This window comes from Ovis canadensis, chromosome 18, assembly GCF_042477335.2.
Source record: "Ovis canadensis isolate MfBH-ARS-UI-01 breed Bighorn chromosome 18, ARS-UI_OviCan_v2, whole genome shotgun sequence".
NCBI classification, from domain to species: Eukaryota; Metazoa; Chordata; class Mammalia; order Artiodactyla; family Bovidae; genus Ovis; species Ovis canadensis.
The window spans coordinates 44,482,139-44,585,294 of NC_091262.1; the positions used below are offsets into that span (position 1 = coordinate 44,482,139).

Here is a 103,156-nt window from a genome sequence, read left to right on the forward strand (position 1 = left end):
GCCTATCAGTCCTACCACCCTTTCCAGAGACCTACAAGCTACACATGTGACAGGTTTAACCTAAAGCTTTATCTTCAGGAGAAAGCGGTTCTCCTTGTTGATTTTCCTAAGAGTTCCAATTCCGACCTTCCTCCTCCTCCACACCGGATACCCTGTAGGAGCCCATACACAGCTGGACCTCACAACAACTGGACACTTGAGGCTACAACTATGTAACAGATCTTTAAGAGGGCAGAGCCAGTGACGCCTACGCCACCGCCTCCCCAGCCTTTTGCCCCAAATAGCGCGAACAGAAGCTACTGCGCAAAGAACAGCCTTCCACCTTGCTCCGCCCCCTCTCTTTCTTTGTTTCCACGTCCGAGGATCTCGCGAGAGTTGGGAGGCAAATCCCGCGAGCTGAGAGCTGGGGCCGGCTGTGCGGCTCTCGCGGTGTTTGCGCGAGACTGCTCTTTTCCTTCCTCCCTTGCCGGTCCGCCTGCTTTCCTCCCCCTCTTCCCCGCCTGGCCTCCCCCTCCTTCCCCCGCGGGCCCCCTCCCCGCAGGGATAATATGGTCTCCGGCGATGGACGCCCCAAGTGCAGGTTAGTTTCGGTCCGCCAACTGGATCTGGCAGTGGAGACGCGCGCTACCCGGGCTCCGAGTTCTTTGCTTCTGTCGCCTGGAGTCGCTTGGCCGGCGCGGGGGCCCTCCGGGCTTAGGTCCTGCTCCCCAGGGGCCTGCCTGCTGGGCCGCACTCTCTGCGCCTAGGCCGCGAGAGCCCGGCCTCTCAGCCCTCGCCCCTCAGCGTGACCCCGCCGGGGACGTTTGCTCCGCCGCTGGCTTTGACCCTTGGCGGCCTCAGCTTGTTGGCGCCGCTGTTGGCTGCCAGGGCTTTCAGATATCCCTTAGTGGCACTAGGGTCGAGGAAAGGCCCACCATCTTCTTCTCCCCGCCCCCATTTGTAAGAGATGAGGATGGGGGCCAGTGTCTCATCGCTTGGGTCTCACGCAGCTAGTTGTTTATTCCGCTGTCCAGACTCGAGCCCCTCCCTCTCTCTCTGCCTCTAGTAGCAGGGTTGGGGGTGGTCAAGGCCGAGCACTGGTCAGCCGGTTCTCTGACCATTTATTGCAAGCTGGGTCTCCTCCCCCACCATCCACCTTCCTCGCTTCCCCTTCAGCAGAAAAAGAAAAACGTTATGTACTCTCAGAAAGTGGGCTGTGCTTATCGCATCTCATTTCAGACCAAGGTCCTAACAGTGTTGGGGGTCCTGCCCACCCACCGCAGTGAGTCTGCACAAAAGATCTCGAGGTTCTGTAACCTCAAGGGTGCCTCTCTGCCACTTCCCCCAAGAACCTTAGAAGCAGGGGCACATTCAAATGAGACCCGTGGGTCCTGGTAGTTAAGCTTCAATTCGTGCATAACCAGAAAGACGGGTCTTTTAGGGAAAATTTGCTATTTTACCCAGATATTTTGTTGTTCACTTTTACCTTTAGGCTTAAGGCCTATTAAAGCCTTATCTGATAAGTTGTTTGGTTTGGTTTTGATTTTGTTCATGGTGTTGAATGCTGTGTAAACGTCTATCTTTTGATTATTTTTAAAAAATCAGTTCTAACATAATTGTGGTGTTCTCAAATTGCCCTGTTTGTATTTACGCAATTTTCAGGACCTGTCTTCACAAACGTGTCAATACATCATTTAAATCATTCTTATTGTCCCTTTCCAGGTATTCTTTATTATCGCCTTTCAGGAGTTAATTATTTTACCAGTTTTTGTTTGACAGTCATGGTTTAGAGTTGTACTGTCCAGTAAAGTGGACACTACGCACGTGTGACTATTTAAATTAATTAAATAAAATTTGAAAGGATTCCTCCGTCACTGTAACCACATTTTAGGTGGTCAGTGGCCCCATGTATCTGATGACCATCTTATTGAACAGCTCAGATACAGAACATTTGTGCCATTGGAGAAAATTCTGTTGGACAAATCTGGTTTCTAGATGTTTTCACTTTGAATAAGGCGCTTTGTAGCAGTGCATAATGAAAGGTTTTTTCTTTTTTTTTTCTTCCCAGGATATGCCTTTGAGTACCTTATTGAAACATTAAATGACAGTTCACATAAGAAGTTCTTCAATGTTCCTAGACTTGGAGGCACCAAGTATGGTAATGCTGCTTACATTTTCCTGGGTTTATTTAGTTTCTAATAATAAAAATGCATTTGTCAAGCTGAGTTGAAGAAATTTTAAATTTATTCCCCCCATGTCATAGTAGGCACACCTACAGTATCTCTAACATTGGGACAACTTTCGTGAGAGGAGGATGTAAGCCCAAACCGTAGCTTCTTATTTTCGGATCTTAAGTTAGTTTCGTAATGATGTTTTTTTTCCCTAAAGAAACTACTAATACATTTTTAAAAACAATAAAAACCTGACTGATGATATTCTAGAGCTATTAAATGTATATTTTAATTTTTCAAGTGAACAGTTCTGACAGTTCTTTACCTACTGTCCTTTTATTAGGAATCATCAGTAGGGCCCACTGATTTGAGTTGTTAACCAGGGCATGGTTTGCCCAGGCTTTGTGCACCAGCCCTCTTGCAGGCTCCTGATTAGGATCAGACCTTTCACTGAAGCCTCGGAAGAGTGAATTTGTCGGAACCCCATAGTATTGGATGAAGCCTTGTCTTTATTAACAACCGAGTAACTTTCTCAACCAGGCCACTAAAGGGAAGACCTGTTTGAAAGAGTAATTTAGATTATTCTTTTCTGACTTTTCAGTGAAAAGAGAAATTAAATGCCAGATCTGTTGTAGTTTTGGAAAGTTTTCTTTACCTTGGGATTTTTTGCATTTGTTTTTTCCCTTCTTGTGTTGGTTAAGATCGCTTTTGATTTTTCTGTAGGTTTTAATGGGGTAAGTGCTCTAGACTGGCAGTATTTTCTTGTGTATTGTGAGCAGATTTAGACATTTTAGAGTGTATTTTGGAGAAGATGCCTGTCTGAGAACTAGGTTGCCATTTAAAAATAAACATTTCACCAAAATCTTTTACTTTGCATGTTTAGTTGCTGTGATTTGAAAGGTTGATCTTTTCTTAGTGCCATGTATTGTTCATTCACATTTATTTTATCTCTTCACTGATGAATTTGTATTAATTTTGAAAAGAGAACAGCTAAGTTGATTGTATACAAGAAAGATCTTTGTTTTTTTCTGCTGTACTTACCTCAGATATCTGGTCTTCCCTTGTGGTTCAGCTGGTAAAGAATTCACCTGCAATGTGGGAGACCTGGGTTTGATCCCTGGGTTGGGAAGATCCCCTGGAGAAGGGAAACGCTACCCACTCCAGTATTCTGGCCTGGAGATTTCCATGGACTATAGTCCATGTCCGACTCTTTTTGACATGACTGAGTGACTTTCACTTACCTCAAATATCTAGTGATTCTGGCCTGGAAATCTCTTAACCCACATTTTATAGCTTAGTAAAGTAAAAGAACATATGTGGGGATGTTTTTTAGTTTTGAGTATAAGTTCTTTCTATAGATAATTTGTGGAAATGTGCCTACTTGAAGATAGCCTGTATTTCCCAAATGCAGGAAATCAAAACAACTATAAAATGCGTTGAGAGAGTGATCAATAATGTAAGAGCTATATTATCTCTGGAAAGTAAGCTGTTGTGAGCATCTGTACATAATTGAATTCCAGGGTTTTTGTAACCATGATAAATATAATAATAGAATGCCTGTATATATAAATGCCTTTAAAACAGAAATTTGGGTTTTATTTATCTGGGGTTAAGATATTATTAATTTTTTTTAATAGAATGGTTACTATGAGAGGTTTATTGTATAGTTACTGAAATAATTTCTTAATGAGTGTTTAATAGGGAATAAAATTTGGAAGAATTGGTTTTGAAAGAAAGGAGAAACTTGAGTAGAAAAACAGAAAAATCCTTGTTGGATTTTTGTGGAGGGACCAAATTGAATGGCCACCCAGACCTGTGCTTAAGAGACATTGCTTTGGTGATCACCCAGAAAAGGCAATGGCAATGCACTCCGGTACTCTTGCCTGGAATATCCCATGGATGGAGGAGCCTGGTAGGCTGCAGTCCATGGGGTCGCGAAGAGTTGGACACGACTGAGTGAGTCCACTTTCCCTTTGGTGATCACCATGGTTCCCGACCACTGTCTTCTCTGCTTCCCACGTTCGGATACCTACCAGGCTGAGAATCATGGTTGTAATGAGTAACTTAATGAAGGGAAAACGTTCTGGCTCTCTTATGTGTTGGGGAGAAAAGATAGTCTAGAACACTCTTCTAAGCTCCCTGCTAACTGTATCAGGAATGCCTGCAGCTGCAAGAACCAAAATCCTCCTGTACAGTTACTCTAACAAATAGGGTTTATTTTTCTCACCTAACAAGAAGTCTGGGTGTGGACATACTGGGATAGTATAGCACCAACATCAGCAGGGACTTAGGCTTTTCCCTTTTTTTCTGTTTGCTTTCATTTTGGGGGTTGCAAATAGTTGTTGTACCTTCAGGCATTATGTACATATTATAAGCAGCTGGAAGGGCAAAACAGGAAGAAAAACCCTCCCCAGGAGCTTGTCTCCTTGGCCAAAATTTTCTCATCTCTCTCAACTTTAAAGCCTGAAAGATTTCGTTTTCTGAAGGGAAAAGTGGTTGGGAATGAGTGGTGAGTGAACTAGCCTAGGCTATCTGACTCACTAACAGTGCTTTCCTTTATTAAGCCTGTTCTTAGATGGAATACAACACAAATTATTTGATTTTTGCTTTTTATTGCCATTTTACCTTTTTGCTTCTCTGGTTGATACTCAATGGATCCTTATGGAAGGGCTTCCCTGGGTGGCTCAGTAGTAAAGAATCTGCCTGCCAGTGCAGGAGATTCAGGTTGGATCCCTGGTCAGGACGATCCCCATTAGAAGGAAATGGCAACCCATTGCAGTATGCTTGAGTGGAAAATCCCATTGTCAGAGAAGCCTGGCAGGCTAGTCCTGCCAGGACTAGCAAACGGGGTTGCAAACGAGTTGGACGCAACTTGGCGACTAAACAACAGTCCTTACAGTAGTGGACACGTCATGCATATTGATCACATTTTAAACTTAATCTCACTAGTGGCAAAATGCTGTTTTAACCATCTGGAGCTGTTTACCTGGCACTCAAGTGCACTGACTACAACCTTAGAAATTTTGAGTGATTTTCTTAAGTAGATCTCTGAATTTGAAAATATACCTGTTCACAGGAAGAGAGCAATCACTGTTGCTTGGAATGGCAGAGGGATTACAGAGGCCAGTTAACACTTGGGGGATTTAGAATGACTGGCAAGCATAATGGAAGACATAAATGAAACTGAGTAAGGAGGAGGGCAGTGAAGACACTGGCCTGGCTCTAGTGAAACATATTTTAGCAAGTGGCTGTTATTGGGCAAGAGGGCTTTCAGGCTGGTATAAAGCCTCAGGCTGCCTTCTTTATCTCATATTATCTCATTCATCTTTCTTTTTTCCTTCCTAATTGCTTCCTTTTTAACCGTAGTACTGCTCAATCCTGTAGTGGAGCTAGGACTTGGTTTTCCAAATCCTACCTTACAATCTCCAAAAGAAAATCTGTATTTAATTTTTTTGGAGAGTTTTTATTGATTATAAGAAGTTAGGTTGGGATTGAAAATCACAGACTGAAACATTATAAGCAGTGTAGAGACAGTTTCATTTTTATGTGCATATACAAATATACATAAATGTGCTACTTTAACAAAAATACAGTGTATATTGTTTTGTAACCTTTTTTAATTTAATATATCATGAACATCTTTCTCTGTCATTGAATACAAGTATCCCTTGCTCTGAATCTGTGTGGTTTATGAACCAGGGAGTGTGAGTTTTGAGTAGAAAGGGTTATATACACTTTTCTACAGCTTCTCAGGGCTGCACAGTATTGCCTATATGAAAGCCTCATGGTTTAGTTACCAGATATTTGAATATTGAAGTTGTTACCATCTTTTCTCTATTTATAAACAAAGTTATGTGTGAGGTAGTTAAGTTTTGATGCCAGCTCATTATATAGTGTTATTGGATTGACATTATTGTTTCCTCCATCCCCATCAAGTACTTTCTTTTTCACTTTTACTGTAAATGTACTGTCTCTTCCAGTCTTTGCCCTTCAGTCAGTATAAGGAACAAAAACTCACTTAACTCAGAATAAATCTTTCTTCACTTGAGCTAGTGGATGTCTGTTCTCTGCTACCAAAAGCACCCAATCTAGAACAGAAACTATCTACAAAAGCACAGTTAAAACCAACAGACCACTGGACAAGATGTGAAAGCATTCAAGAAAGAGGATGCTGTAAGCAGTTTCCAGACATCCAGTGGCAAAGGGAGGAAGCTCAGTCAGGCCTCCCGGGAACTAGAATTTCTCAGCCCGAGGCTGCTCCTTCTCTCTATGCTTGTTGCTTTGTGAGTGTCTGCTCCCAGTCTTCTCTCTCTGTAGCCCACTTTGCTTACTGGTATTGTGTAATAGCCAGTATTGCCGCTGCCAGCCCTCTCTGTGTTATGCTGGGCTTACCAGCCCGCTACGACTATATCTCTAGATGACTTTTTCACCTATTGTTTTAACCTAACAGTTAACTTGTAGCATGACTGGGCAAATCAGACATCTGTTGCTGGTCAGTTATCTTACTGACAGAAGCACAAGTCCTTGTTTTCTAATCCTGTCTCTTCCATGGACTCTGGAAAGGGCAGTAAGTTGGGTAAGCAATGAAATAGTTTGCTTATAATGTTTATACACAAGGCGTAACTTTCTAAGGATTACCTTTACCTAATGTGATTCTATTCCATCTCTAACCATGCATTCACCAATGTTCCACATTTTGTCCAGTGGTCTGTTGGTTTTAACTGTGCTTTTGTAGATAGTTTCTGTTCTAGATTGGGTCCTTTTGGTAGCAGAGAACAGACACCCACTAGCTCAAGTGAAGAAAGATTTATTCTGATATTACAGAGTTCCCAGGCAATGAAAGGTGGCAGTGGGCCTGGAATTAAGAGAGCTCTTTAATTTTCCTCTCAGTGCTTCAGGTTCCTGACCCCTCTCCGCTCCTCTGCTCTCTCTACTTCACTGCAGACAAGCTGCCTCTGCTTGCTACATTTATACATGGCACCTCTGTCTAGCTTAGTGCTTAACAACTGTCTGGTTCAGTCTGTCCTGACTGCAAATTCCTGAGAGAGGAATCTAATTGTCCTAGTGTATTTTTTCCACTAGGCCATTGGTCATTGACCTGCCAACGGGTTGGCTCTTGCTTCAGTGCTATAGCCAGGGAGGTAATGGGACACTGAGCACTCTCCATTCCATGGCTGGCAGTTGGGACAGGCACGATGAAGTCCGCCTTCGATGTTAGCAGATAGTGCAAGATCACATGCTTACCAGAGCAGATGAGAAGAGTGAGTTTGCTTGTACCTTTGTCAATAATAGATACTGTGTGTCTGGTTTTCTCTACCTTTGTCAGTGAGTGCCAAGAAAAAATCTTCAAGAAGCAGGAATCTGTTTTCTCTTTCCGCCTTCTTAGGTGCTCCATAGCAAAATTAAAACAACCGCAAAGGTCAGAGTTGTTTATTGGAAATCAATCCCATCCAGCCTGGTACTGGTTAGAGAGAGAGAAACAATACCTTGACTATTGAGACATGGGAGTGAGTTAATCCTGTTGCAAAATCACTGTTGTTGAACCACCTCTTAGACCTGGGGTTACAGGGGCTTCTAAAACAGTTTCTTAATTGTTTCTCCAGGCTCCTGACCTTGAACAGGGATTTTAGGTTTACCCTAAAGCTACTCAAGCAGGTTCTTACCAGTCCCCTTGCTCTCTTAGTCTGGACTCCAAAGATACCCTCCATGAGGCTTTAGGCAGGCCTAGAGTGTTTGAGTTGGAGAAGGCAATGGCACCCAACTCCAGTACTCTTGCCTGGAAAATCCCATGAACTGAGGAGCCGGGTAGGCTGCAGTCCATGGGGTTACAAAGAGTTGGACACAACTGAGCGACTTCACTTTGACTTTTCACTTTCACGCATTGGGGAAGGAAATGGCAAGCCACTCCAGTGTTCTTGCCTGGAGAATCCCAGGGACGGGGGAGCCTGGTGGGCTGCCGTCTATGGGGTCGCACAGAGTCGGACATGAAGCGACTTAGCAGCAGCAGCAGGAGCAGCAGAGTGTTTGAGTAATTTCTCCTTGCTTCAGTCTTCAGTATATTACTCTTTCATATTTAGTTTACCTAAAGCCTATTGTTAATACTGGTATCTTCTATGGGTAATTTCTCCATCTCCTGTTTAAACCTGGAATGATCACTTTTGAGAAATAACAAAACCCTTTTACATTATCTGTCTTCACCACATTGCTTTGTGGTTGGCAGGGAAGATAGTTTTATGCAGATAAAGAAAATTAGACTAAAAATCTGAATAAATTGCCTAAGGTCACATATATTCTAAGTGAGAAGATTTAGTCTTAGACTTGTATCTTCTGATTTCAGACCAGTGTCCACGCCCCCTTAATACCATTCTGTTTCCCAATTTAATGGCATTAATAAAGTGCTAGTTAGTGTTTATTATTTACTATATTCACTCTAAGATAAGTTTTGTTATTATCCACTTGGCCAAGGTATCACTGCTAAGTATTACGTAATGAGTGGTGGAGGAAAAATTTGAACAGAGACCTGTGAATCCAAAGCCTGTTTGTGTAAAACTGCTGTGCTGGGGGTTGTATGCTCACATGCTTGTGCTTATAGGACTGTAGAGGCACCATATACAAGCCAAGTGGCTCTGGCTGTAATTGTGTTAAACTGGAGAGCAGATGCCCTATATAAAGGAGTCACTGCTACTCAGTTCCAGCAAAAAAATATGAGATTGGAGTTATAAAATTTTCTCTTTATCTTAAGGAGCCTGAAGTTTTGGTTTTCCTGTAAAAAAAATCTCTAATATTTCAGTGTTGGCAGTTAAACTTTAAAATGTTAAAACTCTGTAAAACAAAACGTTATCTGTAAGCCAGTTTCTGAGCCCGGCACTGAGAAATGCATTACATTGCCTAATCTTGGTAGCAGCCACTTAACCTTGAGTGGTAAGATCTGCAGTCCTGGAGACGCTTTTCGTCAGCTGCCTCCCATGTAAAACAGCAGGCCTCAGCATCTTTTTTTTAAAGGCTGAACCACCTCTTAGATCTTCTACTGAGTAATTGATCAAAAGGATATCTATTGTTATCAGTTCATTTCTGAAGTATGATAACCCACATTATTGTACTTTTTCAGTTTAAATCACAAGCTTGTTCTGGTTCCCCAGTGTCTTTTTGATTACCTGTCCTTAAAGGATTAGCTTTCCAGATTGATAGGATTCTAAAAATTCCTGGTTAGAAGAGGTGGCATTAATCCAGCCCAGTTTTCTGCTTGGTGCATGTATCTCTCAACAACCCTGTTTAATTCATTCAGTTAACATGGAGTACTAACATGTTCCTGGAGAGTGAAAGATGGATAAGATGGTATCTTTGTGCTTAAGAAAGCGCACAGTTTAGTAATGGAAAGGGAAATTTAATATAAATAATTATTAACTGTGATACAAGAGTAACTGTAAGATGTAAGGAAATGCTGTATTATATGTTACTGTAAGACTGACAGAATACCCAAGGAACAACGGACTGGAAGGGAGTCAGATCACTGGAGAAGTTGTGGTTTAGCTCATTAGATAGCAGAGATGTTTGCTGGTTTGGTCAGGCTGGAGCTGGTCTGGAGTTGCTGTACAAGCAGTAGGCCATCCTCGAGTTCAGGCAGGGGACTGGGCAAACCGCATCTGGTGGTGTGGATGTGTACGGAGACAACAGGTACTGGAGAGGGCAAGAGTCCTTCAGGGTCATGGGACACATGGGGGCTGCAGAAGCAGCAGCTGCTCATTGTGTGACCCTCCAGGCAGCTTTCAGGGAAAGTGCAGCATATTCCGAGAGATAGTAGACAGAGGAGCCTTGGCATGGGGTCCATGGGGTCGCAAAGAGTTGGACATGACTTAGTGACTTAACAACAACAAAGGAGTAGAGGTTGGCCAGGAAACCAAAACAGGGCTGCCAGAAAATGTTAAGAACTGTAAGGGAGCGAACAGTTTGCTCTCCTTGCAAGTTAAACTGACAGTCTCATAAATGCTGGCAGAAGACAAAACTGTTGGATCAGAGACAATGGATAGTTTATTACCCATAGCAAAGCAGTATGCTTGGTACCAGCATTTGTTGAAGAAGGTCAGGTAAAACCTGCACACGAGGTTGTGTTAAAGAAGAAGAAACCTGACTTAGGGAACCCAGATCTTTTACAGCGGACGGTAGCATGCCTGCCCTTTACTCCAGTAAGTGACACTATCTTTATCTCCCAAGGCTAGTCATTATATTAACATCTTTTTAAAAACAGTCTGGAACAAAGCCAATCATTGCTTCTGCTTGCAAGTGGTGCAGAAATGTGAGCTAGGAGACGTGGAGAATGGTATTGTGAAAGTCAGTAGAAAAAGAATGTTTCAAGGAGGAGGAAATCGTTAGCTTCGTTGAATATTATAGAGAGGATATCGGAATTCTAGTTAGAACTCTTTCATTGATATTTTGAGAAATCAGATTGGTCTGGGCTGAAGTATAGAAGTATAAGATGAAATGTGTAGGAAAGTGGACATTGGGAATATGAGGGACTCAAAAACCTTGGTTAAGAGTGAAGAAAGAAGTACTTGGAAACTGTGTGTGTGTACTTGTGTACACAAGTTTGTATGAAACTGGAGCTAGGAACTTTAAATGCTGATGGGAAAAATCCAGTTGAAGGATAGAAAAGAAGAAAGGTGAGAAAATTGTTAGACTCATCTCAAATGAGTCCTAACGTGTAACTGGGAATTGCGTACAGAGCTCCTGTAGAAAGTTGGCATTTAGTAGGAGGAGGTCCATAGCTGCCTTCTTAATTGGGAAAGGGATAAATCCAGAGGTATCTAGGCTTATGTGTAAAGCAGGAAAAAGCCAAGGTAGCTACTCTCTGCTGTTAGGGCTCTGGAGTACCCACCTATAGATATACTTTAAGGATTAATATTATAGTTATAATTTTGGTTAAAACAATATTCAGTCAGTTCAGTTCAATCGCTCAGTCGTGTCCGACTCTTTGCGACCCTATGAATCGCAGCATGCCAGGTCTCCCTGTCCATCACCAACTCCCAGAGTTCACTCAGACTCATGTCCATCGAGTCGGTGATGCCATCCAGCCATCTCATCCTCTGTCGTCCCCTTCTCCTCCTGCCCCCAATCCCTCCCAGCATTAGAGTCTTTTCCAATGAGTCAACTCTTTGCATGAGGTGGCCAAAGTATTGGAGTTTCAGCTTGAGCATCAGTCCTTCCAATGAACACCCAGGGCTGATCTCCTTTAGGATGGACTGGTTGGATCCCCTGCAGTCCAAGGGACTCTCAAGAGTCTTCTCCAACACCACAGTTCAAAAGCATCAATTCTTCGGCACTCAGCTTTCTTCAGTCCAACTCTCACATCCATACATGACCACAGGAAAAACCATAGCCTTGACTAGACAGACCTTTGTTGGCAAAGTAATGTCTCTGCTTTTGAATATGCTGTCCAGGTTGGTCATAACTTTCCTTCCAAGGAGTAAGCGTCTTTTAATTTCATGGCTGCAGTCACCATCTGCAGTGACTTTGGTACTTATAAATATTCTCAACCAGTCCATGTAGTAAATTATGGTTGCATCTCATTTCTCCTACAACATTGTATATTTTTTTCTGTAATTAATGATTGTCCTTTTTTGTTTGCTTAGTTTTCTGTGTCCTTATCAATAATTCATCTCCATGCTTTCCAGAAGAACTAAACTCCTGGTATAACCAAGTAATCTATCAGTGAATTTTTTTCCCTATCTCTTGGCAGCATACCATCTGGACTTCATTTTCTGCTGCATTTGAGGCTGACCACACTGTGGCTTACTTACAGTGCTGCCCTAGAAGAGTCTCTGCTTTTTCCTATGTTAGACTGTTTCCTAAATTCCATGATTTTTTATTCTCCACTTCCTTATTTTATAGACCATATCCTGATAGCTTCCTACAAAAGGGTGCCTGAGAAGTGTGTTTTTGAGACCTTGACTAAATTTTTTTTTTTTTTTCATTTCTCACTGCTTGGCTTTTTTCTTTTTTAAAACTTTTTATTTTGTATTGGAGTATGTATAGCTGATTAACAATGTTGTGATAGTTTCAGGTGGACAGCAAAGGGACTCAGCCATACATGGACATGTATCCATTCTCCCCCAAATTCCCCTCCCATCCAGGCTGCCACATAACATTGAGCAGAGTTTCCTGTGCTGTACAGAGACCTTGCCTAATTAATCAATAGTTCACCGATTTACAGATTTCTAGGTGGAAAGTTATTTTCATGTGGAACTTTGAAGGGATTTTGCCTTCTGGTTTTCGACATTCCTCTTTCATCGTAGGCTACCCTGATTCCTCGTCTTTGTTTCTGATCGCCTTTTCCTTTTGTGGGCATTTAGTTCCGGCTTTCTCTGTTCTGCTCAGTCTGTTACCAGTCAATTAAGGACTATCTTCCAAAATTTTGTTAGCTTTGCTTCTGTTTCTTTGTTCTTGTGGGTTTATAACTTTCTTTACTGTTAACCCTAGTGGATTTCAGGAGAGAGTGGAGATAATTACTGGTGTTTATTTTACCGTATTTTGCTAGTAATCTGACAAAATGCTTTTTATGAAGACACTTGAAACAAAAAATATTCCTGAGGAGATTATTTTTCCAGAATAATTAACCAAAGTTAATTTTATGTATTGGCTTCTGTGATAATATTTTACTTCTTGTTATTTCCAAATGCTCTGTCGTAAAAATGTCCCCTCTGTAATTCCTCTTGGTTTGGGGGGGCTTCGTTATTTTTGATTGAGGAAAAATGGAAATGAATATTTGTTAAGTACTTACTGTTTGTCATATGTTTGTTTGAGGATTTTACCTGTACTAGATAGATGATGAAGTAAGGTATTCTTCACATCTGCTATGTAGCTGGCATCCCCATTTTAAATGAGAAAATGCATCAATTTGAGTCACTTTCCAAAAGTCATACCTATTGCAGATGGCAAAGAGTGGTTTTGAATTTAGTATTTCTGATTATGTAGTCCGTTATCCTCTTTACTTACAACTTTATTATGCTTTAATGTATTTGTGTTAAAATTTTCAAGCATAAAAGTAGGGAGAAAATAGCATAATAACCCACCATGTGTTTGTCAGTCAGTTGTCAACATTTGTCAATCTTTTGTTTCAAATATTCCACCTTTTTAAAAAATATGTAAACGTACTTCAGTATATATCTCTGATGTACAAAAGGACTTGTAACCAACAAAATTAACAGTAATTCTTTATTATGCTCTAAAACCCAGTCCATATTCACATTTCTCTGGTTTAATGTGAATTCCCTGGTATAGATATATTCTTATATAAATGTATAGATATATTCTTATATATTTATATAAGAAATATATACATGTTGGTTTAGTCACACAGTATCCAAATAGGGTCCACACATAGCACTTGGTCTTTGTGTTTCTTAAATCTCTTTTAATCAAAATATTCATCCTCCTTTTTCCATGCCATTTTTATGTTGAAAAAAAAAAAAACAGGTTCTTTGTTCTGTAGAATGTACTACATTGTAGATTTGATTGCTTCTTCTGGTTTCACTTTATTGTTGTACTATCTCCCATGATTCTTGGTAACTGGATGTTTGATTAGATTCAGGTTTATTTATGTTTGTGTTATTTTTGCAAAGAATATTTCATAGTTGGGGGCTTGTATTTCTTGTTAAATCAAGAGGCATTTAACATCTATAATGTCCTACTTTTGGTGATGCTGAGTTGGGTATAATTGTTCTCAGCTTGATCTATCCATTATAAGTTCCCCATTCATATATTACCTCATGATTTTATCATCCACTTATGATCCTTGTATAGATCTATTATTTTGTTAGATGCTTCACATTGGTGATTTTTCTGATTATATCACTGCCCTTCTACATTTATTAGCTGTAATTCTTCTGTTACAAGAAACTTTCTCTTCTTAACTATTTTGTTACTTGAAATCAGGAGGGAATGACAGTCTATTTTCCCTTCTTTGTCAGTTTTCAGAGTATGCTCTGTAGCAAAAGAGTCATTATGAACTAAGGGCTATTTATATATTTGATATATTTTAATGTGTTACAGTCATTACTCATTTTATTGCTCAGATTGACCCATAAGTGTCCCTATTAGTTTTTGATAACTTCTTTGGTTTCTGATACCAAATGTTCCAGGCTCATTTTGTGCATGTCCTTTCCCAAATATGGAACCAATCATTTCTGCAAGAAACCCTTGTTTTTTGTTTTTTTTTTTTAAATGGGAAATAATATTTAGAAACAGCAGGCTGAGTTGCTAGCGGTTCATTACTATTGGATTGTCATCGTTTAGGCATTTTCATTGATCAGAGGTAAGCAATACATGTTCTTTTTAAAGAAAAAATCATGAATTTGTACTGATAATACAATTAAAATATAAGGTTTTTTCTTTTTTTTTTAACTTAGCTACTCTGATTTTACACTTGTGTCATTACTCTCAGATCTTGGTTCTCAACCATAGTAACAATGGTAAAAAGAAAGTAACTTTTTACTTTCTTCTCATATATATGAGAACTTCAAAATTGCAGATATCAATACTAATGACTGAATATAATTTTTTCTTTGTGGATCTTTTTGCCCCTAGTATATGTCCCGCTAGGTAGATGCAACCAAAATACTGTGTGGAATACATACTGAGTTCTTTTAGTTTATCTTTTCATTGTTCTTTCTGGGAGGGGTGTACATTATTACATTTTTAATATATAATATTTTAAGTTATATATAATACACTTAAATTATAATTTTTAATTTTATATTTAACACAATCATATTCTTATACTTGCTTTTTTACTCTTACTGTAAAGATATATGTTATAACATGGTTTTGCATTAATTTTCACTTAATGATATAGTCTGGAGATCACTTCTTAGCGTTTAGAGATGATCATTCCTTTAAATAGCTGCATAGTAATCTGTTGTGTGGGTTACCATGGCTTAGCATAATTCCTTAATTTCGTACTGATTCAGTCTTTCCTTTCAGTACTAAGGAAATACTTTCAAGTGGCAAAATCTGTTGTGAGAATTTAATATGATCAAAAATTTTTTAAATATTGAAATTTATTTCTCTCGAGTATTCTTAAACTAGTAATAAGAGTTAAATGACAATTTTCATGAAATTAATTTTGCTCACCTAAGCATGTTGATTTATTTTTAAACCTTAACTATTTTTGATAAAGATTCTTTTAAATTTATTACAAACTATTAACCATTTTTTAACATAATAGACATGTTTTCATCATTGTATTTATTCTAATTAGCTGTGCTTTTCAGTTTTTCTGTGTCTTTCCTGAATTAAGTATTTGTCAATCTTATATGCCCAAGTTAGTGCAGCTCTTGTATAAAGGTTTTCTTTAAATAATTGATTTTTCAGTTATTTTATTAAAGTATAGGTGAAGGCTTTATCTCTGCTTTTTCAGGGCCTCAGCTTACATATAGGAAAGTCAAATTTATAGAAAGCCTCATATTAACAAGAATGGTGTTTCACTTCCTGTTTACTGGATTAAAAACTTTTTTTATATTGAAATATTGATTTCCAGTATTTTGTTGGTTTCAGGTATACACAGAGTGATTCAGTTATATATATGTTTCAGATTATATTCCATTGTAGTTTATTGTATGATATTGAACATAATTCCCTGTTCTCTAAGGCAAATCCTTATTTCTTATTGACTAAAATTTTTTAAATTGAGAAACAATACATCTGTGTCTTTACCTGACACAGATGTATTGCTATTATAATTTTTACAACATGTAGTAAAGATTATTCCCTTATTAATAGTAATATTTTCTCTTGAATCAGATGTTCTGCCTTACTCAATACGGGTCCTCTTGGAAGCTGCTGTGCGAAATTGTGATGGCTTTTTAATGAAAAAGGAAGATGTTATGAACATTTTAGACTGGAAAACCAAACAGAGCAATGTTGAAGTGCCCTTTTTCCCTGCCCGTGTTCTTCTTCAAGATTTTACGTGAGTAGTAGGTTTATTTTTCATGATGAATTTTCAGAGTGCTTTCTTTCTAGAATCATACTCCCAGATGTCTCTTAATTGTGAAGATTCATTTATAAATTTTAAAATTTCCCTTCTCTAAACTAAAGCTTCAGCAATATGTGAACCATGAACTTCCAGATGTTCAAGCTGGTTTTAAAAAAGGCACAGGAATCAAATTGCCAACATCTGCTGGATCGTGGAAAAAGCAAGAGAGTTCCAGAAAAACATCTATTTCTGCTTTATTGACTATGCCAAAGCCTTTGACTGTGTTGTACACAATACACTATGGAAAATTCTGAAAGAGATGATGGGGATACCAGACCATCTGACCTGCCTCTTGAGAAACCTATATGCAGGTCAGGAAGCAACAGTTAGAACTGGACATGGAACAACAGACTGGTTCCAAATAGGAAAAGGAGTACGTCAAGGCTGTATATTGTCACCCTGCTTATTTAACTTCTATGCAGAGTGCATCATGAGAAACGCTGGACTGGAAGAAGCACAAGCTGGAATCAAGATTTCTGGGAGAAATATCAATAACCTCAAATATGCAGATGACACCACCCTTATGGCAGAAAGTGAAGAGGAACTAAAAAACCTCCTGATGAAAGTGAAAGAGGAGAGTGAAAAAGTTGGCTTAAAGCTCCACATTCAGAAAACGAAGATCGTGGCATCCGGTCCCATCACTTCTTGGGAAATAGATGGGGAAACAGTGTTAGACTTTATTTTTTTGGGCTCCAAAATCACTGTAGATGGTGATTGCAGCCATGAAACTAAAAGACACTTACTCCTTGGAAGGAAAGTTATGACCAACCTAGATAGCATATTCAAAAGCAGAGACATTACTTTGCCAACAAAGGTCCATCTAGTCAAGGCTATGGTTTTTCCAGTGGTCATGTATGGATGTGAGAGTTGGACTGTGAAGAATGCTGAGCGCCAAAGAATCGATGCTTTTGAACTGTGGTGTTGGAGAAGACTCTTGAGAGTCCCTTGGACTGCAAGGAGATCCAACCAGTCCATCCTAAAGATCAGCCCTGGGTGTTCATTGGAAGGACTGATGCTAAAGCTGAAACTCCAATACTTTGGCCACGTCGTGCTAAGAGTTGATTCATTGGAAAAGACCCTGATGCTGGGAGGGATTGGTGGCAGGAGGAGAAGGGGATGACAGAGGATGAGGTGGCTGGATGGCATCACCGACTCGATGCACATGAGTTTGAGTGAACTCCGGGAGTTGGTGATGGACAGGGAGGCCTGGCATGTTGCAATTCATGGGGTCGCAAAGAGTTGGAGATGACTGAGACACTGAACTGAACTGAAACTAAAGCAATGTGTCTCACTTGTGTAGTAAGTCAGAGCAGGAGAAATATCGTATGACATCCCTTATAAGTGGAATCTAGGAAGAAATGATACAAATGAACTTAGAAGCAGACTCAACAAACTTAGAGAACAAACTTACAGTTGCTTTGGGATAGACATATGTACACTGTGTGTTTGAAATGGATAATCAGTAAGGACCTACTGTATAGCACATGGAACTCTGCCCAATGTTATGTGTAACCTGGATGAGGGAAGTTTGGGGGAATGGATATATATACACACACACACATGCATATATATCCCTTCACTGTTATATATCTGGATATATATATATATCACTGGATATATATATATATATATATATATATATATATATATATATATATATATATCACTGTTGTATATCTGGATATATCCCTTTACTGATATATATCCCTTCACTGTTCTCTCCATTGTTAATCGGCTATATTCCAGTGCTAAATTAAAAGTTTTTTCAAAAAATTAGACGCTTATTTTCCTGTAGCCATTTATTTTAAAAACTGCTTCTACCTAACTGCCTACTTGTCACTGCAATAGGCTACTTGTCCTAGCCAATAGGCTTCTCAGACTTAATATATCCTAAACATCATTGCCCAGTCCCCTCACGTATTCCTTTCCAGGTTTTTTCTATCATAATGAATGATGCTCTTTAGAGCAAAAATCTAGAAGTTAACCTTCCTTCCGCTCTTTCCTTCATACATAATCCAGTCTATTAGCAGGTTCTGTGAGCTGTACCTTTGAAGTACACATGTTCTGAATCCAAATTCTTTTTACCATCTACACCTCTGTTGTTCTGATCCTAACCCCATTCTCACTTCTGGACTATGACTATAATAGTCTCTGAACAAGTATCCCTGCTTCCACACTTGAAATGGATAGTTTTATCTTTTCACAGTAGATGGAGTGACTTGGTTAAAAAATGTTGATAAAGTTCATATCATTCCTTCATTCTCCAGTAGGCTTCCATCACACTTAGAATAAAATCTGAAGTCTTTACCATAGCTTGAAAGACTTTGCCTAATTTGGGTGTCTAAGAATTATTTATTGGAAGACTTAACCATTAGCTGAGTTTTGAAGAAGGCGTAGGAGTTAGCTAGACAAATAACATTTTCTTTACCCACTCACCTATATCTGGTTAATATGTTACTTCTCTGTGTACCCTGTGTGTGCTGCTACTGTAGTACTTAAAATACTCTTCTGTAATTGCTACTGTCTTTCCTACCAATTCCTTGAGAACAGTTACTCTCCCTTATTTATTTAGCCTTGTACCCTTGGTGTCTAGCACCTCAAAGTCATTTGGCAAATGCTTGTTATATAGTTGGCTGGAGATACGTATGCAGATACAGATCTATCTGTAGATTCGTATGTTTAGTGGATAACTTTGGAGACAAGGCACTGGGAGTGAAGGGGCTGGAGCTGGGGAGAAGGGATGGGATATCTTAAAATTTAAGACAAGGAAAAGGACTCCATCAGCAGTTTCTTTGAAGTTATCTTTGCCTCTAAGAATCATCTGTTGTATTATCTTTGGCACATTACCTTTTAGCACTCAAGTTCTCAGACAATATTTAATATTCTCATTAAAGTAAGCTACATATAACTTTGGATACATTATCAAACATGAATGCAAACTAAAAAGGGATACTTTTTAAATTTAAAAATAAATAAATGCATATTAGTCACTTGAGCATATATAAAAGAAGACTTAGAAGTTAATTGTTTCTTATTTTTTAGTGGAATACCGGCAATGGTGGATTTTGCTGCTATGAGGGAGGCAGTGAAAACTCTTGGAGGTGACCCTAAGAAAGTCCATCCTGCCTGTCCAACAGATCTCACGGTTGACCATTCCTTGCAAATTGACTTCAACAAATGGTACTTTAATACGGATATTTATAAAAACAGACATGCAAGTTGATTGCCAGCCAGTCCGCTAGGAGTATATGGTATAGAGGAAAGGGAATAGAGGTAATTTGTGCCAGAGTAAAGTTTGCAACATTTAGTACTGACTAATATACAAAAAGAAAAACTGGTGAAAATTGATGGATTGGTGAAATTTATATTTAAGTCTGAGTTTAAAGTGATTTTCCTATTTGTGTATTTTGCTGCCATTTTTATAGAAGTGTACAAGCCTAGAATCTGTTTTCCAAAGAGTGAGTATCTGAATAAAGCCTTCATTTCCTTTTTGTTTTTTAATTTCCCTTCCAGAGAGACTCTAAAGATATGAGCCATGGACGTCTTTAATTGTATTAAGTTGGTGATTGGAAACACTGAGCTTACTACAGTTGTATTTTCCTTCCACTGAAATAAATTTTCTTACATTTAAATGATCCTTTTGATCAAAATCAAACTAGAGAAGACATGATTATGTTTTCATGCACCAGCTTATTTAGCTTCCCTGGAGTAATGGAATAAGACAATTTATTAAAGTTTTTGCTGTAGGTTAAACTCTGGATCCCAGATTCTTTTAAGTTGTTAGATGGGGGAAAAGATCAGTTTTGCTACTTGCCAAAAGTTATTGTAGGAAAATGATTTTAATGGGCATTTAGAATTATTTTTTTAGTTGTCATAAATTAACTCCCGTCCTTCTTTTTGTAATCTGAGATTTGCTTTTGAAACCTGATTTAAATGATACTTCAGCCTTTGAATAACATTCAGTTGTTACTTCCAGATAGCATTGCTGGTGTGTGCTTTTTGAAGAGCTAAATTTCTGTCACTTTTAAATGGTTTTATTTTGTCTTTCTTTTTTGGAATGATAGTGCAATACAGAATGCTCCAAATCCTGGAGGTGGTGACCTACAGAAAGCAGGAAAGCTCTCTCCACTTAGAGTGCAGCCTAAGAAGCTTCCCTGCAGAGGCCAGACTACCTGCCGAGGATCGTGTGATTCTGGAGAACTAGGCCGAAACTCAGGAAAATTTTCTTCGCAGATTGAAAACACACCCATCCTATGTCCTTTTCATTTGCAACCAGTGCCTGAGTATGACATGTTTTTTAAAATATTTGTTAGTGCCAAGTTATTTTTCAGTTCTCCTTCTCCTCCTGATCCCAGTTACATTGCCTTCATATTTATTGTGCTTCCTGTTGTACTGAAAGAAGCAAAGATAACTAAAATGGTAGTCTCCAAATACCATAATCTATTTCTGTTTCTTCAGAAGAAAACTTTTAAGAATTTTCTATAAATATATTTAATTTTTATAACTAATGTAGGCAGAGATATATCTTAAACTAGTTTTTTATTTTAGTGAATTTATACCATCACTCATATGCTCATTATTCATTCACATTTCTTTTGTCGAAATCCCTACTTATATTTTTAGCTTTATTTTCCTTCTAGGAGATTTCTTATTCTTTCTTATTGCATTGGGACCTCTGTGTTAAGAATATTCTCATTATCACATGTCACAGACTTACTGAGCTATTTTAGATAAGCAGTTTCCTAAATGGTACCATGAAAAGTAGTAAAGCAGCCTGGAAAAGAATCCTATTCAAGAGTTGGTTAAATTTCCTACTATGTAATTTTTTCAAAGTAATAAAAGCTCTGTGATATGTTTTCATATACTATAAAGTTTCCAAAGTCTTCAAGAGTTATGTTGTTTGTCCCATTGTTATTACACTGTCAAATCTTTTAAAGGTTAGTTAAAAATAACTTAGACTTTTTCAGGTTTAAAAAATTTATCAAATATAAGGTATGCTGCTGCTGCTGCTGCTAAGTCGCTTCAGTCGTGTCCGACTCTGTGCGACCCCATAGACGGCAGCCCACCAGACTGCCCTATCCCTGGGATTCTCTAGGCAAGAACACCGGAGTGGGTAATTTAAGGTATAGGTTAAGGATATTGTGAATGCATATTTCATCATAATTGCCAGATAGTAACATTTAAGTCATTTGTCCCTAAACTGGATCTTTCAAGTTCTAGGTGGTTCTCAGTTTTGTGCTCGGTATTGTTGTAAAACCTTGGGTTATAAGTGACCTCAGATGCTTTTCCTAAGAATTGAGTATAATCTGTGGGTCCTTTGCTATGTCAGTTCTGTGTAAGTATTCTGTTCCTCTTACCTAATTTTCCTGGTTTTTAGGGACTTGTTGAACTTTTGAGATTGATGTTTCTTGTTTAGAAATTAATTTTCTGAAAAGGAAAATTTATTGATTCAAAAAACCATTGATTTTTCTTGGTTATCTTTTTATAAATGGTATGAAGCCCTAAGGTGGTATGTTTTTATTTCTAAAAATCCAATATGGTGTAACATTTCTGTTTAATTTCAACTCAAAATTGTGAAATATTAAGACTAGATATTATCTCTTGCTGTATGAAAATAGTAACTCTTTTCATGTGCTTTAATGCATCAGTGAAGTATTATAGACAAAAAATGGAGGGGTAGACAGTTCAGAGCATACATCTGGCACTTGAAATCACTGCTTAATTTGGAGTCAGGTTATGAGCTAATAAATGTTTGTATAGTACTTTGTAGCTTTCATGTACTATGGAAAGGTAAAATAATTGGAATGGCTCTAGAAAGCTTTGTTCCCTGAGGTCCTAAGAAAATCTCATTAAGATCTGCTATGGCTTCAGATGATCACTCAGCAATGAATTATTAATCTTTGTTTGAAAAAAAGTTGGCAATTAAACAACTGTAATTATTTGGACCCTGGAGGACATGTATAATTTAGGTTATATTGATATTCTAGTCAACACTTAAATCACCAGCTGGCAGATGAAATAAACAACTTAAAGCTGTTAGAAATAATTTTTTTTTAATATCCATTAGATAAAAATAGCTTCCTAAAAATGGCAATTTGTTTACTGCTTGACAGTGAATTGTTTTTATCTCTTAATTTAAATAATTTATAGAAAATATAATCCATGTAAACTAAAGTACAACTTTACATAAAGTAGAACCTTCCATTTGTGGTGGGATGAATACAAGATTTTTACCCAAAACTCTTTTTAAACTTATAAAATGATGTTGTTTGTCACTGCCGCATAGTGATAATCAACAATCATCTCCCAGTTAAAGTGGTGTAAGCGTCAAGTGGGTGGAAACATACACACTTATTGTATATTCATTAAGGTAACTACTCTCCTTTTTCCTTGCACTAGAAAATCCAACAAAGCTTACCAATATTTTAGCCAAATCTCACAGTGATGCATGTTAAGTACAGTTTGGGACACTGGTGTGGACGTGGCTTAAATATTAAGCCCTTGCAATTGCTTTCTGGTCCTATTTAAAACAGAACTTCATTGTTGAAAAGAAAATAACTGATTCTAAAAGTCTAGTAAATTACTATTCCTAGAATTTTAGAAACGTGTTTGTATGTAAGTACATAAGAATGCAGACTTAGAAACATGACAGCTCTTTTCTATAATACATAGATTTAATGCCAGCTTTTTTTCTTTTTAGACCTGAAACAGTATTAAAAAATCAAGAAGTAGAATTTGGCAGAAATCGAGAGAGGCTTCAATTTTTCAAGGTATAAATGATTTGGGGGAAATTGTTTTAATAAAGTTTATAAAATATTGAAAGATACAATTTTTTTATATCTGTAGATCAGAAAATTAATATTAGCAGCAGAACCCTTTTTTACTTTTTTCCTTCAAATAAAATCTTAATCAGAAACCCTAGTATATAATAAAATATTAAAAACAGTGGCTCTAGTTCAGGTGTGCCTGCAGAGTCTTCTACTTGAGCCTTCCCCTTTTTCTGTCCCTGAGAATCCTTGGAACATAGTTGAAAGCTACTGTTTATCTGGACTGTTAGAACATTATTCTTTGACTTTATTTTGTTTGAATAATCTGCAAAATGAATACATGTAGATTTAGTATCTGCATATTTGTTTTTATGTATTGTAAACTTTGACCATAGTGAACATTGGTAAAATATTTTCCATTTCAATATTTATTTATATGTTAATTGTGAACCAAATTCAGATATATGTTAACAATTGATTTCTTAAATTTGAATAAAATATAGTGGAGTTCAAGAGTTTTTAAGAATGTGGCTGTAATCCCTCCTGGAACCGGAATGGCTCATCAAGTAAACTTAGAGTATTTGTCAAGAGTGGTTTTTGAAGAGAAGGACCTCCTCTTCCCAGACAGTGTTGTTGGCACAGATTCTCATATAACCATGGTGAATGGTTTGGGGATTCTGGGGTGGGGTAAGTAAATGACTAAATACATTTAATTCTTTTGAGAGAGGATGTCAGGAACATTATAAAAGAAAGTAAATAGCAGGGTCTTTATAGCCTATTTGAGGCTGTTTTTTCACCTATAACAGTTAACAACAAAAATTAAATCTAAATTCAAGTGTTTGTGGACAGTGTGGCGTAAGAGAGAATTTATGAAAAGAAAAGTTCACGGTGACCAGCACAGCACTGCTGTTTGTGGCGTGATTAGTGATGGTGGTTGGGAAGATCCCCTGGAGAAAGGAATGGCAAGCCACTCCGGTATCCTTGCCTAGAGAATCCCATGGCCAGAGGAGCCTCGTGGGCTACAGTTCAAGGGGTTGCAAAGAGCTGGACAGGACTGAGCGATACACACTTTCACTTTTCTAATGATGATGATGTCTGTGAAGGCGATGTGGCTACTCCTTTGTTTAAAGTCCTTCAAGTGGCTTTTCCTGGCCTTCTTTATAAATCCAAATTTCTTCACATTTTTAATAGGGTCCTCGGCAACATCGTGCCCCTAGCCATTTACCCAAACACATCTTAAAGGCTTGTTTATTTCTCTGAGTAGGCTGTGCTCTTACACCTCATGGCTTTGTGCCAGCTGTTCCCTCTTTCAGAGTGCATTTACTCTTTTATGGGTTTTTAAATTGTTGGCTTTTAACTTCTTGAGGTTGACAGGGGCTGGGTTCTATTCATACCTGTATCTTGAGCATAGTACAGTACCTAGCATTGGAGATACTAAGTGTTTTCTGAATTTAAAATAATGATAAAAGTAAAATTTTTTCAACCTTGTGAGTGAAGTCATTCTTTTGAGAAGACTTGAGTTTCCTATCTACAATGATAGCATTATAGCAATTCTGTGTAAGGTTAAGACAAACTCGTGAGACTAGAGATTTAGATGTTGAAAAAATTTTTAAATGCACCATACTCATATACCTGTGTTTATTACATTAGGGGTTGGAGGCATTGAAACAGAAGCAGTTATGCTTGGCCTGCCAGTTTCTCTTACTTTACCAGAGGTGGTTGGATGTGAATTAACTGGTTCATCGAATCCTTTTGTTACATCCATAGATGTCGTTCTTGGCATCACGAAGGTGAGCTAAAATCTTACTAGCTGTATAACTCGGTAGACATGATTTTGTTTTGTAAATAGAAGAGCCTCATGAGAGCAGGTATTTCAGTTTATCACCTTATCCTCAGCACTCTGGTGGTGGTATTAGCTTTGTCACTGTGGTTGTCATCATAGTAATACTTTATACTGGTAGGTACAAAGCAGTTTGTTGTGTCGTTGTTCCCTTGAAGTGTTAACTCGTTTATTCTTCATTACAAGCCTATGAGATTGGTACTGTTAGTATCCTCATTTTAATTCTGAGACACAGTAAGGTTTAGTGACTTAACCAGAGGGTCATAGGGTTGAATATTAAGTATAGAACAAGAATTCTAATCCAGGCAGTCAGGTTCTTAAGTCCATGCTCTTAACCATTATGCCTTATTGCCTCAGTAAATACTTGTTGCCTACTTGAATTCAAAAAAATCACACTTAGGAAATGTCTAATTGCATCTCCTTTAATATTTAATTGAATCATTTGTCTTCTGGAAACTATTACTGTATTAGATAGTACTAAAAACTGTGTGGTAGTGTCAAATTTTTCTGTTGACTGTTTTAACATTTTTTATAGTTACTTTGCCATACACCTGAAACTAACACATAAATCAACTGTATTTCAATATAAAACGAAACTATAGAAACTCTTTTTCTGAATTTTTAAAATGCTGGCTGCATGCATTTAATACATGTAATCTAGGTTTTCCTAAAGACAATAATTTGTAACTCTCCACCCTAAATTTCATTTTCACTAACTTTATTGTTATGATTAAGTCCCATTTCATTAAATGAAGGAACCTGGCAAATGTTCCAAATAGAATTCATATTTGGATCCCGGAGTTTGAGCATTTTGGGTTAGATTTCTGGGCTGAAGGCTTTTAGAATACTCCGCAGGGAAAGAAAACGGTATTGCCTCCTTCTTACCATTTGATATTGATCCTGCTTCCCTAATTAGAAAAAAAATTGACATCTTGCAGAAATGATTGATTCAGTGTATGGTAACAAAAGATCAAGAAGTTAAATTGAGAATTGACAGATTATTCCTAGAGGAAAGGAATAGCCCATTATGTTTTTAGAAAAACCAATTCTTTTCCTTGCATATCCTGAAACCTAATGGTGCTTTTTAGATTCCTCTGGCTATATTTTTCTTAACAGTGTTATACATCTACTTTAGACATTTTTGCTTAATGATAATGAAAGTTAAATCTATATGTGTGCATACCTTTTTGAATATTTTGTCCCTTTTTTGAGGTCCTGTTCTAGTCATATCTTTATAGAATTAGTCATTATTTTTCAAAATGTATATTGTGGTACCTCATTAATTTGGTGAAAGCAGCATTTGACTTGGTATTTCTAATCTATATTGCTCTTACCATCAAAAATAAAACAGTGAAAATAAACATCTTTCTTTTAGGGTTGAGTTTCTGCATCTATAAAAAAGTTAGGATTAAATGATCCTTAGCACTTCTAAAATGTTCAAACTTAATATTATTCATAGATTGAATGTTGTTTCATACTTAGTCATTGTCCTGGGCACACTCCCTCTGCCATTCTGCAACCATTTTACAGTTCAGAAAAGGTGGGTAGCTGTTTTGGTTGCGGTAATAAAAATAATTTTAGAAGGAATTAAGTTTGAAGCCACATGTTAAATTCTGTCAAAATGAAATTTATGTATAATTAATGATGCTGTCAATATTTGGACCAGTATTTGGAATTTGAAGAATCTTTATAGCAATATATAATTTTTTTAATTCAGATACATGGTTTCATCAATATATTAGTATTTCACTAAATCTAAGATGCCTTAATTGGCTAGAAGCTAAGAAAAAAAGAAGACTGCCAGTTAGCAGATAAATAGTAGTCTATGGTGTACCCTGATATCAGAGACATTTTGAATTTTCAAGTGCTTTTTTATCCTACCGGTGACTGGACTACTCTTCTGTTGACTATTTGCTTTTAGCTGGAAAACCAGAGTGAGTTGATGTTTCATAAAAATAACAGAGGACCTCTATCCTTCACTGTCACTAGCAATGGGTTAAAAATTAGATTTTATGGTTTTTAGAGAATCCATGCTAATTTTGTATGTGTTTCTATCTTTCTCTTTATATAGCATCTCAGGCAAGTAGGAGTGGCTGGAAAGTTTGTTGAGTTTTTTGGAAGTGGAGTTTCACAATTGTCTATAGTAGATCGAACTACAATAGCAAACATGTGTCCAGAATATGGTGCTATCCTCAGCTTTTTCCCTGTTGACAATGTGACATTAAAACATTTAGAACATACAGGTAAGACGTAAGATCACTAGGAGATATTTATAATAAATTACTACCTTGTACATGTTATTTAATAGTCATGATATGATCTTACTTTGAAATAGCAAGTTTGAAATAAACCGCATCAGATGTGCTTAAAGAGTGTTGTGTCCTCAAACTCTAGTCCACTGTGACCCATTACAACAATTTAGAGAAATTATTCTAACTGCTGCTCTTTGCTTCACTTTTTCCCCATAATAATGGATACCTTCACCCTGTTAGTGATCAGACTTTGCAGTTTAATGGAAGTCATGTTTTCCCGCATTCACCATTGTTGTCTTCTACATCCAGGAAGAGAGGAGTCACAAGATTATTTGAGAACCAGTGCTCTCTCTAAAGAATAAGCAGCACTTAATTTTGTGAAAAACAGCATAGGGTTACAGGTTCCAAATTCTTTTTGTAGCCTGATTGACTGAGAACTTTGACCACTCTTCTATTGACCATTTAATACAGAAAATACATACAAAATGAGAATGTGTTGGTTTTATAGACCCCTGGTCTTTAAAAGTCAGTCTCTGTATTTTTCAAGAGGTCATTACTAAACTGTTGATACTAATCTCTAATCATAAGTATGTTGGGGAGATATGTTCTAGTATTCAGTTTGGGGGCGGATTATTTTAAGTTTTGAATCAAATGGCAAAATGGATGGTTGGTTATTTGAAACCTTGGAGGGAATGGTCCTCATAGAATGCAGAGTTTTCTCTAAACTGTTCTTTGGGTTGTAGAGTGGTTCAGGAGAGAAATGCCTCATTCTTCACATTAATATGAGTTAATGTAGTAATGACTATCACTGAGTAACAAATTGTCCTAAAACTAGTGGCTTAAAACAGCAATAATCATTTATTGCTACACAGTTTTAGTGGATCAGTAATTCAGACAGGACACACAGCCAGGATGGCTTGTCTCTGCTTCATGATGTCTGGAGCCTCAGCTGTAAGACTTAAAAAGCCAGGGCCAGGAATCCTGAAGGCTTGTTCACTTGCATGTCTGGCAGTGAATGCTAGCTGTCAGCTGGGAACTTGGCCGGGACTGTCAGCCAGAACACCCATATGTGGTTTCTGCACGTAATCTGGGCTTTCTCTCATGGTAGCTTTTCAAGGGTTAGTAACCCGAGAGAGGAGGGTTGGGAGAGAGAAAGAGGCCAGCTAGAAATCACATTGCCTGTATTTGGGGAATGAACATATTTTCTGCCTCTGTCATATTGTAAGAGAACATACATCTTGGGATATAAATTGTTTTGGCAGTAATTTCTCAACATCTAAATATTTTAATTTTTGGAAGATCTTGTTAAATCTCTCTGCCCTCTAAAACTATTCTCTCATTTACTTTATTTCATTTTGACTGGTACACTAATGTTGTTTGTTGTTTAGGGAAAGTAATGAATTTCATCTTTCATGGTGGGTAGTAATTTATTAGGTTCAATTTCATCACTGGTTTTTCTCTTGGAAACAGTAGTTTTGTGAGTATTCTATAACTGGCTCAGTATTTTTTATCTTGACTGTGATGAGTAGCTCTTTTTAAAAAATAATTTATTTGTGTGGCTGCGCTGGATCTTGGTTACAGCATTCAGGATCTTGAGTTGCAGTGTGTGGGATCTAGTTCCCTGACCAGGGATCAAACCTGGGCCCCCTGCATTGGGAGCATGGAGTTTGAGCTACTGGACCACCAAAGTGATTGAGTAACTTTTAAAAGGGGGTTCCGGTATGTGTTTTATAAAGTAGACTTTTCATGAAGAGTGAAATTTCTGCTATTGTTATTATCAATTTATAGTATTAATATTATTATCAATTTATAAAGAAATCTATTCTGAGTGCTTAGTTATAAGTAACATTTGTTTCTTACTCATCATTGAAATTCAGCATCCTTATTCCCAAAGATTCAGAAATTCAGGATTTTTGTTGTTTTAATCGTCTTTTTAGGTTTTGACAAAGCCAAACTCGAGTCAATGGAAGCATACCTTAAAGCTGTGAAATTGTTTCGAAATGAGCAAGATAATTCAGGAGAACCTGAATATTCCCAGGTATCTACAAAATAACCCACCAAATAGTAGTTAAGACTGTAAATTCTAGAGCCTGCCCTTCTGGGTTTGAATCCCAGCTCTAAGACTTACCAGCTATGCAACCCTGGGTACTTGTTTTAGCTTCTTTGCCTCAGTTTCCTCATCTCTGAAATATGAAGATAGTATCTACCTCATAGGATTTTTAAGAGGTTAAATGCAAATTTATTATAACAGTTTTAAGAACACAGTAAGTACTGAATAAATGATAACTATTATTATTTAACAAGAAGATAGTTATGTGACCTTTAATGTTAAAGATATCTTTATAGTCTAAGCAAATGTTTCTCTGTTGGAAATTTCTCTTGAGGTAGGTAGAATTTACTTGCAGGAAAGTTTTAATAAAATTCACTTTCTAAAAATGTGTCAGGGATCTAAATCAGGTTGGTGTTATCATTGGTATAGTTAACTATTTTAAGCTCTTTTTTGATGGGAAATCCATTTTCTCTCTTAGCTTTAATTTCTTCATAGCTTGTATCCCTGCTTCATAGCTTGTATCTATTAAATTGTATAATTATTTGCCTGTCTTTCCCTTGCCAGAATACAAATAGGCTCCATGAAGACAGGAACTTCACCTGTTTTGTTTGGCACTCTATCCCTAGCTCCTAAAAAAATGCCTGGCACATAGCAGATGTTCAGTAACATGTTAGGTGAATTAGTGAATATATATAGTTATATTGAATGCTGGATAGAACCCATCGGAATTGAATTTGTGGGACCTTTGGGTAAATCTTTGAACTTCTTTGGTTATTTTCTGGTCCCTTTGCTCTGTTTATTGAATCTAGTGCTTTGTCCACATTTTTTTGGAGAGACATAAAGGAAAATTTTTGGTGGTATAGTGAAATGGGATAAATTTGTCTATTAAAAAACTTGAGCATATTATAAGAAATAGAATTAAAATTCATCAGAATGTTCATTTCAAGAGAAATTCACATACTAAAGACACAGACTAGGATCACCTGGGTTGGTGAAACAAAGGTGTTAAAAAAAAGCAGATGTTTCAGTTGTGATGAACCAGAATAAACAGGGCTGTTAAATAATGATAGAAGCCATAGTGAAGAGAAATTTAATTTGAATCTATTATACCAAATGAAATGTATATTGGAAAATGGTAGAGATACCAGAAGAAATTAAACGGAAACCTAGCTGGGAGGTGGGGTTTTTATAAAATATGACTTAAAAAAAACAAGGACTAAAACATGGTCTGCAGAGGCCTGGCTAGCTAGACACACTAGAACCAGGATTAGCAAACCCCTTTTTCTGCTATGTGTCCCCCAGAACCCTCTGTAGACCAGACTTAACATCATGCAAGCTGAGAACAGAAAAATGTTTACCAAGGCTACCCATGTTATTACAGAGTAGATAAAGGATGAATTTGGAGATTAGAAGCAATAAAATGACAGCTGGCACAAGCATCTACTTTGTCATCAGGCATTTGTGAAGACAGTGTTATCTTTGTTGGGGGGTGGGGAACATTCGAGAAACAAAAAATTTTATGTAGACTATACAGTTGGTATTGTAGTTTGCATACTGGTCTACTAGTCTTTCAGCAAATTTTCATACGTTTCATAAATTAGGTTTTAATGTATATTTCTTGGGAGTGTATGTCATCATTAAAACAGATTACATTAAAACAAATGTGAATATACTCATTCTGTATCAGAAAGTAGTACTCAGGTTGGAATCTGTACTTATGAATTCTAATTCCTTTTCTCCCTCTTCTCTCTCATTTCCTAGGTGATCCAGATTAATCTGAATTCAATAGTTCCATCTGTCAGTGGTCCAAAAAGACCTCAGGATAGAGTTGCTTTGACAGATATGAAAAGTGATTTCCAAGCTTGCTTAAATGAAAAGGTAGATTACCTTATTTGTCAGTACACTTTGTGCTAAGTAAGTAGTCAGGAACTAGCAGGATGGTCTATGAACTCAATCTACTGCTATATTTTTATATATGGCACAAACCAGCAGCTCACTCTTCTTCTGTCGAAAATATAAGTCAGTCAGACATCTTATGAAGTTGTTCCCAGATTCACTGTGAGGACCAGAGGTTGATTGGGTATATTTAAATAAAAGTTTCAATTAATTAAAAACTGAGTTTCTTAGTCACTATAGCCTCATTTTAAGTTGAATAGCTTCATGTAGCCATGGCTCTGGTATTGGACAGCATAACAATTCAATATTTGTTTATATCATCACAGAAAGTTCTGTTGGACAGCAGTGGTCTAGACTTTCTGTGATTTCCCAGACTAGGAGAAAACTACCATATTGTTGTAATGACTGTCTTTAAATCTGGTAAAGTAACTGAGTACCAGGTGACCTCTTGACTTTTGGGGTTTGTACTTTCCGTCTTAAGAATCATGGCTTTAATCTTGTCACTTTCTCCATTTTGAGAACAAATAGCTGGCTTTATTTTCAGAGCCTTTGGTAATTTCTTTATTTTCTTCCCTTTTTTTTGGGTGGAAAATGTTTAACTTTACAGGAATAAAATAGTGTAATGAATTCCCATGTACCTCCCTTAAACAATTACCATCTTGCCTCATCTGTTCTACACACCTGTAGACATAAGGATCTTTTGAAGCAAATCTTCCAGGCCATTTTCAAACAAAGAAAAAATGTTTACCATCTTTTGAGAATTCCTGTTAATTAGAATGAATAAAGAACAGCAAAGCGAAATAAAATCTGGGTCCTGAGTAAGCTGGCTTGACTCACCCAGTAGATAAAAGCTTAGGAATACCACCAGACTCCTATCACGATTATTCAAATTCATGCTTCAACTGAATAATAACTACTAAAAGTCATGGACTTTCAGCATCACTCCCAAATAGTCAGAACTTGTCAGATGTCAAGGATCTGCTGTATTTTCTACCCATCTTTTTTTTCTATACATATCAAGAATATTTAGTTTATATTTATGTGCAAATTTGTATAGGTTGGATTTAAAGGCTTCCAAATTGCAGCTGAAAAGCAAAATGATATCGTCTCTATTCATTATGAAGGAAGTGAATACAAGCTGGCTCACGGATCTGTGGTCATTGCTGCCGTTATCAGTTGTACCAATAATTGCAATCCATCTGTCATGCTTGCTGCAGGTAGGTTGTGGTTTATATCCATACAGTTTTCTGTTACGTTCATATTCTGTTTCTTAGATTATGCATAAGTATAGGTGTCTTGATTTTTTTTTCCTGAAGATGCTTTTCTTTTTTAACAATTTTTATTTATTCTTTTGGCTGTGCTGGGTCTTCATTGCTGCATGTAGACTTTATCTAGTTGTAGTGAGCAGGGACTACTCTAGTTGCAATGCTCAGGCTTCTCATTGCGGTGGCTTCTCTTGTGGAGCATGGTCTCTAGAGCCCAGGCAGAGTAGTTGTGGTGCACAGGCTTAGTTGCCCTGCAGCATGTGGAATCTTCCAGGACCAGGGGTCAACCCCATGTCTTCTGCATTGGCAGCTGGATTCTTAACCACTGGACCACCAGGGAAATTCTCTATGTTTGATTTTGAGAGCCTTTCTGAGGTTTTAATTAGGTCTAAAAGAGCCTAAGATTGATTTATGTTATTAATTTTATTTTTATTACAATGAAGTTAAAATTTCAAAATTGTAACTTATGTATCTGAGTTTTAGGTTACATCTGCTTTTTCTATCAATTTAGAAGTATATTTAATTAGCAAATCTCTTGATAATCTATTAGACATTTACCATAGCAGTGTGCTAGATTCCACTGAGATATAAAGGAAGTAAAATATCATTGTCAAGGTATATAAATAACAGCTCACAAATTTTATAAAATCAAGTATAATAAATGTTCAATTGCCATTTCATTATGATTATAGCATTTAAAATCATTCTTTTAATGGTATGAACCATTAAGTCATAGTACAGATTAATATCGTGTGTACATGATATTATTATATATTATTCCATTTGTGTGTATGATGCCTTGATATCCAACCGTATCTTAACAATGTATAACATAAAGTCACTAGTATATCTATGACAACTTTTGTTTCAGTGAAATAAATCAGTAGAATAAAGTGGACAGGATAATGACAGTAATTTTGTGAATTTCAGACTTTCACCCTAACCTATATTGGAGGTTACCTGTAAAATGAACCCTTTCTTACTTCGTACTTTAATATGAGGGAAACAGGGAGAGAAACTTTGCCATAATAAATTATTGTTTATTTACTGTTGCAGGTCTTTTGGCTAAAAAAGCTGTTGAAGCTGGTCTACAGGTTAAACCTTATATAAGAACAAGTTTATCTCCAGGCAGTGGGATGGTTACACATTACCTCAGTTCAAGTGGAGTATTACCGTATCTTAGTAAGCTTGGGTAAGTGATGGTTACCACTTTTTAATATTAGTATTCAGCAGTGATTGAAGCTACTTGTTAGGGCTTTTTATATGCAAAAAGAAGATAGAAAAAAACACTTAGGGTTCTACTTGTTGCCTTGCCATTGCCCGAAAATCCTTGAGACTGTATCATGCAGCAGTCATTTACTGGGTGTATTTAGTCAACAAGGCAGTGTGTTGGCTACAAAGAAGTAGATGTGATCTCTAGTTTAAAGATGTAAACACAAGACACACAAGTAAAGCCAAGTAACAATGACAGTATAAGGGATGGTAACAGTACTGCATGATTTCTATGAGTCATGTAGATCAGTTTTCAGAACTGAGTGAAATCTGATAGGTTGCATTATTAATGAGTAAATTGTCTTACGTGTGGTTTTGTGAGATTATTTGATCCATTAAGCATAGGTTAAGTTGTCCCTGAACATTGGAGAAAATAACTTTTCTTATATTTCTTAAGCACTTCAAAAAAATAATTGATGCTAGCAATGTTTTCACTGTGTATCAAGAAACATATTGTCTTACATAAATCAATTCTTTTGCAAAACTGATAGGTTTTAGGTTTTTTTCTTTGTTTAGAAGAGTAGCTGGAAGTAATTTTGAGAATTATACCTACAGTTTTTCAGTTATTGGTGCAAATGTAATTGCAGTTTTTGCATTGTTGAAATTTGCCATTCAATATTGGAATACATTCTTAAATAAATATGGTTATGTTATACATCATTTAATGCCCATTTCTTGCTTCATTTTTTTTCTCATGACTTATACTTGCTGTTTGTATTTATTTTGGACTGTGGAAATGATGTTTGACAAAAAGCAAATTCAAACGACTTTCTTATTCAAATTAAAAATGGATTATAGAGCAGTGGAGACAACTCGCAATATCAACAATGCGTTTGGCCCAGTAACTGCTAATGAACATACAGTGCAGTGATGGTTCAAGAAGTTTTGTAAAGCAGACGAGAGCGTTGAAGATGAAGAACAAAAGTTGACAGTGACCAACTGAGTGCAGGTCTTCGGAGCTGATCCTCTTAAAACTACACGAGAAGTTGCCAAAAAAATCAACATCGACCATTGTACAGTCATTGAACATTTTAAGCAAGTTGGAAAGGTGAAAAAGCTAGGCTAAGTGGGTACCTCATGAGCTGACTGCAGATCAAAAATGTTGTCATTTTGAAGTTCATCTGCTCTTATTCTACATGACAGCGAACCATTTCTCGATTGGATTACGACGTGTAATGAAAAGTAGATTTTATACGATAGCCGGTGACACCCAACTCAGTGGTTGGACCAAGAAGCAGCTCCAAAGCACTTTCCAAAGCCAAACTTGCACTGGAAAAAAAGATCATGGTCACTAGTGGTCTGCTGCCCATCTGATCCACTACAGCTTGCTGAATCTTGGTGAAACCATTTACATCAGAGAAGTATGCTCAGCAAATCAATAAGATGTACTGAAAACTGCAGTGTCTGCAGCTGGCCTTGGTCAACAGAAGAGGCCCAATTCTCTAAAACAACATCCTGCCACATGCTTCAAAAGTTGAGCCAATAGGGCTATGAAGTTTTGTCTCATCAGCCATATTCACCTGACCTCTTGACAACTGACTGCCGCTTCTTAAACATCTTGCCAGCTTATTACAGGGAGAATGCTTCTAGTTTGTCAAATCCTGAAACATGGATTTTTACGCTGCAGGAATAAGCCAACTTATTTCTCATAGGCAAAAATGTGTTGGTATAATTGTTCCTATTTTGATTTTAATAAAGATGTGTTTAAGCCTAGTTGTAATGATTTAAAATTCACAGTCTGAAACTGCAGTTACTTTTGTGCCAACCTAATATCATCGTGGAATTTTTGTCAGGGACTTTTCTTGGGTTTAGTTGGTTGAGAATTAGAAGATTACTCCTATCAGAGTACCCAATTACAGTGCCTCTTTGGGTCCTTTGGTCAAATTTTTGCAGCCAGGTTCTCTTGATATTTGACAGTTAAACCTCTTTGTAGGGAAGTATAATATCCATTTTTTGAATGGTCATGTTATATTCCTAGCAGGTAATATTTGAGGAGTTTTCTTGTGTAGTGTGATAAGTACTGTGTCAGATTTAGTTAACCAAATCTAACTAGGGCAAGTCCTAAGTATCATCTCTTCAGAAGTTTGCATTCAGTACAGACAGCATGCCTGAGAGTCTGATTTGATTATTCAGGAGCTCTGAAATGAACATTTTGATGAAGGTTCATGTTTTGTTAATATTCTCTTCAACAGTCTTATTACAGTGGTGGAAATGAAAGATAAGACTGGTCCGTCCTTTAGCAGAAACTGTTGTGATTTTTCTATCCAATCACATTTTATTTTTTGAAATGCAGATTTGAAATCATTGGCTATGGATGTTCAACATGTGTGGGAAATACAGCACCCTTATCAGAAGCAGTTTTAAATGCAGTGAAACAGGTAAACTGTGGATCACTAGGACATCCAAATGGTTTTCCTTAATTATACTTCACTATTAAATTATCACGTATACATATTGATGTATTTATACTTCTATAGTCTTTACATCTCTTGAGAAAAGTAACCTATCAATCATAAAATGATTCTTTGAAATCATTTTTAGATCCTTGAAATAATTCCTTCCTAGTTTATTTACAGGATTGATAGTTCTGTGCCTAATAATTAGAAGTATGCTTTTGGTTATCTTTTCCTCAGAAATATAATATTTTGAGATTGCTTGTATGTGAGTATCCAAATTTGTACCATCTCTTGAATATATTTATGTGTGTGTTTTTTTTTTTAGGGTGATTTGGTTACTTGTGGGGTTTTATCTGGAAATAAAAATTTTGAAGGTCGTCTTTGTGATTGTGTTCGTGCCAATTATCTTGCCTCTCCACCCTTAGTGGTAGCTTATGCCATAGCAGGCACAGTGAATATAGATTTCCAGACAGAGCCTTTAGGTATGTTTTCCTTTGTATGTATGCATATATACCCTGCACATACTTTTTTCCCCAAAAGTTATATTTTTTAAATGTTTTCTAGACCATTCATTCTTTGAACTATTTCAAGAAATCTTATCACAATGCATGCATTATTAATTTTTGATTCATATGAAGAATATAAAATGTACAAGTAGTCAGTTTTTTTAGCTGCTTATGCCTGAAGCACTCTGTTGAATAATATACTTGGTTTCTATATGTCTGAAAAGATGTGAACATTTTGATGTAGTTACTTTTTATACTGAATTTCACATTAAAAAATTTTAACCAGGTACTGACCCTACTGGAAAGAACATTTACCTGCATGATATTTGGCCTAGTCGAGAAGAAGTTCATCAGATAGAGGAAGAACATGTTGTATTATCCATGTTTAAAGCATTAAAAGAGAAGATAGAGGTAAGACTCACTTGTTTCTTAAACAGTTTAGTGAAGTGGCTGCTGCTGCTCCTAAGTCATGACAGTCGTGTCTGACTCTGTGCCACCCCATAGATGGCAGCCCAACAGGCTCCTCTGTCCCTGGGATTCTCCAGGCAAGAATACTGGAGTGGGTTGCCATTTCCTTCTCCAATGCATGAAAATGAAAAGTGAAAGTGAAGTCACTCAGTTGTGTCTGACTCTTAGTGACCCCATGGACTGTAGCCTTCCAGGCTTCTCCGTCCATGGGATTCTCCAGGCAAGAGTACTGGAGCAGGTAGCCATTGCCTTCTCCATAGTGAAGTGGCAGTGTATGTTTATTTTACACATCTTTCTGAATAGGATCAAAATTAAAATTATATTATTTTGAATACACAGTTAATGAATGATGGTCATTTTGTATCTGAAATCTCTAATATCTAAGAGGCTTAGAGTATCAGAATTGATTTTATTTACTTATTAGAAATGTATAGCAAGCATTTATATTTGGCATCCTGAACATGGACACACTTCATAGAAACTGCCCTTGTTTATTGTTCCCATTCACATGATTCAAAATTCAAAAGAAATAAGAGCAGACAGTGAAATCTCCCTCCCACCCATTCCTTAGCCATCTGGTTTACCTCCTCAAAGGCAACAAGTTTTTGTCAGTTTCTTAAGCATTGTTTCAGAGATGTTTTGTGTATCTACAAGCAAATACATACGTTCATACTTTTTAAAAAGAACTTAGAATATAAATATGAGAGCAAAAATGATATTTAGTCAGTTAACAAATACTTATTGAACCCCTACTATGTACCAGGCACTTTTCTAGCTGTTTGCAGTATATCAGTGAAGAAAACACAAAGTTCTGAAGGGGAGAGGCAGGTAGTAAACTGTAGACAGAATAATTAGGTAAATTATACAGTATGTTAGAAAGTAATCAGTGCTGGAGAACATTAAAGAGCAGGGTAAAGAGAACCAGTTGTGTAAAATTCAGAAAGTTGATTGCAGTTTTATATAGGATAGTTGAAAACAGGTTATTGGAGCAAAGTTTTTAAGAGGTAAACAGTTAGTCATATATCTAAACAAAGAACGAGACTAAGCAGGTAGAGAGAGGGACCACTGTAAAAGGCCTTAGGGAGGGAACCGTAGTGAAGGCAGTGTGACTAGAACATAGGAAACAGGAAAGATGGTGATAGGCGATGATGTCCAGGTTACATAGGGAATTATAGGCCAGTATTAAAATTTAGTCTTTTACTCTGATTGAAGAGAGATCGGGAGTATTGGAAAGTGTGAAACAGGTGTGTCATAATAAAAAAAGACTGCTGTCTTGAAATTGAAAATATCTTGAGGCAGGAGGGTTGGGTGATGAGAAGGATAGAATCAGGAGAACCTGTTGTATATAGTAGTCCAAAATGAAAAATGGTAATAGCATGGAACATTTCGGGTACCAAATGGAGGTGGTGAATGATGAAGTTGTGAATATAGTTTGAAGGCAGGACTAATAATACAGTGATATAGGACAAATATTTTGAAAAATGCAAGTTTTTCTCCATGATAATATTCTTAAAGATTGAAAGTATACCCCCAAAACACACTTAATCTCTTTAGCAACATGTTTAGATCTTTCTAAATTCTTTGGATTTTCTGGAGTTCTGTGAAGTCTTTCACATTCACTTTGTATTGAAAATTTATTTCTTTGGGTATTCCTCAAAATCTGATTTGCTGGCATTTGATGAGCAGGTTTTAGCCATTCTGTCCAAAGATGTCATAATTTTATAGAATGCACCATCTTGGCTTTCTTTGCAAATGGATGAGGCCTGTTTTCTTTTTTTCATTCTAGCTTAAGTACTGTTTCAATTTTCTTGATTGTTATCATAACCCTCATTTTCTGACTCCATTTTATTTTTCTTTTGGTTTATCAATGAAAACCATATTCACAGATGGGAAATAAGCGGTGGAATTCTTTAGAAGCACCAGATTCAGTTTTGTTTCCATGGGATTTAAAATCTACTTATATCAGATGTCCTTCATTTTTTGATAAGCTTGTAAGTACTGCTTTACTATTTAATCTTTTAAAAATTGTTAGGAAGTTGAAAAACCTCATGAAGAGTTAATCTCCTTCAACATTTTTTTACCTTTTAGACCAAAGAGCCAGTTGCACTCCAGCCTATTGAAAATGCCCATGTCTTATTATACCTGGGAGACTCTGTTACAACAGATCATATATCACCTGCTGGAAGCATCGCTAGGAGTAGTGCTGCTGCTAAGTATTTGACAAACAGAGGGTATGTGTACATGGTTATAGACTGTTTTTGTTTTATCTTCCTTATTAATTACGAGACTTTTACTGGGTCATATTCCTTTATCCAGAAAATTACATGCTATCATGGGTATCTGATTATCAGTGTATTTGACCTAAGCAATAACTGGGATACCTGTTGTGCTTGCTTTTGCTTATAACTTGAGAAATTGAAGTTCCTATCTTAAATTGAGCCCTTGTCCTCAAGTAAACAAATGATTGGAAACAGGATTTTTCTTTTTCAGTGCTACTTTGTTGAAAAGTCTAATTGGTTTCACCTCCCAAATAAAGCCTGATGGTTCTAACCATCTTCCATTGTTGGACTGCACTGTTTAAATGTGTATTGGGGATTATAAAAATATACATGCATAGGCTAGACTTGATCTTCTTGAGCCGAAAAACTTCACAAGAATAATAAATGTGAATGTAAAAATCATTTACATAGGATATATAAATCCCAAACTAGAAAGATTTTGTTTCATTTCTACATGGTTAATAACATAAGAGTTGCTCCCTCTTCAAAGAATTATTTTGACACCAGAGATAAAATTTTGGTAAAGGTAGAACTTGCGGTACCACTGCCTGATTAGCTTTTTGATGCTTTAAGCTATGCAAATGACAATTTTCATTGAAAATATCTTAATAAAAATCAGTGCTACATTTGACAGCTCGGTTTGACATGTAATACTGCATAGCTCTTAGTATAATCTCATTAGTCCTATTGTGAAATCTGTGTTTGAATTTCTAGTTAATTGTAGTTTGGTGTGAATTAAAACACTTTTTGGTAGAGATTGCTAATAGCAACTCTGTTTGGTGTGATTTAGTGAAAACAAATCAGATTGTTTTACATATGGCTTTTTACATGGTGAGAAATGAAAGTTTTCTTTCTCCCAAATATTTTTTAATAGGTTGTAATTTCCATCTTGGTCATAATGTGATATAGATTCCATCTCCCCCCACCCCCCAAAAAAAGTCTCTCAAATACACAATTTTTATATTTTTTGTAATTTCTGATATGGATTTCTTAGCATAGTTAATACAGTAGTCGTCAGTTTGAATTTTTATTTTTAAAAGACTCAAACCCTCCACCACCAATGTTTAAATATACATCCTGAGGTAAGATATTTAAATTAGAAGAACAGTTGTTGTCTTAACGTAAAAGAGCAAATTAAAGATAGATGGAAGTTGCTTGTTGGTTGCTGAGATGCTTGTGCCTAGTTTTCTCTTGTCCTTAAAAGTTCATTTATGTAGTGACCAATCCAGTAGCAAAGAACACCCACAGCACACAGATTATGCTGTCTAAATACCAATTCTTAGTACAAGCAACCAGTTCTTCTTGGAGAAATGGTTGATTCCAGATTTGTCACTGGAAAATGTACAAGATGATTCTGTGTCTTAAACCAAGAAAGAGCAAGAGCTATCAAAAACTACCAGGCTTTCTGTCAGAAGGTCTCAGGACCCAACTTGAAATCTGTCACTGCTCAAAGATGGGACATGTTAAGCATCAATAAAGAATAACTGGAGTGGATTGAAACATAATGAATATGTTTAAATCCATGAGTTCATAATGATACTAAAAGAAGAAAATTAAAAACACCAAGTTACCTTTGGAAGATGATGAGGAACCATCTCATTATTTAACAATAAAGGCTTTTCTGTATGGAATGTTTTTCAATATAACCAAATCATTGATGAAGGAAAGTTTGTCTTCATAGAGGTTTTCCAGCTTTAAAAATGAAGGAATAATAGAAGTACAGCATCATTGTTTTGCAGTCCCTAATGCAGTCTAGACGATGATGGTCAGTCATTGGTAGCATTTCAGAAAGAAAAGTGGGTATCCTGGAAGTAATGGAAGTAAGAGCTGTAAGGCATCATTGCAAAAATAAAAACCCTGACTCTTAGCAGGTCACTAGATTTGACATCTGGTTAACAAGAAATACAGAAGAGGGAAAACATGAAATGATAGTGTGGCGATGTAGTCAGTACAGTCTAGATATAGGAAACTGTACTACAAATGACCTAATTTCTTTACATAAAGTATATAAGGGGGCAAAGAGGGAGAAGGAACATACAGATTATAAAAAAGCCTTGAGAAAACAGAATGAATTTATAAAACATACCTGGATCTGATTTGAGCAAACCAGCAGCTAAAGAGGAAAACCAGGGAGATTTGAATATTTACTGGCTAGCTGATACTAAGAAGTTTAAAGGTTTTGTTTATTTGTATCAAGGTAGTATTTTTAAGTCCATATCTTTTAGAGAAACAAACTGAAACATGTCCAGTTAAAATGTGATATCTTGATAAAAAAATTGGTTTTTAAAAATGTTTTACAGTTAAATAATGTGATTATTTTCCATCTGAAATAAAAACTAATACTCTTGCAGCCTTACCCCTCGTGAATTCAACTCTTACGGGGCCCGAAGAGGTAACGATGCTGTAATGACAAGAGGCACTTTTGCAAATATCAAGCTTTTTAATAAGTTTATTGGAAAACCAGCTCCCAAAACAATTCATTTTCCATCAGGACAGACGGTAAGGATATATACAGAGTGTTTAAGCAGTTGCTAACTAGATTAAAATTTGTATTAAAATTTTTATGTTTGTTTTAATCTACAGCTGGATGTATTTGAGGCTGCAGAGCTATACCAGAAAGAAGGTATCCCACTGATTATTTTAGCAGGGAAGAAATATGGTTCAGGAAATTCAAGAGATTGGGCTGCCAAAGGACCATACTTGCTGGTATTGCTTCTTAAATTTTATCTTAAAGTTCAAAGAGTTTTAAATATTCCTTTTTGTCAGTAGCATTCTATCAAAGTTTATTTTGTTTATTTAGACTTTTTATGTCTACTTGGATCTTATTTATAGGTTGTTTTTTTTAGGTGATCTTATATACATTGTACTAGTTGCTTTAAAATTTTTTAGATTTTATTTATGTATTTTATTATTTATTTTTAGCTGCACTGGATCTTAGTTGTTGGGCGTGGGTTTTCTCTAGTTGTGGCAATTGAGGGGTACTCTAGTTGCTGTGTGTGGGCTTCTCATTGTGATGGCTTTTCTTTTTGCGGAGCACAGACTCTAGGGCTAAAGTAGTTGCAGCGTGAGGACTCGAGAGCGTAGGCTCAGCACTGGTGGTGCACAGGCTTTGTTGCCCCCTGGCATGTGGAATCTTCCCAGACCGAGGATTGAACCGTGTCCCCTGCATTAGCAGGTGGATTCTTAAGCACTGAACCACCAGGGAAGTCCCTGGTTGCATTTTAGTACTCTGAAATTGATTAAACCTACATCTGTCTTATTTGTGAAAATAAATACGATAGAGGGAAAGGAGATTCTGTCTCAGATTACTGCTTTATAATAATTATTATTTATACTCATTGGTAGTTTTACTTGCCCCTTTTTCATTTAATTTTCTCTGATTTGCTCCATGGAGGTTTAACAGACTTAGAGATAGTGAGCCAAGATTTACTTTTGTTTTCAAATAGAAGATGCTGGTCCCTGTATCAGCTAAAAGACCTCTCTCGAGACCATTTCTTTGTTGAGCAAATAGGGGGTCTGCTGGGGAGAATAGTCGTGTGATATGTGCTTTCTGCTATTCCTTATCTGTGTTTCTCTTTACAGTTGTATTTGTGAAAAAGGCTGGTCAGGATACCGCCTTCATAGCTATCGTAATCATACAGATGTCATTTGTTTTTCATCTTTAACCTCTCCCTCCTTAAAATGTAGGTACTCTTAAGGAGTTGCAGAAATAAGCCTAATTTTTTCATCTTTGTAAGATAATAATTTTAAGTACCAGCATAATTCAGAGATAGTCCAGTTTTGGTTCTTTACCATTGCAGTAAAGCAGTTATCACAATAAAGCAAGTTGCACAAGTTTTTCTGTTTCCCAGTGCATATAAAAATTATGTTTACACTATACTGTGGTCTATTAAGTGTGTAACAGCATTGAATCAAAAAAATTGTACATTCTTTAATTTAAAAATACTTTAATGATAAACACTGACCAGCATCTGAGCCTTCAGCAAGTCATATGGTAACATCAAAGATCACTTATCACAGATCACTACAACAAATAAAATAATAATGAAAATATTTGTAGTATTATAAGAATTATCAAAACGTGAGCAAGATGCTCTGGGAAAAATGGAACCTGTAGACTTGATTGACATAGAGTTGCCACAAAACTTCAATTTGTAAAAAAAAGAAAAAGAACAACAAAAAACCATTATTGGCAAAGCTCAGTAAAAAGATGGTATCTCCTGTATCATGAATATTAATTATAAGTTATCTTTTTCGGAAGTTTTTTAGCCCCTGCCCCCCCCTTTTTTTTTTAATATTTCAGGCTTTCCTCATATAGTTGTTGATCCTTGGCTGTCTATTCAGTTAGATGTTAAGAAAATGATTACAAGCTGGGATTGTGGGCTGGGTTTTGTTAGTGGGCCTTACTAATTATAAGCTACTTTTTTCATTGAGAGAGCCCTGTATATCAGTATCTGTAAATATTTTCTCTTGAGGCCATGCAGTTTCTTCATGGAAGGAGACCCACTGAAGAAACAGACTTACTCCTGCCCCATGTCTGATAATATTCTCACCTGGCCTTTCTGTGAGCCTAGTGTTCCTCCTCAGTCGAGAGCGACCCTGCTCTACAGGGTGATGCACTCCCAAGGGGTGAAACAAAATCTTACTCTTTGTATGTGTAAAGTACACACACATATATATACATAAACAGATACACAGTATCTTTGTGACATTAAATTTTGGGAGGTAGGCAATTAGGAGAAAGATGTGTTGAGAAGGGAAATACCTTTAAAAAAAAAAAAAGGCTCCTTAGGAGGATAATAATGGAAAAAAGTAGAGATGCACAAGCCTTCAGCTTATTTTCTCTAGAGAATAACCTCCACTCTTTCTGAGTGGGAACTGAGCTGGAGATCTTATTTCTTTTTATAGACTTTTCACTGGTATCCCAGTATTCTGAGAACCTTATGCCTCTGAGTCTCAAGCCATTTCTAGGTTCTTTGTTGCAGAGTGACTCAAATCTTAGATTGGGTATCACTCTAATTTCAGTTTGTCAGTCTGTAGTTTCAACATTCTCTGCTAAGTCAGTCACCTGCCTCTATTTTCTGAATATTTACAGAATTTGCACATCCTGTTCTCTTTGTTGCTGTGGGCTCGTACTTCTTTATTCCCTTATTTTAATGACAGTTTAAGAGGGAGTGTTGATAAACACATACGTTAGATCTACCATAATTAAACAGAAATCCTTTTGAGCCCTTTTTGAGTTTCAAGCAACTGCCCCCAGTTATAGAGAACACTTAGTATGTGGTAGGCACTGGTGGTACTTAATCCTGGAGTAGCAGAGGGGCAGTTAGAGTTAAGGAGCTACTTAGAGATACAGGAAAATAATCTGTAAAAGGTTTCTTTAAATAAGTAAAAGGTTTCTTTAAATACTTTGATATAACATTGACCTTCATATGGGGTAGTGGGTTTGAAGCTTTTACAGAAGAGCCAAAAGTAGAGTTTTTTCCCCTTTAAAATTGCGTAGTAGAACGGAGGAAATAAAATGCATGTTTGTTACAGGGTGTGAAAGCTGTTTTGGCTGAAAGTTATGAAAAAATTCACAAAGATCATTTGATTGGAATTGGCATAGCTCCACTTCAGTTCCTTCCAGGAGAAAGTGCAGATTCCTTGGGCCTCTCTGGCAGAGAAACATTTTCTTTAACATTTCCTGAAGAACTGTCTCCTGGAGTTACATTAAATATAAAGGTATACCTAAATTTCTCAAATATATGATCATGTACAGTACTATATGTTTAACTAGATGGTTGTAAACTCAGTAATAAACAATGTCTGTAAATTACATATTAATGTCAGCTAGTAAACAAATTGTAGTTTAAGAAGGCTTTATTTTGTTTGTACTTGAACCTGTGTTAATACATTTGGTTTCTGAGGAAAAGTAGAAAATGTATATACTTAGTCCAGAAAAAAGAAAACAGGAACTTGGCAGTTACATGTCCCAGCTTCCTCTTCCTTGCTAGCAGCTCTCTGGTAATGTAATGTTTAGTCCAGGCATGCACACCGCTTCATTAGAAGCCAGAGCTGAGTGTTCATGGTTAGAGTAACACAGACTTTACAACTAAGAAAAAAGGAAAATGAGTAGCAGATATTATGTGCAGTGAATATTTGATTTTTAACAAAATGAACATGAGTAATTAGTATAACATCCCTAACTAGTAAGTCAAAATCTGAATGATTTAATACTTTAAATGATAACAGTATTTGTTCTTTAGAATTAGGGATGAAATATTTGTTTTCCTACTTAGCTATGAGGCCTATAATTAGGTATCTTAGTTGTTTTCTCAAGGAAAAGAAATGTGTCTCAGACAGAATATGTGATAAGTATAGTCATTGAATATGAAGACAAATAGTCTTAACCACCAACTAACATTACAAGATTTTACCACTCACGTGAGATGTTTTTGTTTGTTTAAAGACAAGCACTGGAAAAGTATTCAGCGTGATTGCTTCGTTTGAAAATGATGTGGAGATAACATTGTACAAACATGGAGGATTATTAAACTTTGTGGCACGAAAATTCTCATAGTATCTACTCACCATGAATACCTTTCATAACTGGTGACTGCAAATAAAGCCTTTTGTGCTGGACCCAGGAATCCTTACCATGGAGCTGCAGATAGTCCCAGTATGCCCACTTATCTCATCCATGGATGTAAATGATGATGAATCAACGTAGTGACTGAAATGAAATCTTGATTTTAAATAATATACGAATGGTGCTAATAACATTGCTAAAATCAATGTGTGAAGTGTGTTGTGGAAGAGGCCTATAAGTAAGGGGGAATATTTTATCAGACCATTTTGTAAATAAAGGCAGAATTTGAATTTGTGTTGAAGATTCTTATATGAATAACCTTCCTGAAGTCTCTTGTTTAGTTTTGCACCTATAAAACTGTATACTACTGTTTGTTGGTTTAAGAGTAGGGGATTGAAATTTAAGAAGCCAGATAATTCTAAAATTGTGGAAGGTGAAATCTGATTTATAAAAGGACTTTCAGATATGTTCATTCCTTTCCAGAATTGAGCTGGACGTAGTGGCATTCTTAGTTTGTAAAATAAGCCAGGGTTATCCTAAGTCTCAGTCAAAGGATAGAACTTGCCCCAGACACAATCATTCTGTCCAATCCAGCCGAGGTTTCCTCCACATCTGAAGATGGACTGTTACAGAATACAGTTGATTGTGTAGCACCATGTATTAGCAGTGAAAATATGTACCACATATGCAGCCCTTATTTTTTCAGTAATTTGCTCCTGTGACCCTGGCAGGTCTCAGATGGCATTATATTAATTGGATTAGATTACTTCGCTCACTTTATGTGATACTGTAACTTCTATAACCTAATATTTTAGGTATCATTAACCAAAATTCCACACTCATCTACAGTTGCTAAGGAGAACTTTATTTAATCATTAAACACTAACATGATTTCGTCTAGATTTTTAAATTTTCCACCCTAAATTATATGGTTGCTCAACCCTAAACATTTTTTAAATGTTGGTTTCTTCTTAATTATATAAATCAATTTCCTGTCATTTTGAATCATTATTTCACCTGGGATGCATGATACTATTAATTATATATGCTTTTGCTGACCGTTAGGATAAAACACTTAAATTATTGCTGTCTGAATACCATATTTTCTCTATATGCATGTTTGTTTACCACATCAAATGTTCTGTTAACAAGTTTGGTGACTTTTAAGAAAAGGTTGGATGATTAATTCCGAAAGTCCTATACCTTTTTTAAAAAAGTTAAGAAAAGTTAGCAGGCAGAAGGTTAATCGTAGTGATTCCCGCCCCCCCACATGGAGATCATCATATGAAGTTACTGCAATTCAGAATTAGCTTTCATTGCACAAAATAAATTGTTTTAAGCTAAAATGCTGAAACTACCAAACCAGTGGGTAAAGACCACTGAGAATTTGCACATAATCAGTCATACAATCTTTTGAAAATATTCTATGTTTAGACAATTAGATGGACTGGAGTTTGGTAAAACGATTTCCCTTTTATTTAAAATTTTTATAAGTATTTTCTTTGGTACTTTCAAGTCATATTGTGTTCTTGATATTTTATTATGCTGTGTATTTGTCAGTGCATGTGTTTTTAATTTACATGAAAACATGAATTAAGGTTGGAGAATTTACAAGTTGAAAGTTAAAATATCAGTTATAGGCTTTTGAGAAGATGATAATCCAAGATTGTGTGTGGGGAAAACATCTGTATTATTTCTAAGCCATCTGAAATACAATGTGTAGCCTGTGGTCAGAGCCCTGGGCATCACCAAAAACAGCAGATCCAGGAAATGAAGAGATAATAAAGCTAGCCAGCTATGAATTAAGCATTTACATTTCCAGTCTACCTAGTCCAGTAAAAGTACAAGCAGATCTTGTATTTCAGGAAAAAATATCAAGGTTCTCTTAAAATCTCTTGTTGATATACAGTGAACCAAAAAACTTGATAAGCAGTGGCTGTCAACTGGGGAAGAGAGTTGTGGATGTATGACCCTGAGTGCACCTGTGATTCTTCCTCCAGCCAAATTGTGTTTGCAGAAATGTGGCACCTGTTGGTTTTTATTGTTTTTCATATCTCCTTTATTGACTATATCTGGATAATTTTGTGTTTTTTAAAAAATACACAAATATTGTGGGAAGAAATATAACAGGTCCATGAAAGAAGCAAATTAGTGCTATGAACTTAAAAGTAAAATTTCAAAGGTCATTATCAACAGCAGCATTTTTGTCATATTTTAAGAAACATTATGCTACATACCATTGCAATATTTCATGCCTTTGGTTTTGCTAATTGGTGAAAGTGTTATCCAGTCACTGAACTGCCATTAATATACCTAAAAAGTTTCTGAGATAATAGTTGTTATTTCCTATTGTATCTCCAAGCGGACATTTGAATGAGAGGTATTAGAATCCCTTTAGCAAAGTGCTCAGTTTTTCACTGGGAATCAAACTTCATTGGTACTAAAGGACAAAAAGCACAGCTGAGACCTGAATCCAAGTTCTAGTTGTTTACAACGAGGGAAGCAGTGTTGTGTGCATTCACCTGCTCAGTGTTAAGTGACAGGATGAGGAGAAATTATTTGACTAACATTTTTCTATAGTTGAATTAAAAGACATCGTTCTTTTGCCTTTAGGTTTAGGAGAAAGTGCTAAGATCCTGGATGTCGACCCTATCTTAGTTTGATTTGGAATACTAAAAGAGAGGGGAAGGAGGTGGACTTAGTCTTCTTTAGTGACACTTTTCCTGAAGTGTGATAGTACCGATGTTTATCAGTTTTACACATAGTATGTCATTATGAAATCATATATCTCACTTAAGTAACTATAAATCATTGTCTATTATTTAAAGCCAACAAAACAGTATAACAGTTTTAAGTTCAGTAATGTTAAGTATTGTATAGAAATATATTGGAGGCAAAGTTCAGTTGATGACAATTGTGTATATGTTACTGATGCTGTAAATTATTTTTAATAAAGAAAATTGTATTATCACATATTTGACTCTTGTTATAAAATGCTTTGTGGTAATTGAAAATAAAATACTGTAACTTAAGAAATAGGATGCCATCCAGAAATTTCTCTTCAAACATGTTATCTAGCTGTTCAGACATGACTTATTCCCAGTATGACTGGTAAATGAGAAGGAAAGCCAAGATAAAGCTTGCAGTAGGAATCGCCTTGAGGAAACAGTTAAGTTGAAGTTGATTAAGAGGTCATTCTAATAGGTACTTCAATTCATAAAATCACATTTTAGAGTTGAAAAGACATCTCTCACCCAAAGCAGGATCCTTTGTACAAATAACATCATGTGAGTGGGCAGTCCTTTCTTGAGCATTCAAGAGATGGGAGACTGTCTGCTGCACTTGGTAGCCCACTGACTGAGTTTTGATGGTTAAATTTTATTTCAAGCTGAACTCAACTCCTTGTAGCTTACACCTACTGATTCTAGTTCTCCCTAATTTTTCTATGCCTCTTAAAGTGCTTTAGTACAACTATATATAAAATACAGATTTAATGAATAAGTTAGACCCTCCACAAATTGCTCTGAACATAACCTTCATACTATAGATCTTTTTTAATGTTAATTTATGTTAAAGTGAACATTTAGGACTGAATTCATCTCATGCTACAAAGTTGTGTATTACTGGAGGAAAGCAGGATGGAAGTGCTATGTTTGTATGAGCCTCCATGCTTTAGAACTAGCTGATGGTGTTACTTCCTCCTTTTCCTGGCTATTCATCAGCACTGATGAAGCACCCATGAAGTGAGTCATCTGGAGCAGGGATCCAGGACCATGAGTCTCTGTGGTTAACGTTTTATGAATATGGTCAGCTGCCCATTGATCTAAAAATATTGCCCTTTTCCTCAACAGCAATCTAAATGAGTAAAGTTTGTTAAAACTTGATATTCATAAATTGGTACATTATTAGGAGTTTTCTAAGGACTCCAGTATCCTAAGAAATTTGTTTGCTCAGTACCAAGACAGGCACATGGTGTAGTTCGAATACCCGGAGTTCAAGGAAGCCTAGTGCAACACCAGTGTTGTGCTTCATTAATTTATGGTTTCCACATGATGCCAGTGTTTTTAATTATAAAATAATTTAGCTTCAGCTTGTTTTGTTTTGATTTGATGTGAGTTTAGCTCATAAGTTTTCCAAAATATCAGATTATAAAGCTTGTGTTTTATATACTTCAAAAATGGAACATTTATTGCAGAAGCAGATGTGTATCTAATCCCCACAAAACTTGCTTGTATACTGACAATTGTGTTGTCTGTGAATTTTGTGTTCACATGATGGCATTAGGTTTTAAACATTGTAGACAATGTTGGTATATAGTTGTGTCATAAAACTGGTGGGCTATTATGTTTTATAGGATATCTTGTAGTATAAAATCATATCTATAATCTCACCCTGTACATTATTAATTTTGTTTCACTCCAGTTTTTTTCACTGAATTTTTTGAGAGCCACTACCTAAGTGGCCCAGTGGCCAGGTGGAACAGGAAAAAAATTGTTAGTACAACAGTGATAACCACATTTCTTATCTATCATATTGGAGCTTTAATCATTATCATGGTATCCAATTTTGGCATTATTGAAAAACATATTTAGAGCCTTAGAAATTCTCATTCTCTTATACCCAGTGTGTGACTGAGCAGTGTATCTTAAAGACTCATAAAGGACAAAAGATTCATGTGTAAGAATATTATTATTAAAGAAGGAAATCTGGTTTAAAGTGAAAAAGGCAAGTGACAAAATGTATTTCTAAAAAAGGTTTAGTGAGTGGAAAGATGCCAGAGGAAGTAATTGTGGGTCTAGAGTCCTGTCTCTTCAATTCTCACCATACCTTCCAGATTTGATCTTCATTCCCATCTCTTAATCCCAAGAAAAGTAGAAACAATAAGCATTGCAGCACTATTTACAATAGCTAGGATATGGAAGCAACCTGGATGTCAGTTGACAGACGAATGGATAAAGAAGCTGTGGTACATATATACACACTGGAATACTACTCAGCCATAAAAAGGAATGCATTTGAGTCCGTTCTAATGAGGTGGATGAACCTACAGCCTATGATACAGAGTGAAGTAAGTCAGAGAAAAATATTGTCTATTAACATATATATGGAATCTAGAAAGATGGTACTGATGAACCTATTTGCAGGGCAGCAGTGCAGATGCAGACATAGAGAACAAACTTATGGACAAGGGTGGTGGGGAGGAAGGAGAGGGTGAGATGAATGGAGAGAGGCTCTGTAACAACCTAGAGGGGTGGGAAAGAGTGAAGGAAGGTTCAAGAGGGAGGGGACAATAGGTACACCTATGGCTAATTCATACCAATGTAAGGCAGAAATCAAGCCAATATGTAAAGCAATTACCCTTCAATTAAAAGTAAAAAAAAAAAAAAAACTGGACTAATAGAGGTGGAATAGTGAGAGAGTGGAGAGAATTCAGAATCTGCCTGAGGAAAGAGCATACAGAGATGCCTAAGAGGACCAATGGAGTCAAATTCTGGCCGCAGATAACCGAAATCAAACCTTTAACACCCTAAAGGAAAGCGACTTAGTAAGAATTCCACCCTGGGGCTTAAAAAAGCCCCGGTACTTGGAAATTAGAACTGAGGCAGGTATGAATCATATCTGAAGGCGGAAATGAGGAGATCTCTCAATATGTGGTTGATGGAAGTTTGGGAAACATCAGTCAATCAAGGCGACTAAACATGCCGACTGTGCTGTATCCTGAGGGGGTTGGGGGTTGGGCATTGTGAGAGAGCGAGATGCCCACGGATTAAAACAGACCGAGTTGCAGTAATTTGTGATGTCTAGAATTCTCCAATGGAGAGTGCTCTGTCCTATCAGAGAGGTTCTCCTTGGCTGCAGACGTATATGAAACTGGCTACCTGAGCCTGATGCCCTTGACAAGTAATCAGGCAACTAACCTGGCTGTTAATGCCAGGATTCCCAAGGTGGGCTGCTCTGGTGGCTTTAAACGGAAAAGAATCTGCCTGCAATGCGGAGACCTGGCTTCAATCCCAGGTTTGGGAAGATCCGTGGAGAAGGGAATGGCAACCCACTCCAGTATTCTTGCCTGGAGAATTCTATGGACAGAGGAGCCTGGTGGGCTACAGTCCGTGGGGTCGCAAAGAATCCTACACAATTGAGTGACTAACACTTTCATTCGGAGGCAGCGTTCTGATGGTCATGTGGTTTCTGCGCTTCCTTGCAGAGAGAGAATCGACTCCCAATTCAGGATTCTGACCCAATTACCAGTTCATTTTCTCAGTGTAAACGAATCACTTATCACACCAGACCTGAACTGTGTTCATCGCAGCCCCCTGAGGTGACCTGTTAGAGGGGCCTTCACACTTCCTTTACATCTACTACATTGAATTTAATGGCTCGAGAGTAGAAAACTCAGCACCGTACAAAAGCTTAAACTCGAAGTTGGGTGACCGTGTCTGGCTGAGGCTCTGTGCCCTCTTAAGTTTCCCCATCAGTACAAGGAACGTGTGGATCTATCCTATAACTTGGACAATTTTACGTTCTAACATTATTGACTGCATCCCGGGAGAGCTAGGTCCTGTGCAGAACGCTGCCAGGCCAAGCTCCCAGGTCATCAGTCCTCTTGCAGTTCTAGGGGACTGGGAGGGGCTCGAGGCCACCTCGGCCACGCTTGCGAAGCCTCTGGCATACGTGTTTCCAACAGAAGGGAGGGAAGGAAGAAAATCGAGGACGCGAATTCTACCCAAAAAAGAGAATCCCAAGGGAAGTAGGCCACTACGCCTCAACAGCTTCATGGACTGGGAGGAACTGCAAGATGCCACTCAAGAGCTGAAAGCCTCCTAAATGGTTACCCACCAAGGGGCGGGGCGGAATCTCTAAGAGCCAATCAGAAAGAAGAAGTCCAGTTTTGTCGGGAGATAACCGCGCTCTGACTGGAGTGACCGCTGAGAGAAGGCGGGACGGGATTGCAGATCCATCCAAACCTGATCTTTGAATTTCTCTTTTCGCAGCCTCTTCTGCAGCCCGGGGACTGGGCGGGAATAGCCCGGATCGGCCTGGCGGAGCCTCGCCTTCCAAGAGTCTTCGCTTATTGGGGGGGGGGGGGGGGGGGTAGTCTCGAGGAGCCAATTATAAGTCAGGACTCACGCGCTCGGAGGAGGGGCGGATCCAGACAAGACAAGCTGGGCGCGACTTCCCAGCGGGAGCGCAGGACCCCGGGTGCTCGAGAGTGGGATCCGCGTCAGGACCTCGGGTCGTTGCGGGTGAGCTGGGTGGGGAACGCAGAGACAAACCCCAGAACCCTCTGGAGGGGGCGGCCGGGAGAGCAAGGAGCTTCGCTGAGAGTCTGGGGCCAGGAGTCGTGAGCCTCCGGCCCCTCCAGCGCCTCCAGCCCCTAATCCACCTCAGACTCTCTGTTCAGGTGATGCGCAAGTCACCTTCCTCGCTGGATCGCACCTACAACCCAGAAGGCTGGGCTGAGATCCCAGAATTGGGGTGTGGCACCTGAAAAGCCATCTGGTCCAACCTGTGCGGCGCCTGGCACTCCCGGCCAGGTGTCTAGCGGATGTTCCTCATTTCTTGGGCTCCGCTGGACCTCACTAGCATAATAACGCTCTGAACCCGACTAATGTGCCCTCTTCCTCCCTTATTTTCCTGTCACTTGGATCAGCAACCCCTTTGCAGCCGCTCTCCTACCACCTGTTCCTTCTCATCCAGAAGGAAAACACTCAGGGCACCCACTGTTGTTGTCTTTGAAAAACTACAGACTCTAGTTCCATACCTTTCTGTTTTCTGAAACCCTTTGAGGGTAAACTGCCCTCATGAGCCTGTGGAATGAAAGTAACCCTTCTGTCATTAATTCCTCTTGATAGTTAATAAGAATCTAGGCTCGAATCTGGGCTGGGGATACGGAGATTTACTGGATATAATCCTTGCTCTCCAACCTTGGAAGGACACAGCAGAAGGAATTACAGGACAAGAAGGGCAGCTTTGGAAGACATGCTAAGGTAGAATTTACTAGACTTTGTAAAACTTTGAGAGTGAGGGAGAAGAAAGAATCAAGAATGATTTCTGTTTCTCGTCCAGTTATACCTTACACAAAGTGCAGAGTTTAAGGTCCAGTCCCCCAGGTTGTAGAGCAAAGGTTTTGAGATTCTGGCATAAGCCCTGGAGTTGGAAAACATTTGCTTCCTGAGCGCTTTGTCAGAAGCCAAGTAAAACACTGTTGGCAGGAAATACAGTGCAACTACCTATAGGATTTGAGTTCCCTTCCTCACCCCCTCCACCCATACAAAAGACATTTGGTTAAGACAGCCATCTCTGATCAACACATTTCTTTCTCCGTATTTACTTACTTGGGCTTCCCAGGTGGTGCACAAGTGCTGACTTGATCTGTGCCATTAGTTCCATATTTGGAGTATTTGTATACAAAGGAAAAAAAGAAACTAAATTTAAGCTCAAAAAGAAAGAGCTTTAGAAATAATGTTAGCACTAGAAGGAATTTGTAGGGATAATCTAGTCCAACTCCCTGTTAGAGGAGATGTGAATAGTGCAAAGTTTCAGAGGTTGCATATAAAATGTCTTATCTCTCCCAGCATAGAAACTGTTTTATTCTATTTTTTTAATGTGATAAAATACACTTAGCCAGCACAACCTTTTGTTACACAGGCTGTCTTTGATGGCTAGAGCTGCCAACATTGCTGTAGAAAACAGTGCTTTAAGTAGAGGGTTAACAAACCCCATTCGAGAATGTTATAGGGACATTTTCTAGACTGGAAAACAGATTGGCCTTCACTAATTGCTTCTAAGTGTCCTTCCAACTGTAAGGATTTCTAATTCATATTGAATTCAAAATTACTCCGATATCTTTAAAGCTTTAGGTGTTGAAAAATTACTCTGGGATTTTGTCTTGAATGTAAAGCTTTAGTTCATATTACATTCTGAATATGGGCCTGAAACCTGTTTATAAATCTGCAGAAAGAATGTTAAAATCCCATGTAAAGCCTTAAACCCATATGCAGTATGACAGGACATACTGGTTCCCAGAAGCTTCAGGTGCAGAGATTGTTTTAAACTCCATTCAGCCTTTGTCACAGTGTCTTTAGTAAACAAAATCTCAATGACTTAATTTGCTTCTGAAAGCATATGCCCTGGTCAGAAAGTAGATATGGGGAGTGACTGGCAAGAATGCAATAACTATAACAGGTGGTGGAAATCTACCAGCAGCACAGGGGCTATGCAAGTTTAAAGGCAGGAGAGATCACTTAGGTTAAGAGGGTCAGGGAAGGAGGGATGGGAAGGAGACTGGTGTTTGGGGGTTATAATCTTATCACAAGTCATCAGGCTATTGCCTTGGAGCTGATTCAGAGAGGGGTTCGTATAGGACAGTCCTAGTGCACCTCCCTGAATTTTATCCCCTTTCTCTCACTGGACTAAGTTGGACTTTGGCTGTCATAGATCTGAAGTGATTAGACATTAACAAGCATACGGTCTGATTTGGGGAGCTCTAACGCGGGAGAAGGCAATGGCACCCCATTCCAGTACTCTTGCCTGGAAAATCCCATGGACGGAGGAGCCTGGTAGGCTGCAGTCCATGGGGTCGCTAAGAGTCGGACACGACTGAGCGACTTCACTTTCACTTTTCACTTTCATGCATTGGAGAAGGAAATGACAACCCACTCCAGTATTCTTGCCTGGAAAATCCCAGGGATGGGGGAGCCTGGTGGGCTGCCGTCTATGGGGTCGCACAGGGTCGGACACGACTGAAGCGACTTAGCAGCAGCAGCAGCAGCAATGCATAAAAGGAAGTCCTAAGACCCCACCCATATCACCTGTCCTAGCCAGTCTCTCACGAAGCTTTTCTTTTTTTTTTTTAAAGTAAAATTTACATTCAGTGAAATTCACAGATCTTATGCTGACTTAAGTTTTAAGCTAAGTTTTGACAAATGTTTACACCCATGTAACCAAAGCCTAGTTAAGATATAGAACGTTTTCCTCCCAGAAAGTTCCCTCATGCCACCTTCTTGCCAGAAGCAACAGCTGGGCTGATTTCTATCAACAAGCACTAACTGTTCATGAGATTCTTTTTATATAACACTACATCCTTTGAACAGAAATCACATGTAGCCCCAAATGCAACCCATCCCCAAGATGTTGTTAATTATTTACAATTTAGTACGAAGGAAGGATTGGAATAAAACTATTTTGGCAAAGGAGGAAGTGAAATTGCAAGGATCTTAAATATTTGGTTCCTAAAGGATATTTAGAATCCTAACATTGCCTTCCATATACATATGGGCTTTCCTGATAGCTCAGTGGGTAAAGAATCTGCCTACAATTCAGGAGACCCAGGTTTGATTCCTGGGTTGGGAAGACTCCCTGGAGAAGGAAATGGCAACTCACTCCAGTATTCTTGCCTGAAAAATTCCATGGACAGAGGAGCGTGGTGGGCTACAGTCCATGGGGTTGAAGAATTGGACATGACATAGTGACTAAACCACCGCCACCATATATATGGTGAGTGTATATGGTGAGTATATATATATATATATATATACACACACACACACACTCAGGAAATATGCAAAATATGTGTAGCAGAGAGTGGCATTATCAAGGGGAAGAAAACAGTCTCCCCCATCCTGTTTATCCAATTCATATTTATAGCTCAATTCAAATCCATCTTCTCAAGAACATCATTAGGCTGTAGTAGTTTCTCTCTCCTCTGAATTTCTGTCATAGTTTTGGCAGATATTAATTTCATGGGTCATAAATTCAGATGCGCCTTTACTTTCTGTAAGCAATCTTAATTTTTAAGCCCCTGTTCTGCTTAGCAGTAGAAAAATGAATTCAGTATTTATTATTTGGCTGCCTTGGGTCTTAGTCTTAGCTGCAGGGCACGGGCTCTGACATGTGTGGCCTCACTAGTTATGGTGCGTGGGCTTTGTTGTTCCATAACACATAGGATCTTATTCATAGATTCCCCACCAGGGACAGAATCCACGTCCCTTGCATTGCAAGACAGATTCTTAACCTCTGGACCACTAGGGAAGTCCCAGAAAATTTATTCTTCACAATTCAAGGCAAACTCAGTCACTTCATCAAGTTTATACTTAATTCAGTGTTTTCTTTGGCATTTTATTAGTTTATCAGTTACTGCCTTGTAACTTGTTTTGAGTACCTTTTAAGTTTTTCATTGTTTAGGATATCTGTGACAGTGAACTAACTTCAGAGCCCTCTAATTGCATTTCCTATCTCCCACAGGGCTTCTCGGGAATGCTTCGCACATCAGCCCACCCTTTGAAGTATGTGCAATAAGCTACATGATGATACTTGTAACACAGAAAAGTAAGATCACTGTATTTGAATTTACATTTTAAACCCAAAGTAATGGTAATAAAGGGTCAAACCCAAAGGACATACTTAAGAAAACTTTGGGCCAGACATGTCCTCCTAGGACCTACATTCCTCCTTTAAATAAAGTTGATATTGCTGGGAGGGGTGGAGAAACCAGTGATACCAAGGTGCTTCCCCGGTGTGCATTCTGTGCCCGGAATCATACATTTTGCTTGTGAAGTGAGTTTAGACATTATTTATGGTTTAGTTACTACTTTTTAAAAAAGTCTATTTGTGGTTTTTTTTAGGTTTTTAAATTCAAAAATGGAAAATTTCGTGTTTATACAAAGAAATATGAAGAATAAATTATTTAAATAAACCACAGTCACTATAAGAGAAAAGGCATGAACAGTGGAGTCAGACAAATCTGATTTGAATTTGAGCTTTACAGTTTACGCCCTGTGCAAGCTGGGGCAAGTTACTCAATTTTCCCAAGTTTTGGGTTTCTAATCTGTAAATAGGTATGAGAAAATTTACTTCCCAGTTTGTACTGAAAATTAAGTGGGATACTGAATATAGAATGATACAATTCTGCATGTTTATTGTAACATGTAGTAGCTTATTAATATAAATATTCTGTTAATTGATTTCATTGATTTATTGTAATGAGATTAGATGTCTGATAAAGTCCTAACCAGTTCAAGTTTCTTGTCCTTGACCTGTTGCCTGCCCTTACCAAATGTCACCCTTGACTACCTAATTTTACATTTAAAGGATATGTGTATTTTTTACATTATGGTTTTGAGCTTGTGAAAACTTGTTTTAGAATTGAGTTTTCCTTCCAGAATATCCAACAGTCACAGTGATTTAAGCTATTTGTAAGTTAGGGCTATTTGTAATCAAAATAAATATCATTTACCAATCTATGGTATGTTAAAATATGAATCCTCAAACACTAGATAATAAATAACTAAAACAACAAATTAAAAAGACCCTCTTTACCTTTAATAGAAAGCCTGGAATCTTAGAGAAATAGACATAAAGTAGATGACATCAGGACCAGCTGGCCTACCATGCCTCTTGGAAATTAAAGAACAAAGTTATTACATAAGTATGCAGGGACTATGCTTTTAATCTACTTTTTAAATCTCACTTACTCATTTGATTTTTTTAACTTTATGAGTGAAAATTCACAATCAAGAGAAGTACCGAATCAGTATTGGGAAACATTATTGGTCTGTCTTAAGAAAACTCTTTTAAGTAAGTATATTCAATATAAGTCCCCTTTCCAGTTTGTCTGTTTGTTTGTTTCCTTAGAAATAATGTCAAGTGAAGGTGATCAGCAATCACAGCCTCTCACCAAGCCCTCTTTCAGTGAGGTACAAGCCTCTGCATTAGTGGAATCAGTGTTTGGGTTAAAAGTTTCCAAGATCCAGCCACTTCCTAGCTATGATGACCAAAACTTCCATGTATGCATTGCAAGAACCAAAGTCACTACAGATGGCCCAAATGAATATGTCCTCAAAATAAGCAACACTGAATCTAGCAAAACTCCAGACCTGATTGAAGTGCAGACTCATATCATCATGTTTCTGAGAGCGGCTGGATTTCCAACAGCCTCTGTGTGTCGTACTAAAGGAGACAACATAACCTCTCTCGTGTCTGTAGGTAAGAGACCACCACCGGTCATCGCCCGTCCATGTATATTACTGCATTTTGGCTACAAGTAGAAATATCAGGAACAGGTACGTCATTCCAAGGGTTAAGATGGTTATTTTTCTCAGCAGTTGGGAGAAGCTACCATCACCAAAGTGGAAACTGGGGCTGTGGTCAGGGCTGGGATCTGGCATAACTCTTATCTGCCTGCAAAGGATCTGATGGATGAGTAACTAAGGGGATATGTGAAAACTAGGGGAACTTTTATTTTTAATTAGAAAAATAATTAAATAGTTTTATTTATCAGATCAGCTGTGTATTTTGGTGCTGTGATATAGTAGAAAGCACACAGAATCAGGAAGTTTAGATCCCAGCTCTGTATTTATGGTATACGTGACTTAAATTCTTAAGGCTATGAGCTGTCGTGAAACTTAGTCCCTTTCAATTCTAAGTGCTAAGACGTATCTAATGGAATTCTCCAAGCAGCAGTTTGTCCCTAAAGAAGTCTGTGATTCTGAAAGTCATTTCTTTATCACAACTTCCCCCACTGTAAATGCATTAAAAATGTATTTTAAGCATTCATTTACCAGAGTAGATAATTTACGTTTAGAGTTAAGGCCAGCAGACTTGGGGCTACAGTCATGTTAGGATGTAAATGGCTGGCCCCAGTGTTCTGAAGTCTATCTGTTCTCCTTGCTGGCTTGATCCATTCAGTCCTGCCTCATAGAATCCTGCTGACTTGTCCTGTATTAGCACCTTTTTGTTTTTCTCTCTTGTTCTCTATTATTCCTTGCTATAATAATTGCAAAGGTAGAATAGCCTCCAATCTTTGTTTTTTTTCCCAAAGAATAATTGACAGAATATATCCTTCCATCCATCTAGATAGCGGCTCTGAAGTCAAAAGCTACTTGGTGAGGCTGCTGACTTACCTCCCAGGAAGACCCATAGCTGAGATTCCCATTGGCCCTCAGCTCTTATATGAAATTGGAAGGCTAGCTGCTAAGTTGGATAAAACACTGGAGGTAAGATTTGGGATTTTATTTTGTTTATAAGAATTGTTCTTTGTTAGTTTTGATTTATTTTAAATACACCCAGGGTCACACTCTTTTTATTTGGTGCCTCTTAACATATATTGGGGTTGGCCAGAAGGTTTTGATCAGTGAACATCTTGTTCAATACAGTTCCTGGTGAATATGAAAAATGTGTCTTTTATGTATACCTAAAACTGAATGATTTTTTTTGGCCAATGCAACCCAATATTAAGAAGAAAATAAGGTACTAGATGCATGAATATTGACAGATTTCTTTTTGCCCAGGTCTGTACTTTATTAGCTTCGTGGCAAGATTACCTACATCTTTAGAAATTCATGATATCCTCTGTGCTGCTCACTGAAAACAGTCTGCATTCACAAATTAAAATCCGAAGTTTTCACAAGACATAATCAGCCAGGGCTCTGTATGAAGCAATAGCTATGTTACAAATGGATTGAAATTACTTGTATTAAAAATGTTTTTGTCGTACAGAAAAGATAACCTTGTTTGACAGATATTTTTCCAAACGTACCCACATAACATCTTCATTTAATGAACAAATGTTCACTGAGAACCCATTCAATGCCAGGAACTGGGGGAACAATAGGGATTCCCCTGTCGTAGAGGAGAGTGTTCCAAGGGACAAACAGACACTTGGAAAAGTAACCCCAGTTTGTATGAGTAAAACACTTGCAATTACTCACTGAATCCTGGCCAGTCTACCTCTCAAATGTCTACAGTCCATCTCCTTTCCATTCCTGCCTTGACTATCCCTCCCTGCATTCAGATCTTTTTCACCTTCAATTTATTTTTTATACCAATCAGAGTTACTTTTTAAAATTACAGATCCGACCATGTCAGTTCCATAATAAAAATCTTTCAGTGGCCTCTCACTGCTTTCAAAGTAAAGGCCAAGGTCCTCGGCGTCTCTTTCAAACAAGGCCCCATTGGCCTTGTCCCTGCCTCTGCCCCCTCGGTCTCACTGTCCATGTCTTCCCTTTCATGCTTCTCTCACCACCAGAGTAGAACTTCTCATCGTCCCCCCAATGTGCCTTTCTGTTTCATGCATCTCTGCCTTTGTTATCTTCTCAACCGTTAATACCTTTTCCCCTGCTCTGCAAAATTCCTGATTATCCTTCAACACACAGCTCAGGAATCACTTCCCCTGTGAAATCTTCCCTGGTCCCTTCTTTCTCTTCCCAGGCTGTACAAAGAGGATCACTTCCTGCTCTTTGCTCCATTGGATCTTATGCATCCATCAACTCACATGATTCTATGGGTTGACTGACTGGGTCCCTCTGCTCTTCTTGGTATTAATTGGGGTCACTCATGCAGCTCTATTTAGCTGCAGTGCTTCAGATCCTTTCCATGTGTCCTTTTTTCTTCATGTGGTGTCTCATCCTCCAGGATGGTCTTGAGCATCCTTGCAACATGACTGCTGGCTTCCGAGACAGATTCAAAAAGACAAGCCCCGAGTGGACGACTGCTTATCAAGACTCTACTTGAATCATGTTAGCTCACATTTCATTAGCCAAAGCAAGTGACATGTCTAATCCCAAGTAGGAGAAGCTGCACAACGGCATGCACACCAGGAGGCATGGTTCATAGGAGGCCATTGGGGTAACAGTCGACCATGATGGTATTGTAATTTAGTTGCTTGTACTTCCTGTTACATATGCTACATAAGAAACAATGATCTTCTTAAGAAATTGGTCTACATCTTAATTATTCATTTTTTATCCTTGGTGTCTAGCAGTGTCAAATACTTATTAGATATTCAAGGAGGGCTTCATATAAAGTTTTTTAATTTCAAAAAGCTTATGAGCTGGTTTTAAAAGTCTTGAATTCATCAGTCAGAGAAAAGGAGGAAGGGTATTCAGTGAAAGGAAAGAGCATGCAGGAAACCATGGCAGAACAATGACCATGTTCCAGAACCTCTGAATAATTTACTGTGGCTGGAGCATAGGGTTTACACCTGAGAGAGACAGGAGCTGAAGTTGGAAACATAGGGTGGAGGCAGATTATAAAATGTGTTATCGTAAGAAGCTTGGACTTTGTCTTATTTTCTTGGACAGTAGGGAGACTTGGAGGCTTTTTAAACAGGAAAAACGTTCTAATTTATAGCCTGCTTAGGTCCAATATAATGGCTAGATTGGCAGAAAGCCAGAATGGAGGCAGGGAATGCATCTAGGGAGCTAATGCAGTAACAAGCAAAAGCTGATTGAGGACTGGAACCAAGAAAAGGTTCAAAATATATTTAGGAGACAGAGCCAACTGAATTTGGTGATTGATTTAATGTTAAGGATGGAGGAGAGGAAAGTGCTGAGCAGGACATGGATTCTAACCTGGATCTGCTGGGACAAAACTCCATTCTGAAATAGGCAGGATTCTCCCCTTGAAGCAATGCTGGAGTCACCTTCACAGCCTGGAACAAAGGACTGGAGGGATGGGAAGGGGAGGAGTATCAGATATGGGTCTAGAAGGTGTTGAGATCTGTGGAAGTTTTTTAAGGCTTCCTGCCATACAGAAAAGCAGATCAGCCGCTATGCATGCTCCATTAGTGTCTGCTGGGATCAGCTTGCCTGCTCCCATTCCTTGATTCTGTCTGTTTTTCTTTTTTCTGTCTGGTTGGTGCTTTAGAGAAAAGAGTAAGACAGCCTTTAGAAGAGTTAAGTGAGAGGTGAGACAGGGCTGAGAACACTTTAACAAGAAGCTTTAGGAGGGTTAGTTTTAATTCTCTCCTAAAAGACTTGATATTTATTGTTTTCTGGGAATGATGGAAAAAAATTCTGCTTTATAGTAAAAGTATATTTCTTATAGGCAGCATATATATGAATCTTGGTTTTTTTTTTAATCCAGTCTGAAAATCTGTGCTCTCTAGTTGGGATGTTTAGAGCATTTACATCTAATGTGATTTTTGTATGGTTCGGTTTAAGCCTGTCATCTTGATATCTACTTTCTTTCTGTCACATCAGTTCTTTATTCTCTAATTTGCTTTTTTTTTTTCCTGCCTTCTTTTGGCTTGTGTATTTTTTATGATTTCATTTAACCTCCTTTGTTGGCTTATTAGCTGTAACTGTTGATTTTAGTGGTAGCTCTAGGGTGTATAGAGTGCATCTTTACCTGATCACGCTGCCTTCACGTTATGTCACTTCGTGTATGGTACACGTACCTGACACAGTATACTTCTGCTTCTTCCCTCCTGTCCTTATTCTATTGCTGTCATGCTCAGTCACTCAGTCATGTCTGACCCTTTGTGGCTTCATGGACTGTAGCCTACCAGGCTCCTCTGTCCATGGAATTTTCCAGGCAAGAATACTGGAGTGGGGTGCCATTCCTATCCCAGGGGGATCTTCCTGACCCAGCGATTAAGCCCACCTCCCTGTGTCTCTTGCATTGGCAAGTGGACTCTTTACCACTAGCACCACCCAGGAAGACCTATACCTATTGTTGTCAGACTTTTTACTTATACATTGTTATTTTTGTTTAAACTTTCGATTATCTTCTAAGAGATTTAATTAGGAAAAAATTATATATTTGCCTGTGTGGTTCCCTTTTGCAGTGCTCTTCATACTTTTTGTCGATCCTTATTATTCCCATCTACCTAAAAGACTTCATTTAACATTTCCTATAGTGTGGGGCTGCTGCTAATGAATTTTTTCAGCTTTTGTATGTCTTTGTTTCACATTCATTTTTGAAAGATATTTTCATTGAACATAAACTTTCAGGTTGACTGTCTTTTCCAATGTGCTTTAAACACATGCCACTACTTTCTTCTTTTGCATTGTTTCTGACAAGAAATCCGCTGTCAGATTGTTCCTCTGAATTTAATATGTATGTCATCTGTGTGTGTGTTTGTCTTAAGATTGTCTCTGTCTCTATTTCTGAGCAATTTGATCGTGATGTTTCCTGTGCTTGGTGTTCACTGAGCTTCCGTGAGTTGTTTGGTTAAGTCACTTGGAAGCAGTTTGGTGATTTTCTGTCTTAATACTTGTAGTTTGTGTCTTAATACATCTGAGCTGACTGTGGCTCAGATCATGAACTCCTTATTGCCAAATTCAGACTTAAATGGAAGAAATTAGGGAAAACCACTAGGCCATTCAGGTATGACCTAAGTCAAATCCCTTATGATTATGCAGTGGAAGTGACAAATAGATTCAAGGCACTAGATCTGATAGATAGCATGCCTGAACAACTATGGATGGAGGTTCATGACATTGTACAAGAGGCTATGATTAACACCATCCCCAAGAAAAAGAAATGAAAAAAGACAAAATGGTTGTCTGAGGAGGCCTTACGAATAGCTGAGAAAAGAAGAGACACTAAAGGCAAAGAAGAAAAGGGAAGAAATACCCATTTGAATGCAGAGTTCCAAAAAAAATAGCAAGGAGAGATAAGAGAGCCTTCCTCAGTAATCAGTGCAAAGAAATAGAGGAAAATAATAGAATGGTAAAGACTAGAGATCTCTTTAAGAAAATGCGATACCAAGGGAACATTTTATGCAAAGGTGGCCACAATAGAGGACAGAAATGGTATGGACTAACAGAAGCAGAAGATATTAAGAAGAGGTGGCAAGAATACACAAAAGAACTATACAAAAAAGATCTTCATGACCCAGATAATCACGATGGTGTGATCACTCACCTAGAGGCAGACATCCTGGAATGCGAAGTCAAGTGGGCCTTAGGAAACATCACTATAAACAAAGCTAGTGGAGGTGGTGGAATTTCAGTTGAGCTATTTCAAATCCTAAAAATGATGCTGTGAAAGTGCTGCACTCAATATGCCAGCAAATTTGGAAAACTCAGCAGTGGCCACAGGACTGGAAAATATCTGTTTCATTCCAATCCCAAAGAAAGGCGATGCCAAAGATTGCTCAAACTACCGCACAGTTGCACTCATCTCACAGGCTGGCAAAGTAACGCTCAAAATTCTCCAAGCCAGGCTTCAACAATACATAGACTGTGAACTTCCAGATGTTCAAGCTGGATTTATAAAAGGCAGAGGAACCAGAGATCAAATTGCCAATATCTGCTGGATTATCAAAAAAGCAAGAGAGTTCCAGAAAAACATCTATTTCTGCTTTATTGACTATACCAAAGCCCTTGTGTGGATCACAACAAACTGTGGAAAATTCTTCAAGAGATGGGACTACCAGATCACCTGACCTGCCTTCTGAGAAATCTGTATGCAGGTCAAGAAGCAACAGTTAGAACTGGACAAGAAACAACAGACTGGTTCCAAATAGGAAAAGGAGTACATCAAGGATGTATATTGTTACCCTGCTTATTTAACTTATATGCAGAGTACATCATGAGAAACACTGGGCTGGAAGAAGCACAAGCTGGAATCAAGATTGCTGGGAGAAATATCAATAACCTCAGAGATGCAGATGACACCACCCTTATGGCACAAAGTAAAGAACTAAAGAGCCTCTTGATGAAAGTGAAAGAGGAGAGTGCAAAGTTGGCTTAAAGCTCCACATTCAGAAAACTAAGATCATGGCATCCGGTCCCATCACTTCATGGCAAATAGATGGGGAAACAGTGGAAACAGTGGCTGACTTTATTTTTTGGGGCTCCAAAATCACTGCAGATGGTGATTGTAGCCATGAAATTAAGTTATGACCAACCTAGACAGTATATTAAAAAGCAGAGACATTACTTTGCCAACAAAGGTCCATCTAGTCAAGGCTATGGTTTTTCCAGTAGTCATGTATGGATGTGAGAGTTGGACTATAAAGAAAACTGAGCACCGAAGAATTGATGCTTTTGAACTGTGGTGTTGGAGAAGACTCTTGAGTTCCTTGGACTGCGAGGAGATCCAACCAGTCCATCCTAAAGGAGATCAGCCCTGGGTGTTCATTGGAAGGACTGATGTTGAAGCTGAAACTCCAATACTTTGGCCACCTGATGCGAAGAGCTGACTCATTTGAAAAGACCCTGATGCTGGGAAAGATTGAGGGCAGGAGGAGAAGGGGACAACAGAGGATGAGATGGTTGGATGGCATCACCGACTCGATGGACGTAGGTTTGGGTGAACTCCAGGAGTTGGTGATGGAGAGGGAGGCCTGGCGTACTGCGGTTCATGGGGTTGCAAAGAGTCGGACACGACTGAGCGACTGAGCTGAACTGAAATATAGTTGATTCATCATGTTATAGTTAACTATAACTGTAAGTATAGTTAATTTCTGCTGTACAGCAACGTGATTGAGTTATTTACACACACACACACACACACACACGTTCTTTTCCATATTCTTTTACACTATGGTTTCTTAACAGGATATTGAATATAATTTCCTATACTGTATAGTAGGACTTTATTGTTTATCCATCCTGTGTAACAGTTGACATCTGCTAACCCGAGATTCCCAATCCATCCCTCTCCTATCTCCCTTTCCCCTTAGCAACCACAAGTCTGTTATCTATGTCTGTGAGTCTGTTTCTGTTTCATAGAGAAGTTCCCTTGTGTCATATTTTAGATTCCACATATAAGTGATAGATAGGCTATTTGTCTTTCTCTTTCTGACTTACTTCATTTAGTATGATAATATCTAGGTCTATCCATGTTGCTGCAAATGGCATTATTTCACTCTTTCTATGGCTGAGTAGTATTCCACTATATATATATACCACATCTTTATCCATCCCTCTGTTGATGGACATTTAGGTTGCTTCTATATCTTGGCTATTGTGAATAGTGCCGCTATGAACACAGGGGTGCATGTATCTTTTCTAATTATAGTTTTGTCTGGGTATATGTCCAGGAGGGGGCTTGCTGAATCATATGCCAACTCTTTAGTTTTGGGGGGAACCTCCATATTGTTTTCCATAATGGTTGTAGCAATTTATATTCCCTGTGAGGTTGGTATTGATACTCTGATCTTACTGGTAAGGAAACTAAGATCTGAGATATTAAGTGATAAAGCCAGTTGAAACCCAGATCTGTCTGATTCCAAGTACAACTCCCAAGTGTTCTTCCTACTACTTCATACCTAAGCAGGATGTACAAGGTAACAGTGCTAGCATTTTAGAAGCTGACTCAGTCTTCCCTGAGTGGACTGTTGCTGGAAACCCAACAAGAGTGTTTAAATTTGGTTTCTTTAAAAATAAAAGTAGTGTTTCCCTGGTGGTCCAATGGTTAAGAATCTGCCTCCCAATGTAGTAGACGTGGGTTCGATTCCTGCTCTGGGAAGATTCCACATGCTGTGGGGCAACGAAGCCCGTGCACCACAACTACAGAGCCTGTGAGCTGCAACTACGGAGCCTGAGCACCTAGAGCCTGCGCTCCGCAACAGGAGAGGCCAGTGCAATGAGAAGCCCTAGCATCTCAGCTGGAAGGCAGCCCCTGCCGACTGCAACTAGAGAAAGCCCATACACAGAAGCAGAGACCCAGTGCAGCCAAATAAATAAGTTAAAAAATTTTAATAGAAAACAAAACAGAAAACAAAAATAAAAGTAATTTATGCACATGGTGAAAATATCAAGCAGTAATGAAAAGTGTAAGACAAAACTCTTTTCTCTCGTCCATCATCTCCATTATCGTTTCCTTTCCAAACCTACTTTCCAGAAGTCACAACTCCCAACAGTGTTTTCAGTGCTACTCTGCAGAATGTTTTTGTGGTCCACAGTGACATTTAATGCATCAGATGGTCAGGAGATTCAAAGTATGTCATGTGAGAAAGAACTGAAGGAACTAGAAAGGTTACTCTGCAGAAGAGACTGAGAGGCAGAGGTGCTGTCTTCAGATGTCTGGAGGACAGTCACGCAGGAGAGTCCTGTTCCCCGTAGCCCCAGAGGTCACAGTCGGAACCCACAGTATGGATACTATAAGAGGCAGATTTTAGCTCAGCAAAAGGAAGAACAGAGCCATTTCAATAAGGGTAAAAATGTACCTCCTGCAGGAAGAATTCAAACAAAGGCTACATGACCACTTAGCAAAGACATCTTAATGGTAACAGGAACATAAGGGGGAGGTTATCAGACTCCAGGTCATGAGAATGGGTGTTAAAGTCAATTTAGAGGAACATTTTAAAATAAATAGAATAAAGTAAAAAAAAAAAAATCTCAGAATACATCACATTAAAGGTTGTAAGTATTGTTATAGAAACTTTTTCTCCTTAGGTATATGTTGCCTGTATGCAAGGTTGTAACGTAAAGCATATTTCATACTGCAGGCCATGGTCAAAAAATTTTGAGAGATACTCCTCTGGGTGGCCATCAAGGTACTTTCAGACACTTACTGTGTGAAAGAGATCTTGACTGGAGTCAGAAGACTTAGGTCCTCTCACAGCCCCATAGTGGCAACTAGTCATCTTTCTCTGAGCTCTTCCCCATTTGTTCATTAACAAAGTCATTTAGAACTTTAGATAGAATGCCTAAAGGCCTTTCCAGTGCTAGAATTTTCTATGTTAATTCAGCAGATATTGCTTGAGCAGTGCATTCTATATGCCAGGCACTTTCTAAGTGTGGGGATACAGTAGTGAACAAAACAGACCGAAAATAAGCTCCTGCTCCTTGTGGAGCTTACATTCTAACAAGAACAGACAGTAAGGTAAATGAGTGAATCATGGTGAATGTTAGCAATTTGTGCTAAGTGCTTAAGGAAGAAAAGATAAGCAGAGAAGAGGGATATGAAATATTGGAGGGGATAGATGGAGTGGTCAGTGAGTCCTCCCCTAGAAGGTGACTTTTGAGTAAAGACTTGGTGACCACTAGCCATATGGATTCCTAGGATTCCCAGGTGGAGGGAATCAGCAAATACAAAAGGGGTGGGAAAGTGCCTGGAGTGTTCCTTGAAAAGCAGGGAGGCCAGCGTCAGTGTGATTGGAAGAGAGTGGAAAAACATCGTCAAAGATGAAGTCAGACAGGGAACCAGGGGCCCAGGGCAGAGCTCTTTAGAGCTGCTTCCATTCCTTTGGTAGTCTGCAGATGGTAATCCTACCTTCTCCCACTTATGAGGATGGGCAGTGAGGAGAGGGGAATATGCTCTCAAATATGAGGTCCTGGGCAAATATGACATTTGACCACTTTGTGAATTAAGGTAAATGAAGCAAGTCAGTGACCATCAGAGAACGCCAGCCCTCTCCCCAAGGCCCACCTAGCCCACCCTTCAGACCTCTCAGCAGTGCCTGTGCTATCAAGAGTCTAAGAGTTTCTTTGCTTTTGATTTAGAAATTCCATCACCCAAAGCTAAGTAGTCTTCATCGGGAGAACTTCATCTGGAATCTCAAAAGTGTTCCTCTTCTGGAGAAATACCTCTTTGCCTTGGGCCAGAATCGGAATCGAGAGATTGTTGAACAGGTCATTCAGCTGTTCAAGGATGAAGTGATGACCAGTCTAAGTCATTTTAGAGAATGTGAGTACCCCTCCAATCAAGTAAGTGTATTTCTTAATTTTTAAATTGTCAAATTTCAAACCGGCAGAAAAGTACGGAGGTACAACTTAGCTTTAACAATCTTAATACTTTATCATATTTGGTCCTGTTGCTTTTAAAGAATAATACTTTCATCTCCCTTAAAATTGAATTTGAAGCCCCTTTAAATTTACATGATTCTGCCTCTCCCCTCCCTACTAAGTTTGCATACATCTTTTAATATTACTCAGTTGTGTCCAACTCTTTGTGACCCCATGGACTATACAGTCCATGGAATTCTCCAGGCCAGAATACTGGAGTGGGGTAGCCTTTCCCTTTTCCAGGGGATCTTCCGAACCCAGAGATCAGGTCTCCCACATTATAGGTGGATTCTTTACCAGCTGAGCCACAAGGGAAGCCCTTTAATATTACTACATATGTATTTATAAATTACCTATATAGTATTTTGCCTACTTTCAGACTTTAGATAAATGGAACACTGTATATTATCATCCTGCAAACTGATTTTTTATTCAACGCTATGTTTTTCAGATTGATCCATTTAATAGACGTAGTTCTAGTTCATTTAGCTGATTAGTTTTTTTTAGCTGATTAGTTTTAACTGCTGAATAATATTCCATTGTGTGTGTGTATACTATAATTTATTTCAATGTAATTTTTGAGTCTATTCTCTTGTTAATGGAATTTTAAGTTTATATATATATATATATATATATATGAAAAAAAAATTGAGAGCTACTCCTCTGGGTGGCCATCAAGGCACTTTCAGACACTTACTGTGTGAAAGAGGTCTCGACTGGAGTCAGAAGACCTGGGTTCTCTCTCAGCCCCGTAGTAGCAACTTGTCATCTTTCTCCGAACTCTTCCCCATTTGTTCATTGATGGTCAAAGTCATTTAGAACTTTAGATAGAGTGGTCAATGCCTAAAGGCCTTTCCAATTCTAAAATTTTCTATGTTAAGAGCATTCATCTATTCAGCAGATATTGCTTGAGCAGTGCATTCTATATGCCAGGCATTATTCTTAATGTAGAGATACAGTAGTGAACACACACACACACACACACACACACACATATATATATACACGATGCTGCAATGAGCATGCCAAGGCGTATCTCCTAAAGTACATGGGCAACAATTTCTTTGGGCTGTAATGAACCTTCTGACCCAACATGAAACACTGGTCAAAGGGCAAGGAACTGAGGGGGCGTTTCTTGCAAAGCCGAGGATAGGCAGTGCATATCCTTTTCGTCCTCTGCTTTCTGTATTACTTGGCTCAGGCTGCCGTTAAAAAACACCAAAGACTAAGGATTATTGCTGTAGCCTCATAACTGGTCTCCCTGCTCCTGTCTGTCTCCCTACAGTATATAGTCTGTAGGGAGACTATATTCTGTAGGGAACTGTCTTCCTGGGTTTTGTGTTTTTTTTTTTTTTTTGCTTAAAATTACTTCTCTAAGATTATCCATGTTGTTGCATGTGGCCATTTACTTTAATTTTTATTACTGTAGAGTATGCAATTCATAAATGTACCACACATTAGCTATTCCTCTCTTCAAAGATATTCAAGTGGTTTCCAGTTCTAGTCTGTTAAGAACAGTGCTCTATGAATCTTCTTGTGTCTCTTGGTATACGTGTTCATGAGTTCTTTGGGTATATGACTTCATGAGCTCGGGGATAGAATTGCTAGGTCCATAGTTCATGTCCGTATTCAACTTCAGAGATATGCCAAACAGTTTTATGACTTTATACTACTACTAGCAGAGTATAAAATTTTTATTCCTCTACAATCTTGGTACCATCAGACTTCAATTTTTGCCAATATGATGTGTGTGTAATGTTTTCTTATTGTGGTTTTAATGTGTATTTCCCAATTTACTAGCCATTTGGATAGATTCTTTTGTGAAGTGCCTATTCAAATCTTTTGCCAGCAAAGTGATATCTCTGCTTTGTAACATGCTGTCTAGGTTGTTCATAGCTTTTCTTCCAAGGAGCAAGCATCTTTTAATTTCATGGCTGCAGTCACCATCTACAGTGATTCTGGAGCCCAGAAAAATTAAAAAAATGGTTTTTTCCTTCATAATATGACTATAATACATTGGAATTTATTTTTAAATACAGTGTGATTTTTCTTACAGCTGATAAATTTTCTCACAGACATGTGTTCAAAAGCCATGTTTCCACTTTATTTTCCAGTACCACATCTACTGTAAATCAAATATGATTTTGGACTGTATTTTGCTCTATTGGTCTATTTGTCTATCTCTGCACCCATAGCAACTGTGTATCAGCTAGGCTAGGTCATGCTGTAGTAACAAATAACCCCCAAATTCTTGTGGACTTATAAATAACAAAGGTTTAGTTCCCACACAAGCTGCAGGTCTGTCATGGATTGACTGGGGCGATGTGTATTCTTATTTGGGGATTTAGACTGATAAAACTTTCACCACCTGGGATATTGGTATGGAGAAAGAGATGTAGTAAATTGTATGCTGAATCTTAAAGCATCTGCCCTGAAGTGATGTCACTTCTGTTACACATAGTGGCCAAAAAAACCACACTGCTGCTAACAACTTTTGGAAAAGCAGGGAGCTGACAACCCAGAATGTTCCTGGAAGGAAGATAACTGGAAATGAGCATCCCTAAAGATTACTTCAGTTCAGTTCAGTTCAGTTCAGTTGATCAGTCATGTCTGACTCTTTGCGACCCCATGAATTGCAGCACGCCAGGCCTCCCTGTCCATCACCAACTCCTGTAGTTCACTCAGACTCACATCCATCGAGTCAGTGATGCCATCCAGCCATCTCATCCTCTGTCGTCTCCTTCTCCTCCTGCCCCCAATCCCTCCCAGCATCAGAGTCTTTTCCAGTGAGTCAACTCTTCGCATGAGGTGGCCAAAGTACTGGAGTTTCAGCTTCAGCATCATTCCTTCCAAAGAAATCCCAGGGCTGATCTCCTTCAGAATGGACTGGTTGGATCTCCTTGCAGTCCAAGGGACTCTCAAGAGTCTTCTCCAACACCACAGTTCAAAAGCATCAATTCTTCGGCACTCAGCCTTCTTCACAGTCCAACTCTCACATCCATACGGGACCACAGGAAAAACCATAGCCTTGACTAGACAGACCTTTGCTGGCAAAGTAATATCTCTGCTTTTGAATATGCTATCTAGGTTGGTCATAACTTTTCTAACAAGGAGTAAGCATTTTTTAATTTCATGGCTGCAGTCACCATCTACAGTGATTTTGGAGCCCCCAAAAATAAAGTCTGACACTGTTTCCACTGTTTCCCCATCTATTTGCCATGAAGTGATGGGACTGGATGCCATGATCTTCGTTTTCTGAATGTTGAGCTTTAAGCCAACTTTTTCACTCTCCTCTTTCACTTTCATCAAGAGGCTTTTGAGTTCCTCTTCACTTTCTGCCATAAGGGTGGTGTCATCTGCATATCTGAGGTTATTGACATTTCTCCCAGCAATCTTGATTCCAGCTTGTGTTTCTTCCAGCCCAGCGTTTCTCATAATGTACTCCGCATAGAAGTTAAATAAGCAGGGTGACAATATACAGCCTTGACGTACTCCTTTTCCTATTTGAAACCAGTCTGTAGTTCCATGTCCAGTTCTAACTGTTGCTTCCTGACCTACATATAAGTTTCTCAAGAGGCTGGTCAGGTGGTCTGGTATTCCCATCTCTTTCAGAATTTTCCACAGTTTATTGTGATCCACACAGTCAAAGGCTTTGGCATAGTCAAGAAAGCAGAAATAGATGTTTTTCTGGAACTCTCTTGCTTTTTCGATGATCCAGCAGATGTTGGCAATTTGATCTCTGGTTCCTCTGCCTTTTCTAAAACCAGCTTGAACATCAGGAATTTCACAGTTCACGTATTGCTGAAGCCTGGCTTGGAGAATTTTGAGCATTACTTTACTAGCTTGTGATTACTACACTATCTTAATTTCTTTAACTTTTAAAGTCTTCATATCTGATAGAACATGTCCTCTCATTTTCTTGTTCCTCTTTAAGAGGGTCTTGACTTTTTTTGGTCTTTCTATGTTTCCATATCAATTTTGGAATCAGCTTGTCATGTTTAAAGAAAAATTTTGTTGAGATTTTGGCTAGATGTGGACTGAATACATATATACATATATATATATGTTTCAAGAAAATGTGTATCAGATTGAGTAATCTAATCCATGAACACTGGTCCATCTCCCCATTTATATAGACCAATAAAAGGTCTATATGATGATATGTTTAGTTATCCTTTTACTGTTGATTTCTACTGTTGCATTATGGTCAGAGAATATACTTTGTATCAGTGCTGTCCAGTAGAATTTTCTTCAATGATGGGAATGTTTTGTATCTGTGTATATAATATAATAGCTCCTGTGTGGCTATTGAGCACTTGAAATGTGGCTAGTGCAACTAAGGAACTGAACTTTCAATTTATTTAATCTTAACGAATTTAAATGGCAACTTATGACCAGTGGCTATCATATGGGGCAGAACAGCTCTATATGATTTCAGCACTTTGAAATTTCTTAACATTTACTTCATAATGAAGCATTTGGTAATTTTAAAAAAATGTTCCCTGTATGCTAAATAGAATTTATTCAGTAGATGTTGGGTACAAAGTATTCAGTAGGTGTTGTGTACAAATACGTCCAGTAGGTCAAATCTATTAATCTTGTTTAAATTTTCTATACTGTTGGAGAAGGAAATGGCAACCCACTCCAGTATTCTTGCCTGGAAAATTTCATGGACAGAGGAGCCTGGCAGGCTACACGGGGTCACAAGTGTCAGACACGACTTAGCGACGAAACCAAACCACCACTGTTGGCTTACCTTTTTGTCCACTTGTTCTAACAATGATCAAGAAAAATGTGTTTAAAATCTCCCACTGTAATTGTGAATTGCCTATTTTTATTTGTATTTCTGTCAAATTTTGCTTTATATATTTCAAGGCAGTGTGCACATAAAATTAGAATTATTATCTTACTAGAAAACCGAATCTTTTATCAACATAAAGTATCCTTCTTTATTTATCTTGCTTTTTGCCTTAATATCTACTCCATCTGACATTATACAGCTATCCCATCTTATTTTTTGTTGTCTTGATTTTTTTCTGTCTTTTCCATTTTTACTTTTCTTTCTCCCTTCTTTTGAGTGAATTGTTTTTGTGCTAATTATTTTGTCTTTTTTCCTCTGTCTCCAGAAAATTATATACTTTGAATGATAACCTTATAAAGTCTAACATGCTACTTCAACTTATCAAAGTCTGATACAGGGACCTTAAAATAATTTAATTCCATTTATCTCCTTCCTGCTGTTTTAGTAAACTTTAATTCTATATTTTTTTACCACAAAAAAATTATTATTTTTGTTATAGAGTCAAGTTTATTTAGATTTACTTATATTATTCACTTTTTATCTTCCAGCACCCCAAACCTTCTCTCTGGAGTCATTTTCTTCCTGCCCAAAATACATGTTTCCAAATTTCCTTTAATGCAGTTCTTTAATGGTGAACTTTCTCTGATTTTGTCTGAAAATGTGCTTATTTTGTCTTCATTCCTGAAGGATATTTTCACAGCCTATAGAATGTTAGATCTCATGGGTTTAGAATTTTAGAATTCTGCTGTCTTTTAGCTTCCATTGCTGCTGAGAAGCCAGCTGTCAGTCTGTTGTTTCTCTGAAGATAATTTGTCTTTTTCTCCTTTGGGTTGCTTTTCAGATTTTCTTTTTTTAACTTAACTTGGGTTTTCCAAACCTATGTGTGAACATTGTCTTTCATCATTTATAGAAAATTCTTGCCTCTGCACCTAATCCCCTTCTTCTCCTTTTGAGACTCCAGTTATGCCTTCTCATTGAATCCTCTGTGTATGTTACCTTCTCTTTTTTTCTGCCCATGCTGCATTTTGGAAAATGTTCTATCCTATTCTGTAGTTTATTGAATCTTCTTAGCTATGTCTAATCTCTTAAACCCACCCATTGCATTCTTAATTTATTCATTGTATTTTTCAGTTTTAGAAGTTCTTCTTGATTACTTCTCCATAGTAACTGCCTTGGGCCATACTCTATATCAGCACACAGGAAAATCGGTTACCAAGAGCAAAAACAAGAAACTGACCATAGACATTGAACCAAAGACTTCAGTAACTGGGCATAGGATATATTCACACAGCATCCAGGTTTAGCATTTGGTTTCAAGGCTGTATTTCTGTCCTTCTCCCTCCTTGGAACAGAAGTCGTCTAAGCAGTGGGTTAGTAGCAGATTTGGTCCTGCTTTTATGAGTTAGGAGGCCCTCTTCACTGCCTCCAGCTTCACGTGGTAAGCGTGTTTCCCAACGTACAGGTAGCACTTTAAGTTCCTTCTCGCAAAGGGGGAAAGCACATTGCTGATCTGGAACACAGTAGGCAAGACTGTGGCTTTATTCCTTCTCACTGCTCACTTGTGCTTGGCATTTCTATTCAGTTTGTATGAATCTATCTTGGTTTTGAGGCTGGTTGTGTATCTTTTGTTTTCTCTTGTTATTTTTATCATTGCTATGTATATTGGGGTTATCAAAGTATGAATTCACTCTGCTATCTTGGTCAGAACTCTTTCTTTTCTTTTGTTAATTCTCAAATTCAACTACTTCTGTTATTTTATTCCAAGCACTAAATAGCTGGATCATTTTTTTAATAGGCCACTATTAAAAGAAGCAACGAAATGAGAGAGGTTTCCACATATACAGATTGCATTCATGAAGTAATATATTTCATTTATTCTAAAATACCAATCTACTGTATAAGATATCAAATTGCTTTATGAACCTCTAAGGAAGAAAAAATACTGTCAGTGAAACTATGACATGGTATCAATCATAGGATAAATCCCTATATCTGAAACATGTAGTTTACAGTAATATTCATTGCTTCTACAGGCCACCCACTGTGCTACATCACTTAAGCATGATTTACACAACCATAAGTCATATAGAAGAAATAAGAATTATATTTAAAAGCTAATAGTATGGACTTTATATCATGCACTTATTATAAAGTATGTGACTCACCGCTTCAGTATACACAGACATCCCCGTCTCCTCCTAATCCTCACTCAGTGGTTTAAATCAGTGTTTCTCAAACTCTCCATGGTAAAAGACAAGTTTGGGTTTTTCTTCCAACTCCCTGAAGCCTGATACATTTGGTCCTACTGTGCAAGATTAATTCATGGCTCACACCACACATGATTTACCATGAACATTTGACAACACCAAAACTGGGCTATACTGTTAATGAGATAAGGCCCCTGTCATACTCTTGATGAAAAATCAAATAGTCTCAATGTCTGTTTTTATTCTCATGCACACTAATAACAATTTGTGAGCCAGCACTAGCCACAGGACCCCCACTTTGAGTGGTACTGACTTAAAATAACATCTATTCCAGTAATCAGAAGACTAGAGAAATTCAGAATTACTTTGTCATCAGAAATTTCTTTTCTAGGTTAAAATAAAGCCACATCTGGTCCATTCTAGCACTCTTTGCTTCTTATAATAACATGAATGTATATATGTATATATCTATGTATATTAGACAAGTAAAGGGTAAAGAACGTAAAGATGAATTGATGAAACGTTTCAATTTTCATTGGCTCAGAGCCAAAAATCAGGTGTTTGCAATGACGACAGTCTCCCTCTTCTGTCCTTGTATTGATGAAAAGCAAAAGCAACCACCAAAATTAACTGCTTTTATCCTTTCCAGAGGAAATTGTTTTATTTCTCAAGAAAAAGGGGGTTTAGCTCTTTATCTCTGATTGCTCATGAAATTATTTGAATGCCCATACCTGAGAAAGTGGAGAAGGAAATGGCAAACCACTCCAAATATTCTTGCCAGGGAAATCCCATGGACAGAGAAGCCTGGCAGGCTACAGGCCATGCAGTCGCAGAGTTGGACATGACTTAACAACTAAACCACCATCACCATCTGAGAAAGAGGAATGGAAAGAGAATGAACTAGGGTATTAAACAACTGTTTTTACTTGGCTTGATTTTTCTCCTTTCAGGTATCAATCACGGAGATCTTAATGACCACAACATCTTAATAGAGTCCAGAGAGTCAGCCTTTGGAGATGCTGTATATCAGGTGTCTGGGATTTTGGATTTTGATGACATGAGCTATGGTTACTATGTGTTTGAAGCGGCGATCACCATCATGTACATGATGATTGAAAGCAAGACTCCTATACAAGTAGGAGGCCATGTCCTTGCTGGGTTTGAAAGTGTGGTCCCCCTGACTCCTGTGGAAAGGGGTGCTTTGTTTCTACTTGTATGCAGTCGGTTTTGTCAGTCACTTGTCCTAGCTGCATATTCTTGCCAGCTATACCCAGAGAACGAAGAGTATCTCATGATTACTGCAAAAACTGGGTGGAAGCACTTACAGCAAATGTTTGACATGGGCCGGAAAGCTGTAGAAGAAATCTGGTTTGAAACTGCCAAGTCCTACGAATCTGGGATCTCCATGTGACTAGATAAAAATTCACATTAACTTGGGTATTGAAGAACCAATAGGACCTAATCTAATTCCATAAAGGGTTTTCCTGCACAGTTAAAGATGAATTGATGAAACATTTCAATGCACATGTAACCACTAAGGTCTTCTAGTAATTTCATGACCATTTTTTAACCTAAGAAAGTACTGCATGAGCAACCATGTCTTTCTAAGGGTTTCATTTGCCTTGTGTATCAAACATGCAGAGTGATATTTAGAATCAAATAGTCTCTCAAGATCAATGATTTTTTTTAACTTTAAAAGGATATGTCTATATGTATAGACATGTTCACATATTTTAGATAAGTGAGTGCAACATACAGACCTAGTTAACGTATCACCAGTTCTATGAAGCCTTCTCCCATCTCTTCATTGTTCATAATCTCTTTGTACCCTGCCTTTTGTATGGCACATCACTTGGTATCATGGGTGATAGCCGTGTAGTCGTCTAGTCTAAGAGCTATTTGAGGGAAGAAACCATGTAAATTGGGTTTTTTTCTTTCATCCATTATTACACTGGTATAGTGCCTTTCCAATGGTCTTTAAAAATATTTTCAAAACTAATGTATCCTAGAAGAAAGGCTGGAGAAAATAAGGCACACACTAAGATGCCTCAGGAGAAAACAGATGCAGTACTCATAAGAGAAAGCTTTAACTTGTTTGAGGGGGCTGTTGAAACTGAAACTCCAGAGGCAGACGCCAGAACTCACTGGAACTGCACGTAAGCAAATAAGACACCCAGACAAGCCACTAACTCGGGAGGCATCTAAACAGTGTTCACACTGATGCTGAGAAAGACCCTAGGCAGATATTTTAAAATCCTCTACCGTTTATGTTTCTTTTCATATGAATATATAATATTGGAGAACGTAGCTTATGTATCCTTGACTTTATTCACACCACTGTATTTCCTTCACTGATTTCTGGTCCTGTCTCCCTTAGTGTGATAAACAGTAAATAGTCATTTACTTAGTCTTGTCAGTGTAGCTCTCCATTCTCTGTGGACGACTGTAGAATCCTGGCCATTCAAACACCTTTTTAGTAGTTATCTCTTTTGATATATATGAGAATATGTATATATCCATCTAATGACCTACCTACAGAGCTATCTATTCTCTCCAAACTAGGTCTCCGAATTTTCTTGTATCACCCATTTGTATCATTCTTATGCTCACCTTTAACTTCTCTGTGCCTCAGTTTCCTTGTCTGTGAAGGTGAAGTAGCACCTATCTTACAGTTCCTGTAACACTTACCTCAAGGAGCTAGTTGTGAGGATTTCTTAGAGATTAATGCAAAGTTCTGAGCACAGGGCTTGGCACATATAAAAGACTTAATAAATGTCTACTAAATGAATGAACCAGGTTACCCAAACTCAGAATACTGGAGTACTTTTCTTTTTGCCTCTCAAATTCAGTCAGTGATCTGATTCTTAGGAATCAGAATTTTAGATCAGTAAATGATGATCAAATCCATATCCTTCCTGCTGTACTGTTTAGCGATATATAATAAAAACCAATATTTATTAAGTATTTAAAAGAAAACTCTTTCTACTCTCACGATAATTCTGACACTAAACATGTGGGGTTTTCCCCTCACATTAAACAATTTGACACTAACTATTTGGAGCTAGAGCAGGGCCCAGTCCCTCAAAACTGCCTCCACTGCAGATGCTAGCCTCAAGTCCCAGGTTGTGCTTCTGACCAACTGGCTGTAAGTTGGGAGTTCTCATGAGCCCCTCCTCGGGTTCTATAATTTGCTAAGACAGCTCACAGAACTCAGGGAAATGCTTACTTATGTTTATTAATTTATTATAAAGGGTATGATAATAAAAGATGAACAGAGGAAGAAGCGTATAAGGTGAGGTCCAGAAGGGGCCTAAGCACTGAAGCTCTGTCTGTCTCGAGTTGCAGAGCACCATGCTCCTGGCATGTGGATCTGCTCACCAACCCAGAAGCCCCTGAACCTCTTTGGTTAGGGCTTTTGTAGTGACTTCATTATGTAGGTATGGTTGATCAAATCATTGACCACTGGTGGTTCAATCAATCTCCCCCTCTCCCCCTCCCCTGAAGGCAGGAGTGAGGCTGAAAGTTCCAGTCCTCTAGTCACTTGGTTCGTTCCGTTCATAACCAGCCCCCATCCTTCTTGACTCACCTCGTTAGCATAAATTCAGATGTAGCTGAAAGCTACATAAAATATATGTATGTTTTATATATTTTATGTTATATCACAGTACTTTACATACATTATCTCACTTAATCTCCACTATAAACCCAGGAGAGAAGTACTCTTATGATTAATTCCCATTTTCAGATGAGGAAATAGATGCTTAAAAAGTTGAAGGAGTTTGCTCCAAGAGAACCAGGTACCCACACCACTTCCTCTCTCTCCCTGCCTCTCCTCCCTGGGGCTCACCTAACACACACCCTGTGTTAGGACAATCAAATAAGATGGTTCACAGAAAAATACTTACACTTCTCAAATTTAAGGGGTTGTGATTTTTATCTGGCTTGACCATACAGGAAACTGGAGACTAGAAAAATGAACTAAAACTTGTATTTCACTCCCAGAGCACTATTCATTTTCTTACACTGTGAAACTCTTAGGTTGCTGAGAGTTCAAGATTTCCTACTTGTTTGGTCCTCCTGTTAACATGGGTTCTCTTTCCCTGAATTATGAACACAAATAATGCTGACCACCCTTTCAATTAAATACGTGCTGCCTTGCATTGCTATTTTACTATTTGGTGTTTGCTGCAGCTTATCTCCAGTCAATCAGTTCAATGTGGCTTATAAACTCTTTGGTGGCATAAACGCAATAATATTTATTTCATTATCTCCAGAATCAAGTTCCCTGCCCAGCCCCTAGCACACCCTTAATAAAGGTCTGTCTGATGAACTGTTAGAATGAACGCACATCTACAGGTGCCAGCCTTTGGTTCTTTCCACCAATGAGGAGCAAATCCAGTTCTAGGTTTGGGAATTAATACCATTTGTCCAGCAAAGACTCTACTCTTGCAAGTATCTTTTCCTGTCCAGGCTTTTAGCCCCTCTCGACTGCAACAGAGCTTTAGTTTCTGGTCTTGTTATCCAACCTACATCCTTCATGTTAAGGTTTCCTGGTTGGCTCAGACAGTAAAGAATCTGCCTGCAATGCAAGAGACCTGGGTTCGATTCTTGGGTCGGGAAGATCCCCTGGAGAAGGGAATGTCTACCCACTCCAGTCTTCTTGCCTGGTGAATTCCGTGGACAGAAGAGCCTGGAGGACTACATCCTTCATATTAGGGCAGATAAAAACTCTAGTTACATATATTGCTGTGTGGCAATTTAACCAAAAACTTAGTGGCTTAAAAGCTCAGTAATTTTTTTTATCTTATGGTATCTTCAGGTCATGAATTCAGACAGGCACTAGAACAGCTTGTCTCTGCTCCACGATGTCTGAGGCCTTCACTGGGAAAACCTGAATGCTGGGGGAGGTTTCATGGCTGAGGGAGATTCAGTGACAGGACTAAAATCATCTGGAGGAATCCTCACTCACAAATCCAGCGTGCGGGACACGCTGGAACCTCATCTGGGCTGTTGGTGGAACATCTCTCCGTTTCGTCTCTGCTCCCTTACAGCATGGTGCTGGGGTTCCAAGAAACACCTGCCCAAGAGAACAAGACAGGAATATATTTTTTATGACCTGCCTTTGAAAGTCATATAATATTACTTCCATTGAAGTCACAAACCCACCCAGATTCAGGGCAAGGGGACACAGAGCCTCTCAGTGGGAAGCATCCTTGCCACATTGTAGGAGGAACATGTGGGACGGGAGATCATGAGGCTTCATCATCCTAAAACATCAATTTAATCCTCTTTCCCACTACCTACAGAGAAAAAATTCTGTCACTGAAAATGTTCTAAATTTGGCCTAAAATACCTTTCCTCTTTTCCTGTGTTTATTGACTTCTTCACTCTGGCCAGACAGAACTACTCTGTCAGCCACTTGTTAAACTCATTTTTACTTCTGCTCTTTTATCTCAATGGCTCCCTCTTCTTTTGACCTAATAAATTCTACTTCTCATTTAAAACTCTTAATGCTTAATTCTGCAGGATGAACTAAGGTGGCAGGGATCCTCAGAGATCGCAAAGGTTACACTGCCACCTAAGGATGCTTTCAGAACACCATCTGTCTGGATGTGGCTCTTGCCATCTTGCCTTGGCTCTCCTTCCTACGTGCCTGGGAAGCAGAAATGAATGGAGAGACCTCAAACCGCAGCTCATTCCCAAGCTACCTCCTTTTCAAAGCCCAGAACTCTGCATAATAAATTTTTGACCAACATGAAAAGGACAAAGTCCCTACCCTGAGGACCTTTTCTTGGAGGAGACTGTGAGCAAATGACTACAAGTTAATTCAGACCTAGTCAATCGTCTCCCTTGAAGAAACTTAAAACATGAATAGTAGATAGTTTACATAGGGACTGAAGCCATATTTTAAAAAGTGGTGGAATAGAGAGATGGATAATGAGGACGCAAATAAACATAGTTTCTGTATAGAAGATAACAGGTATGTATGGTGATGGTAGGGTATTGCTTTAACTAGATTGGTCAGAGGAATCCTTTCTAATGACATCAAAGGCAGAGGAGGATACTAAGGTGAAAGTTCTCCCAAAGATGTAAACCTCATGATAATTTGCTTTATATGTATAAAAACACATGTATTAGCAATGAAAGTGGAAGGTATATTCAAAAAGGGAGATAATAAGAGGGAGGGTGAAGGGTAAGATCTGAGGTGCTTGGGCCTGTTTTGAGAACAGGGCAGGAAAAGCAAGCAGTTAATAGGCGGTCCCACACCATTGCCACCAGGGAAGGCAAAGTGAAAGTGTTAAGTTGCTCAGTCATTTTGTCCTACTCTCTGCCACCCCACAGGCTATAGCCACCAAGTTCCTCCGTCCAGGGAATTCTCCAGGCAAGAATACTGGGGTGGGTTCATATTCCCTTCTCCAGGGGATCTTCCCAACCCCGGGATTGAACCCAGGTCTCCCGCATTGCATTGCAGGAAGATTCTTTACCATCTGAGAAGAAAAGTTATGACCCACGTAGACAGCATATTAAAAAACAGAGACATTACTTTGCCAACAAAGGTCTGTCTAGTCAAAGCTATGGTTTTTCCAGTAGTCATTTATGGATGTGAGAGTTGGACTATAAAGTTGAGCACTGAAGAATTGATAATTTTGAACTGTGGTGTTGGAGAAGCCTCTTGAGAGTTCCTTGGACAGCAAGGGATCCAACCAGTCCATCCTAAAGGAAATCAGTTCTGAATATCCATTGGAAGGACTGATGCTGAAGCTGAAACTCCAATAATTTGGCTACCTGATGCGAAGAACTGACTCATTGGAAAAGATCTGATGCTGGGAAAGACTGAAGGCGGGAGGAAAAGGCGATGACAGAGAATGAGATGGTTGGATGGCATCACCAATTCAAGAGACATGAGTTTGAGTAAGCTCTTGGAGTTGGTGGTGGACAGGGAAGCCTGGCGGGCTGCAGTCCATGGGGGCGTAGAGTCGGACACGACTGAGCGACTGATCTGACCGAACTGAACATCATTGCTCTCCTGAGGTATGACTTAGGGCTGAACAGAAAGTGAAAGTGAAAATAGAGCGCAAAGCGTGGGAAAGGGTCATGAGCCAAAATTCCACTTCTCCCTGGCCAGGGTCTTCCCGCCCTCCTCCTCATGTTCTAGTTCCCCTTCGTTGGGCTGAGATCCCTGCCAGTGCCTTCGTACCCCAATTCCCCATAGCCCATGAGGGCAACAGACTGTCGCTCCGCCCCCCCCAGAAGAACTTCCGCGTCCTCGGCTGCCCCACCCCCGGCGGTTCTGCGCACGCGCGGGAGCCATATTAGCAGCGGATTCTCGGGCACTGTCGTGTCTCTCCCGCGGAGAAAGGTGCTCGGTGTTAGTCTCCACTCTTCAGCGTCTTCCCTCCGGTGAGCCTTTACCCACTGCGCACCCTCGGAAGCTTGGCCGCTCTCCCTGCAGGCCGGAGCCGTGAGCGTCGCGGCAGAGCGGGTCCCGGCCTGCAGCGGCCGCCGAGGAACCGTGGGCACGATGACTCTGCACCGGCTCGTCAGTGACGGACTCGCCGGGGAATTGGCTCCGGCCGGCCTCCATCGGGCTTCCCTGCGCTGAGCGGGCATCGCGGGGCCGGGGACGCTGGGGCGGCGGGGCGGGCGCGGGCCGGGTGGGCAGGACAGAGTGCTGCCTCGGTCCCACGAAGAGTTCGGACGCGAAAGTGAACCTGAGGGAGAGGAGGTGCGGGTGACTCGCCTCGGGCGGTTGACCGGCGTGGAGATGAGAAAGTTGTGTTCTCGCGCGAATCAAGCTCGGCGGGTCTCCTCTCTGCGCCCTCCTGGCTCTCTGCTCAGGGCCACACTTACCTTTCAGCTGTCTGTTGCAGTACACTCATAACTGACTATTCTTCCCCAGTCTTCACCAGCCAGAGCGATCTTTCGAAAATGCCAGTCAGCTTCTCTGGCTCTCTGGCCCAGCATCATTCCTTGGAGCCCCATTGCTTAAGAGATAAAATTCACAGTTTTTACCTGAGCATGCGGGCCTTCGGGGCCTGATCCCTGCTTATCTTCCCATTCTTAATTCTCAGTATTCCGGGATTTGGGAAAATTGGCTCTGGAAGCCGAAGTTTGGCTTTTCCACCAAGTCACGCTGAGCCCCAATGTTGTCTTCTGCAGAAATAGTAGTAATGCCCAAGATTACTGTCCCGCTTCTCCCTTTCATGGTTCAGGACACCGGTATCATCCTCTGGAGAAAGCCTGAGCCTCTTAGCTTGGCATTCAAAGCTCTACATGACCTAGATACTTGTTTAGTTCTTTAGTTTTTTCATATATCTATATATTTTTTAAAATTTTTAATTGGAGGATAATTGCTTAACAATGTTGTGTTGGTTTCTGCTGAACAAGTTGTGAATCAGCCATAAGTATACATATACCCCTCGCTCTTGAGCCCTTCCTCCCAGCCGCTCCCATCCCACCTTTCTAGGCTGACGCAGAGCACTAGGCTGAGCTCCCTGTGCCATACAGCAGCTTCCCACTAGTTCCCTGTTTTACGCATGATGGTGTGTGTATTTCGCTGCTACTCTCAATTCGTCCCAGCCTCTTCCTCCTGCCCCGCACTGTGCCCACAAGTCCTTTCTCTACATCTCTGTCTATCCCTGCTCTGCAAATAGGTTCATCTGTACCATTTTCCTAGATTCCTGCATATGTGTTAATATACAATATTTGTTTTTCACTTTGTGACTCACTTCACTCTGTATGACAGACTCTATCTAGATTCCTCCACCTGGGTTCAACTGACTTCAGTTAGTTCCTTACTATGACCGACTAATATTTCATTGTGCCTATGAATGCAGCTTCTTTACTCATTCATCTATAGATGGACATCTAGTTTGCTTCCATGTCATATATTTTTTTTTAACTTCAGCCACTTGTCTTACCCGTTTGAGTGATCCTGCCTCAGTGCCCTTTGTCCATGCTTTCTCGTCTGCCTGGAACGCCTTTTCCTCCTTTCTTCCCCTAGTCTTCCTCTTAGACCGGAGTGTTCTCAGCCTTATTTCTGCCTTTCTGCCTCTAATATGGGCTCATATTCTGTATTTGTTTCACGAAAACTACTTTCTGGATTTTCTCCAACCTGTTCCCACTCTACCCTTAGTGCCTCTGTTTCCACACTGCTTTATAACTGTCCTTCTGTGTCTGCCTCCCTCACTGTAAACTCTTTAGGAAAGGGGTTGGTCTTACCTGTCTTGGTATTTCAGCATTTAGCATAGTGCCTGGGTGCACCACAATGTTGGCTGAATGAAGAGAGTGGACAAAACAGATTTTTTTCAAGTCAAGAAATGCTTTTTAAATTGTAAGTTTCATTTTAATAACTACCTTATTTTCTTTTTACAGGAATTATCATAAACCTAAGAAAACATGGTGAGTTAATACACGTGCCAATAAACGGTTGCCTGATAAATAGAATTGCTTGTACTCATCTTACCAACTTGCATGAGAAAATTGAAATGGAATGATATCTTCTTATCAGTTTCCACCCACACTCTGAATTTTGCATGCCAGGATGTGTTCTGTAAAATGATTTGTGGGTTTGCAGGGGTTGACTTATTTTTAGTGGGTAGAAATCACTTGTATGTTTTTCCTTTGCAGTCTCGAAGATATGACTCCAGGACCACTATATTTTCTCCAGAAGGTAAAATATAAATTGTTTGATCTGTCTCAAATAAAACTAAATATTTTTAACTGTTAAGCTGTTCATCCTTTTTGTACTTTGAGGTCGTTATGGTCACTAGGTTAATTGTGTGCTTCATAGGACTGTTAGTAAAAGTGGGACAGTTGTCTGTAGCTCTCTAGTGTTGTTGCTGATTGCTCTTGAACCAGTGGTGCAAGAACAAGGAGGAGAGTCTTGGTTTCTTGCTGCTTGTGTTTTGTAGGTCGCTTGTACCAAGTTGAATATGCCATGGAAGCTATTGGACACGCGGGCACCTGTTTGGGAATTTTAGCAAACGATGGTGTTCTGCTTGCAGCAGAGAGACGCAACATCCACAAGCTTCTTGATGAAGTCTTTTTTTCCGAAAAAATTTATAAACTAAATGAGTAAGTGCAATCTCAGGGAAGAGAGTTGAAAACATCGCATCATATTTTGGGAGGGCTGTGCGCCATGACACGGTACAGTTGAACAGTTGGTTGTGTTTTTACTTCCGAAAATTCCTGGTTTTAACTTACTTGCTTGAAACCTCCTTGAGGCCCACGACCATAAATGCAGGGCCAGGTACTCAGTGGAGAAACTTTGTATAGTGATGAGAGTACAGGCATGGTGGTCACTCAGCCTTGGGTTAAATCTAGGTTCCACCAATACAAGCTGTGACTTCCATACCTGTTGTTTAACTTCTCTGGGCCTCCAGTAGAGCCTACTGGAGTGATCGTGGCAATTCAGTGACATAAAATGAATGAGTGAAATAAGCTAGCACAGTGTTAGGAATATAGGAGGACCTCGAGGTATTGTTTAGAATGGTTACAAGGAATTAGTTTTAATTATACTGAATCTTACCAAAGACCACGCCTCCTGGAAGTCTTGGAAAAGGTTAGACAGGGCCTGTACACTAGTGATATTTCTGATATACTTGGGTGTTCAGGACTGCAGCTAACAGAGAGCTGGATTTGCTGATTGGAGACCCTCCCTTCTGTGGTACACCATGTGAATGTTGGCTATAGGGCCTTTTTGATACACGCACCCCAGAAAGTGTCATCCCTCCACAGAGTCACTGTTGGGCCCTCTCAAGCAGCCTGCAGGCTTGATTGGGCACAGTGCCAGAGGAGTCTAGGCTGTAGGAGGTCCAGGGCAGCCTTCAGGAAACGGAGGGTAGATAAAGAAAATGCACCCCTCCCAGCGAGCCTGGCCCTGGGCTTCCTTGTCAGGCTCAGAAATATCCTGCCCTTTGGGTCCCTTCACCTTCACCCCCATCAAGTGAGGCCTTTGAAAGAGTACTTATACCCAAGAGTGTGAAGTAGTCTATCTTCCTGTCTGGCAAAACATTTTTCTTCCTTGTGGTTGAATCTTGTTGGGATTTACCCTAGCTTCCTAGTGTTTATTCTCTTGCCCTGTTCACAGGGTGGTGATGGTAAATACATCTGTTGTGAAGATCAAGGGTGCATTTGTTTATCTTAAGTGTTGAATGATGTCAAATTGAAAGTTTCCTACAAAGATAAAACTCACGTAGTTTTTGCCTGAAGGGTGTAGCAACTGTGAGTAAGCATGGTGAATTTCTAATAGAATTTAGTGTATTTTAAAACTTGTAAAATACCTTTGGCAAACATCCTCCCTAATTACAGATAAATGTGTTTCTCTTCTGCAAGGGATATGGCCTGTAGTGTGGCAGGCATAACTTCTGATGCTAATGTTCTCACCAATGAACTGAGGCTCATTGCGCAAAGGTATGGTCATAAATAATTGATATGTAAAGTTAGTTTTGATGTTTCTATGAAGAATGCATTTTTTTTAAAGATTAAAGTCATTAGAAACCTATTAACTGAAAATTACAGTTTGTTTATTTCTTTAACCAAACTTGTAAAATATTTGGTTGGCCAAAAAGATCATTCATCTTATGGGAAACCTGAACGAACTTTTTGGCCAACCCAGTATTGTTTACAGTAAGGTTATTAAGCGTGCCATACCCTCTACCCTCCCCTTTCAGATCACAACTATTATGTTGTCCCCATGGCAGAGATTTTTTTAAAAGGGTATTTTGCTTAGAGTGTGTAGAGTGTTTTAGAGAAAACTATTAATATGCCAGTTTCTTTATCCTAGGTATTTATTACAGTATCAGGAGCCAATTCCTTGTGAGCAGTTGGTCACAGCACTGTGTGATATCAAACAAGCTTATACACAGTTTGGAGGTACTGAAACCTTTGGAAATTTCATTCCCAAAAGTTAAAACGTTTTATGAGTAATAACCTTTTTGAAACAGTAAAAAGAAATTGAAAATGAAATAAGTAGACACTTCATACATTCCAGCTTCATGAACTAACTGGCTTCCACTATGTAGACTATCAAACATTTTATTAATAGATTACTGAAAGGACGAAATAACATTCTAAAATCAGAAAACAAATGACTTTTTACGTAATATTAATGGTATTCAGCACTGGTCGTCTGTGTATTCCCTCTCCTCACTGCGTCCAAATCCTAGAAACAAAAGTGGAATTTCTGATGGAGCTTATCTGTGGTGGCCAGAACATGAGCAGTTTATGAATGCTTAACTTCACAGAAGAGGGGTTAGCCACATTCACTGTGCTCAAGTAACCATAGTGATGCTAAATTTAGAGTGTTGATACGTGTGACTTTGTTTTCTCTGTTAAAGGAAAACGTCCTTTCGGTGTTTCATTGCTTTACATTGGCTGGGATAAGCACTATGGCTTCCAGCTCTATCAGAGTGATCCTAGTGGAAATTACGGAGGTTGGAAAGCCACATGCATTGGAAATAATAGTGCTGTGAGTATTTTTGTGTTGCTGTAAAAATCTAGCAAAAGGTCTAATAACTGCCATAATTATGAAGTAGTGATGAGTGTAAACAACATTTTAAGGTAGCTGCAACAAACTTAACATGATATGAAAATCTCTGTGATTTCTATTGGTGATAAAGTCACAGGTAGTACTAATACTGCTAGGATTTATAACCTACAATAATAATGAAAGGAAGTACCAATTTCCAGTTAGAAGTTGTGAAAATAAGATCTAGTTTTTGGGGGTTTTTCCCACAGAATAGTCACAGACTCCCTGAATTCTGTCACAGATCCCTGGAGTCCATTCAAAGATCATCAACCTCCCTCCTTTACACCCCTATCCCATGTCTACCGTCCCTACCATCGAAATTGTTTATATTGGTTATAATGCCAGTAATAATTTGGCATTATTCATGTTCCTAAAAATGTACAGTTTTTAACGGAAATTCTCTATGTTGATTCTTCTTTATGTTTTGTAGGCAGCTGTATCAATGTTAAAACAAGACTACAAAGAAGGAGAAATGACTTTGAAGTCAGCACTTGCTTTAGCTATCAAAGTCCTAAATAAGACCATGGATGTTAGTAAGCTCTCTGCTGAAAAAGGTAATTTATGTGCGCTCCTGTAATTTGTTTGTTTAGTGAGAGAAGTAATTGAGTGGCTCTTGTGTTAGGCCTTTAACATGTTATGTAGTTCATTGAAACAGCAGCCTTTTTAAGTTAGGTGGCCTTATAACCATTTCCTAGACTTGACCAGGGTCAACATTGACAAGTTCTGGAGCTACAATTCCACATTACATTCCAGGCTTAAGGATTTGAGCCTGAATGTTCTCAATCTGTAATTAAATCTAAGCCACCCTATTTTATCTCATCGACTTCTTAATGATAATATCTATGCTCATGTATATACAAAATAAAGAATATGAAAGAAAGTAGTTACATATTTATATGTGTGTGTGTGTATATATATATGTGTGTTTGGGATACTTTATCAGAGGTATAACATTTAAACAAGTTCTGCATCTACTGATCTTTTATGTTAAGCCCATGTTTGCAGTTGTAAATGCTATATTTAGCTAAAGTTATATGACCACATAAAACAATACTTCTAAATAATGTGTTTGAAAACTTATGGTAAATTAACATATTGATTTAATTGGGGACGACTTAGCTTCTGGTGTTCCTTTAAAAATGCGATTTACTTGCAGATTGTTGTCTCTTGCCTACTTCTGCTTAATTTCAGGAGGCAGTACTCAGTTTCCCCTACTCAGAAGCTCTTCTCTTTTTGGTATTAGTCCGCTTGTTCTCATCTGTAGTCATAGGGGCTACTTTTCTTTTGAGAAGTTTGTGAAAAATAAGTGTAAGTAGTGGTTAAAGATTCTGGCTGAGCCTTCAGATTCCAACAAGGAAATTATGATTCCTTCTGGTCAGGCTAGCTAGAGTAATTGGCTGGCTATATTGAAAACTTTTTCCTAAAATTAACAGAACAGCAGCTCAGAGGTTAGTATGGGTGAAGGTAAGGAAGATATTAAAATAAAAATAATCATAAAAGCATTACCAGATTGAAAGAAATTTGTTTCCTTAAAACTATCTATGAATTAATTGTATTAGGCAGAAAACTTGGAAAAGTGGTGTACTAAAGCTCAGAGGGTATGAAGAGATTAAACTGTAGTTGCCCATTAAGTGTGTTGGCTAAGTATGGCTGCCTGTAATACATGTGTGTGTATTTGCCTCTAGTGGAAATTGCCACACTAACAAGAGAGAATGGAAAGACCGTCATCAGAGTTCTCAAACAAAAAGAAGTGGAACAGTTGATCAAAAAACACGAGGAAGAAGAAGCGAAAGCTGAGCGTGAGAAGAAAGAAAAAGAACAGAAAGAAAAGGATAAATAGAAGAAAAAATCAGGGATTTTATAACTCATTTGGGGCATCATTTCAGTGTAAAGGCTGTCCTACTCTTCCACTTTGAGAAAGCTTTGACTTTTTTAACTTGTCTAGTGGGAAAATAGGATGTTACCAACTGAATTGGGTCCTTGTTATTTCTGTCCAGGTGAATATTGTAATAATGATTACTCTTTATGGACATCTTAATCACCCTCTCCCTCTTTTTTTTTTTGAATAAAATTTGGAAAGAATGGAAATGGTGAAGGGAAAAATTCTCTAGCAATAACTGTTGAAGATACCAGGATTAATAGGGCTGTGGTTTTTTTCATGCTTTGTATGTAGTGTGGCCACCTTTGCAGTAACCTTTAAAAAATGGACAGAAATGTAAACAGCATAAATGGGGAAAGACGGGAACTGTGCAGTGGAGATTTCCTATTTTGTTCCCCTACCAACTTGGAGAACCTGTAGCCCAATCTGAGCAAAACAGAGAGCTGTCCTTCTAGGCCTCATCTGATATTACCCTATCAGAGGCTTGTCCAGTGAAATAAGTCACATTCTTCTTTTAGGTTTGCCAGCCTTTGATACTGATGGATATTCTTACTGGACTTAAAAATTGTGTGTGTGTGTGTGTGTACACGCATATATACCTGCAAACATAGTAAAACATGAAAGGCATAATTAAAATGAAAGCCCTGTGTACCCACTACCCAGCTCCAGAAGCAAATTAATCAGTACATTTGAAGCCCCCGTGTATTCATTTCAGGTCTCATTCTTCTCTCCTCTTGCCCAAGAGGTGACCACTACCGTGAGCTCATGGTTCCTGTAAGCTGTGGGTCTTCCACTCTGATTTTCCACCCCTCTACTCCAGGTGGTCCTGGTGGGTCTGTCAGTCAGAGAACCCCACTCCTGTCACAAAGGTGAGCACATACCTCAGTCTGCAGGAATGGGTTTGAGAATGCACACGTGGACTGAGCCAGGCCAGATGTGATGTGGGTATGAGGAAACGATGCTCAGGGTTGTGCAGTAGACCAGCTGCCCACAGATGGCAGCACAAGCCACGTGAAAGGTTGGAGCAGAAACTAAGGCTACAGAGGAAAAGTGTGACCAAGAGATGAGAGTAGTTCGGTTTTATCCAAGGGGTGCTCCATTGCTGAGATTTGCTCAATTCAGGTTCACTGAGGAAGCTGTCACTTAGAGTTCTCTGATGGAAGTGCTGAAAGGCAGTGCTACTTAAAGTGGTCTGTGGATCAAGAAGCATCACCTGGGAGTTGGCTAGAAATGCAGATTCTGGCGTCCTATCCCAAGCCTGATTCAAAATCTTGGCATAGAGCCCAGCAATCTTTTGACAAGCTTGCATGTGTTTCAGATGCATACGGAAGTTTGATAAGTGCTTTGCTGCATGTTGGAATCACCTAGAAGACTTTTAAATTTCTTTGTACCCAGGTTTTTGCAAAGTCATTTCAGTCATGTCCTCCTCTTTGGTACCCTATGAACAGTAGCCTACCAGGTTTCTCTGTCCCTGGGATTCTCCAAGCAAGAATACTGGAGTGGGTTGCCATGCCCTCCCCCAGGGGATCTTCCCAACCCAGGGATTGAGCCCGCTGTTCTTTGCATTGGCAGGTGGGTTCTTTACCACTAGCACTGCCTGGGAAGCCCTTAAGGAGTAGCAGTGCCTTGAAAATTTCTGTTTTCTGGTGATATTCAAGCTAAGCTAATTTCCAAGCCCCTTTTACCTAGTGTATTTTTAATCTTCAGTTTTTTTCTTTTTAACTGAAGGATAATTGCTTTACAGAATTTTTGTTTTTTTCTATTTACTCTTAATTTAGACAGTTGGTTCTTGTTATTCAGGGTAGCCATGTTCTGTGAAGTCAACAGAATACTGACTTAGCAAATTCTGAGCCATCGCTCCTAGTGAAATAACAGGTTGGGTTCCTTTGAGCCTCTGGTCACAACACTTTTGTCAACACATCAGTACATAACCTTGTTTTATGTGTGTTTCTGTTTAAAGACATTTCATATATATTGGTAATTCATTAATATTGAACTTACGACTGACAGTAGTTCAATTCATATCTAAGTGAAGCTTATCTAACACACTTTCTTCATAAGGCACATCACAGCCTTCTTATGCTTAGGAACACTAGCCAGCATACACTGAGGGGGCATTTTAAAAGGTGAAATCAATGAAAAGCACAAGCATTCAGAAAGCATAGCACAAAATAGACCACAAGGAGACTAGTTTTACAGTGAGCTGAAGCAAGAAGGCAGAGAGTGGGCCCCTTGTTTGACCAGCTGGGAAGATGCATATCGGGCAACAAATATTTCCGTGACTCTGTGTCCACAGTGACCATGAAAGCACGACTGTATTGGTTTTGGGGTTACGGAAAACCTTGCAGATAAATGCGGAATCCGGAAATAATGAGGGTGGGCTGTTATAAAGTGACCTTTCAGCCTTGGCTATGCACAGAAGTAGAGGTAGATGGAGATGTGACCTGGTAAATGTCTTTATCTCCAGAATGTATCCAGAATCTAACCATTTACCCCTGCAGGGACTCTGGTCCACACCACCATTCTCTGTCTGCTTGGACTATCACTAGTCTCTGCTGCTTCAGTCAGTTCTCAGTGCAGCAGCCAGAGTGATCCTTTGAAAATGTGATTGTGCTGCTGCTTTGTTCAAACTCTCCAATGGCTTTTCTTGCTCAGTAAAAGCCAGCTTCTCCGGTTTCCCAGGCACCGCATACCCTGGCCCCTCCTCTACCTTGTCTTGTACCTTGCAGTCCCTTCCTCGCTCTGTGTTCATAGATGAGCCCCCTTGTTCCTTGCAGTACCAAGCCCTGTTCCGTCCCCGGCCTCTTTACTTGCCATTCCCTCTGGCTTGGGACTGCTCTTCCTCTGGGGGCATTAGTATGGCCACTCCTTCGTGTAGGTCTCTCTTCGAATATAGCCTTATTTGGCTACTTGCTACAGAAGAGCAAGCAGGGCTTGCCAAGTGGCGTTAGTGGTAAAGAACCTGCTTGCCAGTGAAGGAGATGTGAGAGACATGCATTTAGTCCCTGGGTCGGGAAGATCCCCTGGAGGAGGTCATGGCAACCAACTCCAGTAGTCTTGCCTAGAGAATCCCCGGACAGAGGAGCCTGGCGGGCTGCAGTCCATGGGGCCGCAAAGTCAGACACGACTGGCGTGAGCTCACACTACAGAAGAGCCTCTACCCCCTACCCACTCACGTTCTCCCTCTCCTTGCTCAGTTTTCTCCATAGCACTCAACACTGTCTGGCCTGTTTACTGTCCATCTACCCACTGGAATATTAGCTTCCAGAGTGGGACTGTAATTCAACAGCTCTGTTCCAGTACCTTCAACAGAAACTGGCACATATTAGGCAACAAATAAATGATGAAGGAAGTAAATAGTGGCTCTTAACACAGTAGAATGAAATCCTGAAATACACCCCTTTTCCATCCAGCTCAATAGAAATGGTGTGTTTTCCATATTCTGACCACCTCTTCAACACTGTTGCTTAAAGTCGTGACAACTACAAAGACTAGTGGATAAGAGAGCCTAGCACATTTTATCACCATTAGGAGCAAGTCTTCAGAACGTCATCCAAACGATGGAGAAACTTCAGCATATTCACCCTTTTGATGAAATCATTTCCTACTTTGATTGCGGGGTGGGCAGCAGGGACTATTCTAAAACTGAGTTTTTTTCCTGTTCTCAGGCCAACTGCTAGCCTAGATTCTCTCCCAGCCTCTTTTTCCTTTGTTCTGTGGTGTATTTTTAGTCCTAGGTTGCAGAGTCCTCTGGTTCCTGATGATGCATCCCAAATGTAAGCCTAGTGATCCTCATCTGAACAGAGATGCTCCACAACAGCAGGCGTTTCATCCTCTCAACTGGGCAGAATTCATGGGTTCTCACGGGGGCATTGCTGGTGCAGGAGCACCTTAGAGGGAAACGGAACCAAAAAGCTTAAAAGCTTTCAATCCCGAGTCAGTTTAAAATCAAATCTTGAGTTGATTTCATTTTGGTGACTTACAAATCATTTTTAAAAATAACTAATGGGAAAAAAATCACATGTTCCTGCATATAATCTTACCGCTGGTGCTTTTCTTAATCAAAAAATAAGACTGAAATCCCGCTACAGTCTAGCGAAAGTTTCATCAAAGTATTTGTGTTAGCAGTGCAAAAATATTATGCATCCTGAAAAATAATCAGAAAGGGGATTCCTGTCTATTTCTTCATATTTACCATGTTCTTAGTAAGTTTAGGTGATGGGGACTCGGTGAGTAAGACATGTCCTCTTTTTTTTTAAGTTGAAGTATAGTTGATTTGTATAATGATTAAGGTGTACAGCAAAGTGATTCAGTTACATATATGTATATATGCACATATATTCTATGTCAGATTATTTTCCAGTATAGATTATTACAAAATACTGAATCTAATTCCTTGTGCTATATACTAGGTGCTTGTTCATCAGTTTTATATACAATCGTGTATATGTTAATCTCAAGTTCGCAATTTACCCCTCCTCCTGTCCTCGGTTTTTAATGTTCAGTCTTGCAGGAACAGCAGGGCTGTCATCAACTACTTAACAATGTGGGGAAGACGCTAGACTCCAGGTGGCTGTACTCTAGGAAGTGAAGGCAGAAGAAACTGCTTGTGTAAAGGTCTGGCAGTGGGAAAGCTTCGCTTTTTTATGGAAGGTCAGCCTCTGAGCTGAGCTAGAGCACAGCTTGTCAGGGGAAGAAGAGTAACCAAAAGAGATGAGGAGAGAAGACAGATTGACAGATCTTGGAGTCTGTGCTCAATACAATGCAGAAACTGCTGAGATGGAGAGAGAAACTATTACACTCTTAAGTCTTGGAGTCCAGAAGGTGGATTAAGTGGGAAGAAACATACAGCAGGGAGACCAGTCAGGAGGCTATTGAAATAGTCGGGCAAGGATGAGTGTCCATAAGACCGTGGTAAAGGGAACAGAGAGGAAGGAGGCTCCATACAGTGAGGGATGAGAGAGGCAGTAGGGGATGACTAGGGTCTCTAACTCAGATAAAGGGTTACAATCTAATTTCAAAAGATGTTAAGTGAATGTGATGAACTATTCTTAAATTATCCTACCCTCTTTTTTCTTATTGCTGTTTTGGGCTGAAGCCACGTGGAGACTAACATCCTTGGGAGGGAAGAGTTCAGTAAACACAATCACATTACACAGCAAAACCATGTCATAGGCTTTCTTTTTCTTTTCCTTCCAGATATTGTTCTTTTGTATACTTTTGTGCACTGTTCATCTCCTTAGCTCAGTTTTCTATCAGAGCACTTCTAAAAGACTCAGTTTTGATGTGGGTATGTATTCAATCGTGTCCAACTCTTTGTGACCCTGTGGACTGTAATTTGCCAGGCTCCTTTGTCCATGGGATTTTCCAGGCAAGAATGCTGGAGTGGATTGCCATTTCCTCCTCCAGGGAATCTTCCCGACCCCAGGGATCAAACCCCCGTCTCTCGGGTCTCCTGTATTGGCAGGCAGATTCTTTACCGCTGCGCCACCTGGGAATCCCTGATGCGGGTATAGTGAATGCTTTTTGTGTTTATGCATGCAAATCTATCATTCATTTTTAGTTCTTGTTGTTAGTATCATGCATGTAAAGATATTCCATAACCAAGTATATAACATTCCTGAGTAAATTTGTGGTTTTGTCACTTTTATCGTGCATAATTTAAAATATATGATTGGCATCTATTTTTAAAAGGCACTATTTAAATCATGAAACTTTAATTCCATTATTCAGGCTAATTGGGAATGGTCCAGTCTTTCTTTTTTTCCCTTTGGCCAGATATTGTTTTAATGAGAATTATAAACAACCAAAACCATTTTTTTGCAAACTACCCTTTTTTTTAAACAAATGATTTGCAAATCGTTACAAATACTGTGTAAGATGTACACAGTACATCTTTGCCTTGTTTTACAAAGCCAATAAATACAAGAACAAATTTTAAACATGTGATTTGTTCAAGTTATTTGGGGGTATGGAGAGCCTGATTTTTTTTCCCCCGTATTAGAAAAAAAAATAACGAATTTTTCCTAACCTTTCAAAGAAAAAGTTTATGACAACTGGAGAGAAAAAGACACAGAGAAAGAGACCATCTTATAGCTGCTTTAAGTAGTTTCTGATCATTCTTCCCATGTTACCTTTCCTTTCCAGAATCATATCTTCACAATAGTTGAATTTAAAATGTCTATTTATCTTATTTATTTTTGGCTGCCCTGGGTCTTCGTGGCTGCCTGTGGGCTTTCTCAAGTTGCAATGAGCGGGGCTCCGTTTCATCGCAGCGCGTGGGCTTCTCATTGCAGTGGCTTTTCTTGTTGCAGAGCATGGGCTCAAGGCGTGTGGGCTTCAGTAGTTGTGGTTCCTGGGCTCTAGAGCGAGGGCTCAGTAGTTGTGGCCCACAGGCTTAGTTGCTTTGCAGCATATGGAATCTTCCCGGATCAAGGATCAAACCCATGTTTCCTGTATTGACAAACAGATTCTCCACTGTGCCACCATAGAAGTCCTAAACTATTTCTAATGAACTGATTAATGGGAGAAAAGAAAATGAATCAATTCAGAATTACATGAAACAACATAGTATATTTGCCTTTCTTGGTTTACTTATTTATTTTTTGGTAACAGCTTCATTGATATATAATTCATAGAGCATACAGTTCATTTAAAGATTATACTTTAATGACTTTTAATATATTAACAGGGTTGTACAACTTTCACCACAATCTTAGAACATTTTTATCACCCTGGAAAGAAACTCTATACCAATTTACCATTCACCCCCAGGTTCCTCCTCAGCCCTACGCAACCACTAATCTACTTCCTGTCTATACACCGTTGCCTATTCTGGAGATTTCATATAAATGGCATCATATACTCTGTGGTCCTTTGTGACTGACTTCTTTCACTAACTGCAATGTGTTTGAGGTTCATCCACATTTTAGAGTGCATTGGTAATTCATTTCTTTGTTTACTAGGTGAGAGAAATAGCAAGAATTCATTTCTTTTTATTACTGAATTATACTCCATTGTGTGACTATACATTTTATCTATTTATCAGTTTTGGGATCATAGGTTTTCTTCCATTTTTTTATTATTGTGAGTATCGCTGCTTTGTATACTCATGTATACCTGTGTGTGTGTGTGTGTGTGTGTGTGTGTGTGTGTGTGTGTGTGCTCAATCATCTCTGGCTCTTTGTGACCCCAAGAACTGGAGCCCACATCCATGGAATTCTCTGGGCTAGGATGCTGGAGTGGGTTGCCATTTCCTACTCCAGAGGATCTTCCCAACCCAGGTATTAAAACAGCGTTTCCTGCATCTCCTGTATGGCAGGCAGATTCTTTACTGCTGTGCCACCGAGGAAGCCCATTTTTGTGTGGATATATGTTGTAATTTCTCTTTCTCTCTATATATAGTAGTGTAATTGATGGGTCACATCTTGGCTTATTTTTAATCCATCTTTATATTCTTCATTCATATTAGCAATACAGATTTTAAAAGAAGCCTACTTTCCTATTAAGAGCCCAATAAAAATGGGAACTGGATTGACTTTTTGAGTAAATGCACGTATATGAATGTTAGATATCCTTGAAGTAGGTCTCACAGTTGGAGAGGATTTTGGCTTCCTTTCATCCTGGCAGGAAGAATCTCTTCTCCAAGTTCCTTTATGCCTAACACTAGGAAAGGCCACGTCTTTGATTCTGCACCCAAGAACCTTGTATAATAACATCAGAGTCATACGGAATGAGAGAATCCAGGGTAAATTGTCTTCTGAGTCCAAAACAATCTAATAGCTTACTCTTTTTGATTACAAAAGCAGTACATGCTCACTTTGGAAAATATACAACAAATTAAATAAAAATTGCCCTTACTATCTTGCCCAGAGTTAGCCACTGTTAACTTACTGCACTGGCCCAGTTTAGTTGCTGAATTAGTGTATGTGGTAGACTCTGGCAAATTATACAAAGTGAAAAATGAAAGTCACTCACTCCTGTCCGACTCTTTGAGGCCCCATGGACTATACAGTCCATGGAATTCTCCAGGTCAGAACACTGGAGTGGGGGATCTTTCCCTTCTCTGGGGGATCTTCCCAACCCAGGGATCGATCCCCGGTCTTCCACATTGCAGGCGGATTCTTTACTAGCTGAGCCAGGGAAGCCCTAAAATTATACAAAAAGTATCATTAAATAATCTTAAAGGATAATTTAAGATAATGTTTTTTCCCTTATCATTGCTTTTCTAAAGCATTTTGCAGCCTTAGAAAGCCCTGTGTCTCGATACAGCAGAGTAGAAGCTATCATTTGTTGAACACACAAATGTGTCAGTTACTTTATTAGTGCTAATTCTCACCATAACCTTGTAAAACATTTAGTATAAATGATTTAAAGGAAGCATTTTGCAGCCTTAGAAAGCCCTGTGTCTCGATACAACAGAGTAGAAGCTATCATTTGTTGAACACACAGATGTGTCAGTTACTTTATATTTATTAGTGCTAATTCTCACCATAACCTTGTAAAACATTTAGTGTAAATGATTTAAAGGCAAACTTTCAATTATGTAGTTGAGAAAAACAAAGCTCAGAAAAGGTGAGTCACTTGTGCCAAGAGACACAGCTCCAGTACCACCAGTGCAGTGCAAGCCATTGCTATCATCCCATGCCTGGGGTTCTGTGGGAGCCTCCCACACTTGTCCCTCTCCATCTCCTTCCCCCTTTTATGCTAGAATGTTTTCAGTTTGTTGAAAACTACAAAATACTTGAAATCACCTGTAAGGAAAAGGCTTTATTTGATCCTTGATTACATCAGATCTTCTCAGTCACCGGTAAAGCAAAGTTCAAATTCCTCGTTGTGCTTTTGATGCCCATCTGATCTCTCTAACACCCTGTAAAATGATAGATTGGGAAATCCAGAAAGTTCTTGACATATTGAGAAGTGCAGTCTTGGGTCTTTGATATCAGATAAACACCGGTGTGTATCCTTGCTCTGTTACTTAGCCATTCGTTCAACAGTTGAGAATCAATACCTGTCAAGTTCTCAGGCTGATGCAGTGAGCAAGCTAGACAGTGTCTCTGTTTGTATGGAACTAACTGCCTAGAGGATGAAGGCAGAAAAGAAACATTATTAGTCAGGTGTGTTATTGAAGAGCAAGGAATGATTGGGCCTTGTGTGAGACAGCTGTGGAACTGGAAATTACCAAATTATTTCCAATTTTGAGAGACTTGGATCAGCTGGCTTAGAATTAGGCTCAAGATAATCGATGCTCTGGAACAATCAATGCCATACATTAACCTTCAGAGGGAGTTTTCTGTGTTACTAAAAGGTTGCTCGGAGAAGGCAATGGCCCCCCACTCCAGTCCTCTTGCCTGGAAAATCCCATGGACGGAGGGGCGTGGTAGGCTGCAGTCCATGGGGTTGCTAAGAGTCGGACACAACTGAGCGACTTCACTTTGACTTTTCACTTTCATGCACTGGAGAAGGAAATGGCAACCCACTCCAGTGTTCTTGCCTGGAGAATCCCAGGGACAAGGGAGCCTGGTGGGCTGCCGTCTATGGGGTCGCACAGAGTCGGACACGACTGAAGTGACTTAGCAGCAGGAGCAGCAAAAGGTTGCTCATTTGGTCTTGCTTCTTATCCATAAAGGAAACTTGACATCAATTAGCATTCATTGGCTAGATGAAAGCTTTTTACTGCTAAATAGAGGAGCAGATCATTAGAGCAGATTCCCAAACATAGTAGGGAAATAGCTCCATTTTGGTTTTAATTTATCCTCACATCCTAAAAGCATTATTTGGCAGTTTACAAATTACACATGGAAGTGAAATATATTTAATTTTGAATTTTTGACTGCTTTTGAGGCTCATAATTTCTTAATATCCCTTGATTGAAGTGGGAATAGTGGGAATAGTCTAGGAACAATTAAATTGGCAGTCAATGAATGAATTCTAAGAGGGCAGTTCTGGTGCATAACTACAAATTTCTGGAGCATCTGTATACCTGCAGTATAATTTGTCCTTTGGATTTATTTTTGGTATATGTGGGAGTGTCTATAAATACCTTTCATTTCTAGAATAGAAAGTGAGAAAGATATAGGCTGTATATTTTATGTTTAAATTCTACCTTTTGCAGAAAACAATTGTGTTCCCATATTTGCAGCTGTGTTTTGTGGTCACTAAATAAGGGCGTGAATTTCTTTCTAAAATGTATAATAGTATGTCATCTATGGAGAACATTTCACATAATACAATAAATATTTTATATTTCTAAGAAATTGTGTTGATTTAGTATACAAATGTTGAGTTTTTGTATAGTGATTGCAAATTTGCTAAAGGAATTTACTTATTGAAATCCATATTTGCCATTTTTTTAACCATAGAAATTATTTTTATTTTTAGCAGCTTTATGGAGCTATCATTGATGTTTACAAACTTGATGTTTATTATACATATAAATTGCAAAATGATCACCACAATCAAGCTAATTAACATATTCACTACCTCCACATGGTTACCATTTTGTTTGGAAAAGATCTATCCTTTTGCAAGTTACAAGTGCACAATAGAGTATTGTTTATATTTGTCTTTAAAAAATTCTTTCATCATATGATTCATCACTTCCAGATATAAAAGTTTTCAACATTCAGAGGACATGGAATATTGCAGTGTTCTTTTTTAAGATGGAAAACAATGTCTTCATTTATAAAAAGAGTTGGGGTTTGTTTAGAACACATTATAATTTACTCTGTTTTGTAGTAAATGCTCATTTCCTTGTTCTCTTGTGTTTTTCTATTGTAATTGGGTCTGTGACATTGTGGTGTATATATATATATATATATATATATACTATTATAAAAATCTAGTGTGATAGCTCAGTTTCATATTTTTGTGATATGTGATTTATGTGCTACTATTTAATTATTACAATATAACAAAATTGTGGTCAATTGATTTTCTTTTAAAGCTCTCTGCATTAAAATATGTCTGCACTTTTACATTTTGATTACAGCCATTGAAATACCCCTGAAAGGAAGCTTTTATTTTGATATCATTTCTTTTGAAGGACAGGATTTTAATATTCTATCAATACTTGCTTTTTTTCCCCTTTAATGTGTGAAAAATGCATTTAATTTCAACAGCAAATTGACAGCATCCATTTTTATCTTTAATTAACTTTTCAGTTTGGCTCTCATCTTCAAGACTTACAGCAGAATTTATCACCAAGCCATAATGGAAATGCTGAATGGAAGATTCAGAGAATCTGCCTAGCTCTGAATTTAGCTCAGCTGACCCCATTAGAAAAAAGAAAAGTCAACAATAACATTGATATAAAAGACAATTCATTAGGTCATACCGCTTGCAAATGACAATGTCTATTTTTGATTCCTCCTATTTATTTGGTCTCCTAAGTCCCTTCTCATACCCTCTTCTTTTAACTCCAAAGCACCACCTGCCCTTTGCTTGAGGGTTTTGTAAGTGCAGAAGCACATTGGAGAATAACTGCCACACAAATAATAATAGCTGTCACCTATCGAATACGTGGGCCCTGCAGCTGAACACTTGCTTTACCAGCTTTATGTCCTGCAGGGCAGGTTTTAAGGCTCTAGTTTACAGATTGGGGAAGGGGTGTACAGAGAGAGATTCAGTTTGAATCTCTGTACAAACTGAAATTGTACAGTTTGAATCGAATTGATGCCTTTGAACTGTGGTGATGGGAAAGACTTCTGAGAGTCCCTTGGACTTCAAGGAGATCAAACCAGTCAGGGAAATCAGCCCTGAATACTCTGTTGAAAGGACTGATGCTGAAGTTGTAACTCCAGTATTTTGGTCATCTGATGCAAACAACTGACAACTGACTGATGGGAAAAGTCCCTGATGCTGGAAAAGATTGAGGGCAGAAGGAGAAAAGGGCCTCAGAGGCTGCATGGCATCACTGCAATGGACATGAACTTGGGCAAACTTTGGAAGATGGTGAGGGACAGAGAGACCTGGCATGCTGCAATCCACGGGGCTGCAGAGTCAGACGCAATTGAACAGCAACAAATAGCACTTAAGGCTGAATTAGACTTGGTGGGTGAAGCAGAGGGAAGAACAAAGGATGACCTCCAGGTTTTTCACTTGCGTAATTAGTTGAGATGGGAAAACTAAAAGGACAAAGTGCTTTGTTGTCATATTAACTGATATTCCAAAGTCACATATACAGAGACACAGAGTTGAGATGACCACCCAAGTGTGAATCTGGTCATTGCCAGTGTGCAGCAGATATTTAAAGCCAGGGAAATAGATAAGATCACAAAGGGAGGAGCGGGTGGAGGTGGGGGCACCGTGTACAAGAAATAGTTCCGAGATTTGAGCCTGTGGAATTCCCAACATGCAGCATCTGGGTGGAAGAAGAGGAGCCTGCCAAGAACCGTGAGAAGGAGTGCACGCATGCTCAGTCACTTCAGTCAGATCTGACTCTGTGCCCCTGTGGACTGTAGCCCACCAGGCTTCTGTGTCCATGGGAGAGGTCAAAATAGAATAAGGGTATTAAAAGTGCTTGCCTGGTTGCTCAGT

The 103,156-nt window shown here is 38.7% G+C and overlaps 3 protein-coding genes across 37 annotated transcripts; all 3 read left to right on the forward strand.

The window, feature by feature from the left end:
* The first annotated feature begins 387 nt into the window (after positions 1-387).
* IREB2 (iron responsive element binding protein 2) lies at positions 388-48,711 on the forward strand. The gene is made up of 22 exons (XM_069559933.1): positions 388-580; positions 2,048-2,137; positions 15,945-16,110; positions 19,219-19,356; positions 20,241-20,459; positions 22,877-22,946; positions 23,447-23,630; positions 24,594-24,733; positions 26,855-27,026; positions 28,973-29,073; positions 30,847-30,963; positions 32,039-32,198; positions 33,303-33,438; positions 35,812-35,896; positions 36,240-36,396; positions 36,707-36,831; positions 38,775-38,879; positions 38,977-39,119; positions 41,519-41,666; positions 41,751-41,873; positions 44,706-44,891; positions 45,619-48,711. Exons 1-22 carry the CDS (start codon positions 562-564, stop codon positions 45,727-45,729), a joined length of 2,895 nt encoding a protein of 964 aa, XP_069416034.1. The 5' UTR covers positions 388-561; the 3' UTR covers positions 45,730-48,711.
* Positions 48,712-52,623: 3,912 nt separating this feature from the next.
* On the forward strand, positions 52,624-81,976 carry HYKK (hydroxylysine kinase). 35 transcript variants are annotated; one of them, XM_069560098.1, is made up of 8 exons: positions 52,654-52,982; positions 56,030-56,235; positions 56,983-57,066; positions 57,363-57,575; positions 58,372-58,722; positions 59,593-59,732; positions 68,919-69,102; positions 77,159-80,368. In XM_069560098.1, exons 5-8 carry the CDS (start codon positions 58,377-58,379, stop codon positions 77,617-77,619), a joined length of 1,131 nt encoding a protein of 376 aa, XP_069416199.1. In that variant the 5' UTR covers positions 52,654-52,982; positions 56,030-56,235; positions 56,983-57,066; positions 57,363-57,575; positions 58,372-58,376; the 3' UTR covers positions 77,620-80,368. The 35 variants fall into 35 exon arrangements, with proteins under 35 accessions (XP_069416184.1, XP_069416199.1, XP_069416189.1 ...); XM_069560093.1 differs by lacking the exon at positions 57,363-57,575 and adding an exon at positions 81,735-81,976 and having other exon boundaries at positions 52,667-52,982; positions 77,159-77,238; XM_069560102.1 differs by having other exon boundaries at positions 52,667-52,982; positions 56,035-56,235.
* An 871-nt stretch (positions 81,977-82,847) lies between these two features.
* Positions 82,848-90,828, forward strand: PSMA4 (proteasome 20S subunit alpha 4). Its single transcript, XM_069560118.1, has 9 exons — positions 82,848-83,609; positions 85,584-85,610; positions 85,839-85,881; positions 86,123-86,285; positions 87,546-87,623; positions 87,997-88,085; positions 88,550-88,680; positions 89,171-89,294; positions 90,426-90,828. The coding sequence occupies exons 2-9, from the start codon at positions 85,608-85,610 to the stop codon at positions 90,578-90,580; spliced, it is 786 nt and encodes a 261-aa protein (XP_069416219.1). The 5' UTR covers positions 82,848-83,609; positions 85,584-85,607; the 3' UTR covers positions 90,581-90,828.
* The last annotated feature ends 12,328 nt before the right edge of the window (positions 90,829-103,156 follow it).

Coding starts and splice junctions, on each gene's coding strand:
- PSMA4 (XM_069560118.1), top strand. Junction 88,086..88,549: donor AGCTTATACACAGTTTGGAG/GTACTGAAACCT, acceptor TCTCTGTTAAAG/GAAAACGTCCTTTCGGTGTT. Junction 88,681..89,170: donor GCATTGGAAATAATAGTGCT/GTGAGTATTTTT, acceptor TATGTTTTGTAG/GCAGCTGTATCAATGTTAAA.
- HYKK (XM_069560079.1), top strand. Junction 58,723..59,592: donor AACCTCTCTCGTGTCTGTAG/GTAAGAGACCAC, acceptor CCATCCATCTAG/ATAGCGGCTCTGAAGTCAAA. Junction 69,103..77,158: donor TCTAAGTCATTTTAGAGAAT/GTGAGTACCCCT, acceptor TTCTCCTTTCAG/GTATCAATCACGGAGATCTT.
- IREB2 (XM_069559933.1), top strand. Junction 36,397..36,706: donor TTTCCAGACAGAGCCTTTAG/GTATGTTTTCCT, acceptor AATTTTAACCAG/GTACTGACCCTACTGGAAAG. Junction 44,892..45,618: donor GAGTTACATTAAATATAAAG/GTATACCTAAAT, acceptor GTTTGTTTAAAG/ACAAGCACTGGAAAAGTATT.